The sequence below is a fragment of the Apteryx mantelli genome, chromosome 3, assembly GCF_036417845.1.
Source record: "Apteryx mantelli isolate bAptMan1 chromosome 3, bAptMan1.hap1, whole genome shotgun sequence".
NCBI classification, from domain to species: Eukaryota; Metazoa; Chordata; class Aves; order Apterygiformes; family Apterygidae; genus Apteryx; species Apteryx mantelli.
Window position 1 is genome coordinate 121,983,198 of NC_089980.1, and position 121,896 is coordinate 122,105,093.

The 121,896-nt window shown below is 37.2% G+C and overlaps 2 protein-coding genes across 4 annotated transcripts; one reads left to right on the forward strand and one right to left on the reverse strand.

Moving 5' to 3' along the window:
- The first annotated feature begins 10,408 nt into the window (after positions 1 to 10,408).
- Positions 10,409 to 12,636, forward strand: ID2 (inhibitor of DNA binding 2). The gene is made up of 3 exons (XM_013955042.2): positions 10,409 to 10,920; positions 11,223 to 11,287; positions 11,991 to 12,636. Exons 1-2 carry the CDS (start codon positions 10,573 to 10,575, stop codon positions 11,277 to 11,279), a joined length of 405 nt encoding a protein of 134 aa, XP_013810496.1. The 5' UTR covers positions 10,409 to 10,572; the 3' UTR covers positions 11,280 to 11,287; positions 11,991 to 12,636.
- A 23,048-nt stretch (positions 12,637 to 35,684) lies between these two features.
- On the reverse strand, positions 35,685 to 121,634 carry KIDINS220 (kinase D interacting substrate 220). Of its 3 annotated transcripts, XM_067294267.1 has the most exons (29): positions 121,491 to 121,634; positions 112,551 to 112,703; positions 105,803 to 105,901; positions 104,190 to 104,288; positions 102,598 to 102,696; positions 101,487 to 101,588; positions 100,869 to 100,967; positions 99,686 to 99,883; positions 97,269 to 97,367; positions 93,677 to 93,775; positions 92,840 to 92,938; positions 91,472 to 91,649; positions 90,699 to 90,863; positions 89,096 to 89,275; positions 88,556 to 88,721; positions 87,495 to 87,646; positions 86,336 to 86,625; positions 84,690 to 84,830; positions 83,832 to 84,075; positions 83,574 to 83,662; positions 82,715 to 82,859; positions 79,470 to 79,632; positions 60,468 to 60,646; positions 57,779 to 58,005; positions 52,168 to 52,278; positions 44,176 to 44,322; positions 42,168 to 42,266; positions 40,795 to 41,043; positions 35,685 to 38,115 (listed from the first exon to the last, which is right to left on the reverse strand). In XM_067294267.1, the coding sequence occupies exons 2-29, from the start codon at positions 112,656 to 112,658 to the stop codon at positions 36,844 to 36,846; spliced, it is 5,298 nt and encodes a 1,765-aa protein (XP_067150368.1). In that variant the 5' UTR covers positions 112,659 to 112,703; positions 121,491 to 121,634; the 3' UTR covers positions 35,685 to 36,843. The 3 variants fall into 3 exon arrangements, with proteins under 3 accessions (XP_067150368.1, XP_013810510.2, XP_067150367.1); XM_013955056.2 differs by lacking the exons at positions 104,190 to 104,288; positions 105,803 to 105,901; positions 112,551 to 112,703; positions 121,491 to 121,634 and having other exon boundaries at positions 86,336 to 86,553; positions 102,598 to 102,691; XM_067294266.1 differs by lacking the exons at positions 87,495 to 87,646; positions 88,556 to 88,721; positions 104,190 to 104,288; ... (1 more) ...; positions 112,551 to 112,703; positions 121,491 to 121,634 and having other exon boundaries at positions 102,598 to 102,691.
- Between the last annotated feature and the right edge of the window lie 262 nt (positions 121,635 to 121,896).

The window sequence follows — 121,896 nt, forward strand, 5'->3', positions numbered from 1 at the left end:
TCCAACAGAAAGCAATCTTTCTCACAATATGGGCAAGTAGCATCTATGTAGTAAATGAATAACCAGTCCTATAATCAAAGATTATCATGGATAACAACAGGCTGAACTATGGCTCACAAACGTATAAAGCATATAACTCTGAGCATCTAGCCCAGCGGTTCCACACTGTGGCCTGTAAAACCCTGGCACGCCACAAGGCCATGGCAAGAACTTGGTCTTGGTGAAAGTATATTAATCACTGCTTATTTTCTCTCTCAAGTGTTTTAATTAAAATGTGTCAAGTCATACAAAAAATTTGGAGAATTGTCAGTGGTCTAGAAAGTCTGAGAACCACCCTGTGCATAGACAATCCACACCAAGACCTAGTTAAGCCATATGCTGGCTGGGCTAACCACAGCTTGACTCAGAATATCCTTCTCCATGTCACAACATAGGGAGGACTGGGACATGAGAAAGTAACAATGCAGATGCTGGACTGGCACATCTTCTTACAGGACTAGGAGGTAGAAATGAGTGAAATAACTGCATTGGATTTAATCATGGTTAAATGCCTCTTATGTGGGTGCACATACCAGAAACTAATATCCTATCTGCTGCAGAACTGTTGAAAGTAGGCAGGCTGGACAGACCCAGAGGGAAATAGAAACAGCTGTGGCATGGAAGTATAGATAGAGACTTAAACTCTTTTAGACTTCTGTATTGGGATGAAATAAGTCACGTTGCAGAAATGATGATTTTCTCAACTGGTTATAAAATAAGTCTTGAAAGACAGGCTTAGATGTAGATATCCACCAGACATATGCCTTAAGTGAGATGAATCTCATCTCCAGAGTTAAGAGACCTGTGATGCTGTGAAAGAGAACATGGAGCACAAAATTCACGTTACTCAAATGAAAAGAAAGAAGAGCAAAAAGGCAGGAAAATAAGCAACTGCAAAAAAGTCCATATTTTGACCTCCAGAAGGAGAACAACAGATCCTCAGCTAGGTATAAACCAGCTGTTTTGTTATGGTCCAAAATATTCTAAAAAGTTTGCATATCTTTTTAATGTTTTCAGACCTCCTGTGTCTGCTGGAAACAATAGCTGGAGGCCTTAAGTAATTGAATTTTGAGTCCACTCCCAATTAATTTTAAGCTGACAAACTTAAATATTTTGGGTGCACATACAGTTTCAGTATTTTGATAAAAGGAGTGGATAGGTTTCTCAAGCATGTGTTTTGTAATAGTTGAAGGCATTCAGCCTTATGGAGTGACTGACATGAGCAATGTGGTGGAATCATCTCCAACTATATTTGTAGCTAAAAACCCATCAGGAGAACATATGACTTTAATTTTGCCAAACTGGACAATTATTGTCTGCCATTGTCTCTACAATCTAAATTTTGAAAATGACTGGATATAAACCTTTGGTGACCTTTGACAAATATTAAATTATAAAAGCACATAGCTTGTTGTTTCCTGCAATCATCCATTTGCAAAGAATATATGTGCACCAAACTTAGACTAGCACAAAAAAACACTTGCATAGTTGAAATCTGATAAGAAGGCTGGGTGACCTTTTGCTGATCTCTGATGAAACAATGAGGGTACATATTTGGGACTTCTCCTGTACTATACCTCAGCATTACTCCATGTTACCAAAAATGAAAAACTATAGCTTGTAAGAAACAGAAAATCACATGCTCATCTCTTCAGGGCTGGGATTAAGCATAACATTTTTAAGGGCACCCAAGCTGCTGTTTTAAAAGTTACAGCCAGATTTTTCTAGGTATATAAATGCCTAAAAATGCAATATATGCTTAGTGATATCTTCCAAAGTACTTAACTTCCATTGATTTAAATAAGTAGCTTTCAGCTCTCCCAGTTGCAGCCTCTTTATATCTTCAGATATTTTTATGCATAGAAAACTGGCTCCTCTCTCAAAAATAGTATGAAGGCCTTCTAGCCACTTAGACCATCCACAAAAGAAGCTTGCACAATGACATTTAATATTTCCACGCACAACTTTCAGATACCCAGTACCAGGACTCACAACTGCAAATTAGGGGCGTACATACCCTTTAGGCTCTATACGCTCAGAGAAAGATGCCCATCTCGAAGGACAATTCATCCCAGCTATCCATCTCCAGCCTTCCAGTGGAAGGAATTACCATTAGATAGAGAACTGAAACGACTAGCTTTTAATTACATACCCAGTTTTGAAAGACTAAAATTAGGTATGATGAATGAGAAGAATTTGTCATCTGCAGTGGAATTCACCTCACTTAGCAACTATAAGTCAGGCTTCTAGTCTAAATCGGCTGTCTAGGTTCTGCTGAAAATTGACAGAGAGAGACAGGCCCCCAGAGAGAAGATTCATTCCATCCTGAGAGAGGTGTCTAACAGGCACAGAATGAATCATTCTCTGCAGGTGTCTCTTGTTCTGTCTTCTCACTGACTATACAGAGAGACAAGACACCAAACCTCTAACTAGCTAAGATAAGGTGAGATGAACCTCACCCTGAAGAATGGGCGAGTCTACCAGGCCAGGCCCAGGATTTGGGATTTTTGCCATCCAGGAGATGCCTCTACCCTGAGCTACTTTGTCAGGCTCCCTTTTGTTTATACTCCCTCTGGCCCTTTGAAATTTGCATCCTTTTCTTTACAGTGGCAGGCTTCAACAGGATGGGTGGGTATCTTCCACCTTAGCTTTATCTTTACTCTGGTTGATAGGGGTGCCTTGCTAGCACAAGGGAGTTTACACTGCCTCTGATGAGGAAAATGTTGAACCTGAGTATCTTACTTCCAGAGCGAGTGCTCTCATGAGAAAAACATTTTATAAAAGAAAAGCACTTTTCTTTTTTCCCTGCTAAACCTTTCAGCAGCTACACCTCCTGGACCAAGCCCCTCAGCAGATTTAGACACATACCTATTTTGTGACTCCCAGTTGGGTTTATGCAGAAGACAGCCACTAAGAAAGTCAGCTTAACCTAGACAGAGCCGATTCTGAGCCTACAGAGAAGCAGAATTTTAAAAGCCTAAGAAACTTCACTACAACTCACATGGTTCAGCAGGACTTCTGAAGATGCACTTGCATTTGGGATTTGGTGCACGCATTTTGCTAAGTTGCACCTCCAATGGCTGTAATTTGAGTGGAATTAGCCTTTCCAGACTGTAGAAAATTTTGCTGTACATCTTGGTTAAAAAGCACTGAGAATGCTGTGGGTCCTGTCCTAACATAACAATAGCTTCAGTAAATCACTAAATTAGTACTGCCTACTTAATACTAGAAGGCTTTCCGCTATGTAACGGAGGTATTCTAACTGAAGGAAACGGCAGGGCAAGATTATAACAATTAGGTCACAGTTGCAGTGCAGACTTCATTTCTCCTCTGCACTCATGAAATATTATTATTATTGAACAACAAATGCACAGGGCATATTATGCAAACACATCTACCCTTAAAATTATCATAAGTTTACAATTTGATGGGAAAAAAACACTACCTGGAACAGATTTTCAAAGTCTTCTCCCACCAATCCAATTTCCCATCCCTCCTTTTTCCAATGAAATGAAACCAGCCATTTTGTCACCTTATTCATGCATGCCTGTACATAAAAATCAAAGTTAGGCCGAGGTGAGAAGCTGAGGGGAGTTAGGCCAGAGAGCCAGATAAGTAATAAAAGAACAAGCCAGGTTTTTTTATTCCTTGGTTAGTTCCTTAGAATTGTTGAAGGGGTGCAAAACTTGCAACATTTTAGAGGTATACTAGTTTAAATGTATCACTAGAAAAGCTACAGTAGGTGAAAATCAGGTTTGGTTCTGCTACGTAGAACCATATGCTAAGAAGGGGGCTTGTTTGATCCCAGGTTTTAGCACAACCACATAAGTTACAGAGCTACCTAACTGGTTCGCTATAGGCACTTCTAGAACCCATGCTATGTAACTTAACTAAAACATAGGCATTACATTAGTAGAAATGTTAATACAGTTAAAGACACAAAAAAAAGAAAGAAATATACTTACTCCTGTGTAAATGTGTAAGAGTTAATACTTGGCTTCAATACATCTCACACCATTAACATTTACCATGCCAAAGCAACACTGCTTTCAGAACAAATTCATTGCACTATTTTTCCAGTAGCATCAGTATCTCTTTGAAGGTGGCAGTTTACATACAAATGCCTTTGGGACACTGATCCTACTAATAGGAACAAGAAACCCCAAACAGTGGAAGAAAACATTAGGAACCAAAGTGGTTCTGAACTTGGACTTGACATAAAGATCCCTGCAAAACAACATAATTCACGTAGAAACATCCCTCTTAGCAGGCACTTCTGGAAAACAGGGCCTGGGTAGAAGATATTCCTGCGGAAGAACACAGAGTTGGGAGTGGGATTATATGACCATAAACACATCGAAACTGAATCAGATCAAAGGCCGGTCCACTCTATACTCCAACACTTGCCAAGAGCAGATGTCTAGGAAGAAATGAGAACATAGGTATGTTTCTCCAGAATACTTCCCAAGCCTCCAACAACATGCAACTCAGGGGGATATAACAGCAGCAGAGGAGGGACGCTTGGAAGTGGAGATGAAGGGAATTGTAAAAAAAGCCAGGTACTTCAGAAGGAAAGGAGATCGTACAGTTGGTAGATCTAGGACCTTTGGAAATAAGGCCCAGAGAGGCATGGAGTTTGGAACTGGGACTCAGAGGAGCATCTATGCCTTCCTTGAGGAAGAATATGGGTACTAGGAAGTGAAGTCTGGGGGGCTTACCCCTATAGCAGAGCTCAGCAGAATTAAAGCAGGTGGGGTTTATCAAAGTTCACAAGCAAGCTCAGTTGCAGCGGCAGCAGGATTTGGGGAAGCATGACTTGGGACGGCAGCAGAAAGCCTGAGTAGCAGGTATGCACGTGGCCAAGATCCACGGGAGGAGGCTTTGGGGGAGGGAAACATTCACATGGCAGAAGGGGCATTCGAAAACAAGGTTCAGGGGGGCAGCCGTCTTTGGGGCAGAACAGGGGCATTCCAAGTGGGGTGGGTGGAAGGATCCTCATGGATTCCTCAAGTGAGGAATCTGGAAGCAAGGAGCAGCAAGACCAGTCCCATTGCAACAAGAGACACTGCCAGAAAGATAAATACACCGAGAGAGACTGTGAAGAGCCCTGTCAGGGGCAAAGCATGGGCGTTGGGAAGCTGGGCCCATGCCCCCAGTAGCATGGGGTGTTCTCAAATGCCACTGGGAGTGAGCAGATGTCACCCTGCTGCTGCTCCTGGGACTCCCAGGCTGGCCAGGCTCGCCAGGGCCCCGCTTCCCAGCTGGTGGCGTATGGCTGCGCCCCACGGGCAGTGGGCAGCTCCTCTCCACCCAGGCCGCGGCTGGGGCCATGCGAGCCGCTGGCAGTGTTCACACAAGGCAGCACGCGACAGGCGTATGGCAGAGGGCTGGCAGCCGCAGCTCATGTCCCTGCAAGCTGGTACTGCAACAGCAGCCAGAGAAGGAACCAAGAGGGCCTGCTGCTAGGACAGCACAGAGTTGAGACTGAAGCAGGGGAAAGTAGAAATAAAAAAAAAAAAAAAGAGAGAGGAAAAAAAACCCTTCCCCCCCCCTCAAGGCAGCTGCAGATTGCAATGAAACCCCCTTTTAGGCACAATCAGCCCTGAGCATCTGGGCAAGGATGAGGTGGGTGCAAAGTGCACGGGGAGGAAATGTGTCAGCTGCAGCATCTGAGAGCAGCAGAGCAAACTCAGACGGGAAATGAGCTTGCAAAGTGCACCCAACAAGATGATCGCGGGGATAAGTTGCTTCTATGGAAACTGCAGCCTGATGAACCAAAAAACAGTTCGATGGCAAAGTTTTAGCAGGAGCCGACTCACGCCTGGTTTCAGCTACATTCCCCACCCCCTAAAGAAAAAAAAAAAAAGCTGCACAATGTGTTTCTTGTTATGGACAAAAAAATGGGGACACAGGTTTTTTCCTGTATGGGCTACATCATATTAAGCTGTAAGTTTAGTTCTGGACAAACAATCTCTTGTTGCATCTCTGGGATGGAGGTTAATGAATTCCCACAGATGATGTTGGCCAAACAGTGGTCGGCTTGTGACTTGATTTCCAGCATCATGATGTGAGGGGATCAGTATAGAAAAGCACTTTGAAGGGAAGAGGCTGCCTACAGCAGGATTGTTTCTACAAGCTAATTGTACTGAGTGCAGCTGCACAAAGCTGGATCAACAGTAATAGAAGGCGGCGCAGACTTCCTGACGCCAGCCCCGCAGAGCTCCCACCAACAGCCTGGCAATTCCAGATTGTTTTCCAGACCTTATCTCTCCCCCAAGTTTTTTTTCTTTCACTTTTTTTTTTTTTTTTTATTTTGTGACCGGAACAAAAGTAACAGGAAAATCCTTTGTGAAAGTAAAAAATGCCGTTACAGATCGGTGCGTTTCGCAGAAGTTGTAACTAAATATTTTGCATGCATACTCTCTCCCTAATGCTCAAAATGAAAAAAAAAAAAAAAAAAGCCCCAAACCCCAAACTTCTAAAACTTCTTTCTTTGAATGAATTTGAAACGTGAAGCAAACAAAAGAAACCGGACAGTTGAAAGCAGCCAGGTTGAGCAAGATACTTCACCCGGTATATTAAAAATTTCTGTATCAAAACGTATTTGGACACCCTGTTTGCATAGGTTGGATAGTGTCAATGATTTGGAAACAGGCCAATTTTAACAGATTTTTTTTTACTCTAGTTTGATGGCTTAAATACACGGCAATTAAAGCCATTTACATTATTACTAGATGTTTTAGATAAACAAATTTCATTAAAAGCATAGGATATGATGCACGTAAGAACTTGTAGGTCCTTAATAGGGAGAAGGATAATTGACTTGGACATGCTCTGGTTGAGAACACCATTTTCCCAAGATTTGTGTCAAATGCACGAAGCCACAACCTGAAGTATTATGCAACCCAGATGCTCTTCCTAGAAAATCCTACCGTGTAAAAAGTTTTTTTGTTTGTTTGTTTTTTTAAGAAGCGTATTTTCCCTACAGAAAACGCACATTTTCTCTTAAAGGGAAAGCGAGGCAGCCGGAGGGGGGAATTCCCCCCTTTTCCCCTCCGTCACCCGAAGGAAGGCCGGGGCCGGGCGCTGCCAGCGCGCGGCACGTCCACGTGCGCGCGCTCTTTATTTTTCCCCTCTTCTTGCGGAACGGCGCGGAGCCCCCCAGGACGGCGGCGCCGAGCCGAGCCGAGCCGCCCCCCGCTCTCACGGCGGGGGGGGGGGGGGTGGTGTCCGGCCGCTGCCCCCGCTGCAGGTGCGCCCGGGAGGGGGAAGCGGGGCCCGGCCGCGCCGCCTCCCGCCGCCCCGGGCTCAGCCCCGGTCGCCATGGCAGCCGCCTGAGCGGCGCCGCGGGCCCGGGCGGCGCGGGCGGGGGGAGCGGCGGCGAGGGCTGATGTCACGGGGCTGGCGCCGCGCAGTCCGGCCCGGCCCCGGGCGCGGGGCGGCGGGGCGGGGCGGGCCGCACCGCCCGCGGAGGGGAGGGGAGGGGAGGGGAGCGGAGGGAGCGCAGCGCAGGGCAGGGCAGGGCAGGGCAGGGGGCGCCCCCGCGGCGGCCGCGCACCCGCCGCCGCCGCCGCCTGGCGCCGGGGCCCCCCACGGCGGGGGCGGCCGCTGCCCCCGGGCGGGGCCCCGCGCCCCGCGCTTGTGCCTCTTGGCCGCGGCGCGGGGGGGCGAGGAGGAGAAACGGCGCTTTGTGCGCTGCGAGCGGAGATGGTTTCCTACCAGATGTTTGCAGCAGCCTTTCGGGGCTGGGAATTGGCTATAAAAGTCCAGGCTGAAAACAAGAGGCGGACGCTCCTCCCGGGGGAATTGCCGCCGGAGGTGCCCGTGCGTGCAGCGCGCTGAGCTCCTCGCGGAAAGCCCCTGCCGAGTAGCGCAAAGCCGTGGTGAGTCCTGCGACTCCTTCCAGAAACCGTCCGCCTTCTCGCACAGCTCCTTGTCAGGGGCCACACCAGTTACAAGGCGCAGGGCTGCCTCAAGCTGCTAAAATGATTTGTATTATGTGCATTAGAGAGCAAAAAGAGTAGTTTTCAGAGCCAGCAATCTACTGTAAAACCTTTCAAGGTTAAAAGAACAAAAGTGAGAGAAAGAAATTTTACAAAAAGATCTGACATTAGGAGAACTGGAATTTACATATTCACAAATTATACTCGTGTAGAAGGACCGCGTTAGAACTATTTGACAATAGAGAAAATAATCAGGTTAGCCTCTCTTCATAAAACTGCTCACTACTTTAAAAAGTGTATTAAGCCCTTAGTATGGAAAAATGAAACCAGTTGCAAACACGTCCTTTGCAAAGACTAGAAGGACGTTACTGTAACATGGTTTCACTGTCCAAGAATGACAAATAATGATGGAAGAAGCATGAACATATTTGTTTACATTGGCTATTATTATGCCAAAAATAGTGTCAAAATAAAATTTCTTCCACTGGTGCATTCACGAGACAGAAACACAAACACGCTGAAGGACTAAAACCTGTGGCAGCAAATCAAGTACCAGATACGATTTAAATTGAGATTTTAGTGATGTAAAGTGGAAAAGGATTAAAGTTGCTATACAGCAGGTTATTTTAATCAAGTTGTTAATTGACAGGGTGGTTTTTATTATTATTTACTCTCTTTAACTGCACTTGAACAATGTGTTTGTCTTCCTATCAGACTGAATGTAGAGATTCACTTTCACCCTTCACATTTCAAAATGACCGAATTGTGTTCCTGTCAGCCTCAGCACCGCCTACAGTCCACCCTCAAATAAAAGCCGTGGGGCAAATAAGCTTGTGTTACAGCCACCAAAATGTCCTGTTAGAGAATAGCAAAACACCAGCTAAGGAATGCAACATTAATTGGAGAAAAATATTCATCGATCTCTATAGAGCTTTTTCTCCAAGTGTCCGTAACATTCCTCTCCCACATCCCCAATTCATTTAGTGTAGCTATGCAACAACAGCACAGATAAATCCGATATTTGTCTGCTTTTAATAGTCACGATAGGCAATACAATCTTAACTGATTTTATAGATGTCACGTCTATGCTTTTGTTTGAAATAAAGAAAAATGTACTTTAAGCATTCAGATGGTTATTATAGAATTGCTCTATGTCATGTAGAATCCCGTATATATTAATTGTGTACAGAAATCTACACTTTCATAAGTTTAACTTATGTGAAAAGATGGTTGGGAGACACATTGGTATATTATAGAGCAATCGGTATGAGCAAAATATAGAAAAATGCAATTGACCTAAACTTGAAAAAAAAATTGAAATCATTTCTCCAGTTAAACAAAACCCCAACTTTTTCCTCTGGAATGTTTCTGGAAGATGTTTCATTGGCTGCAACCAAAAGCTGCAAAAGTACAGCGTGCAGTAAGTATTCACGTTTGTCACCAGAAACAATCTATGCATAATTAATTACAGTAACATGTCACATGCACTGATAGGGTGCAGATGAACAGCCTTTCAAGGGTAATACATGTAAATGTACTTTCAATATGCACATTTGCCTAATGATCTCCAATTAATAGCATCATTTAAAATAGCCCTGTCCTCAGGAAACAGCAAGCAAACAGTGACTTCTTAGTCTGTCAGGGTTCTCTGAGCTCTCAGCCTTGTAGCGGTGTTCTGTCATTAGAGAAGAAAGTTCCAGTTGATTTTATATGTTTATTTATCTTTATGTTTTACACTTCATCTCCTGCCTAAATCTGGAGCCTACAGTGGTCTACTACTGAGCCAGACCATTGATGTATGCAGTTGTGTTTTTAAATAGGCACTTTGAAGAGCTGCTTGATACTCTAATTCAAAGTGACTTTCAGGAAGTCTCAGCCTGCACCAACACCTTGTTAAAACCGTAAATATTATCTAGTTATATCATATTCTCCACAAAGAATGCTTACAGCAATGCATTCCTCACCCCTTCAGTGTCTGCCCTAACAATCTGTATACACTCCCCCCAGCCTTTTTCAGCCCTTATATTTGCAGCATTTTTTTATTCCTACTTTAACTCTCCAAAACAGAGAGGAGAATATTAGGGGGATGTCTTTCATACGACAGGGAGAAGTACGGAGGGAGAGGGCTGAGGGTTTTGTGACCGAACTCTGATCTCCACAATCGCAATGTAAAATGCTCATTTCATTCCTTCCTAAGTGCCTTTGTAAAACGTTCACTGTGAGTCCGGGCTCAGCATTTACTGTACAGTATTTACTACCCTCAGCTGTGCCTGGTGCAGCCACACCTCCTTCCCCACATTGGCTCCGAACACGGAAGGCCCGAGCAGCCGCTTCGCTCATATTTGTACCAGTGAGAGCGTCTCGGGGCCTGATGGACATGCTCGTTGCCTCCAATGGCAGCGAGCACAGGCTGGATTTGGCAGCTCCCGCGCCTGCAGTATAAAAGCCGGCACGAGCAGCCTACCGCTTCATTCTGCGCTCAGGCAGCTGCTCAGAGAGAGGAAAGGCAGGGAGGCAGAGAAGCAAGCGGAGAGCGAGCTCCCACAGTGTTTCTGTGCGCTGGAACCGCTCTCTCCGTCTGTCTTTCAGCATGAAAGCTTTCAGTCCTGTAAGATCTGTCAGGAAAAACAGCCTCTCGGAGCACAACCTAGGCATATCCCGGAGCAAAACCCCCGTGGATGATCCTATGAGTTTGCTGTACAACATGAATGACTGCTACTCCAAACTGAAAGAGCTAGTGCCCAGCATCCCTCAGAACAAGAAAGTTAGCAAGATGGAAATCCTGCAGCATGTTATTGACTACATTCTGGACCTGCAGATCGCCTTAGATTCACATCCCAGTATTGTCAGTCTCCATCACCAGAGACCAGGACAAAATCCTTCTTCCAGAACTCCTCTGACCACCTTAAACACAGACATCAGCATCCTGTCATTACAGGTAAATGACATCCTCGTAGCTACCCTGTCTCTGTCCATTGACCTAGATACGGTATTTTAAGTCAATGTTAGAACTGTCTTTAATGCAGAACGTGGCCAACCTGAGTAATGGTTACTGAAGAAATAGGGCTAGATTAAAATGTATGGAAATTCCAGGAAAACTGCCACTACCTCTGCTAGCCATTGTTATGAGTCTCTATCAAAACATGTTATGAGTGAAGAACTTCACGATCCAGAGTACTTTTTCTGCTTTTTTGACTGCTTAGACATTTAACACTGCTCTGTTTTATTTTCTCCTTGCAGGCATCTGAATTCCCCTCAGAACTAATGTCAAATGACAGCAAAGCACTTTGTGGCTAAATCAGACGGTGAGTAAAGTGAATCTTATTTTTAGGCTTCAGATGAAAGTGCTTCCATTTAGAATGGAAAAATTCTGTTTATGAGGCTGTTACTATTTTTAAGAAGTCAATCATAAAAGTTGATTAGGAGATGCCTTTATAACCAGCAATCCAACCATAAAAATTAGACTAATAATTGAGTCTGATAGTCCAAAGTATATTTTGGTTTCTAAGGATAATTAAGCAGCACAGACTGTTTGCTCTGATACTACTCACTGCTCAATGCCAATTCTCTGGTTATCTGTTCCTGAAGTCTTAACTTCCCGGGCCAGAGTGACCGATTAAGTTGGGAATCTTGGCACAATTTCTTAAATTTTGTGATGTAGGATTGTCTACACTATCAGTTAAATAAATGACTGCTTTTAATCAAATAATTGCTGTAAGAGGCAGACCAGCGCCTCTGAGCAGTGCATTTACAGAGATCTAAATAGAGATTGGACTGAGAATCCTCTTTCTATCCTCTCCCTTGAGTGTATGTTATTTTAATGTTCAATTTGTGCTCTTGAGAGTGAGTGTGTGAGCGTGTATGTGTTGCATCTGGACGCCAGGGTTTGCCCAATCTTTGAGTGTTTGGTTAAATGTTCAAACTGTGGCTTCCTCTCTGGCGCCAGTCTGTCCGGATCTCTGCCCTGTTAGCATTCTCCTAAATACGCCTCTTTTCAATCTTTTGCAGGTGTTCCACTGATGAGTTTTGTTTTTTTTTTTTTTTGCACAAGAAAATATCTACAGGATTTTTTTTTTTTTGAGGTGCTGAATTTATTTTTCAGCTGTATCTGGAGGGGGAATCCACATCTAAAAGGACCTTTTAAAATTAATAAAGAAGAAAAATCAAGATTGATCTTTATCCCCACCCCATTCTTCAACTTGGACTGAACCTAGTTATTTATGAAGAGACTCTTAAATACCCTTTCCCTAGTTGGAAGGCTTCCTTTATATACTATTCCCAACGTGGGGAGCGAAACAAAATCTCACAAGGAGTTGCCCATTTTAAGCAGACTTTGCCTTTTTTTTCCAAAGGTGGAGCGTGAGTACCAGAAGGATCCAGTGTTCAGTTTTTTAGGAAAGTCTATGGTCAGAAATTACCTTTTTTGACACAAACCTAGGACTGAATGCTGTGTATATATTTATATATAAATATATATATATATATATGAGTGAAACCTTGTGAACTCTTTAATTAGAGTTTTCTTGTATAGTGGCAGAAATGTAAATTTCTGCAAAAAGTGTAATGATGTACTTAATCATGCTAAACTTTTTATAAAAGTTTAGTTGTAAACTTAACCCTTTTTATACAAAATAAATCAAGTGTGTTTATTGAACTGATTGCTTGCTTTATTCCTTGGGGACCAACGGTTTGTGGCTTTGATTTGTTTTTTTAAATACTTATACATTGTTATGGTTTTACTAAGTAAAAGTTCAAATATGTAGAGAATATAAAGAATAAAATTACCTACAGTGAATAATAATTCTTGTAACTTGGAAAATCTTATTTGAGTATATATTCCAAACTTCTAGATGATCTGCCTGTAAACAGTGTGAAAGGAACTAGTAAAGTAATTTATTACAGAGGGGATGCTATTGACAAAGTGTTTGGAAACATACACAAAAGCAGTTAATCCACAGACATTCCAAAGAAGCGTTGACTTTTTTTTTTCCACCCGATGGATGATTCACTTTCAGTTCTCAGTAGTGGTGCCCCAGATGTGTTAATTTGTGTTTAGAATAATCACTCAGAATTAAGGGTTGTGGGTGGTTATTAGTCCCCCAACTATTAAATTTCTGTAAAAGGGCTTTGAATGCAAGAGTTGGTGATGCGTTAACATGGGATCTAGAATGATGAAGTGACTGTTGCCTTTCCACACTGGAATTTTCATGCTTCCATGCAATATTTCAATGAAATGGGGTTTCTAATCAGTTGCAGCAGCTTCTCCGTATGACTAAGATACTGAGAATTGAGCTAAATCGCTGTTGTGTTACTGATTAAACTTTGGCTGCTCCTAAAGGAACTCTTTCTCCATAAGAATTAAATTAAGTTTGAAATAAGAGCCTAAATTCTTGAAAGCCAGTAACAGTTTATTTCTTCTTTCCTTTCCTTTCTGCCTTCAGAAACCTGCATGCAACATGCCCTACTTACTCAAGGACATTTGTTGTACCCTACAAATCCACTAGAACTATCACTGTTCATTAGATTTATTCAGTTGTCATAAGACAGTAGATGTGGGAACTTTGCCTTATCAGATGACATTCTAATTTAAGCTCAGTTATAAAGTTGCCTAAAATGGGAAGTTAAGTTCTGAGTCCTGCATATGAATTAAGAGAATCATTAGCAATAGGACCGAAGGAAACTTCACAGATACTTTGGGTAAGTACTGCTCTCTGGCAGGCATTACACTTGGAGGCCCGAGGGAGCGTGTTTAGGATTTCTACACTCTAGAGACTCTTAGAGTGAAAGGCAGGAGTCTCACCTGGGGCCAGGAACACTTTCGCCAGCAAACAGGTGGGTGGGTGGTGCCTCTCAGGCTGCAGCAGCTGCCTTTCCTTGCCCTTGACATCAAATCCATTCACATAGGCTGGGAGAAAGCCAGCTCTGATCTCTTAATACAGAAGCTGCCCAGCCCAAGCAGCACCGCAACCTTTCAATGGCTCAATGCATTCAGACCACAAGAACAGTTTGCAGAGCCAGCACCAGGACTGGGGTTAGGAAAAGAGCTGATCTACTGCTCCTCACAATGCACTCCCACCCCACAAACCACTAGTGATTAAGGAAATCTCTTTGCTGTAGCAAACGTTCACAATGCCTCCTGTGGCCAAGCCTTGCTACTGTCTCAACACCGAGTGCACAATTTGTTCCAACTTCATGCAATGAACATTTAACCCTGACCACCAAGTAGTAAAATATTTCATCAATGCAAATCAGCATGTCTCTGTCCCTAAAATACTCCTTTTCATGAATATTTTATCTATTTCTGAACAGTAGCAGATTCAGGGGTTAAATCAGCATTGAGATCTTTGCCCCTTTCAAAACACTAACAATCTAACACAATCGCCAACCAATTCCTCCCTCAAAACTGCTTTTTCACCCTATTGTTCACTTTCGTGTGAGACCTCTGTAAGTGTCACTTTAAAGCCACAGTTCAGCTTATGAAAATAGGGAGTTGTGACAGTCAAATTATTGTAATTATTGCAAGATCAACTCCTTTGGAAAGTAAGGCATTTGCACTTTGATATTTTTGAGCTACAGAATGATCAATACATTTGTAGAATGAAACAAATTTTCCTTCTCACGCATAGCCAAAAGAGAAATTCACAATTTACCAGGCGTGGGGAGATGAACAGAAAAACAAACAAACATGTTTTAAAAAATGCAAATTAAGAAAAGAAAAATGTTTTCTTCTTTCAGGATTAACCAACTCAACATCTCTACAATGCATTCCTGTGATCAGAATTAGGGGCTTATGCTAGGTGCTCTGCTTGGAGATGCACTCTTTGGTTTTGTTCGGGAGATTTTATAGTTCAAAGCTAAACAGCAAGGTCAAAGCTTAGTCTCTAAAGCCTTAACATTAATTCTTGAAGCTTCCTTGAAGAATTGGGCTTTCTTCATTATATAATATTGTCATTGTCCCCCCAGAATATATTTGAAAATTTTGTGAAATTTCCAGCACTTCCTCTGTCCTTGTTACTCTATAACGAAACACAGTCATTGCCAATAATCAAGATAACTGACTAGCTGAACACAGTAGATCAAGACAAACCATATTCAACAATGTGTTAATGAACACATTGGCAACAGTCAAGATTAAACACTGTAAAGTCTTCTAGTGTAGGCCATGCAGGAAAGTTGCAAATGCACCTACAGACATAAATGTAAAGTCTCCACTAGAAAATAAAAGGACCCAACAACAGATTGAAGATGATTCTTCCCTCTAGAACAGGGGTTTCCAAACTTGGTATTGCTCACTTATTGCCCTTAACAGATGGACCAACTCCTGATGTCATCCTAAGCCATGGCTGTGCACTAAAACATCTCATTTGAGTGTTCAGGGAATGTCTTTGTATTATAAAGTATTTAATGCACTGCTGGTAATACATAGTAGAACAGGTTTGAAATCCTCTCTTGCACACTTGGGTGGTAAGAGTTTCTCCAGTCTATCACCAGGTGAGGGAAACACAGAGAGCAGACATCTATGTTTTGTTTACTCTCTCCTGGGAAAATGGCATTATTTCTATTGCAAAGATATTATTCACAAGCCACTTAAAGAACCAATGCGAATATTTTGAAGAAAATATTACCAAGAACACTGACTCCAAACTAAAACAGTACTTTTGAGGTGCCTTCCCTTCAGGTTGGTCTCCTTTAGCGGTGCCAGGGCACCACTAGGTGTTTGAGGATGGGTGCATGGAGGGCCACTGCCACCATCTGGTCCGGACAGAGAAAGCAGGCTCTTCTAAAGCGCGCATCTTTCTCAGTTGCTATATGCAAAGCAAAGACATGTTTTTAAAGGATAAATCTCTTGCTTCTTTATATGTTATGAATAAAATCAGAGCATAGATCTTTCATGGATTATTTAAAATCATTTTACAGTTGCATCTGGAAAACGATGTTTTAGCCAATCCAGTTCTGCTAGTTGGGAATTTAAATCCTAAAGGAGAGTGAAGTGGTTCATAAAATTCTGAAGCAAAAGTCAGATAAAAGTTAAAAATATTTTTCTTGTATTATTTTTGGAAAAGCACCATTTGATTAGCACTAGATCATGAGGTTTGTATTTGGCTTAAGAAAGACAGACAGTTTTTCCAGACAATCTTATATGTGTTAAGGATTGTCCTATACAACAGTTGGCAGTCTGAATCAATTAATGCAATGTGGGAGAGGTATCAAATACTATATTAATGAGAATTATCCTACTTGGAGGTAAGCAATCTCTTCCTGTTTACCATTGCCCTTGCTCAATTACATGCAACAAGAAATGATTTACACAGCATTTATTGGAAGCTGTAAGAAAGACAGATAGTAGTATGCATCTGTCACATGACCCTAAAGATTGAGTAAACTATATAGGCATTGCTGTAGAATTTTGTTTGAAAAAAAAAAAAAAAAAGGTTTTACAAATGTATTCTTTAAAAATACTGCTCGGTAGTAGGATCAGTATTTTCCCATTTTACAGAGAGAGAAATGAAAATGTTTGATCTTTGAAATTTTTCATCTGCATTACCATCATCCTCTCTAAAATAGCCATTTATGTTAACATAATTCTAAAATGTAAGGACCAAATACAAACAATATTTCAAGAAAACAAAGCTAAGATTAAATGGCACCAGTCAATGTTTGTGCAAACCACATGCTAAAATAAATTGTATGAGACAAAAGAGGAAACAAATGCAATTATTTTAGGAGCTAATCACAGCAACAAAGAAGAATTCATATTTCAGTTTGCTGTATGCCTTAAAAAAACATTAAAAATGAGGGGACACAAGAAAAAGAATGTAAACAGGGCCAAACTGAGAAAAATTAATTATACAGAAAGTGCTACAGTGGACTTAACTGTTGCTAGCTGCCCTAGAAGAAAATACTTCCTGTCAATCCTCACAAGAACATTGTTCTGAACAAACAGATAATACAACATTATATGAAGTTATTCAGATTCAAAATAATTAAATTACATTACTTACCAGAAAGCATATGTCGTTACAATTTCCAATAAATAGCCCTACAAATGACACCATGTCTGTGGCTACCAGCTTTATAACAGTCTTGCTACTTAAAACTAAGAGCTTGAGCCAGCTCTTAAGTTTTACTACTGATGGCAGAACTTCAAAAGCTCATGCAAAGCTCTTATGCTTTTTTTTTTTTTAAGGGGGGGGGGACTGTAAATCTGATAAACTTATTCAATTAGAAACAGAACAAATTGATACTTACTGTCTTGCACTTGACCAGACCTGAGAACAGCAGTCCTGACTCTCCAAAGTGCACATAGTAAAGCTCTGTCTCTGACAGTTGCAATAGCAGATGCCTAGGGAAGAATGTAAGAACAGCATAAGTGATACTTCCCACAAGTACTCTCAGCATCTCAATGTCCTAAGAGAAGAGTCTTCCAGATATTTTTGGCACATCTATTCAGTTTGTTGTACTGGTTGTCAATACGGAATTTGAATATCCTATCTGAATTATACCTATCATCTTATTTTTCTTATCCAGAGAAGTGTAAGTGCTCTAAAGGGTGAGAGAGGGGGCAGTAAGAGAAGAGGATGACAGGTACCTATAAGACTATAACATCTCAGGCATATTAGACTAGGCAAGATCAAAGAAGCATACTTTGCCTTAAGAGTAAAAAGCAGTAAGATTAGAAGTTTGAGGTGCTGTTTTCACTCTTATAAGAGTTTCTTATACCTAGAGATGAGAGCCCAGCCTCCTACACAGACTGATCATTTCTTTCAAGCATAAAGTTTCTTATGCCTCACAGAACTGAATTGTTTCAAGTATTATTCTACCACCCCGGGGAAATGTAAGAGACTAGATGACAGCTGTATTTTCTGTAAATCTCATGCTCAACCACAAGCTTTATGTGATCTTTTAGGAATTCACAGGCAGACCAGTGCAGTACTTGAAAAGAAGGAATTTGATTAACTCTACAATCTACTGGAAACCAATGCAGACAGTCAAGAACACACGAGAACCTGTGCTGCAGTGTTCTGCCATGTTCAGACTAACAGCTTCATACACAGCTATACCGTATTAATGCAGTCTAGAAAAGACATACACTTCTATAGTGTAATAAAGGCACAGACACTTAATTTATTGGAAATGGGAGGAGATATTATTCATGGGCATCATTATGTTGGAGGTTAACCATGAGAGACATGAAAGGATGACAGAGGATATCTATCTTCCATCTGCTGGAGGCAGGAGAGATGTGCTCCTGGAGCTAGAATATCCCCCTCTCCCCCTAAAAAAGACCAAGAATATGAACATTGAAGTATTTTTTTTAATTTCAGATTCAGTTTCCATATGAGTTGATAAAAACAACAAAGTGATGTGAAGGTTATTTCAGAAAAAGTGGTTAAGCTGTATTTCACAGCTTCTCAGAAAAGTATCTCATTTGTGCTTCTGTGTTCCTGTCCATAAATATACCAAAAAAAAAGAAACTGTGCCACTTCTGTGGGATTGTTTTTTTAATAAAAAAATGTGTAAAACACATTAAGTAAACTTCCCATTAGCACTTTTCAAAAGATGTAACAATTAGAAGGCTGAGTGAATTACATGCCAAATCCATAAACTATCTGGCTCTTGTTAAAAAGCTGGTTTTCTACACATAGATGTTTCTACTCAACAGATCAATATATGAAATAAGGTGCTACAAATGTGGACACATGCTGTTTACTTATTCTTATTGATTTCAATTTTACTCAGCTTATCCCATCACCACTCTCACCACTCTTACAGAAAAAGCTGGAATTGTTGCTTGGACCTCATTCATTATGTAAGTATTAAAACTTCACAGTCACTATAAAATTAAATGCCTAAATTCCACTGTAAATCCACTTCTTCAGTCATTCAAAAATCTTGAAAAGTTCCTCAGAGACTGAACTTTTTGACTGAATTTATCTGATTCAACAAGTATTTTTATATGCACCTATCTAAGGATCTTTTTATTCTCCTGGTCTACATCTAATTTAGAGAAAAGCCCTCCCCGCAGGAAAATAATTTAATTGTTTAGAAGTCAGGACCATTATAATAAATACATACATCAAAACTATGTACTGTATATACACACACAATCAGCAGTTTATTGACAGCATGAAGAAAATGTCCATAATCTGAAAATCTGGAATAGACTGCCAGTAATATTGAGTATTATCTTATTATTTGGCATCTCTAAGTACTAATTACTACTTTTATCACTATCCCAGGGGTTCTGAGGTCAGCAATATTGTCCAAAAAGAAAAAGAACGGTGGTTGAACAGGACCTGCCTGGGGAAAGGAAGAATTCCATTTGGGTAATATTAGTCCAAACTGACAGCTGGGCGTTTACTGAGAGATCCCCAAAAGAGAAGAAGAAATGTCCATATTTGGACTACAGCAGACCTAGAGAAAAGAGGATATGTGAATTATCAGCCTAAAAATAAATGTAATTTTTCAAATGAAAACAAACAAACAAACAAACTTGGAAGCCAGGTGTCAAAGTGAGAAAAGGAAGCAGGCACTTAAGGCTTTACAGGACACCCATCGAAAAATGTAAAAGTGGTAACAACCTGTCTACAAAACAATGCAAATGCGACTAAAAGTGGAAGAACAAGACAAGATGGGTATATGGGAGAGGAAGAAAGAGTGATGTCATATTTTATTATTTTTCCTCAAGGAAATTAGCATGATTCTGCCAGGGAAAGAGAAAAAAGGGAAAGAATTACAGATAATGAAAAAGTGGAAAATACAATAAATGACACAAAGAGTTGTCTATGTATGAAAGAAGCAGCACTGAAGAAGGTATTTTTACAATGTAGAAAGTGAGTGTGGTCACAAATTCTACAAGAAACAATCAGGTATTAGAACAGAGGTATGGAAAATTTGTGATGTGAACTAAGGCAGGGGATGGACAGATTTATCTTCCATATTCAGTGAAGATAGAATTAAAAAAAAAAAAAAACTTGTACTTCTGAAGTATTTACGACTATTAAATGCTAATTCTTATTTGACCTTGAACCTCAAACTTAATCAAAACCTGAATGATTATCATTTTGTACGTTGTTCACACTGCACAGCCTAGGGAAGACAAACTGGGATTTTAACATTTGATTCCTACACCTGTCATAATTGACCAAATTTAACAATTTCTAAGGAATAATATAATTAACTGTAAAAGCACTCCTTAAACAAAACTTGCATTTGCAGGTTGATAAGCTAGGAAAATTGAACCATCTTCAGTAACTCAATTCATACTAAGCATAATATAATAACAAAATATTCAGTCCATCATAAGAAACATGTAAATCAGATTTAAAATGGGGAGGGAAGAAAAAAGGGTCAACTTTGCCAACTTATTTTCTTAGATTCTATACTCAGGTTCCTTGAATTCGTGTTATTTCACATGAAGTCCTACATATTTATAACATCACTGACCTCACATACAATTTGCAAGGGTTTACCTAGAAATACGTAAATAAATAAATAGTCAGGACTGAAAATTTTTTTTATGTTGTTTACATATGGAATAAAAAAGGTGGTTTTTTTCCTTAAGATCTAAGTGCAGCTATACAAGGATAAAAAGGACTGCTATTGTATCAAAGATAATATACATGATGATGAGTAAAGTTCATGAAAACAATGAGGAATGGTAGAGAGAGAAAAGGAGGACTGTGACTAAAACCAAGAGTTCCTTAATCTAAATTTCTCAACTAGATTTGCCAGTGAAAGTCATTCACTAAGAAAAGGTAACAGCAGGTTCTTTTGACACACAATTTCCAGATTCACAAGGGAAAATCAACTTTATAAATGCTACTTCTGGGGGGGGGGGGGGCATTAACACATGCAGCAACCCAAAGGTCAAGTGAGTAGATTTAGAGATGGAGGGGATATGAAGAAATAGTGCTTTATTGTCAGTAACTGCAAGTAATTACAGCATTTTTCAAAACTGATACATCAGCAGTACAACTGGGAACTAGGATAGCAACATGTAAAGACAAGCCTAAGCTAGCCTTCATCTTATTAGGTTGGGTAGCAACACCAGAGAAAATTCCCTGATACAGACTTCAGGGGTGGAGACAGCCACAAAAGCTATACGGGGCCATACTGACATCCAAGTCCTTGTGACTTTCATGGTTCAGACAACTAGTCCAGCTATACTCACCTGCACAAACTACACTAACATCTTCAGATTGCAGTGCAGAACAAAAGCAAATGCCCAAGGGCTGCAATGAAGGAATACTTGTAATTATTACTTCATGTTCCCAATTACCGGATGTCTGTCCTTATCTCTGAGGCAGAGTCATTTTGAAATATAGGCTTGTCAGGTAATTGTGTGACAATTTGATGTGAATTTTAACAGAAAAAGGTCTCAGAAATAAACACTTGCAAAGAGATCTTCAGACAGAGGAGACTTTTAAGTAACTGTTTCACCCAGCAGGCATTTATAGAAATTCATCAGTTTCCAGGGGAGGGAACAATACATGGAAGCTTAAATTAAATCAATTTCAAGTAAACCTCCTTCTTCACAAAAAACAGGCATGCTAAATTACTATCTTTCAGGATCTGAATTATTGATGAAATGTGTTTTTAAGTTTTTTGCTCAATTGATGTTTCCACATATTTCTTAAGCACTTAATTACAAGTCAGAAAAGCTAGAATGTTCATTTCATTTGATGCCTATAAAGCTGTTGAATGATTTAATATGTCCATGAAAATACTTAAAAGCTGCAAACCTTTCTTACCTTTTCTTTCAAAGTTTTTGTGTTAAAGCAGCTGAAATAAGTAATTTATCAGCTGTCGAAAGTGATGAAACAGGGCTTCACTGATATGGAGGAAAAGAATGATCTTGTGGTTAAGGTTCTGAACTGGGAACTATGTGACATAGCTCTTATTCCCAGCTTTACCACAGACCTTCTTTGTGACCTTTGCAAATCATTTCACTCCTTTGTATTTCTATACTTGCATCTGTAAAAATGGGAATTTTAGTTTTCTTTCTCTCTAGGGAGTTCTTACGAACCAGCCTGTCTGATGTGGTATGTACAGAAAAGCATATTATGACAGTATTACTATGCAAATGCTCAGTAAAAGTTCATGCAAGTAATGTATGCAATTCAGTATCAGCAGCAGTAGGGACGATTCTGTGACAGTTGGCCAAAGAACGTTGAAAGTGTTAACACAGACTCAAGGCCTAGTTTTGCTTATGTTACTAAATAAAAAAGAGTCAGGGAGAAAGCCTAAGCACGGGGCCCATCCACATCTCTGTGTAAAGAAAAAGCAGTTTCTTGGGGCCTGAATGTAACCCCATTTTATGCAGACTATATTTTGCTTAAACAAGCAAGTCAGATACACATTCTCTCTTCTTTCTTACCCTTCTATAACAATATAAAGATGATGCCAAGTTAGCAAAGTTGAGAAAGTAAATGGCATAAAGTAGACAAGTAAGAGAATTAAAATAAGAGCATGAACTGTGACAAAGGAAAGAAAGGGCACTGGAAGTGCAGCATTTCTGAGGAGGTTAAAAAGTAAACAGCAAATTGTTTTACTTGGATTTTTCCAAGACACATATATTTAAATATAGTCAGTTGGACATTAATAACATTGCAAATGGAAGCAGAAGCCCAACATAAAGATAGGCTGAGTGCGAATTTACTGTGCAAATTACAGGAATGGCACCTGTAACTGGAAGCTTGGCCAGTAAGGTCATGAACAGGAAGTTATTCCTCTGATATGGAAAATACAGTTTTGCCCCTCTATTTTAACTAGCAACCAGTGTATCCCATATGACTGGATGCTCTGCGGTTTTACTTGTTATTACTGCCTATCCACCTATAATTATTGACATAACTGTTAGAACATCCCCAGCTCTGCTTTTGGCTGCTCCAAATAGCTCTCTCCAAGATAAATCTGTTGTGAGGGGCACTAGCCTTAAGCACCGCTGAACCTAAGCCAGCCAGTGCCACTTTGCCTCCAACCAAGAAGTCCCCAGCATCTTTCAGTCTGCAGTACAGGCACAGCTTTCAAATGAACCTTTTGTTTTTGAACTTCTATTTCTGCTTCTCTGAGGTGCAATTTTGCAACTCTTGCTTCTTCATGGGTATTTACACCCAGACCTAGTCCATCAGTGAATTTCCCAGGAAAACAATGGTTTGGCACATGCTGTTTTTCCCTTTAGTGATCAGTGGTGAATGCAGTGACAGCCGCTGCCTTACCAAATAAACTTCAGTCTATTTTGCCATATAAGAACAAAAAATACAGACCAGAATGACAGGAGGTCATCTTATTCTTGTTGTTTATATTGCTCAAAACAGCTTCCAGTGAAGGAGATTCCACAGTTTCCCTAGGTAACCTTGACAATACTTTAGAAAGCATTAGAAAGATTTTCTTTCCAAATAATGTTTTTTTCCACCAGAAATTAAAAGCTGAATACTTTTTGCTCCATTGATAGAGCTTTTTATAATGTTTCCATAACAAGATTTACATATCAAGAAATAAAGTCCATTCAGCCTTCCTTCTTTTAAACTTAGCAAATCCAACTCTTTCAATATTATGTACTTGTAAGTCATGTTTTTTTAAACACTTTTGCTGCTTTCCATTAGTTGCATCTTAAAGGTGCTAAGGTCTGGACAGACTACACCAGCCAAGCTTCATCAGCAGAAAATACCTCTCCTGCATTGTATGATATATCCCTCAATGAGATTTCCTTTTCTTCTCCCTACCTTCAATAGTATCAATCGTGTTGTGGGGACTTACTAGTTTATGATCAACTAAAACACCATTAATTGTCTTCGGTAGTATTTCTGTGCAGTTACGTTGCATTTTATATTTGTGCATTTGATTTCTCTTCGGTAAATGTAAGACTTCATGCTTGCCTTTACCGAATGACATCATGTTAATTTATGATCATCTCTCTATATATCAAACTAATTCTGCCTTTCAGAATAAGTCAGGTTCAGACAAGTATAAATTTAGAAATTCCACTATTAGGGTTCCTAATAAAAATACCGAATTAAATTTGACCCAACAGACCTCCATGTGATCCCTACTTTGACATGAGATCAATAATAATCACTACCTTTTCAAGCAGTTGGCTTTCACTTCATTGCACGATTTGTTTAAATTATGACAATAAGAAAACCTTTACTGAAGTCAAAATATATCACATCTGCTGTATCTGCCTTATTCTGCAGGCTAGATACCCAGTCAAAGGAGGAAATTAGAGCAATCTGATAATGGTCATTCCTGAAAAATACAAGTTGACTTTTATACTTTTATATTTATATTTTATAAGTTTAAAAACCTGATGAATAATACAAACCTGACGAATAATGTTCTTGCAGACAAATTAAAGAGACTTGTAATTCCCCAGGCCTTCCTCTTCTTCTGTATTTAAATACGGGTTCCAAGTAGTCATATCCTATCTTCTAATAGTTGTCACATCTCCATGAGACCTCAAGAAAACTGATAATGAGTTACAGATTGCTTTGCCTGGATCCTTAGCTGCAGTGGGAAACAATCCTACTGACTTGAGCAAATCACTGAAAGAAAAACAAATATGCTTGGATCGCTATCTAGACTAAAAACTGACGGTATGCTAGAGGCCTAAAGTGTTCAGAATCTCCCTTGTTTTTTGGTCTCAGACCTTTTCTGTTAGCAATTATTCTTTTCTTAAGGTTACATAATTCCACTGTATAATTCAGTTTTGCAGAGAGGACAACATTTTCAAAGGTAATTCCTGGCACTGTCCCTTAACAAGTCCAAACATTTACATGGAGGCAACTTATCTTGAATTATTTTTTCATTCCTGCCCTTTTTTTCAGAGAGTATTAAACAGAAACCCCTACAGCAGCTAAATATGAATGCATTTTGGTAATGTTTTCTTAAGAGTATTTTCAAATCCCAATAATTCTAACATATCAGAATAGAATAAATTTCAGTGCTACATTGCATCAATACAGAAGGTTTTCTTCATGACTACACTCAAGTGAAGTTTTTTCTAAAACTTTTTTTCTTTAGCAGTGACTTATTCTTAGAAGTGTTGTTCATTTACACATTTATATTATATAATATTATATAAAATTATATTTATTTAATTGAACATATCCCCAAGCTGTTGAGATCATTTTCAACCTTTGTACTATCCATAGCATGTGTTTATGTCACATCCTTAGCTCACGTCTGATATACAGACGCTGTGTCTCAATTCTGGCTCCACTGTAAAATTCCAGCTGCTGAGTTCCCAGAAGGACTTTGAGTGGTAACTTATGAATAGGTTTCTTCTCCATTTTTAAGTGTGTATGTAAGTATCTCCATGCATTAAGCAGCATGTACTCTGTTACCTGGAAAGGGATGTTCAAGTCCTCACACACAGACTGATGGACCAATCTTTCAAGCAGAGCATTGATTTCTAAGTATCCTTGTGATCCCTAATTCTTGCTGAATGTTGACTACAATTATGCTGGCTCTGCTTAAAGCAGCTTGACAGCTATCTGTGGTGGAGACTTTCCTTAACAGCAGCTAGAGCTCTGATTTAGTGTGCCATTATGATTGAGGAGGTTCCACCTTAGTCATCTCATGTCATTATTTAGTTTGGCAGCCTTTGAAAATAGTTTTATTCAGCTATTAATGTGATCCTGAGAAGATATAAACAACTTCTCTTGACATCCCAATCATGGAAGAATGGCTTAGGTATGTGAGCCTATGCGAAAATCATATTCCCCAGTTAAAATAGAATCATTTGGAGGGAGGGGAAGCTGTAAGACTTCAAGGACACTTTATCCAGAAAAACAGAAATGACAGAGAGTGCCATCAGGGTGAGAATTTCACCTGCTCTCCTGAACAATGTCTCAACCTGCTAAGAAACACGATCATGAATGGCAATGTTTAAACTCCACTGAGGTTCTGTCCTGCAGTCTTATAACAGGCCTGATCATTACCCAGTTTGTTTCCTGTAAGTCTTTCACATTGCAAACAACTTAGTCAAACCTACAGAACCTTGGAGAATACTGAATGGACACTGAAGTTAGTGCACCAACATGACCGCCAAGTGAACATGGAGCAAAACTATGTGATGGCCATGCTGCTTCAGCTCCAACAAACAGTCCAAGAGAACAGCGCTGAAGCTCCAGGCAAGAGAGAGAGAACTAACAGAAGTCTTTGTATCTATCTGTCACGTGAAAGGGAGGGAAGGAAAGGCCCTTCCTTATCTTGGTAATTTGCCTGCCAGAGCCCCTTGTTTGAGGACTTTCCCTGAGTCAGTTTCACAAAGTAAAAAAGAATAAGAATTTATCAAAGCAACAGATACAACAGGTTCAGAATTGCCATTGATAAATACACTTGCTGCTACAAATTTTCTTTCTATGAGCTCAAACTAACAATTAAGAGCTTTCAATAATAATATATTTCCCCGGGTAACGTCCAACATTTGTTGGAGGCACAAGTCTTACCAAAGAGGCATCCCTGTTTGGGGGAGGAAAGAAGGAGGCTCGCTCATCAGCAATCTCCAGTGAACAGGTCGGGGGTTCAGTTTTCTTCCCTTCCAAAAACTTTAGTGAGCTGTCCTCTGTTTTATAGTTGCTGAAGGTGGGATGTTGGAGTGCTGCAGTCATACTTCATTGGCTAGACTGCCATTTGCGCGGTTGTTGTGGGGTATGCCCCCTTATTTACATATTGTTATGCAGCAAAGGGCATGTTTTTTAATATGGTAATCAGCAATAATGAGGCTAGGGGTACTATAGGCCAACACTTAGTCCATGAGCAGCAATTATTTTTTGGTATACAACCCTTTGGGTCAGGGGCGGACTGCGATACATCCATACCGCTCCCTCCTCCACCGTGCAGCTGAACAAGCTGTCTGGCCTTCACATTCTAGCTTGTTACTCATTTTGCAAAAGGGTGGTGTGCTTTGTCTGCCACATACCGATTCTCCTTTGTGCGCCCTTATCTTTCCTCCCAAATTCTCTCCTGATTCCACATTATCTCACAGAGCCCTTTATGCTTTTGGTAAGGACCTCTCCCCTAGCTCAGAAATAGCAATACTCTAATGCTGACAGCCATCCAGTATCCACACTGATACAGGAAGCTTACTTGGACTAGGACAGGCCGAAGAATTTTGCATTAGAGATCAGAAAGACAGAGTTTTGAGATTTCTCACCAAATGAGCAAAAAGTTCTGACACCAAAACAATCTCAGAGAATCTGTCTTCTGCCTTACTTTGAGCAGAAAGAGTACTCCTTGTGATGTGAGAAATCCCATAAATATGTATACTGAATTTCTGATCACAGAACCAGGAACATATTGAACTGGGATTGAAGGACAAGGAAACCCTAGGAACAGAAAGTCCTACTTCTTATGTTCAAGATAAAAAAATTAAAATAAAACAATCAAGACATAATCTATATATATCATATGCATATATATAGTATGTATGTGTATACATACACACACACACACACATATATATATACACACACATACACACACAAAATCAGGACAAGGAAATAAGGATACTTCTCCCAGTAGTCCCATGACTCAGTCATCCACCACGTATTTAAAGACCTCATGAAAGAAATGAGGAGATGAATATAGTACCTAACATATCAAAAGCAGGGACCACGCACTTCTAGACTGTGAGAACTGAAGCTTGTACTACCCTATTTGTTGTCCACTGTCACCTTAACATGACATCTCTGAATATAAAAGAGAAGTGCCCAGCATGTGTTTCAGACATTCATAAATTTTGAGATATTGGTGTGCAGAATTTCCTTCTCTTCACACATTAGTCATCAGCTTGAGCACATAATTGAGAAGTGACATGTTACAGCCTTGAAAGGATAATATATAGAAAAAGACATTTTTTACACAGAATGGTTTAGTTTCACAGTCAGGGATTCCCCAACTTCTAGGAATATGCCATGAGATTACACAGTTCACAGCACCTGAAAATAGGTACTGACAGGCATAAAACAAACAAACAAAACTGCTAAGGTTGTGTCTCCAGGTATTACAGAAAGACTAGGAAGAAGCTCAGCACAGTAGGAGAATAATTGTCCAACTACTTTTTCAAACTTTTCACAGTCTGAAATCAATCCTGAGGGAGAAATACTATGACAGGCTTCTTTTTCCTGTTTGAACTCCAGGAACTACTTATGTACAGGTGATTTTTTTTTTTTTTAAATCTGCTGGACCATAAGCTCAAAAATTTGAAGAATCATAAAAACCTGGTTGTAAAACCTGGACAAACTAGTCTCATAATATGCCTTTTTATAAGCCAGTCATCTAGGCGAAGAAGCCCTGGTCCACCTTAGATGGGCTATTATTACTGCCAGGTCTTTGGTAGAAGACAACTGGTACCACAGTTCAAAAGTAATGTGCACTGCTCATGAAGGTCAAAAAAATTTCAAGGAAGAAGAATAAATCAGTCTCCTTAACATAGCTGGAAAAACAGAAGTGGAATTACTCTCCTGAATTAAATTTTAACCATAAATGCCTTCTCGTGCAAATCTAGGATGAATCACCATTGTATTTTCTGCTTTGGTTCTGAAAAAGACTACTCTAAAAATTTTTGTATTGTAATGGAGAAAAACAAGTTCTACTGGTCCCAAAATGGCAAAGAAACTACCACTTGCTGAAATAAATTACAGTGTGGAAAGCCCTGAAAGTTGAAGAGAAGACTGTGGGATGAAAGAGAGACTGACTGAACACTGTAGCCATGCACAACAAAATTTAAGACTCCAGTTCACATTAGCATATAGAAAGATCTGATGGAGCTGAGCTAGTCTGTCCTCAGAAGAAAGAGAGGCAGAAGGTAGCAGAGATCAGGAAGACAGAGGAAATTATTCATGGTTCCTGGCCACACCTTGAAAGGAGCTACTGAAAACATGATGGTTGAAAAGTGAGACCAGAAGGCATCCTGGAACTCTCTAATGCCTCCTTTATATTCCAGAGATGTAAATAGATCCTTAGGTTAAAAGGATTGTGGTTTGAGGACTCATCTTATATAGAAAAATAAGAAATTAAGATTTCTTTTTATCTTTCAGAGTACTAATACCTGAAAACAAAAGGGCGGCTCTTGAGTCCTTAAACAAATGTAGACTCTTATCCAGGCACACCAAAACACTCACGAATGTAGGACTTCAGTTTGTCTCTCTTCAGATTGTATCAAAGCAAGAGCTAGAATGCCCTGTACAGAACATTAACTGCAGTATCAGACCTGCTGCATCAAGCATAACTTACAAAGAGGTCCATGAGGAAAATTATCCCCTCCTGAGCGTAGCCATAAAGTTCTCCTAGAATCTGAACTGGTTACTTGCAAAGCAGACCAGCTGACAATTGGGCTTAAAATGAGCAAATAAAGCCTGGTACTTTATCAGGAACAGTTACAAGGAAACTAACAAGCAAGTTTTCCCCCAGTGCATAGTGTCTGAAGGTTCCTTCCAAAGGCAGATTTTAACTATTAGACTTTTTCAGATGTGTCCATTACAAAGATAACAGATGAGAAAGATATATATCTTTAAATCAGTCTTCTGGACTGGGGTAGGTATGTCCTGTGAAATTTCCAGGAGGCGGGGAAGGACATGGAGGGAAACAAACAAACAAACAAACAAACAAAAAACAGATTGCAAAGCCTACAAAAAACCCAGAGCAGAACAGCATTTTCTGCCACTGCTGAGGTGGGAAAAGTTGCAGTGTACAGCAGTTCTAAGGCTGTGATGAAAAAAGTGAAAAGTAAGTTACACTGTCAGCAACCAAACCCCAACCACTTACCAGTCAGGTGGTTCAGTGGAACTGAACTGGTTCCAAGTATTCTACAGTATATACTCACGCATGGAGCAAGGCAGGTGGGGGCAAGATGGGACATAGGCATGTCCTATAAGTACAAGTGAAAGCAAATTTCTTCTGTCCCATTCTGTCCCAAATTTAGAATCTTAACTTTTGCCAAAAAGGGATAGGATCACAAACAGGCTATGGGATTGACAAAGAAGAAACATAAAGAGGAGAGAAAAAAAAGCCTGGATCCTCTGCATTCTATCTAAACAGATTTAAGAATTTGTGTTGTCTTTAGTCAACCACAAACTATCGCATTATTTCAGACAAGAGAAATATCAAAACAAAAAACGAAAGTTAATTCTCTGCTGCTTCCCTGTACTTCAATTAGCAAGGAATGTCAGTGAGGCATCACAGAATTTCCGTGCTAGTTTTACTGTCTCCCACAGTCAATATTTAATGCCTCTGTTTTTATTTCTAGGTTCCAGGGACGTATACAAACCATTCAAAGTTTGTTCTGTTGTTTTATCATGAGAAATCCTGGGCACAAATAAAATCTTTTAATGGACAGTTATTATTTCCCTCTTCTCCTTCTCTTTCATAAACAATACAATCATTGTACTCAAGTAACAAGATACAGAAACTCTGATTTACTTACAAAGATAATTCTGCAGTACAGGTTGCTTCTGTAGCAAGTGAAGAGGATAGGTAGCACTATCAGTACTCAGAAAAGAGACTTGAAACATGAAAGAACCATGTGCACTGTACCATGTAACAACAATATTACAAATTCACATAACCAAGTATGCTCTACTGCTAGAATCCAATCTTTATGAGAAATATAAGCTAACTCTCAAATATAACCTTTTGTTACATTAAAAAAGCTTACACAAACTCTCACCTAGTTTTTTCTCCAAAAGAACACGCTCTTCTATAATATTCCAAGTACTTTTTCTTCCACTTCTGAAGAAAGAAAAGGTATGATAAATTAAAAGAAGAAAATCAACCAACAGTATTCCTTTTAGAAGTTTATTCAGTGTTACTATCATAATCAAATACACTTCGGGGAAAAAAGGACACCTTTTAATGCCTTTTAGAGCCCAAACATTTGGTGTTATGCATATCAGTCTGATTTAAGAAGTACAATCTCTTATGACCAAGAAAACATTTTCCTTTGCTAAAAATCCTGTGGCTCTGGGTCTTTCCAGAAGACTGGGTACGAGTTTCTAAAACAAAAATTAACTGTTAACTGTATCAGAGGGGTTAAACCTGCAAATGAAGATACAACTGTTAGGCTCCAAAGCTCAGTAAAGGGAAAAAACCTCCTCTATCATCAGTCTCATGTTTTACCACAAAAGAACTAAATCATTATCATGCCAGAAGCGCTGCAAATCTGCAGTGAACAAACACCTTTATTGGAGAATTTCATGTCAAGAAAACACAACCTACTTGTGTGTAACTTCAAAGAAATAAAACAAGAAACACAATACAGCCAAAAAAATCAGCTCTTTGTCAGTTTTAAATTGCATTTTGACTTCAATAACCTGCTTCCATGTTTTAAAGAGTAGAACATTCTGAATATTCCACTAGCTTACATGACAGACCTCTTTGATGAAAAGGCTTAGATGTTAAATACCTTAAATAAAATCACCTTTTCAAAACTGTTTGATAGGTCTGCATGTGCCAGGAGCAAGACTATTCTTTAGAAAATTCTAGTTCTGTTGGAAACATGGTTTGAAATTATTTATAATTTACCTTATTAAAATTTTCGAGCATCCCATACCCTCCCTACTCATTTTTTCTCATTTTTGTTGAAACTCCAAAACCCTTAAGCTGAACATGTCAAATGCACAAAACTTCCATATTCCCATGAAGAAAGTTTCTAATTAAAATTATCCCCATCCCCATTTATACTAACCAAATACGCCTTAGTAAACAGACCAGAAATCTATAAAACGTATTGCATAAGGCTAACAGGAAACAGTACCTAAGGTTAGCACACAGTCTTTCTGTCTTTCCTGCTTAACTGGAAGTTGAATTTTTCTCCCCACCACAGGTGTCACTTGACACAGAAAAGACCAAACTGCTAATAGTTGGCTTTATCTTATACTAATTAGCACATCACATTCCTCTTCCCTATCTGAAGATTCTCTACTACATAGTAACACTTGCATTTTACTATGATTGTGACTTTCAGTCAAGAGATCCCAACCATACAGATGTAGTTTTCTTTAGCAATTTCTTAGTAAAGTATTTAGAAACCTAAACAAACCTCTGTCACAGATGATAAAGCTATCTAGCATCAAGGCCATGGTGTGCAACACGCTGGTCTACAGATAAGAGATTCAGTTGGGATCCTCTGTCCGTAGGTCTCATGGCTATGTAGAGAACTCCACAGGTTCTTACCATTAGGTTTAGAAAGCTTCCCGAAAGAATCACAAAGGTGGAAAACAGGCATCAAGTATTCTGTGGACAGTAGTGAACAGCTGATGCCCAGACCACAACAGAACCCACAGATCTTCAGCATACTGTATGAATTCATGCTAAGTGTGTCCCAGGAGAGATTCCCAAAGATTACAAAAAGGGAAAACAACAGAAGGGGAAAAAAAAAGTTTAATAGTATTTCTAAAGAAAACTTAAGAAAGCAAAGGACTGAAGAGAAAACGTGGAAAAAACAGCAAATATACATTCTGCTGCTTGGGCAATGTGGCATGGGGTGACCAAATACCCAGACTGACCAGGACAAGGCCAAAACAGAAACCTTTTTTCAGAATCTCAAAGAATTTCACTAGGTCATTATTTTGCTGCAAGTTTTAGAAATGGAATATAAGAATTTCCCTCTCCCCTTTCCTCATAAACTGCAATCCTGGGAAAAGCTGACAAATGGCCATAGAAGAGCACATCAATATTGCAAGGTTACTTGCATCTAATTTCTCCTTTTAAAAACTATTTATTTATTTTCACTCTGCCATGCAAACACATGCAGGCATCAGAACAAGATGATAAGGCCAGCCTACGCTCTTCAGATTCAGTCAGGCAAAGAGTCCTTGTTTTCAAGTTCCTGTGGTGTTCAGTTATCCAAAATTAGAGCGAATACATACACTATCGTCACAAGAGTTCTGGAAAGTGGCGAGTACCAGAAGTAAGTTTGTAGTTGTGGTTTGTTTTTTTGTTTGTTTTTTTTTTTTATACTCTTCATTCATTTCCATTCTCCATGGAACTCTTGGGTTTCATGACTCCCACAAGTCACACAGCTAACATAATATTTCAACACTGGAAATTGTTTACGGTCCCTTAATTCCAAGAATTGTGCAACAAACTAAGCAAGCTAGTAACCATGGAAATTGTGGTACAGAAAAAAAAAACAAGCTTCAGCAATATGAAACTGCAGCTTATTTTTAATTCTTGAAAATGCTAATCTTTCATATACTACATGTGGCAAATTCATTAAACATATACAGTAACTACAATATATTATGTGCTAAAAGAGAAAATCCTTACTACTGTCCTGTACTTCAATTACTCCATTTCTCTCTTCTGTCTTGCCTTTCCTCTCCCTTTATCAGAATGCTACATTTTCTTCTTTTTGCTTATGTACATCCTGTTAACAAAAATAAAAAATATGCTTCAGTAAAGGGGGGGGGGGGGAAGAGCACTCTCTGCCCACAGCCATTTTTATGCAAGAAGAGCTTACAGATATGATTCTAGGTATCAGTCATATTTATCGTCCTGTTAAGAAACAGCTTCTGTAGGGTACTGTCCTTGAAATTTCTACAAAGCATTCACGTTCTGCTGATTCTAGGAACTTTATTAGGAAGCCGTTAAACAATCAGTCCATGAATACACATCTGATTATATAAACTACAGTAAGTATTACTTTGGAATGAGAATGTTTCCAAATTCATATATTCAAAATGTTTAACAAATTGTTATGATCATAAAACTCTACCAAATGTGCAACTATATAGCTAAAACAATCTTGCACATAAAGGGCAGCACTCCAGTTTAACAGTTAAGCAACTCACCTAAGAATAGCACTGATCCATCTCTTTGAAACATACATGCATTTTACACGAAACCACCACTGAACTCAAAATAGAACCTTATTACTTAAAGCAGGGGCCAAACCCTTATGTCCACCTCTCTCCTCACTACCCAAGCTCCACGCCGCCCTGTGACACAGCTTAGACAGAAAGTATCTTCATCCTGAGGACACTATGGTGAACCATCTTCCAAGATGTGGATTTAATCCTATTGGGTGAAACAGGACATAAAACACATCTCTCACTTCCTGTGCAACAACACCAGCCGCACATCATAGGGACAGAGTCAATAGATGAAATCGGAGCCTTGGCTATGTCAGGTCTAACTTTCTGGGTTTCTCCAGGGACCTGGGTGGAATTTAGGTGGCTGCTGACCCAAACCAACGACTGAAGAGCACCCTACCATGCGAGATTCCCTGTTCCTTTGAACAAGTACTCCTCAGAACACATAAGAATGATTTAAGCATCCTAGAACTTTGAAATTAAATAAGAAGCCTCTTAATGAAAATAAGTGCCTATATAAAACAGTGAAAGCAGCCTGGGAAAGGAGGCAGGATTAAACTGCTGTTTGGAACTGAGATGATTTTAGGCACTCACATCGTCTGCCAGGCAGGATTCTAGTACACTGGCATTCATTCTCACATACAGATTCAGTAATTTGTAATACAGAAAATTATATAGTTCTCCACTGAAATTTCTTATTGCTCACATTTTTACTGTGATAGTATCTAGATGTTTGAATTACAGTGTTACCTTAAGCTCAGTACAATCTTAAAGAGACACTTCATTATTTGTTCTAGCGATGGTGAGTAATTACACTGGCAATGAACATAAGTTAGGAATACTGAAGAGTTTTCCACTCAACTACCTATCTCATCCCAGTACCTATCTAAAGAAGACGTAACGGATAAAACTTTCAAGAAATAAAAAGAGTTAAACGTATGAAAACAAAAATGGATTCATTTGGACTATTTGAGGATTTTTACAAACAAAATGACTTGAGGTAGCCAGTATCTGTCTTCAATACTTCTTAGTTCTTAATGAAAAAGGCTATACTACTTCTCTTCTATTACAAAACAATGCTTATAAATATCCTTCTGAAGCAAGCTTTTTACACCCCCAAAATTTCAGAAAGTGGAATGATGTAAGGTCAGAGCTTTTTTTGTTTTGTTTTTTCATAGGAGGAATCTAAACTAAAAAACTGTCCTCAAAGATATGGCAAAATATCATGAAGCTGCATAGGCTATGGGTTTTTTTAAATCTTTCTTCGTTGTTGTTAAACTAATAATCTTTATAAAAGATAAAGATACACACACACATTTCCAGTACTTCTGTAATACTCTGGAGAGTCAATTTTAATTCAATTGAATTCTTTTATGACCCAATTTAACAGAATTCAATGGCGTAAAGATCAAGTCTATGATCCTGTAAGTACCAGACATCTGGGGAATGAAGTAGCGAAGAGCCTAGACACAGCCAGTCTCTCTGTTGACTCTGGTCAACAATACAAAAGTATTCTCTAGACATGAAAAACAAGGGTCATGAGCACATGGTCCCACTGGAGGCATCTGTTCGGAGATGTACTGGGACGGAAACAAAGTTGCAGAAAACTACCACCAAATGTTAACTTCCACCAACAGCATGATTACTGCTTTGGAATACCAGGAGGTGGCCACCTCTCCAGAGTTCACAGCACTTCCTTTAGGAAAGTCTGCTTTGTCAATTCCATGAATACATAATGCTTATTTGGTATTGTATTAATAACAACATTATTTAATGCATTCTTTTACCTGGATGTGTAAAGCACTTTAATCAAAACAACATGTACGTATTTATCAAGGGAAGAAAAAATACTGCAGTAAAAAATTTGGACGCAAACCCAATATGCCAATTATTTTTTATTCTCTTTGTACTACCGGAGTCTAAACATTTTTTTTTCCTCAAAAACATGCATATTTCACTGGACAGTACAAAGTATTCGCTACAGTAACATTCAGATGCATTACTTAGATGACAAATAAAAATGTTGTAATACTGTACTTCTGAAGTAAGGAAGCAGACATAGAGCTCTGATTCCAGCAAGTACACATTGTTTTTAAAATAGCAAACTACCAAATTTTTCTTTCCATAACCACACAATAAACAACTGTACCAGGGAAAGATCATGCACAGCAACAGATACTCCACAAGTTCAGACATCACATTCACACATTACCTTACAATATTTTAACGTAGCTCAGGTGGTTGCATCTATTTAGAGCACTGATTGTGAAATTATGTACCTATAATAAATAATGCATTCATTAAATCAATGATGAGGCATTACCTTATAAGTAACTGCCAATTCTAATGATACATCAAGACAGTCCTTCCTATAAACCTATCAACACTCTACCCAAAGCTCACAAAGTCAACAGCAATTACTGAACACACACAGAATAAAAATGTACGTACAGCCAAACAGGTATCTTAACATTTAAATTTCAATATATGTAATATTATGCTGCACACATTAATTGACTAGTTAATGCAAAGTTTGATAAGGGTGTCACAGGTTGTAATATTTAATCATCTGGCATCTCTTACATCAAATGATAAAAATGCAAGGTCTTAACTTTACCAGTAAGGAAGGAGACTTAACTGGATTATTTAGAAGGAATAAGTACTATATCTCCCAACAAAAATGTAAAATCACAGAATTATTTTAATAATGAAAACCATGCTTCTGTAACATCTGTCCCTGACCAAACCTTTGCACAGCATATTAACAAAGAACTGAATTTCCATGCAATGACAGGTATTGATTCATTTGGGGAGGAAATAAAATATTTACTAGTAATACAAATATGGGGAAGGAAGGTCTGAAGCATTTTGCTTATTGCAAAGATTATTTCTTCTTTCCAGGAAAATGACTGAAAATAATCTAGATCTGTTAATTACTGAATTGAAAGTTTAAACTACATAGCTAATGTAACCACACACTGACAAAGAATTCCTAGCAAACTACAACTCATGGGCATACTCTGTTTTAATCTGGCTTCTTTTCATAGGATACTCTCTCTTTCTTCTCCAAAACCAGCTCCATCTGAAGCAGCAACAGTGTGGAGCTCTGAAGAATCTTTGGAAAGCCTGGTATAACTTGATCGCTGGCTCCGCTTGTGAGTGGCACTCTTCAGGTTCTCATTCTGAACTGCAGTTGAATTGGAACTTGTGCCAGGGCGCAGGATAATTTGAGATGAATCTCTAATACCTTCTATTTCTTCAAAATTTTGATTAGCTCTATTGGTTGGAGCACTGTTATTATTTAGTGTTACTGTACTAGGGGTTCTATTTAAATTATAGACTTTCTGGCAAGCAGGCCAGTTCTCTTCTGGACTGCTCGCTATCAAGCTGCTTTCAGATGGGCTTTTCTTATCTTCTGAGCAAATAGACATGCGAACCACAGCCGGATCCTGAAGGCCACTAAGGCTGTGCGGAATTCCTCGTTTTCCACTGTGACTGTCATCTTCAAGCTCAATGAGATTTGCCTTTTCAAGCTGTGAATCATCTGCTCCTTCATTATGGAGGGAATGATTTGGAGAACTTTCATTGGATCTTACACCAGAATCAGAAGAATCTTTTTTATCCAAAAGGGCATCTGTCAAATACTCCTTTGCTTTGATGAATGTTCTAATCGGTTCAGATCCATGTTCTGGGGATTTGGGCTGTTTATCTGTTTTTCCATCTGCTTTCTTGTCTTTACCTTCCTTAAGAAGTGGAGTATTATCTGATTCTTCAGTTCCTGACTCATCTTCATCACTTGGAAGTTTCTGATACCGGAGAGTAACTCCCTTAAGTTTTATATCTGCAGCCTGGAAAATGCTTGTTCTTTCTGAAGACTTCTTTCCTGGGAGAAGCTTGGAACCAGACTGATCAGATTTTTCATCTTCTTCAGTAATAGGATCCAAAGGAGATGCATCATTAGTAGAAACACCTGACGTACTGTAATCAACAACATCATTCCTCTTCAGCAAGAAGGACTTTCTTCCATCATCTTGTTTCTGTTCACCATCTTTTCCTTTTTCTTGTTCTGCGCTTGAATGCAGGGAGCCTCCTGATGTGCTCTGCCCCATATAGAAAGCAGATGAGCTATGGGGGGAGGACCTGCCACTTACCGTAGTAGAATTGGCACCCCCTTCTAACTGTGACATTTGAGCAATATATTCTCTATACGCATCTCTATATTCTGCCTGAACCTTATCAGTTAGCTTTGATATTTCGATACTAGAATCTTGAGAGTTAAGACTTGAAAGACTTGGAGTTCTACGAGTCTGTGACTGCAAAATAAAGAAAGAAAACAAAACAAAAACAGTTAAAACTATTTATTTTGACTTTTACTGATCATTTTAATTTAAAGAACTGAAAGCATCAAGCGTGCTTGAAGGCAAATTTTTGTTGTCAACAGATCATGGAAGGCAAATTGTCAATGCTTTAACTAAACTAATCTTAAACATGTTTATTATAATCAGATATTTGCATTCACACACTTTCACCAAACTTAGAATAAAGCATTTTTATTGTTGATCCCTGTAACAGAAGTTTTCTACACAAGTATTTTACACAGTGCAATTGAGGCTAATGCCTCTTGAGTATATAATTAAATGTATATGTGAAGATAGACTTTTCTAATATATTTGTGTACATTTACAAAATAGACATTTTAAGTTAGGAAGAGTTCATCTAAATGCTAAACATCTGTCAAAATTTTTTGACAAGACCTCCATCCCACATACTTCAGTATATCCTGACAAAATTCCATTTAGTCATTCCATTCAGTTTAATACAATAGCCGATTTCAGGAAAAAAAAAAAATCAGTTCTCAGACTAACATATTCTTTGTCCCTCACCTCTCCTCTCTTTTAGCATGGTCATAGAGAACTTCATAGGCATGGAATGGCTGGCGATCTAGTAAACATTAGAACCAAGGTCTAGCAAAGAGCTGAGCGACTTGAGTGCATTGTGGCTGAACACACAGCTTCATGCCATGCAAGCGACAGGCTGCTTGTTACAGCCTCCAAAAAGAGATATAGTGCCCAATAGATTGGAGCTGATGTGTTAAGTTAAGCAGTAAGTGCTTTAAGCAGATCTGTTAGACTTTACACTACACAGGAAAAGAGATTTTGAAAGACTTATTATTTATTTGGTGGAAACACTGAGAATGAACCATGTGTCAAAAAGCTAGTTACTAGTAGAAATCACTGAAAAAAAAATCTAAAAGGGGTAGGACAATTTTAACAAGCTAAGCGTAGATAGGAAAATTAACTTATTGGTCAAATCAATTGGTGAATGAATTTGAAATTCAAAACAGAACTGCTTAATCATACAGATATACCCTTTCACTCCATTCTTTTCTTTCTTACCTTCAATTTTTATTTCCTTCCTTCCCCCCACCTTTTTCTGCTCTTATACAGCCTTCTTATTCTTCTATTTCAGTTTCTTTTCTTCTCAGAAGATGCATATAACCCCTTCAGCAAGCAACGTATGCAAGATCCTACCTTTCGGTTATTCCCTTTGTATTACTAACAGCTTTTCATAGGATCAATAATCTTTTGTATGTACCAGAATATTGGGAAGCAATTAAACATGATTAACTACAAATAAAATGGTGTTTAAGTGACTTCTATATTCTATGACTTCTAAGCAATTCAATGACACAGGACATTGCAAGAATCTCAGAAATATTCATACTTGGTTATTTATGCATATTCACTACTATTTATCCATATTCACTACAGCTACAGTTCTTCACCAAAAATAGAATTATTTCATTTTATTATGCATCTCCACCAGTTCTCCTTTTCTTTACAGAGAATGAGCCATATTTTTTTTAATCAATGTATACTATAAAAAATCTCAGACAGGCAACTTCTAATGTTTCCTGAAGACGGACAAACTACGTTTCTCATTCTTTTGATTTAACTTAAGATATCTCTATGGGCATTAAAAGTACTATTTAAATTTGCATTTTAAAGAATGTTTTAAAAAACTTTTTCTTATCATTCCTTCTGTGATTTTGACACAAAAAAACAACATGTTACTGGCATGAAACATGCCACCTGGTTTTGAAAATCATACACTGAATTCAGTCACAGAAGATGGGGATTAAAGAATAAGAGTAATAAGGATCTTATCTTAGTGTGTGTGTGCCTGTACACACACACACACATATAGGGCATGTACGCATCTCCCAAATGTCTTTTCAGCTATAATTTTGAATATTAAAAATATTATCTATCATTAGTGATTTGGGGTGTCTTACTATTTTGGCACACCTTCAAGATTTCCTGATTTGGACTCCTAAAACCAGAGATGAAAATGCTGCTACACGTCTTTTAGAAATTTTGACCACTATTTAGATACCATCTACTCATTTATCAACTGAATTGTCTTGTTTCTAAGTAAACAAACAGAACCACCAACAAAGGTGGTGGCAATCATGTACTTCACATACTTAGGGTGATTTCAAAGGATAGAAGAGAAAACTATCCATAACCTATGGCAGAAACAGTAGTTACAGGAGGATGTGAACTCTGGAGTGTATGATTACATTATTTACTATCACAGCACAAGGCTCTCATGTCACTGAATGCTGTACTTGTTTGTTTAAAAGCAAACAAATACATCTGTAATCCTTTGAATGGTGCGACTTCTGACTAGCACATAGCTAAAATACTTCATACGTGAAGTCTGAATATCATGGTTAACAAAAATATTGCAGGACACTGCCCTAAGCAAGATGAGTAAAGAATGATAGCTTTGGCTTTTTTCCTGGAGGAGTCATTACTGGAATAGATGTACAGTTAGAGTTCACACCTCTGCAAAACTTTGGTCTTTGTCAAGACTGAGAACTGAAAGCATGTGAACTGCCATGGTAGACTTACTTCTTGACCTGTATCCAAAGAATGGAAGAAAAACCTTACCATACAGGTAAGCAAGCAAGCACTCTTGTTAAATACCTGCCAACTTAAGTTACTATGACGCGGAGGAGCTTCATCAAGACCAATTGTGTTCAGTTCTTCAAAGCTGAAGTTAAGTGTGTAGGGAGCTTGACCAGAAAGACCCGTAAGCTCAGTGTGAGGCAACTCAGTGTTATGCCCAGGACGACGAGTAAGTTCACTATGAGAAATCGCAGTGGTAACGTGCTCAGTTGTTCCACGAGGATCTTCCTGAGCAGCCTGATTTTCTGAATTTCTCATTTCAAGTATCTTAACATAAAAAAAAAAAAAAAAAGACAGTATGATATCATTACATAATAGAAAAAGAAAAAAAAATTCTCTCAAAATTGTTAAATAAGAAATGTACTGAAAATAGGAATAAGTAATTCAGTTTTAAAAGTGTACTTGCATATGTGAGAAAGATCTGTTTACAGACCTAACGCATTCCTTCTTTACTGCAAATCACATTGTAATACTTGAGAATTTTCTTCTATTTACAGACTATTCTTACTACCGTACAGACCCTTAAAAGAATTTATATGCCACAAGCTATTTTCAATAAATTTTTGTAAAACAAAGTGCTAAATTACAGATTTAAGAGCAGAAAACAAATACTTCAGTTTTATAGCCTGAATAAACTTGAATCTAACAATAAACCTCTTCTTGTAATTCTCAGTGTTTTCAAGACTGATTTAGCAATTCAGAGACATACTGTAGTTTTCAGAAAGAAAATTGGCAGTATACTAAAAATACTTAGAGAAAACAGTTCTGAGGGATGCATACCCCTCAACGTAAAACTGTCATTTACTCTCAAATTGTGGGGAGTGAGAGGAGGGAAATTAGGTATATATGTATGCTTCAATAACAGTACTCAATGCAGCTTTCCTGTATCATACAGGTATATATAAGTCAAATACTGTCCATTTATCTCAATAGTCTGATTTTTAGCTTAGTTTCCCTAAGAAATGAAGCTTATGCAATTGTGTGCAGTGCATCTCTAAAAGCCTGGCTGTCCACTCCCTCTCCCAAATAAACTTTGAACTCCCTGACTGAGTTAACAGTGGGGCAGCAGCCTCGAAGAGGATTAAGTTCTGACAATTTCATGAAAACAAGCAGCTGAATGTAAAAAGGGGGGGAAAAAAAGGCCACCCATCCAGGAAAGGCAAACCTTATAAAAAGAGGGAAAAACTTCAGCATCCACAATCAACTAAGAAACAAAATCCATAGGCAACGAGTTGTCAGTTAAAGTGCTCAACACAAAAAGACAAAGTAACAATAAATGCACTCATATTTTAAGATAACTAAGAAATACAATAATAGAGGAAAGGAAAAGTAAGGTTCATAACAAGAACACTAATTTAAGATGACCTGGAATACTGAAGAGAAAGTCTTACCATGCTCCTGAACAGATGCCAGTCACCAAAATTCATATTCATTTCCCTTTTCAGTTCATCAGTGTTGCACTGAGCCAAGACACGGCCATTTATATTTGCCTAAAACAATAAAATTAAATAATATAAATTACCAATACAAGATTTGTGGAGTGAGAAAGCAACAGACTAAAGAGGTAATTGAAGTCAGATATATTGATGGGGTCTACTAGAGAAATTCCCCAAACATCAATCTTAAGTCCAATCCCATATAATAAATTAAAAAAGAATATTTACTAATGATTGCTGACGGACTAGGATACAGCACAGGAAGAACTAGAGTAATGGAAACAGAAAAGGGACAGAGAAAGGCTATGGAATGATTAAGGGCAGGAAGAGTCTATCTTTCATGAAAAACTGAAAATATTTTATTAAACCTATCAAAATGAGGATATGAAAGGCAATGTAGTTGTGTTCTATAAACTGACATAAGGAAACAAGACACTAGTGGTAAAAAGTTTTTATAGACAATAAACTACATTCAGCTGCCTAGATTTCTCAGTTGCAACAGAAATGGACCTCAGATGTCCAAGCCTCTGAAGCTAATCAGATAACTGAGTTCCAAACACCGTCTCATCCCTGGCTTGAGGCATCCAAGACCACGTACTACCTCTGTAAAATTCCCTTCCTGCATAAATACAAGTTTACATCCCTTCCCTCATCAGAAGCACCCTGGGATGGAAACCTAGACATCCAGCTTTTTCTAATCTTACTCATAATTCAGAGATCAACACAGAAGTGCCTAAACTCCATCTAAATCCCAGGAAAGTGAAAATCCCAGATGTTAGGCATGTTTATACAGTACTTAACTCCTTCAAACAGCACCAAATCCAATTCTCCTACTCCTACTACTGTCTATTCACTGATACAGTGTGTAGAGGAAAGTACCTCTGTTGGTAGTAGTTGGATTGGATGAACTACTACATACCAACAGAGGTACTTTCCTCTACGCAATGTATCAGTGAATAGACAAAACGTAAAAGAGAAAACATCTCTTAAAAGGGTAGCTACAAAATGGGAGATCTGAGCTGCAAGCTCTGCTCAGTGTGAGGATCTTGCTGGTTCTGTTCCCATATCCAAGTAGATGGTTTTAATCAAACCAGGAAAAAGACCAGGATGAACCTTTCTCATTCTTCCTGTTCAGACTGGACCACTTGTAGTGAGAAATGCAAGAATATAAATAAGAGGAATCTCTAATTAAGTAATGTGCACATTCTTTTAGGACCCTAGAACCATTAAAGCAATTGGAAATTTTTGCAGCTAGGCCTACCAAGCTGCAATCTGACTTCCTGCTTTCCCCCCCGAGCAACACTGCTGACGGTTCCTATCAAAAACCTGTACATCAACGCTTGAATCAACATTCTCTCTCTGTTTTCTTAAAAGCTATAATAGGTACTGGGACAAAGCAAGCTCATCAAAAACATCAGTGAAACCTCCATATTTTTCCCTCTTCCTACGCATAGAAGGAGAGCACAGAATGGTGAGAAAAGCAATACAGACAGAAATAATTCTGTTTTAATGTGTCAGAGGAAAGAGGAAGTAACAGAAAAATGCCCATTGGCCTTTTCTGAAGCAAACAGAGAGAGGTGGATTATGACAGGAGAGAAATGGAATCTTCTTCACCACTCTCACATACAAAAAAGGAGATGTGCCAATTTCTCAGCGATCTTGCTACCTGGATATAGAACACATTTACAGCACACCTGATCTATCCACACATGGCAATTTTGAAATGATTTTTCATGTTCCTTTTCTCAAAATAAATCAGTCTCATCACCAGCAATCCTTTACATCTCTGAGTCTGATTCTTTTCTTGTAAGAGAGCATTTCCTCTGAGAAATACAAGCTTTTATTAAAAACGTGCCTTGAACTTAGCATGTATGGAAGTTAATGTTTCAATATTCAATGTCAATTTCCAAGAAAATAGGCTTATGTTTAAGTATTAAATACACTAATGAAATTCAACAGATACCTTTCTTATAGTTGCAGAGTACTGAGGTAGCATAGTCTGGTCCAGACCATCTATTTGCTTTAGTTTCTCGCATACAGCTTCCACACTCATTGTGCTCAGAGGCACATGTGCTACTCCTGTGGTCGACCCTGTGCCCACTCCTGCTCCCTATAAGAAGTGAAAAAAAAAAATGCAAGAGCTGTGCAAACACCCAGTACACCCAGAATTTGACAATATACACTAACACAAATCAAACTGTGTTCAACCACATTTTAAAATTAACAGACAGGAATAAGGATGGCCAGGCATTTTTAATTAACATCAGAATATCTATATATTGGGAAGCATTTACTTTACTATTTATATGAAAAACAACACAGCAGCTTGAGTCTTGCCTATGTGAGAAAATACTCTCTTAAATGTTATTTAAGAAGAACAACATAAAAATCAGAACTAAGTAAGGGTTAATAATCTATTTCAAATCCATCTTATTCAAAGTTTTCTACTGATTTTAGTAGCTAGTTTGTTTTTTAAATATCCCAGATGCAATTCTGAATTTATTGTCTTAAAAATTCCTGGTTTAGCTTTAGACAAAGATGATCTACAACAACTCAATTACTTGGTTTCACTGGGTAGTTTTACCAACATTCATCAATTTTTCAGAGGTCCTTTCAGCCATGTTTATGCAAGATCAGCTGGGGGCTGCAAACCACCGCCACAGTAGAGAACTACAGTGAAGCACTGCCACTGCCCTCCAAAACACTGAGAATGTTTCATGTGTCAGCAGCTTTGGCAAGATTCAAGTAGAAATTATTCACAGTTCATATGTGAAACATGAAAGCTGCCCTGATAATGTTGCCAGCTTCTACGCATTTCCAAGGAAGTGTGGAAAGAGAAAACAAAATAATTTACCAGTAAATCAGTATATTAAGACAGTGTGTTCTCAAAAAAAACATTCTTCATGGATAGGAGCTTGTGCATTAAGCAGCGCGAAGTGCAAAGCGCTAAACAATTAAGCTAGTTATTTCAAATTACTAACATCAAAACCAGAACTAGTTTTATCAGCTATGAAATATTTGTACCCATTTCTCCTGGAAGAGAGGGCTGCACTCTCTTTTTTCCTATAGATGAAGTTTTGGTTTCAGCGCTGCAGACCATGCATAGGAATGAAGGTCATTCTGGGAGGCTGCAAAAGAACTTCTAAAGCTTCAGCTGCTCATCACATGAGTAAACCCTGGGATGTAAAAGTTCGTTTTGAATATCCAGAGTTCACTTCATCAAGTTTGACTATATTCCTCAGTCACCAATGAAGATGATTTTCATAGTCCTAATACATTTTTTTCCATTTCTATTTAATTACTTCAAAGCTATTTAGCTTTCAGAATTAGTATAAATTAAGAGATCCAAAGATATTTACCTATGAAAACAAAAAATGTATTATTATGTTGAATAACATTAACCATATCTAAATTGTCTAAACCAGGATTTTAGAAGAATTTATTCAACTATAAATTCCAAGACAGCAATCCAAAAACTCATTCTCTACTACCATTTAACTTGGGAGTTATTTAAAACTAGTTAACTGAGTGTTATCAGAGATGTCCTGCTCTGGGGAGGTAGGCATTTTTCCCACCTAAGCTACTTGGAGATGCAAAGTTTAGATGCCACTACATGTAATTGTCTCCAAATTCTCAGCCAGATATGCTTGAAACGTGCTTAACGCAGGCAAACAGAATCAACTCTGTTCAAAAACACTACAGGAGGTTGGGGAGATTCTAAGCCTAGTAGTCAGCACACTTAGCTGAAGACAGATCTGGGGCTCTAATCCTTATTTTTGTACCATGCACATATTTATACTTGATGCAAATCAGACGCTAAAGAAACACAAGATATATCCCATTTTCTAGGTAAGAACTCTACCTAAAATATTGCATAAAATTTAAGCATTATACTTTCACTAGAATCTAGGCACCTATTTCTTCTGAGGACAAGACAGCTACTTTTCAGATTCTGCAACGTCTCCCTAATTAGGTGCCTGTAATACCTAAACAGTTGTTATATTAGGAGCCTAAAGGAGGAAGTTTAGATCCTTATCAAGCTGAAATTTTTAGCATAGCTAAAATCCTCATCAAATTAAGGTTATAAGCCAACCACCAAACTGACGATGACAGGAAGAAGTTTCATCTATTTACTGCATTCCTCTCTTATGTAAATCTGTATTTTTCCAGTTTTTAAAATCACTTTTTAATTTTTCTTCAGATTACCAAATGTTTTTGTCTATTATTTCCACACACACCCACTACTTGATACTAGTGTAAGTTAGATAATACATCAATAAACACAATTCAATAGTTAATTCAAAAAAAAAAGTTTTTTGAAAGAAAGCTTATCAATTAAAGTAAAATAAACAATTACAGCCAAAATTAGATTACGGCATTGCTAAAGTAAAAGATTCCAAAGCAATGTGTGGAGTTTCAATAGCCTTTGTTCCCTGAATCTATTAAATATAGTACCTGTTGTTAGCTACAAATAAATGTAGAAAAGTTTTAAACACTTAAATAATTTAACAGTTCTGCTTTAAATCAAAATACTTTTTATCAGTCAAAGGCAAGTCATTATTTCTGCATGCATCAGTAGTTAGTTTAGAAACTCTTCTTTCTGTGTATATAAAAGTATATGGAAAAGTGTTAAAATATTTAGACTATTTTTGTTAAAGTGTGAACTGTTTGAAATAGATACATATTAATCCAAATCATTCTTTATAAAAAGAACTGTCTGAAGAATAAGTAATGTAATAGCTTTAGGGATTTCGTCATCATGTAAGTGAATTAAAACTGTAAACTGACACATTTTTCAGCCTTAGTGGTTTTGTTAAGGATGCTTAGAGAACATTAGTCTGAAAAGTATTTGCCATGCAAAAGCTAAAAGCAGCTTGTCAAAACAAACCTCAGGGCTAGTAATGAGCATTAGTTTACAGACAGCCCAGCATGAAGTGCCAGTATGATAGCTTCTGAAATGACTCTGAAATAAGTGAACAATAATTCAATGAAAGTGGCTGTACCTGTCTCTGTTTGTTTAACCCAGACTTACACGGCTTTCAGAAAGGGACAAAACAGAATGAAAAGAAACAACAACTTAAAGCGACACATCAAAATACATTTGAAGATATAGATGACATGCATTAAAGTAAATTTCATCAACAGAGAAAATTAGTGTTAGGACAGAAATGTGCTGTACTAGGATATTTTCATAATGCAATGAAAATTTTAAGATAGACCTTCATAATACACATTTGGTATATGCTATACAAATACTGTTTTCCTATGAACAGCCTACTCTTTTTTGCACTTGTAAGAAAAGCAGAACTCTTGCTGTATTTTATTTGCATAAAAGTTTTGCATTATATTTCTGATGGAAAACCCTGCCTTTAACCTAACATTCTCCTGCCATTTTAAGATTACATTATACCACCAATGTATCTCAAATAACTTCAAAACCTTTATACCTAAGCATGCAAAAAACAGAACTGAAAAGGTACTTCTAAGAGCAAATAACAAGAGTAAATATTAAAAGCATAACAATGCCACAATAAAACACCTGGAAAATTCCCATACCACCAAACCTCAGTCATGCTCAAACTTTAGAAAAGCAATTCAAGTTTCTTAAAGGCTATTTTAGATTTATCTACAGTCCATGCAGTGGGCCATTTTAGTTCTTGTTAGAAAAACACACATTATATCTTAAGGCATTATATATTAAATGCAGTATGAAAAAATGTATTTAAAACAACATGATTATATTGCAATGAGCCGTATCCTAACAAATAATAATTAACAATGCAAACTAAAATGCCCAATTAAATTTATTACAGATAACCACTACTAATGCTAGTTTGACTTCTAACAACTATGAACATATACTGGTAACGCTATAATCCAATGACAAACTTTTTAGAAAAGCACCACAGAAATTTTTACAGCTCCTGTCAGAAATAACCACCTGTATAGCGGTCACCAGAAATGCCTGTTTTGCCTGCACCATGGATGTGCAAAGGCTGGTATCTTAACTCAAACCTACTTTCATTAGTGATTTAAGCTAAGGCCCTGAAATTTGCAATGTACCTCCTTGCTGATGCCACTATACAGATGGCCACGTCCCGCAAAAGTACAGAATGAGCAGGTGGAATCAGAAATTTCAAACTCTAGTCTTGGTCAAAGCTCATTTGTCAAAGCCTCTGCCATTCTGGTATAACACGCTATCTATTCAGATTTTGGAACATAATACAAGACAGTAAATTTGTTGAGAAAAATCATGAAGACTCCAAGGGAAAAATGAAAAATAGACTAGTATTGTAAGAATTAACCTCACGTGGCTCATAGGTCCCTTATGGTATGACAGGTAAGGTCCACAATCATTTACTGGTTTGACATCTATGTTTTGGTTCGTTAAGTAACAAACAGTTACTCTTGTGGAAAGTTAAACACTTTTCCTCAAAAACTATGGTCTGAGACAGAAAAATTCTTATTATCAACAACAAAATTCAAATAAGGAAGGTGACACAAGTCAAATTTTTTTAATATATATACACACACACACACACATATACACACATATATATATGGTGACTGCTCTCAATCTGTTCACAATACATTAGAAAGATCATTTTAAATGAGCCCTATTTTTATACCAGTGTAAACCCACCAACTTTCATTAAGCTAATCTAGATTTACATTGGCTTTACAAGCCTAGTGCTTAGGACTTGAAATTTTAGAACTCAGTCAGCTCTAATGTCAGACTGAAATCAATGGCAGGGGCCTCACTTAGTGAGATCTTACAACATACCCAATACAGTGCTGTCAACTCTTAGCAATGATTAAAAAAAAAGAAAAACCACACACGTTCCTGAAGTTGCTATTGCTCATCCTGTAAGATTTAAACATTCAAAATAAGGATTCTTCTCTATTTCTCTATGCTATGCAGAAGTAATATTGCAGCACTTCTGGCTCCTTACCAGACTTGCGTGACAGACAATTTTGATTCTACATGTTCTTCTCTTCTTTTAAATCATCAAACCAGTTACAGGCCTTGGCATTCATTAACTATTTCATACAGATTTTTAGTTCACTTCATTGCTTTGCATGTATCAATCCACGTATTAAGGGATAAGTAAAAGCTGTATCATGTATAGTGGCAATGATCCATCAAATAAGAGATACCTAAATAGCTGGATAAAATTACTGCACACATCATCTGTGGATAACCGCAGTGCCTTAAATACTAATAGTGTTCCCTTTCACAGAAATTTCAAGAAAGTCTGCAAAAGAAGTGTTTTTAAAGGCAGATGAAACCCTGATGGGGCATCCTAATAGGCATGCAGAATACCCAGTCCTCAATAACAACCTCTTTGTGAACTACCCAAGAGATTTTCAAAGAACCAGGGATGAGACTAAAGACATTTCAGAATATTTCCAGCTTTCCTTACATAAAATACATAAGAATGCCAAAATCACAAAGAATAGTAATTTATTTTTACAATGTGGCTCGACTAATGAAAAGTCAATGATCTTTTATGCTGTACTACATAGATTCACAGTAGTAATTAAAGTAGTAATTAAAGACTAAAAATAACTAATAAAATCTTTCATTATTGATATTTTAACAAAAAAAAAGTTAGTGATTTAACTCTTGCATTTTCTCACACACAGCCAGCATATCATATAACTTAGACACAGAGTTTTACACTTTGAAACAGGAGGCTATGTGTGCTTAAGATACACACTCAGGGCAACAACCAAAAGATCAACCAGTTCCAGGTCTGCTCTGGAACAGATTTCCTCCTTTGCCCTGAGACTCCTATAATCATTCCCCACTTTCCATCCCATCACCCCATTCTCATTCACACACTTGCACATGTGCACATGTCCTTCAACCACCACACCAGCACCTTCTCAAAAGTCCTTACGTTTTCTCCTTGCACTGACAAGCTGCAAAGGGCTGGGAAAGAGATGGGATGCTTAAAAAAGGAACTAAACACAGGGAAGGCATCAGCATCTCCAAAAATATGCTAAAAGAGAACCTTACCCCAAAGTCACCCCTTCACCCAAGGTAGCTAATGACCCAGGAAAGAGAACTTTAGGGCAAATTCACCACTGTGGCACTTGCCTACACATGGTTGCTCAGAGGTTACATGTAGTGAAATGCAGCAGTTCTGGAGTCTGCATGGATTGTTATTGGTTTTTCATTGCACAACAGTGGAAAGACTTTTTTTGCAATAATTTACTAGAAGAAAAAGTAACTGAGGTTAACTAACTACAACTGTTGCCAACAACTATTGGCAGTAAGCTAGTAAGAAAATGATTAAAACCATATTAACCTTTTGCTTTGGTAGTAAATAAAAAAACCTGTATTCACCTTTTGCTTTGGTAGAAATAATAAATAATGATATTCCACTGATTTCCATGGTTACAGTAAAGAAGATGTGTAAAGATACCCATAAAGAAGACATCTTTGTATGAATATTTATGATTATTTTATCAAGTCATGATTATTTAGTCAAGTCATGGAAAAGAAAGATGTTAGCATTTTGACTTAAGAATAAGCTTATGATGTAGAATTTTTTTATCATTATTTTCATGGAAAGTTCTTTATACTTTATTAACTGCAACAGCTTTATGGCACCAACTTTAAAAGTAGGGATCAGGTGAGACAGCTGACTAAAGCAGGAAAAAGATACAGGTCAGCTACTTCATTCTAAAAATCTAAGTAATGAATGACCAGCTGTCATTCTTTATTCCATCTAGCTACCACAATACTCTTTATTGAAAACTCTCCATAGCTACCGAGAAAGGAAAGCAGAAAACTACAGGGGAAAAATATAATACACCATATAAGTGAAATATTAGCTCTTAAATTCACTCACGAACTACATTAGTCTTCAACTACTCTAACTATATGCCCACCAAAGCCATTGATGCAGTGTTAGTGAACTGCAGTTATGATTAATGCAGATTCATTACTGCTGAAAAAGCAATGAGATGCTAAAATTTCCACACCACATGACTGCTCATTTACCATTGAGGGGTCTGTGGGTGAAGCAAGCCCCTCATCAGCATCCTCCTTGATAACATCCTAACAACAACAAAATATTATGGTTTGGGTAAAATGAGTAAAGGCTCAACAAAAATATGAAGTAAACAATGAATGAGAATGGTCTCATAATAATACACAATTCAACGGAAACAATTAAGTGATTAAAAAAGATTTTAAAACCTTTTAATAGCTTTGCTCAATGAATCAATATTCTAGAATTAAACTGAATGACAAATGAGGCTTTTATTTTCTTAGCTTTCTTTAGTTCTTAATTCCATTTGAACAGCAATCTATGTCAATAAAAAACTGTTAAAAGGAATTTTATTATTCTATAGGAACCTAGAAAAGTGTGGTCATTTTTACTTTTTAACAGGTAAATAAAGTTGAATTATAGGTACTTACAAGAAAAAGCTACAATAGATGCATACTTCACTTAAAATGTATTTTGTTTTACTCAGACATTAAAAACATTTAATTGTTTACTCAAGCTTTCCAATTTCTAGTATTCTTTGCAAAATCAAAAGATGCCATTTTACTTTCTCCAGATACGTTAGAGAATTTGTATTACTGTAAAATTTGCACATACATTTACAAGTGGCATTCTTTTTCTCATGCTACTACACTATACCAATTTATTTACTGTACCACAGTTGGCACTGCCATTAAATTAAAATATTTTCCTGCTAATCTTGCATGTTGTACTCCTCTAAACTTGTTACCTGAATGTTATAATTAATTTTCTTCTGTAAATAATTTTTAAGGTTAAAAACAAAATACATTTTACATTACACATTTACTTAAACTATCTATAAAATAGAGCTTCTACTTGTCTAATACTGAATCATCATTAATAAGCTTCATTTTGCATTACTCACTATACTTATTGTCTAGGTTAGTATGTGAATTACCCTTCAAAATACTTACTAGGCCATTGTTCTGATCTCTGGACAAACTCGTTTTTAGTGGTGGACGTGAGATGAGATGAGAACTGCCAGGGTAATACCTTGGCATGTAAAGATATGGGGCAAAGAATGGCTATGGAAAAAAAATGTAACAAAAAAGGGACAAACGATTACACAAATCAAAATGTAATAATAAAATAAAACTTATTTCAACAAAACACATCCTCTAGTCGAGTTTAATAAAGTGAAAATTGCAATTACTAGTAGCTTTCTTTACTTTTTGCACTGAATAGAATTCAACCAGAAGCTCTGAAGTGAGATCTTCAAAATCCCTTAGCAACTGACCCCTTCTAGTGCCCCCAAAACCAATGGGTGCTCTGGCGTTGGTTTTCTGGAAGAGCAGAGTTAAAATGTTTTTGACAGTTACACTATAACATCTGGTCTGAATACGGGAAAAGGATTTACACTTCTGTTAACTCCACTATATCAGAGCTGCTAAACTCAAAACTAGATATTCAGTATAATTTATAAAGCTTCACAATACTGAAGGCAATAGTACAAAAAACGTGTGGTACATAATGGCATTACCAGAACTTCTAGTATTTGTGGTAACCATTCTGGAAGCTTTTTTGCTTCCACAAATATTAGACATAACATTACAGTAGACAATAATTGACCTTTGTTTTGTTGTAAATATGCCGATATATGTTGTTCAAAACAAGCATCACTTTAAATGACAATGTTAATTATCATCAAACATAGGTAGCAGAAACATTTTTCAAAAACGAAATATTTTTTCACCACAAATATCAGTTAACTGTAATTACACTTGATGTAATCAAGTCACTTTTTATTCCTTCTTACAAATGAATTTCATGAAAACAAACACTGTCCGGATTTCCAAAAAGAGTTAAGAGCATATCAGTGTTAAGGGTCCAAGGAGAACTTAGGCCGTCATGCTTAATAAAGTCACTTCTTGAAGACATAAGGTTCTCAAAATTACTAACATACTTCCACCATTTGAACAAAGCCAGTTTCCCTCCATGTGCTACAATAAATTGTGTGCACCTTTCCTGAAATTCACAAAATAACATCAGCTTTACCTGCACTCCTTTTTTATGTCTGAAATGCTATTCACTGGCAACCAAACATGCGTGTGAGTGTGCGTAAATCATGAACCTTACAACTGGTAATGCAGTTTTTAAAAAAGCACAAACTACTTTTCCAATATAGTGGAATTTTGTTTTAATCTATCTGTGAATTTTTGAAGTCTGTAAAATTAATACTTATCTTACTCTAATTTTAAATACTTTCATAAGAATTTTGAGTTAGGTCTTGAAATAAAGATTTTCATTTCCATCCTTATCCATTCTCTTTTGGGACAATGCAATGGAGCAGCAATTACAGAGTCTTTAATCTTCAGGAAAAGCAGAATTAAGGTATTCATTGCTTTTAATTCATTATGCAGTTCTTCAAAAAGATATATACACTTCTTAAAATAAGGGCTGTATTGCAGATTTCTGGTGTTTTTATATATAACATTTCTTAGATTAGATTATCTAGCTATTAAAAAAAAAAAAGAGAGAGAATACTATTTGGCCTGTGTTTCTGCACATGACAAGATTCTGAGGGGTCTACTGCACTGAATTCAGAATCAAGTAAATAATTTTATGACTTGACAGCAAACACCAATCTATGAGGGAGGAGTATAATTTCTTGAAATGCTGGATTTTGTACTTATCAGTAAGAACTAAAAACACGCACAAAAAGAACCCCCCCCCAAAAAAAGACCAAAAAAGTGTAAGTGACCTGTAAGTGACCTGAGAAATAAAGTCCAATTATGCATCAATTACTTGGATAGCATATGCTACAACTTTGATTAATTTACAGAAAAGCTCAAAAGGTCCTAGCTGTCAGAGGTAGTCTTTGCACTCTCTCCAACATGATTATTGCAAAAAGTTGACATGCTCTTCCAACACATGCAGTTACATGATATGTTTTGTAACCATCAGTATAAATGCAGAATTCCACATCACAGATGTTTGGTTGTAGTTTCACATGAACTTTAAACTAACAAAAGCTGTTGCTGGAAAAGAGAAATCACATGCCTACTCCCACTGCTCAGTCTCATCACGTGTTTCATCACTACCCAAGTGTTTTGTCCAACAGAGCAGGAAAAAAATCCATTTAAAAACACTTTTTTTTTTTTCCTGGCAAGAGTAGTCTTACTGTAGATTACTTGCCCAACCTGATTTATTGTGGGGCCATGTAACGCCTTTGGCTGCCACAAAACAGCAGGATGGTTTTCTCAACTGTGGTGGGGGCATATGCAGATCAAAGTTCTCAGGCCTAAATCTCCTTTCATTTTCTGCAACTTTCTCTAGCCTGAGTTATTTCAATAGTGTCTCGAGGACCAAGTAATGATGATCTTATCACAGCAGCAGCAAATTACCTCTACTAAAACCTGCTTTTTAAAAAATAGGTAAGGGAACAAATACCTAACCTTTGCCTTACATTTATTGGTTAGTAGAGGATGATTCCAAAAATTCACTGAATTAAATTTATTTCACTGTGATAAGGCACAGAATCTGTGGTATTTTCTGGAAACAAAACATTCTTTTTTCAAAAAAGTTCATGTTATTTTTTTAAATAATGAAATGCCTCAGTTTTCCACTAATAGCTCCTCCAGCCACAATAAACCATGTGGAAAACCCACAAGCATGAGATGCTTAATGATCATACTGCATTGAAGTGCCTCGTCCTCCTCACTGCAAAGACTATCTGCTGAAACACATAGCAAGCACCTGTTTGCTGGTTGCTAGTCATCAACCTACAAAGCAGTGAAAAAAATTTGTCCAATAAGGCAATTACCCCACAATTCTTTCATGATTTCTAATTACGTCTTGCAACAGCTTCAGCTACTCCACTGCTTCCCACCTGTAGAATTAATTCTGCATTATAGGCTTAAATTCTGCAGTCTCAACTTTCATTCAAAGTATGGTAACAGAGATTCCATGAAAACAGGAGATAAATACAAATGCATGTGGGGCATAAACCAGTGTAGAGCTGTTTTCCAAGTTCGTAGATAGCCTAAAAATGCATGATCACGGTGTTTGCTGTTTTTCCAAGATACACAGGATTTGCTGCTCTGCTGCATAACAAGCCTTCACATACTATAATTTCTAGTTCTTACCCTGCAAAATCCTGATTAGACTGACTTTCCCCATAAGACATATATGATCTCCACAACGGTCTGTGATAACCATGAATTTGGGAAGCTGAACTGAAATCCAGCTTGTAGCCAGAAAACTAGGTAGACAGTGGTAAAATGTACACCTCTCCCCTAGTCCAATACAGAGAGCCAGATGAGAGCCAAAGTGCCAAGTAGAAGAGCATTTAAATTGGACTATAAGCTTTCCTTTACAGTTGTACATAGGAGAATGGGGCTTTAAATAAAAAAATAGATTATGTGACTGGAAGTTCAAATTCCATAGTGTAGGAACCCCTGAAGAACAAAGCAGAAATATACATAATAATTAAAAAAAAAAAAAAAAAGAACCTGAGTGTTCTTTCCAATCACCCAATAGCTTTTCTTTTAAGCACAAATAAGTGCTTAAAGACAATAGAATAAGAACAATTTTAATGGCCAGAATTAGGCAAATGTATCCTATCCCAGCTTAGGGCTTTTTACCATAAAATTCAGGAATGTCCACAACAGCATTTGAACTCATTGTGTTGTGTAATACAAGTGTCCAAGACCTCTCCCAGAACCTTACGCTACACTGTTGGGGAGAGCCTAATCTTTTATTACAGTTGTTCTTTTTTAAAATGCCATTCTTAAAAAAAAAAAAAAAAAACCTTGAGAAGTAAAAATGTGATTGAAAATGCTGAAGGAATTTGGAGTGGGCACTGCTAGTACCAGCCTCTCAGTCTAAAATTTCTGCTATTATAAAGTTCTCATCATTTATCTCAGTGTTCACGACAGTACTTTTATAACTCCACAGAGAAATGGAATGAATATAGCTCTCTGTCTATATTTGAAAGCGTGAAACAGATTAAAAACAATTATACCTTAGAAGAGTGGTACAAAGTTCCACAGAGAAAGGCCAAAATAGAAACATTTTAGTCCTCAGCAGGAAAAAAAGGAAAAAGTTTGTATGCATATATGCATATCTGTGGACATAAGTAATACAAATGAACAAATAAGCTGATAGTAAGAATAGTTTATGACTCACCAATAATTGTTTTTGTACTGCTTATAAGGGCCAGAAAAATATAAGTTTCAAGTGTATACTACCACATACTCTAAGCCTTGTCATGTACAGTAACACAGGCACAAAAACAGCACTTCCAATTAAATACCCACAAGTTTGATTTAGTATAGGCATAAAGATTCATATGACAAGTTTTTATCAGCATTGTACTACTTCAAAGAACAAAGCAAGTTATTTTCAGCAAAACATAATACTGTCACCGAATTGAGCAAATATAAAAATAATTTTAGAAAAGGTAACTTTAAAGGTTCTGTGCTAAATGTATAATTTTTTGTCCAGATTAATGAACACTGATTTAGTAATAACTCAATTTTCATTACAGTTTTTTCGCTTGCTTTTAAGATTAACCTCTTGTCAAATCTCACTGTTTAAAGCCATTTTTTGTATACTTTTGTAGACTATGACTTATATCAGCTTTCTGAACACTTTCTTTTTGACAGTATTCTAGAAAAATGTAAAAGTTAAGTTTAAAAAAGACTGGATACATTCTACAAAAATAGAAAGTTACAGTTTACCTGGGGCATGTGCTGAAATTTTAAACAACTGTAAGAATACTGTCAACAGTTTAACCGATGAAATTTTGTGCTTAGCTGTAATTACCAGATGCTGATTAGCATTATAAATTTTGATGTAAAACATACCTAAAAAGGCATTCTTATTAACTGTATCCTCATCTAATAAACAAACTCACAGTTATAACTTTGACAAATTGAACCAATGCTAAAAATAGTTTATCTAATATTGTTTAAACTCAATCCCACTATACAGTAAACCATTAATTCAATTTTAAAGTGAACCATGCCTAGAACTATGTTTTCTGAGGCCCACAAATAACTGCATAAAAAAAATCAAAAAAATGTATAGTTTATGCAATCTATGTTGTTTCCTTTAAACTAGTCCAACACTGTTTGGTGGAAAGGATTAACTCAATAGAATAACTCAAAGAAAGAGACAAAACAGAAGACATGTCTAGATACACTGTGTTGATGTAGCTCCCCACTTCTGTATGTTTTAACTTGTTTTATGTGACTAACAGAAAGACAGGCTTCTGAGCAACTCTATGTGAGCGATGGTGCAAAGCTTACCACAGAAAAATTTAAGAAAACTTGTTGTCTCAGCATTTAATATTGTCTCAAACAGATCATTTTTCCCCCCTGTGTAATTCATACTTCTGATGCAATGTATCACATATCTCTACATAAGACTACAGCAAGGGATAATCATTATTTTGAAATTTACCAACTTTTGGTCTTTTTTTTCTAAATATAATTTGTATGGCTTTTTTAATATTTTATAGATGACATTTGAGATATTACAAGATTAAATAATAAGAATGTGAATTAATACTCAAATATTCACCCGATTGTAGAATGGATGCTGAGGTCCTGTCATACCACTATAGTAACTGCTATGAGGTTGCGGTGATAAAACTCCATTATTGAAAGGTCCATTAAAAGAGGTTGTTGAAGAGCAAGCTGAAGAAGGCTGGCTGAACAGAGATGTTCCTCTAGCAGGGGCCTCATGTAGAGGCAATGTGGGATAAGGAAGTCCTCCAATATTTATTTGATCTCTTGCAGCACGAACATCTGAAAAATACAAAGGTTAAAAAAAAATGTTACCATCAAATGCTTGAAACAGTTTTGACTTGTTTGCCAATTCATTACAGTACCTTTTTGTGTATTTAATTCTAAGAAGAAGGCCATATGTCACTTCCAACTGCTTAGCTGTTCTTTCTTGAGCATTACATCTACACGGCCATCTTTAGAAGCATTGGGACAAATCATTGCATAAATTTACATTAAACATTAAACTCCTCTAAATGTTCTCTCTCAGGAGATAGTATAAAGCTTTGGAAAAGTCTTACAACAGAGGTAATGAGAACAAAAAAATGTAAATTTTTGCAAGACCAAAGTTTAATAAGTGTTTTGCAATGATTCAGAACATCCCCTTCAATAGCCTTATGATAGTAAAACTATGATACATCAAGCTTTTAAAATGGCTGAAGACTGTGGAAGGCTCATTTGTAGCGATTTATTCTCCAGAATTAGACCTGAAAATAATCAGTACGCTTTGATCATAAAACTGAGTTCTGCTGTGATGTTGTTCTTAGCAACTTTCTGCATTATGTTTTTCATTTTACAGCAAATTCCTCTAATAACCTATATGAAAGTCAAACCAGGAGAAGGAACAATAAAATACCCTGACCTCTTCCCCAAAAGATGAAGGAGATGGTAAATACATAGGTCCAAAAGCACGCCAAAACTAAACAGCTCTATCACAATTAGAAGAGTCCCACTGTAGTAACAGTGAAACTGTATGATAGCACTTGACACTACAATTCACTCAGAAAACCCAGTGTTATTGGACTGATTGGACAAGACCCAGTGTATTACCACTCTGGATCTAAGAAAGGATAGTCACAAGTCCCAAACCAAATGGGAGGAGTTATGGGAACACATCATGCCAAGTATGGTTCTGATGGTAAGAATGTCTGATGTGGTATTCGGACATGCACTGTTTATAAACAGATTAACGAGACAGCTTGTGAACAAAGTTAGGCTGTCCCAAATACACCTGTAGCAGCTATTAAATGCAGAGAAGGAAGTATAAAAAAACATATATTTATTAATTTGAATTGTTGATCTGAATGCAGATCCCACCTAAAGCACTGACAGTCATATGAAAGACTCAAAGGAATCCTATTTTAAATTTAAGATTCTATTTTTCTTCAAAGCTGCAGGAACCCTAAACAGGTAGAAACGTTAGCATGCCTTAGCCTTACTCCAGACCCAAAAGCAATTCCAGGCAAATAAGGCGAATAAGACCAGGCAAACAGTGCCATACTGTGGGTCACATCAATCCAGAGCAGCAGTCAACAGTGACAACATTTAATGTTGAGCAGAGTGTTTTTGCAGAACAGAACACATCTGAACCTGACATCAATTTTTGAGACTACAAATGAAGAACACTTTGTCCTAGGAGCAATTTCAGTACCATATTAAAGCAACCTATAAAGTACCTAAGAGGTAACAGCTACAAAGGCATCTAGTGGGAGATACATCAAATAGATGTTTCATTTTGTTTCACTGACTCCAGTCCTAAATCATCTCATTGATCATTTGATGCTATTCAAAATTCTTAGCAACGACCCAGAAGTAAACTTGCATCTCTACTAATAAAATCACTGTGTGATTCAAAGACAGCACTTGTACAGAAAAAGTAGAGTTGTACTCATTTCAAGTAAAATGTGTTTTAATGAATCACATGGCAAAATTAAATATTTTTGCGAACAGTAATTCAGGCCATAACAGTGGAATGCCTGAAGCATTTATCTCAAAGCTTGAGACTGAACAAAATGTAATGGTAAAAGGAGATATTTGATAATGAAAGATGTTTGATAAATTCTAATGAAATTTTTGGCTGTATAAGCATAAAAGTATTTGGGTAGCAACAGGAGAAGATTTAGCTCTGCTCCACTTTCTGAAGTAGATGTTAAACTGGAAAGGTTACAGAAGTGAAACAAAACATTCTGGGGCAGAAGGAAATGTATTTTAGTGAGAAACATGAAAAGCTAAGTCTGTTCAAATTATACAAAAAGTATAATGCATGAATCATCACAAGTAGTAACACCAGCTATTTAAAGGGCTCTTAAATCTAGCAGAGACAAAATATAAGAACCTAGGGAAAAAAACTGAAACCTAATAATTGTGTTTTTTTTTTTAACCAGTGTGGGGACTAAAATAAACCAACAAAAAGTATTGGTTTTCCCCATCTGCTAAAGCAGTCTTCAAATCGAAAATAGAGGATTGCCCCCTCGAAAATAGATGCTTTAGTCTACTATTGATTTGGCCTCTACAGCAAAGCTACTCAGTGAAACTGACTGGCCTGTTACTGAAGTTAAATCAAATGATCGGAAGGTCCCTTCTGGCTTCAAGCATACGAACTGATGAAGAAATCAGGATTCTGTACAACATGCTAAGTAGCTCTACCTAAAACAAAAAGAAATAATACAATCTGACATTTTCCATTTATTTAAAAATATACCCACCTGCAATGATTTCTCGTAGCTTGGGATCTAAATTTACAGTACATGGCAAAAAGGTTTTTACATCACGTGCTATTAGAACAGGCGTTCGCGAAGATAAAAATACTTCAAAGTTCCGTATGTCTCCATCAATTTCCAGTAGAGGTTCAACATCTTTCGTTGTAGGAATATTCTTTGAAATTCTGAAAAAATAAGTGATCAGATAAGTCTCAAATAAACCACATTTACCAGAGTATGACTTCCATTTGCAAAGTGATGTTCTATGGAAAAAGACAATCCAATAAAGTTGCATCCATTCTACCTGTTTTCTGGAAAATAAAGAGAATGTGTGAAAATTTGCACTGTCTGCAGAAAGAACAATTTAACTTTTTCAAAAATGAAAAGACACAGACTTCCAAGTAATCCTGTCTAATTGCATGCTTCAGAGAAATCTCAAAGAAACCATATGGAAAATTAAAATCAGATCAGGAATTTATAGATTGGTAGCATCAAATTCAAAGTAAGGGGAAGTAACCATGTTTAAACATTAACCTCAAAGATTCATTCTAATTCTGGTACCCAATTCAGAAATTCCATGCTTAAAAAAATAGTTTTTAAACTAGTATTTCTTGCAACAACAATGCTCAGGCATCTTAGACATGGATCAGAACCCAAATGCACAAGATTTCATGGTAAAATACATGGAAAAAGTGTCTGCTTTCAAGCAGTTTATCTTCTAAGACAAGAAGCAACACACATACAGGCACACCTCGTTTTATCGTGCTTTGCTTTATTGCGCTTCGCAGATATTGCCTTTTATTTTATTTTATTTTATTATTTATTTATTTATTTTTACAAATTGAAGGTTTGTGGCAACCCTGCATTGAACAAGTCTATCGGCGCCATTTTTCCAACAGCATGTGCTCACTTCATGTCTCTGTGTCACATTTTGGTAATTCTTGCAACAGTTCAAACTTTTTCATTATTATTTTATGGTGATCTGTGATCAGTGATCTTTGATGTTACTACTGTAATTGTTTTGGAGTGCCACAGACTGTACCCATATAAGACGGTGAACTTAACTGGTAAATGTTGTGTGTGTTGTGACTGCTCCATTGACCGGCCGTTCCCTCATCTCTCTCCCTCTCCTCGGGCATCCCTATTCCCTGAGACACAATAAGATTGAAATTAGGGCAACTAGTAACCCTACAGTGACCTCTAAATGTTTGAGTGGAGTCACACATCTCTCACTTTAATCAAAAGCTAGAAATGATGAAGCTTAGCGAGGAAGGCACATCGAGAGCCAAGAGAGGCCAACAGCTGGGCCCCTTGTGCCAAACAGCCAAGTTGTGAATGCAAAGGAAAAGTTCTGGAAGGAAATTCAAAGTGCTACTCCAGTGAACACACGCATGATAAGAAAGCAAAACAGCCCTATTGCTGATATGGAGAAAGTTTTAGTGGCCTGGATAGAAGATCAAACCAGCCACAACATTCCCTTAAGCCAAAGCCGAATCCAGAGCAAGGCTCTAACTCTCTTCAATTCTGTGAAGGCTGAGAGAGGCGAGGAAGCTGCAGAAGAAAAGTTTGAAGCTGGCAGAGGTTGGTTCAGGAGGTTTAAGGAAAGAAGCCGTCTCCATAACATAAAAGTGTAAGGCGAAGCAGCAAGTGCTGATGTAGAAGCTGCAGCAAGTTATCCAGAGATCTAGCTAAGAGAACTGATGAAGGTGGCTACACTAAACACAGATTTTCAATGTAGACGAAACTGCCTTCTATTGGAAGAAGATGCCATCTAGGACTTTCATAGCTAGAGAAGTCAATGCCTGGCTTCAAAGCTTCAAAGGACAGGCTGACTCTCTTGTTAAGGGCTAATGCAGCTGGTGACTTTAAGTTGAAGCCAATGCTCACTTACCATTCCAAAAATCCTAGGGCCCTTAAGAATTATGCTCAATCTACTCTGCCTGTGCTCTATAAATGGAACAACAAAGCCTGGATGACAGCACATCTGTTTACAACATGGTTTACTGAATATTAAGCCCACTGTTGAGACCTGCTGCTCAGAAAAAAAAGATTCCTTTCAAAATATTACTGCTCATTGACAATGCACCTGGTCACCTAAGAGCTCTGATGGAGATGTACAATGAGATTAATGTTGTTTTCATGCCTACTAACAACATCCATTCTGCAGCCCATGGATCAAGGAGTCATTTTGAGTTTCACGTCTTATTATTTAAGAAATACCTTTCGTAAGGCTGTAGCTGCCATAGATAGTGATTCCTCTGATGGTTCTGAGCAAAGTAAGTTAAAAACCTTCTGGAAAGGTTTCACTATTCTAGATGCCATTAAGAACATTCATGATTCATGGGAGGAGGTCAAAATATCAACATTAACAGGAGTTTGGAAAAAGTTGATTCCAACCCTCATGGATGACTTGGAGTGGTTCAAGACTTCAGTGGAGGAAGTAACTGCAGATGTGGTGGAAATAGCAAGAGAATTACAATTAGAAGTGGAATTAGATGTGACTGAATTGCTGCAATCTCGTGATAAAACTTTAATGGATGAGGAGTTGCTTCTTATGGATGAGCAAAGAAAGTGGTTTCTTGAGATGGAATCTACTCCTGGTGAAGATGCTGTGAACATTGTTGAAATGACAACAAAGGATTTAGAAGATTACATAAACTTAGTTGATAAAGCAGCAGCAGGGTTTGAGAGGACTGACTCCAATTTTGAAAGAAGTTCTATTGTGGGTAAAATGCTATCAAACAGCATTGCATGCTACAGAGAAATCCTTCATGAAAGGAAGAGTCAACGATGAGGCAAACTTCATTGCTGTCTTATTTTAAGAAATTGCCACAGCCACCCCAGCCTTCAGCAACCACCACCCTGATCAGTCAGCAGCCATCAACATCAAGGCAAGACCCTCCATCAGCAAAAAGATTACAACTTACTGAAGGCTCAGATAATGGTTAGCATTTTTTAAGCAATAAAGTATTTTTTAATTAAGGTATGAACAGTGGGTTTTTTCAGACATAATGCTGTTGCATACTTAACAGATTACAGTATAGTGTAAACATAACTTTTATATGCACTGGGAAACCAAAAAATTTGTGCGACTCGCTTTATTGTAATATCCACTTTATTGCGGTGGTCTGGAACCAAACCCACAATATCTCCCAGGTATGCCTGTACAGAGAATGACAAAATGATGAGACAATCAGTATGATGAACAGTTGATGCATTATGACTACTGTCAAGCAATATGGTATTTTTTGTAAGCACTAGTGTAAAGGAGAGTTTTATGGAGAAACAAGGAGAGGGATTAAAGGTTAGCTTTGCAGAAGTTTATGGAAAGCTCCTACCAAATCTAAACAAGCAATGGCAGCTAACATCATGAGTCAAGTGAGTGAACCTATCTCATTTGATATTTCACCTCATAGTATCATGACTGGTATCTGGTCTCATAGCAAATAAGAAATGATAATCTAAACGGATTATTATTAAAATGAAGAAAAGTTTCTCACAGCTGGTATAATAAAAGTGGAAACTGCCAGTGAAAGAATACACTGAGAAAGGCTGACATGGTTATTGAAATGACTAGAAAGTCATGGTGACAGCATATTACACAGATACTAGTGAGGTAACCACTATGTATTTAAAGTAAATATAGAAAAAAGTTATGAATATAAATATACACATACATATACATACAATATGAATGATGAACCTCACTAATTAATGGCTTTTCCCAATGTTGTATTAAGATCACAACTCCATGAGAAGGGATGGCTTAAAAATTTCACTCTCGTGCACCTGTCCATTTCTGTTGCTCATCATTGATATTGACTTGTAGACTGCTCTGTGAGCTGCTTTAACTTGCTAACACCACGCAGAAGTTAACATCGCAAACAGAGAGGGAAAAGTTTTCTCTGTTTTCTGAACAGTTAAGGCAGCTAAGGCAATTGCCAACGCTGTCCTCAGGGAAAAAGAGAGGAAGGACTGAAATGCATTGAAGGGAGTATGAAAGAGGAAGGAGGAATAGGGATGGAAAGGGAAGAACACAACATTAGATATGTTCAGTAACCTATCAAATTGCAGTCAAGACTCTCTTACATTAAAAAGACACATACTTGTGTGTCTAAGAAAATAAACCATGGCAGGGTTTTTTTTTTCAAATTCTGGTCATAACTGATTTGTATTTTTAATGTGGCTAATGAGGTTGGTCTAGCATTAGCTGAATGAGCTTATTTTCACAATTCATTAGCTTAAAAGCGCTAATATTATTTCATTTTTTTTATCTCCATAAAAACTAGAATTTTACATACCATGGATTATTCCAGACACAACATCAGATTTACACAGTATTTAGTATTTATTATTAAGAGATACAAAAAGAACTGAGGATTAAAACTAAACATTTGAGGTAAGTGCAACTCTTTTACAATAAAAATGTATTTCAAGTATGTTCTAATCTTTCAAACTTCTACACTGTACTAAAAGCAGCATTAACATATTCCTATAAATTTTACCTGACTTTAAAGAAAGTAATGGAATGGACTCAGTACCTAACAAATGGAGACTACTGCCATACCATATTGTTATAAGTAGTATCTACAAATAACTTTATGCACATTTCCCTATGCTGGAGAAGTAACAAACCCAAGGCATAAAATTAGGTGCAGCCTATTCTAACTAAAGTTCTGATCCTGCAAAACACTATAAACTGCATTAAATCTTTTGGATAGTAGTAGGATTATTCACTGAAGGAAAGTTCAACACAAGGAAAGAAAAGGCTTCACGGGCTTCAGCCTTGAGAGAATAAAAGGTGGTGTTTCTTTAGTAAGAGAAACTTAAGACTCAGGAAGTGGGTTACAATTTCAAAGAATGAAAACAGTTCATTCTCCAATAGTGTTAAGAAAAAAAAACACTACCAATAGGAGCTAACAGTGATCTTCACCTCGAGGAGTGAATCATAAAAAGATAAAAGAGAAATCTAATAAAACTTGTATATTCAACAAAATCTGAGAACTGTCTACTCTACACTAATTTTTAACTACTAACTTAGGTTCTTCCGTTTTGCCTTACATACAACTACAACGAATCTGATCAGAAGCCTATGGATGTCTTTAATCAAACATCATAAATTAAAAAAACCCTCTAATGGACATGTTAGTTATGCATATTTACTTTGGTATTCTAGACATGAAGGTTTAAACTGGCAAAATGAAAACTAAGTCAGGGACTGAAGAGTTAAAGAGCAGCCTACTTCAACATTTAAATCTACAAAATAAAATGCCAAAAGAAAATGTGACATAGATTTAAATAAAACACACAGCTGATGAATCACATGAAACAAATTAGCTTCATTTTAATGCCAGTTCTGCTTAAGCCTGAATGTGAACAGTGTTCTGAATATGATGAACAATACTACTGTTCAGAAGCCAATAGCTCACTGCTGGTTTACACATTGAAGCCTGTATTCTAACCTCCTGAGCTCAATGCCTTAAACTATGTTGCTGAATGAAATATTTATGTAAATGATAATTTTCTGGCAAGGAGCCACAAAAATCATATGTGCTTGTGCTTCAGATTAAAAAAATAAATAAAAAAAAAGAAGAAACAAAAGAGAAAAGGTTAGTATGTAAAGCAGTTTAGGAGCTACTTTTTCTAAAATATTATGAATACCCTGTTCTTACTTGGGGTTGGTTTTTTCTCAGGCAGAAAATTACTCTTTAAATCACAATCATCAAAAACTGTCAGTGTTACAGTGTCTGTTTCCATGAGAAACTATTTGTATTTAAAAGGAATGGGTCCAGAACAGAACCTTACAGTGACAGAATAGAATCTTAAAAATTTCATTCCATTATTCATCATGCATTCTTTCCATAAGCAGCTAAAATTAAAAAATGATTTCTGTGTGACTTAAGTTATACTCCAACATTGATGAATTATTTCTGGCTTTTTCTTTTTTCCTCATATTTAGATGGAACTGCCTGTGTTTCAGTTTGTGCCTGTTGCCTTGTGTCCTATCACTGGGCACCACTGAAAAGAGTCTGGCCCCATCCTCTTGACATCCTTCCTTCAGATACTTATACACATTGATAAGATCCCCTCTTAACCTTCTCTTCTCCAGGCTGAACAGGCCCAGCTCTCTCAGCCTTTCCTCAGAGGAGAGATGCTCCAGTCCCTCCATCATCTTCATAGCCTTTCACTGGACTCTCTCCAGGCATGTCTCTCTTGTATTGGGGAGCCCAGAACTGGACGCAGTACTCCAGATGTGGCCTCAGCAGGGCTGAGTAGAGGGGGAGGATCACCTCCCTCCACTTGCTGGCAACACTCTTCCTAATGCACAGCAGGATACCATTGGCCTTCTGGGCCACAAGGGCACATTGCTGCCTCATGCTTAACTTGGTGTCCACCAGGACTCCCAGGTCCTTCTCCGCAGAGCTGCTTTCCAGCAGGTCAGTCCCCAGCCTGTCCTGGTGCCTGGGGTTATTCCTCCCCAGGTGCAGGACCCTGCACTTCCCTTTGTTGAACTTCATGAGGTTCCTCTCTGCCCAGCTCTCCAGCCTGTCCAGGTCTCTCTGAATGGCAGCACAGCCCTTTGGTGTATTGGGCACTCCTCCCAGTTTGGTATCATCAGCAAACTTGGAGGCTGAGGGTGCACTCTGTGCCTTCATCCAGGTCATTGATGAAGAAGTTGAACAGACTTGGACCTAGTATTGATCCTGGGGAACACTGCTAGCTACAGGCCTCCAGCTAGACTCTGCACCGCTGATCACAACCCTCTGAGCTCTGCCATTCAGCTAGTTCTCAATCCACCTCACTGTCTGCTCATCCAGCCCACGCTTCCTGAGCTTGTCTATGAGGATGTTATGGGAGACAGTGTCAAAAGCCTTACTGAAGTCAAGGTAGACAACATCCACTGCTCTCCCCTCATCTACCCAGCCAGTCATTCCATCATAGAAGGCTATCAGATTGGTTAAGCATGATTTCCCCTTGGTGAATCCATGTTGACTACTCCTCATCACCTTCTTTTCCTCCACATGCTCAGAGATGACATCCAGGATGAGCTGTTCCATCACCTTTCCAGGGATGGAGGTGACTGATTTGACCTCCTGACATGACCGTGAACCTGCCTCGTGGCTACAGACTTGCCTGGCAAGTGCTGGGCTGTTTACTGACCCTGCAATTGAACCTGCTCTGCTCTTCTTGTTTGGGTAGCGTGGGACTTGTTCATGGGGACAATGCCCTGCCTGCCTTGCTATCACCCTCTGCTCTCACCTTGCCTTTTGCCTTGTGGAGCAGCCTACCCTTGCTGCGCCCCAACAGGTTGAAGGTTGACTTTTCTATCAGTTCTCAGGCTCTAAAGGGCCATTCTCCCTGCTCTTCCAAATCTCTTCCTGAAGGAGGAAACAAAGAAATTCTACGAGTTAGTCTTTGCATACCTAGAGCTCTTACTTTCTCACGTGTTTTACAGCAGCAAGTAACTATGGGGACAAGAGTCATTTAACTTTTGAATTCCATAGAAAACAGGCTTAATTAATAACATTAAATAATTTAATAATAATTAGAGCAACAAAAGGCATAAGTTGTCATGTTTTATCTATCATATTTAAAATTTTCTCTCAATACAGTTTAAAACAAAAATGTAACTTTAAACAATGAAATAATTTTGTATTAAAAATGATACAAAAACTTTTTTTGAACATCGATGCTTAGAAACAGGAAACTGGAAAATTTGGACTACAGTATTCTGCAGTGTAATAAAAATTTTTGATGCTTAGCAACCTGATAATGAGGCATCTGATCTTCAATATCTGGTAATATGATATCAATAACAATGTTTTGCTGTAAGTTATTTACCCTATCCCTCTAATACCTGCACAGAATAATTGCAAATAGTGCATCTGCATGCATAAGGGTGTATTTCTTCCTGATTAAAAACTCTGACAAAAAACACTTCAGAAAATTTACAGCACTATCAATGTATCAAAAATACTGCTGTAAATATTTTTCCAAGCTGAAGTTTGTAGCAAGCAGTTTGGATACTCAAAAAGAATGTTTGCTCATAGATACACATTTGCATAAAACAGAAAGAAAAAGCCATCACGCACTCAATACTAAAAAATAAAATGAATCAATGTTTCGTCTTAATAAAGACAAGAAAAAGCAAAGCTATGGTTTGATATAGCTATCTCAACGAAAGTTATAAACCCCACAATGCATATTAAATAGTACAGAAACTTCACTGAACAGATGCAATAGCTATTTAAAAACTCCTCCTATTACAGTAGGTATCAGGAGATCTCTCTTTGCAAAACTGGCTCTAACCAATCCAAGTAACAGTAGATAAAACACCCCTTCTCAGTGTTGCGACTTTTGATCATTTTGGAAAGAAAAAGCATTTTGATCCTTAGATTGATGTTTATTAAACCAGTCTCCCATACGCAATATCATGCTCTGCCACTAAGCCATTTTATAAAAATTGATAATTTGACTTTCTAGGATATTCCCTACACCAGCACTCATTATCATTAAAAAAAAGTGTTAATACAGTTACAAATGCCTGGATTCACTCACAGCTTTACAGTGGCATTTGAATTAAGGCAAAAGAATTAGAAAAAGAAACATTCATTATACAGAAGAAAAAGTGGCAAAATGGAGTAGCATGAAAGAATCTAAAGACAGCTAAACACTGATCTGTAATCAAAAAAGTAATTACGTCTCATAACTGGTAAGTCCAACAAGATCACTCACACAAGTAAAATACAGATAGAACACCAGAATACTTTATTAGTCTGTTTCTGATATTTACATCATTGAATGTCAGTTACAAAGTAATATGACTGGATGCAGGGATTCTTTCAGTCAATACCTTCAGCTGCAGGACCACAGAAATTCAATAAATACTTGCAGGTCTTATAGCAATTAGATATCACCACGGTCCACCCTAGTCTCCCCTAGAAGATACTATTCCAGGGCTGTAACATCAGGGCATACAGTTAAACCTCAGGACCAGACTAAAGGGCAGCCCTCCTCCATATGTCCCTGGCAAAAACCTTGTTCACAAAAGCCCAAGTTCCATTTCCCAGAATAAGCTGTACACCAATCTGTCAATCTGTTATAAATCCTATCCAGAAATGGAGAGCAAAAAAATAAACTTGCTATACGACATTAACTTTTATAGGTTAATAACCAAAGGAAAGTCAACCAGGACCAAAGAAATTTTACTTCCTTTACACAGTTCATCATCTGGACTACCTAATCTGTTCCTTCACCTTGCCCTTCTGAAGCAGCCTCCTATGACAGAACTGACCTACTGAGGCAAATTTATTGTATGGGTATCTGAACAAGTCATTGAAAGGAATACTAGAGCATCAACTTCAACAGCACCTGATACCCCATGTTACTGCTCACTTGGTATGCTTTTACACCAGAGTAAGAGGCAAGTATTTTCAGAATATGAAGCAAGTATTTTGTCTCCTCTTTTTTTCTTGACAAAGATGTCCAGCAGACACAGAAGGCAATGTATTATCCCCAATTTTATTTGGCAACTTTACTGATTCCTAAAAAGTACAGAAGTCATATGAATCAACTTAAACAGGTCAAGAATAAAAGTTTTGTTCTGGAAATTTTGTTTATGGAGTTGCTAAAATTAAGACTGCTGTACTGTGTCCTAAACTAGTTTCAATCAGCAAAGTTTGGAAGGGATTAAACTATATACATTACCATTTTGGAGATATGTCATTAATACACATTAACTCTATTTTAAGCATTTAAAGACTTATCTGGGGAGTGATTTAGAAATATGAATTATTACCCCAAGATGAATAAGAGAACCATATAAAAAAAGTTAAAAGCACTCAGAACTTCCTCTGCCTTGCTCTAATTAGCTGTTTGCTCCAATCCTTTTTCTCTCCCTAGTATCTTTTCATCTGAACTTCCTGTTTATTTGCCATGTCCTCTGGTACTTTCTTCTCTTTTAAGCCTTGCCTCACATAGATCTATTTAGACAGTAAACAGTTTGGGAAGGAATAACCTACTACTAAATTGTCTATTAACATCAAGACCCCATGATTAGCACAACAATAAAGAACATGGTAACTTTACCTGCCCTGCTTTTTAAATAATACACAGTAAAACTGAAAAACAAAACAGGTTAAATATTCAGAAGTAATGCCTTACTGTGAGGTCTACAAGAATATTAAATTGCCTATTTAAAGAAAGTTATTTATTTAAAACTAGCCTAGCAAAGGATTATTGCAAAGAATATTATCAGAGTGATGAATGAGGGACCTTCCATAGCTTTTTCATCTTTAATTTCTATAATCATTAAAAAGCTACATTTCCTAAATTAACACATCAGTAGATTTTATACAACCTGCAAATCCCTCAAAAGTCAATTTTACCCTTTTTATTAAGAGGTATTTAAACAGTGTCAAAATTGGAATTAACGTGACAACCCTTCAGAAAAGTTATATTTCAAATGATCTTGCTCAGTTTTAACATTGCTAGAGATTTGCTGAAAACATGTAAAACAATTTTTAGAAAGAATAATTTAATAGATACTTGTCTAAAACACTGTAATGGAAAAGTAGACAGATAATGCTTATCTTCAGGTTTTATTTTATTCTTTTTCTTCTTACTTATGTATATTAACAAAAAACCTTCAAATGATTTAGACAAAAGCTTTTAGCTCAACACATAATTGCAACAAAATTACAATAATTGTACCAATTAAAATAATCCTGAATGAACAGTTTGTCATCTTAATGTTCCAATGGTTTATAGAAGGATCTACTTAATTAGCTGAAACTGCTTTCCAATGTTAGTATCAAATGTCATTTGTTAAAAGTTGAACGATTTCGAAAATAATTTAACAAAGCAATTTTACAAAACACCAAGAACCAACATTTTCTTTTCAGCTGAATAAAGCAAGCAGATGTGTCATCAAATTGCTATAAAAATAAATGAGGCTTTATATGGGGAAAAATAAATTTTACTACTAGCACTACAGAATACTATTTTCTGATTGTTTTATGAAATCAGATTTCTTTAATAATTTTTATATCACTTATATTTTGTTGCTATTTTTAGTATGCTGTAAATACATTTTCTTAAATTGAAGCAGAAAACAATGAAGTAGACATATTCAGTTCTGTGTTATATAGAAAAATGTTTTAACCTGCACAAGTTAAGTCTCCTACTTTGATTCACATAAGTTAAAATCTTTTGTGTGTGTGTGTGTGTGTGTGTGCGCGCGTGTGTGTGTGCGCGCGCGCGCTAAGCCTATCAGTAAAACACAGCACCAATGAAAGCACATTTATAGAACCCCAAATCTACATTAGTCAACTGCTGGTACATTTATAACTGAATTAGTCTTTACCAGTTTAACTTGAAAGAGAAAAAAAAAAAGACAAACAGAGGATGAGGTCTCAACACTGTCTACTAACCAGAGATTAATTGTTTCTTTGGTTACCATTACTAGAGATAACTGTTTCTATGGTTACTTCCAAAAACATACAACTTTGGATTAAAAGGAGGAAAAAAAAAAAAAGGAAATAATGCAAGCAAAATCATATCTCAATCCTGAAACTGGTAGGACAACATCTAGAACTGAAGAAATACCAACACTATTCCATGATGTGTGTATAGTTAGAACAGATGTCTCCCACAAATTATTCTTTAGAATGGTATAACAACTGTAAAAGTATTTTAAAAAAAGTACTAAGTGAACTGGTTTAGATCCTTCAGTCTTCCACAAAAAAGAATCCTGGATGAAGGAAAACGATCACACTATTCTTCTAAAGTTGGTATGTTTTGCTTTTGCAAATTGGTTTGCCATCCAATTTGATATACACCATAGGCATGCACACATGCATGTCTTTGCAAATACTTTAGCACAGAGGCTAAATTCAGCCAAAGTGATGGACAAATTATACATTGTTAAAAATAAGAAACCTAGATCTAAACCCCATGAGAAAGAGGAAAACACTTATCATGGATGTATCAACTTCCTGGGTGAATGTTCAGCCCCAATGGCATCCAGATATGGCCATTAGGCAATTCTCATGATCTATCTCCAACTTTATACTGACTCTTTTTTCCAAGGGGACCTCCACAGTAGGTAGCTAGAAGGCCATGAAGTTGTTCTGGTAGCCTACAGACTGCTTCCTACTATTTTCTTTTGAAAAGGCCAGCTGGCAGTTAGGTCTAGTACAGTGCCCATGCCTGACTGGCAACTGATCAGAACATTTCTGCAAGCAGTCATAGGACCAGTCCCCAGCAAAAAGCACTCACTATCACTATTTTAAACACTAGAATAATATGTGAAATAGGTACTGCCACCCTTTCCCTTCCACAAGTATTTTTGTATTAAAGCAGCCTCAGCTGCTGTGTTTTGTTGCGCCGAATCTAATCTTTTTCTCCTGTTACAAACATGCTCAGAATCCATCTATTCATCCAGGCTTTTTTAAGGGCTTCAGATATAGACTCTTAAGGATCCTGAACAGGCTTAGGTGCAAGGAAAGTACCACAAGACTCAGCTTAGGCAAGTCGTTAGCAATTCTGGGCATTCACAATAGCAGAACTGGAAATGTCACACGAAATTCAGGAGAAAAATTTAGACACGTATAGTTCTTTCAAGTGTTTACAAGTTTAGGTAGTCATTTTCTGAATTGTACTTTTGAACTCAAGGGGCATAAACACGTCTTAAGTTTCGCTTTCAACTTTATAAACCTCAACACATGGAACAGTCTAAAGAGTGAAGACAGTCCAGTTTGCCTACCAACAGCTTTAAAAAAAAGTGACAGGCTTGGAAAGCTGTCATATCTCGAAGAGAACTGGCTAGCTCTCACATGCAGAAATTGTTTCACTAACCTCTTTAGATTTCACAAGGAAAAGGCCTACTGACAAGGCAGTTATGCAACTACTTAATGACTTCTAGGAACATCTTCCAACGGACAAAGTACTATAGACTTTGGTCTCTGCCATGATAAAAAGAAGGATGTAAACATAAAAATGTGTTCAGCAGATTCTCATTTAGTGAGCAAACTTAAAGAGGAAAGGGAGTGAGAAGACATTCCCCCCATACAATCAGTTTTAACAGCATAATTTGTAATGGACAAGGTGTCAACATCAAATCACTGCTTCGTGTATTCCTTAAAAAGCAGAAAATGTCAGAAAACTGAAAACAAGATGGCCAAAACTCAGAGCCCCAAACTGAAATGAAGAATCAATGTCTTCAGGGAAAAGAAATAATGACCCAGATGTCTGTCAGAATCAAAAAAAAAAAAAAAAGTTTGCTAATTTACAAGTCTGAGAGGTATCAGTTACAAACATTCAACAGAAACTTGTTTGAATCTGGCAACCTAATTCTCTGATGACTGAATTTACATAAAGACCAGTCATTTTATTCCTATATAGACTTTTAAACATTTGGTCTTTGTAAATTCTGCAAGCCATTTTGGCATTACAAAAAAGAACTGACAGTAGGGAGACTTTACAGTAACATGGAGACCTCAGCCCAACTTAAATGTACAGGGATATTAACAGTATGCCACAATTAATAAAATGGTAAAAATAATAAAACCAGACCAGAATAAAGAGGTGGGCAATGGCAATAGTGCTGGATAATATCAAACAGGAAGGAAAACACAATATAAAAGAAATCAGAATTAGTAGTCTTACTTGGTATGAAAACATACTGCATGAAAATTCTGATGGTGTGAGATGACTTGAAAAGACAACAGATAAAAATCAAAGGAATAAGTACTGGTGCTAATAAGCATACTAAGTGGTAAGAGAAGATCCACACTGGCACAGAGAGAGGCTGGAAGTGAGAAGTTAGAAATGAGAAGATACAGCAAGTCAGGCTTAAATAATTAAATGGGTTAAGAGAAGTTTTTTGTCCAGACTAGAATGGAAGCCGACAACCCAGACTCAACATTACTTTCAAAGTTTAATAGAATTACAAAGCATGGGCTTGTTCCCCTCTACTAACGATCAAAGAATTACAGCATAGTGCCTCTACTAGTTAAGTCTGAGCAACTCCATCCATAAGGTTTGTCTGCAAAGGTACCTATGTTGCAAATAAGTCTAATTTTGTTTTTTTGAAGTATCCTAGATGTTGCCCATACAATATTCAATGGGTCTTCCCAATTCTATATAGTATGATAAAGATGTATTATTCTTGACAGAACTGTTTTTGCACTCATCAATATACTACTATCTTTCATATTCATCAATATAGTATCTATAGAAAAGCACTACGAAACTTACTTTCCCCAACAATCCTTCAAGGTAAGAATATATCAGAGTCATCTTTTTTGTGCCCTTTTTTAATAAACTGAAGCACAGATAAAGGTATATTTATTTAGTAAACAATCTGTGATACCTAGATATCAGTGTTTTTTTCAGAGCACTTCCAAATACTGACAGCAGAATTCCCAGCTTCAGACACAGCTCCAAATGCTCAGAGCTCACTATCAGACTACAGAATCATAATCAGACTACTGTCAGAATCATAAGCTGCATACCACCTCCCAAAAGAGGCACAAACACCATCCAAATAAGGCATGAGAGAGGCGACTAGTCCAGCATCACACTGAAACTCTCTGACAAATAGTTCTGGAGCAGCTTTCAGTTGGTGTAGTTTACTTTTCCTGAAAAACTTTCCTTTATTATATGCTCTCCCATTACAACAGATGGCACTGAGACGTAAGAGAAAATGGTCTACCCTTTTACTACATAACTTGCACTACATAGCCTGCAAAATTAATTCTGGACACCAAAAAAAAAAAAAAAAAAAGTAAGCTGGGGGGGGCGGGGGCGGGGGGGAATAGCATAAGATCATCTAAATCATGTATCATAATACATATGTAGAGGGAAATTAACCGCAGGTGAATTTTATTCTACCATTTCCTAATGCTTGAGTACTTGATTCTTTAAATTTTACTATACTTTTTGTATGTTGTCAAAGTAATGCTTATTCTTTGGAATAATACTGAAAAACAAAGTGTCCAGGGATAAAGATCACTGACATTGTGAATAAAAGATATCCTAAGCCATGAACAACAGAACAAACTGTTCCATTAGCGCCGTTTGAACTACGCTTGTAAAACAGCTATTGTCCTAGTGCCACCTGCTGGCACAACGATGTAGCACATATAGGTACCAAGTTCAACTATTACATTGAATCACCCTTCTACAATATGGACTGTATTTATACTGAAGAGCTGGTTATCATCTGCCTCCAAAGGTACAGCAGTAAAACAACATGGGTTTTATTACTACTTGTCATATCCTCAGTGCACAAATGGAAGAACTTACATGAACGCAGTACTGGAGCAGAATCTATAAAATTATCAAAATCTATCCATGAGACCCAAAATGGGGAACCTGTTTTATAAACTAGGACACCTTAGAAAAGAGGAAGTGAAGTTCTAAAAAGCGGAACTAAAGTAAACTAATATGGAAGACGCTACCCTTCAAAGGCAAATGACTTCAAATAGTCGTGGATAAAGAATAATGATAATGTAGCAGAGATTGTTTTGGATAAAACAGAATTTTTAGGGCATCAAATAAGCCCAGAGAAGAATTCACAGACCTTTTCACATTCAACACACAGTTAACGTGGTCACCCAAAGTACTAGATGGATGAGATCTCAGTTGTGTCACTAAATCAGGGGAGCTGTGTATCTTGTTCCTTACACAGGCTCAACAGAGGTGGGTAGACATCAACTCTCTTCCTGAGCATGCAGCAACGTTAATTATTTTATGATAAATGTATTTTTTATGGTTAAATAGTCAAATAAATTCATTCTTGTAATCATTTTCATATTAAAGAGCACTATTGGTATTTTTTGCTGAAGACAGAGAACCCTGGTTGTTGGTCCTCTGTTTCCTTCTCATTGCTTATTTGGTGTCGCACATAGAATATAAATGGCACTATTTAAAATCATCACCACCTTCCCTTTTCCAACATATAGTTCTTCACATTACAGATCCTAGTTTTATACACTATAAATTTATTTATAAGTCTACCATGAATTGGCACCCCACTCAAATGGTTGTATTACTTCCAAACACAACCTGGTTCTGAAGACAACATACTAAGAGTCATGCGACTCTGCACCCGAACTAATAGATCCTGACACACTCCCCAGCAGCAGCCTGAGTGTCTATACTAATGGCAAATAATCCAGAATCTGAGCAAGTCATTCACATTTAGTTGTGACTATACTTTCCTTTTCTTCAAGTCAGCTTAATACAGACTTAATCTTAGTTTATACTGAAATAAATAGTACCCTTTAAAGAGAACAATTCAGGTCTCTTAACTCCTCCTTTGGTTTATTCACAAGAAAGCACGTACAAAGTGGTATGCCTTGAAGATGGCTTTGGGCTTTGATCATTCCGAAGAGCTTTATTTCTTTTGTCGCTAATAGCCAATATCAGTAACGAGTTCCACAAATTAGTTCCAGGTGTATGTTTTTAGCAAGTACGTAAAGACTTTGTACAGCCTCACTGGGTAAAGGAGAGTATTCTACTTAGCAGGAGGCTAATATCTTCCAAACAACCTAAGCCAAGCACAGGAGATAAATAACTACAACTAGAGTACCCAGTATGCACAAAAGGATTAAGATACTGACCAAGAAAGTTAGGCAACTATCTACAACTTGTCAGCAGGATGAAGAAATAAAATGAAATATTCTGTAGTTGATATTAGTGAAAAGGGTATGCTTACTCATTCAGTTTAGATTACTTACTATTACTTACATACTTACTATGTACCACTACAAACATTTGTGGAGTTGCACAACAGACAGAACGACTAAATCAAGTGCAAATCTGAAGAACTGTTATGAAAAATTCAGCGAAAGTTCCAAGATAACAATTTTCAATGCTGATTACACTGGGCCATTAAGCAATCAGTGGTGACATGGGATGAAGAAAAGCATTTCTATTCATAAAAAAAAATTAAATACAGGTTTTGCTTAGATACACAGCCAAGACCCTTCAGTTTTTATTCAATGAAACAGTGTATCTTCACTCTACAACTTAAAAATTGCTGTGGAACTGGAAAGAGTGGCAAGAACTGTGCTTCTGCCTCAGGACAAAATCATCCATCAGTTTAGCTCTAAAATGGCTCAATTTAAACTCGGTTCATGTCTTCAAAGGGCAAACAACTGAGGTTTTTCCATTTTCCATAGCGTTAAAAACAAAGTCTGATATCAGGACTTATCTGGACTCCCGTGCACTACTTTCATACTGACTGTTTAAATTTAAATTGCTCACTCAGCTACAGGCAGGACTTTCTTAGCTAAAGACACTGTCAGCAAATCTAATTTTCCTAGTAACAGATGAGACTTTCAAAGAGGCCTTATAAAAGAGGTATCAAGTTTCTGAAATATTACTTTGACTTAAAAAAATTTCTCAGAGTGTAAATCGTCTTTTCTAACCAGAAGATGACAATTCTATAGCCTGCATTTAAGTAATAAAGAACTGTTGAATAATATAACTATTGAAAATATAAAATTATGAAACATACCACACTGGAAAACTAAATGAAAATAAAGAAATATCTACAGCAAGGGTATTGGAAAGTATGGGGGGCAAGAGGGAATCCCTGATGATTCTGAATTATTATGCTTACTTGATCAAATATAAACATTTGTGACATCATCAATGTCAATCCACGAGAGAATGGAGTATATATAATACCAGTATAATTTCACAGGTATCTAATGCCCCCACAGGAAAGGCAAAACACATAAATTGTGGATTCACTTCTAGAAGAAAGAGGTTTCTCATCATGCACTTATTTATCTCTGAAGTTTGACACATCAGCACCAACCCCTCCAACTTGAAGCCCCTCCAATCTATTCCTTGCCTCCTTTGTCTATCTCCAGTCCTGGGCCTCATCATGCCCAGCCGATCCTTATCCCTCCACTCTCTGGAGTCACCGTGTCCAGATCTTACCCCCACTTATTTACTTTCTTTTACCAATACAACCCACCCCAGTCTTGTTTCCCAAACAGCTTTAATTCCATTCTCAATACTTAGGCCATTCCAGCCTATCCCAGTCCCTCATCCAATTCATCTTCTCCCATTCTTTGGCTCTTAGTCCAAGAATCCTTCCCAAAGTTTCCTGTCCAAGCTCATTATCCTCTCTATTCTTCCCTTGGCCCCTGAAAAGTCTCTAGCTTTTCTAGCAACTTCTTCAATCAATCCCCGTCTTCCCTCTTTACTTCAGCAGTTCTTTTCATCTGATCTTAGTCATTTCTTATACAAGTTCAAATCCTTGTTTCCTTTCATTGACTTCCATTCTCAGATTTTGCCGTTTTCCTGCAGCCCAAACTCTTAGTCTCATATTCTTCTCTTTTTATTCCTCCCAGGGTCATCAGATCACTTGTCACAACCTCTTTTCCTTCTTACAAGCAGCCAGATTCTGAAAAGAGAGGCATGTTCACTGGACCACTTGCTCTCAGCTGCAAGACCTAAGACAACTCAGTTGGATAGCAACTTGTATCAACAATGGGGTGAGAAAGTCCAGCTTCACCCTCATATTCTTTAATTGCAGCACAAGGCTCTGCCATAGCCTCAAACACCCTTAGTGAGCACCAAACCTTCAGAGATCTTAACCAGTATTGTCAGAGAAATCTGAACAGAGGTCTGCAAACTAATTAGGAAAGAAAAGAAACTCTTACAATTTGGCCAAGATGGAGGTAAAAGTTATAACAAGATGGAGGAGACAGATGCACAACTAGCTATCCGTAAAAGAATTCCAGTATACTTCTCTTTATTTTTAATTAAAAAAAAAATCACACATTTTAAAATGGTGCATTAATTACCAATGAAAGCCATTTAAAAGTCAGTAAGTTGCTGAAAGTTAGCAGAAGAGAGTAAGATTGTAGGAATTTTAGATTACAACTTGGTAGCTGTTAGAAAGCCATGTTATTCTAATAATCATTAATAATGAATACAGTTTCAATCATTGAAAGTGTATGTGACTCCTAGAATAATGCCTACCTCTCATAAATGGTTTTTAAAGTCAGCTGATCTGGAACACCTTCAGTCTCTTCAAGATGTAGTATGAGCCACGATGTTCTGTATGGCCACTGCTCTGTGAGATTGATCCAACTAGCCAGTCTATCCCAATTGAATGTGATCTGATTAGCTCTCAATAAACGACCTGAGTATAACACAGGAGGAGGAAAGAAACACAATTTTTTGGTCTGTATCTTTCAAAAAGAAAAAATCTTTTTGTCAAAGTAGCAGCTATGTAAGTCCACTAACCTGATGTGTGAACTTCCTGGTATTACATTTTTAGCTCAAAGTTCAAATTCATCTCACAGCACATCTAAAAATATAATTTGACAATCTAATAAAAATTCTTGCAGATACTGGTCAAAACATGAGACTCTCCAAAACTGTCAACTTCTACTCCAGATTAAACACTAATTACCATCATCCTGTTAAGGTGAACCTTAAGTTACTACAACAAAACTCAACATAGAAGTTCACACAGCACTGAATTTTCCACTTAAAAATGAAAGCTATGTTAGTACTGTTCTTGCATACTGGGAGATGAAATATCATAGTCAAAGTAAGTAAAGATACAGCTGCCACCTTAGTGAATAAAGCAAAATTCAAAGCCGTAAACAATAGGCAGTTTTCAGTTAATAAGGCAAGGTTTAAGAATAAAGCACATTTTAAAAGGTAGAAAAAGAATGAATGACTTAAGTTAATGCTGTGGTTTGTGTATTTCAAGTTTCAGCAATTTTTTGCTAAAACAGCGTTAAGATTGTCGACGTGACATATAATTAATAGTCTGAAGGCTCTACTCATGAAGCTCTTCATGGACTTACCATATGTAACCAAAGAATACTGTAAGCTAAAAGTGTTCTTGCAGTTCTATTTTTACATCTGGTAACTAACAGTTTGTGCTTTTGGTATACTTTCACATCTGCACTATAATTTGCCAGAAACAGACATTTTGCGCTACAAACTGTAATGACAGTGCTAAGAGACTGCACATTTATTTGGAAGACTAGCTCAGAATTCTATGTCTATTGTCACATATAAATGATCACTAGATGTAAAGATCAACGGGGGGGGGGGGAATTAAAGACCTTAAAGCTCTTCTATTAATTACTAGCACTAATATAGTGGAATAAAAATAACACCATGGGTTATTTTACTTAGTTTAGAAAAAGTATTTACATTCAACTCGTCGTAATCTGAGTGAAGGGACATTAGGATAATCCAGATAATGCAAGCACCAGGAATGCAACTGCAGAGACAACCAGCCACTCAGTGTCACCCCAGCTGGTTGGCCAGAGCTGAGTCTTAGCTCAGAGACATACTCCTATGTCTTTGTATCACACTTCCTGCTGTGATGATCATCACCTTGGCACTTAACAAACCTAAACCAATTCCACTGACGTGGGCCATGCTGGAAATAAGTTCTCCCAGAAGTGCAATGTTAAATTGGAGAGTGATACTGCTGAAGCAGGTCTCCACAACCTGAATGGATCTGCAGGACTCAGCTCAAGTTTAGCCTATATTATTACTCTGTGCACCTGTTGGAAAGCAAACACTCTTAAGGGACCCAAGATGGTTGCAGCAAGTTCATTAGCTCCAGCTATGTGCCATGAAACTGTGACAGGCTGACTTCTTAACTACACCCACTGTAGGCAATACAGCTACATTCACTTGAGGCTGAATCTGATGCCAAGCCAGTTGAACCCATGCTTTGTCTGCATAGTGGCAATTGCAATATTTCTATATCTGTGACAGCTTTATTCATAAGATTCTCTTAAATGATACAGCTCTCATTAGAAAATTAAGAGGTTTTTTGTTTTGTTTTTTTTACATAAGTACTAAATGTTATCCTAGAAAGCCAGGTTACTTAACATAATCTTTTATTGCTAGTATTATTGGTAAATTATACCATAGTAAGCTCAGTAAAATTTCACAGAATCACAGAATAGCTGGAGTTGGAAAGGACCTTTGGAGATCATCTCATGCCACCCGCTGCTCAAGCGGGGTCTCCTAGAGCAGGCTGCCCAGGACAACGTCCAGTCAGGTTCTGAGTACCTCCAAGGATGGAGACTCCACAACCTCTCTGGGCAACCTATTCCAGTGCTCAGTCACCTTCACAGTGAAGAAGTGTTTTCTTATGTTTAAGTGGAATTTCCTGCCTTTCAATTTGTGCCCATTGCCTCATTGGGCACCAATGAAAAGAGGTTGGCTCTGTCTTCTTTACACCCTCCCATCAGATTCTATAAACATTGATAAGAGCCTCCTGAGCCTTCTCTTCTCTAGGCTAAACAGTCCCAGGTCTCTCAGACTCTCCTCACATGACAGATGCATCATCTTTGTGGGCCTTTGCTGCACTCACTCCAGTATGTCCATGTCTTCCTTGTACTGGGGAGCCCAGCGCTGGACACAGCAATCCAGGTGTGGCCTCAGCAGGGCTGAGCAGAGGGGAAGGATCACCTCCCTCAACCTGCTGGCAACACTCTGCCTAATGCAGCCCAGGAGGCTGTTGGCCTTCCTGGCCACAAGGGCACATTGCTGGCTCATGGTCAACTTGTCCACCAGCACTCCCAGGTCCTTCTCTGCCAAGCTGTCCTTCAGCTGGTCAGCCTCAGACTGTACATCAGGACAGGATTATTCCTCCCAGGTGCACTCTGAACTTCCCATTCTTGAACTTCATAAGGTTCATCTCTGCCCATTCCTCCGGCCTGCTGAGGTCCCTCTGAATGGCACCACAACCATCTTGTTCATCAGCCATTTCTCCCAGCTTTGTATTGTCTGCAAACATGCTTAGGGTGCACTCGGTCCCATCATCCAGGTCATTAATGAAGATATTAAACAGTACTGACCTCAGTAGTGATCCCCCCCAAATGGGACACATTAGTGGTTGGGATTAGTGGTATGAAGTTCAGCTGGAGCCTAGTCACTAACTTCAATGAGACATCAACAATTAAGTATTATTGAAGATTTTTTTTTAATTGTACTTATAAATAATAGCTTAGAAGCTATCTGTTCACATTTTGCTAGCACTCTAGGAGAGTTTTTGCTTCAGAAAGATTTTCAAAATCAACATATATTTGAGAATAATGCTTGAGTTCTATTTTCAATACACATTGATAGTAAATTGACTCACCTGTTAAATTTAGTTTGCACACTAAAAACTGAATGTGATGGAACTGTAACCAACCTAAAGACAGTACTATTTACTGTACGCAAACATGTGCCAGGCTCACCTGTCACAGAAACAATATTAAGCAATCTTCTCATGGTCTGAGGACTGATATCACTGAACCAATCCTCTGTAACCAAAAGCTTGGTCAAATCAAAAGACATCTGGCGAGTAATGGTACGTTGCATTTGTCGTCTTCGGTAAGTATCCTGATAATTAAACAGAAAAGTAAGGAATACTGATTAATGTCAAAAACCTGTATCTATTTGGAAGACTTCAATTTTACTTGCTTCTAAAGTTAGAACCTTTGTGAGCAAGTGTCTGTGAGGTTGAACTGAAATACCATAAAAATATTTACCGGAATTTATTTTGCTTTAGCAATGTAATAATCAGAATATGCATATGATATTTCCATTTTATTTGACCAACTTTGTGGTACTGTGTAGAGCTGGGGAGACAGAACAGAAAGGATAATGCAAGAGAAAGTGTGGTGGACATGCTGCAGTAAAAGTCTAGCACCATAATATTCCAAATTCCTTGATTTGCTTGATTATTGCCCCATGTAGCAACAGCCTAAGATCAGATGATACTGGGCTTATACACAGATATCCAAAAAATACATATATACACAGATAAGAGCTACTACCAAGATGCTGTCTCATCTCAGCATTTGCAGAGAGCTTGGACATTCCAACCATTCCTGAATTTAAGTGTTTGTGGAACAGAATGCTTTGGTGATCCAACCTCTTCCTCTCTAGTAAAGCATCAGCCTACTGATTTTAGGAGGTACTTCTCCTACATGGACCATCTGTGTTGATTTCATAGGAAAGGTCTGCTTAAATCTTTGAAGCTGACATAGTGAAAAATGTAAAAGAAAAGTAAAAGATTAACAGTATTCCATTTACTCTAAAAATCTTTCTCACCCGTCTATTAAGAGCAGTTTTGCTACCAAGCTTGGTCATCTCTCCGAGACTGTTCTGAGAAACTCTCCTGTCAACTTCTTCGTGTAATCCTATTTAAAAAAAATTTTTTTTTAAGCATTTTCTCCATTCATATGTGTTTCTTTGAGCTATAAAGTATCATTAATGATCTGCCAATTATTTAAATAGTTTGTTCTAAAAAATAGATTTTTATCATCATTGCTTTTGTAACTTACATATAATTCTCCTGTATAACCTTACCTGCACTATCTGCATAAGGAACATCTCCATTGGTTGTTGAAGCTACCATCAGCTTTTTTGCGTTACTAAGCCCACGGCTATTCAGAAAAACAGGCAAATGGACTATATTTCGCATGTAATCATGTCCATTTATGTTTGAATCACGTAGAACACTATTAAGATTTTGGTTAATAGCCTTTATAATAATGTGTGGGTCACTTGCAAAAATAGCAATAAATGGGCCTTTCGAAAACAAGACTCGCACCTGTAAGAAAGCAGACAGTAAGCCTTGTTAACTGTGGTCACTTAAATATCTTTGACTCAACATTTTATATTCATTCCGTTCTAGTTAAAACTTGAAAGGACAAGGGATGTACAGAGATCTTTTTTTTCAGTATGCAGTATCTATTCTTAGGTACTTATCTACAATTAGAAATAAGCATACTTGACTCATTATCAGAAGCAGTTATAAAAAAAGTCATCACCAAGAAAATATTATGCAATAATGCCTTAACCCCACACAAACATTAAGCATTTAAGTATTTTTCACCTAAAATAAAGCATGAAAAACCTCTCCAAACAATGTTTGTTTTAACAAGATACTAATTTTCAGTGATTTACATCTTAAGATTTCAAAACATATTACAGCAGGCATAGCATGTATAGTCTTACAGCTCTACTGGGACTTTATTCTCAGTTGTTTAAAGTCCTGACTTAGTACTACAGCTATGCCAGATCATTAAGAAAATGACTATAATACAGAGAGACTCTGTATATCTATCTTCCTCCTATGGCAAATACATGGCTACTAGAAGTAGCTGAGCCCATTTATAGAAGACAGAAAACCAGAGATCACCCCTATAATATGATCCAACTCACCGTATCAAGCATCTGTAAAACTTTGTCCTGTTCACAAGCATCCAATCCATCAATAATTACAACAAGCCTTGTCTGATTCTGAGTGAAGCTGTCAATGGTTTTTGCCATTTTGGCCATCAGTTCCACTTCACATTTCAGAACCTACAAAAACGAAAAGCAGAGAAGGAAAGACATTTCTACAGTATTTAAACCTCACAAAAAATGCATACAATTCCTTTTACAGATTGCTACCTACCCCCAAAATACTTCAATAAGACTAGAAGAAAAAATGTTTATAAATACTGAACTTTCCCCAAAGTGAAATAGTCCTAAAATATCATTTTTATATTTTCTACATGCAAAGAAATGTACAGCAAAACAGTATATTTCATTTTAATGTAACATCTTGTCCTTAAATTCCATTACAATTCTATTTAGAAATAAAGTAGTATTCCATACTGTAAATCAATATTTCAACAGTAAGCAAACAAGAATATGTAGCTTCTGCTAATTCCATACAATTGCTTTGCATAAAACATGTACTAAAATTTTGTATCTGCCTTCCATCCAAGGTATTTATTTCATTACTTTCACGCTCAGTCATTCCTGCTCATGATTCATGCTCTTAGAATCTGAAGATTTTTAAATTCTTCAACATCAAATTAGACATATAACAACTGTCCTTTATAAAGAAGCACAGGTGGAATTCATCTGCCCTAATTTTAGCAACCAAAAGCTAGACATTTAAATCTGATCTATTCATCACTAGGTTCATCTTGAATGTGCACATTAAAGAAGAGATAAGTCATACGAATCACACAATCTGGAAATGAACATTTCTCTCCTTTGATCGCAAAGGGCAAGCCTAATTTTTTAATGTCTAAAGTTGTACAAGCTGAGTCCCATTCAAAAATCAATTGGCAAGGAATAATGAAGACAGATACAGATAAGGTCTTTTGTGCTACCTAAATGTAGGAAGAAGCTGTACAATAATTACATTAAGGTTACATTATCTGTAATCTACAGAAGTCACTGTCATGATATTAAGAGTTAATCTTCAAACAGGGACAGACGGGATATTTGATGACAGTCTGATGTTTTCTGCTGTTCTTTTGTTGTTGGTTTTTTTTTGGGGGGGGGGTTGTTTTTGAACAGCTACGTTAACCCAACAAAACAATAATATTTTCTACCATTTTTCATGAAATATTTGAACTCTTCTGGAATGTCCTTTCAATGCTATCATTCTTTTCTTAGTAAAGAGGTCTTATAGACAGCCAGTTAGGCATGTTTTTTCACCTTTATAATATTGCAGAAGTTACTCTTTCTAGTCTTATGATCGTAAGTAAGCTTTTACCTAATATAGATCATTTAGAACAACTGTTTTCTTAATATTTTCCTCTTAACAAAAATAAAATCAGAAACTGAAAATACAATCCAAAGTTAACATTCCCAGTTGAGCAAACATGGATCATGTACACTAAGCATAACTTTCAGTGGAGCAGAAATGTTCCCCTTCCGTAAAAACTTGCCAAAACTTATTCTACTGTTGAGAGACTTGGCCTGATGAAACTAATGGCACCACATCTTAAGAAGGCTACAAGTTTACAGTTTGGGTTTGGGATTTGTTTTGTTTTGTTTTTAAATGGCTAATTTATATAAATGCTTACCTTCATGAACCCCTCACTTTTTAACTTGTGAAGCTTGGAGGCTGCATTGTGAAGACGTTTTCTTTGAGAATTTAAAACTGAATCCATCACTTGCCACCAGGTGCGACAGTTCAAGATAAAGGCCAAACCAACAACACATGCAACTGATATAAGAACAGCATTCACTGTCATGTTTGTTGGTTCTACGTTAAAAATTGCCAGCAGAGCAATCCCAGAAACTATGCAAGACAATATGAATAGGAAAATCACAAAGGATGGGAGACAGCAAGTTTTCTTCCATTTCTTTTTACCTATAAAACAAGTACTTTCTGTTAAAACCAATGCAAAATTTACAGGCAAGTATAACAGTTTATTATTCTGAATACTTTTCACAAAACACTAGCTTGCATAAAAGGTTACTTCAATGTTACTACCCAGCTACACAGACTTTAAAAATAAGGTCTAAATTTGCCAAAATTCTTGGAAACAATGAAGCAGAGACATTCCTTTAATCTACATATTACTTCCATTGTTTCAAGAAATCAACAAAAAATGCAAATGATCTTTAAGTAGGATTCTCATCAGTAAGATCTTCCCTTTTGTGAGATGTGTCATTAAAGTGTATTTATGTAAGTAAACCATAAGAAATCAGTTAGGTAACTGCCTGCTTTTAAACTAAAACGTGATGTGTAGGTAATCAAATAATAATAATGGCACTGGAGAATTAAACTGAAATTACAGGCTACCACCTGAGATTATTATTTGGCCTTTCCTACATACTAAAACTTTCACAAACAATGGAGAAACTCTGAATGAAAAAGCTAATACACTGAAGAGAAATTTGTCTTAGCACAACACAAAGGTATACCTCACCCTTAATTTGACTCAGAGACAATGATTTAATTGCTAAGGAAAATACCACATTGCATATAGAAGGTTGTAATACAAATACTCATTTCCATTAAAACTTCCAACAGCTATACGTAAGGGAAAATATTATCCTGATATTATAAAAAAGGACATTTTTCTCTCTAGGACAATGGAAGGTTTCCCCTAATTCTATATGAATTTCTGCATGGTGAAAAGTTAGTTTCAAAAAGCTTATAATGTGAAGAACAGAATTCCTGGTAACAGTGCAATGAAATGGAATAATCAGAAAGGTCACTGAGGTAATAAAAACCTTGTGTATCTTCTGTCTTGAAAACTCGAAATAACCTTGTTGCTAAGAAACCAAATTCCCTTTCACATGCATCGGAGAGGGTAGCAATCATCTCAGCCAATGAAGTTTCTCCACCTACACTGGACAGTCTATTGTAGTCAGTAAACAAAAATCTGAAAGAGAGAAAACAAAAGTTTTCTGGCAACCAGAATAAAAATCTTCCTGCATATCTGCAGATGGAAGACCAAGTAGGATAAAAAGTAAAATACTTAAATTTCATATAGAGATTAAAAAAGAAAAATTAAGTATTTATTTATCTATTTCTCTCCCTTTTATCAATTTCTCTGCCCCATCTCCTATTCTAAAACTTGATTTTTAAGAAAGATAAAAATAGGCACATCGTTAATGGTACTTCAGTCAGCAATAAAAGTATAAAAAAAATACTGTTATGATCCCAAAACATAATTCAGCTATTTTAAAAATTGCATTCTGAGGCATTTGCAGTACTTATGATTAATTAAAAAAAAAAAAAAAACCACACACACAACACACATATACAAAAGAACAAGATCACATAATAGCACCTAATAACACCACAGGGCTAAAACAAAAGTTTCTAAATGACAGAAGTAAACAAAACCATAAATCACATGGTGTAAGTTTTCTTACTGTCAGGTAAACTAGAAGCTATGACCAGTCCGATGCTCTACTTACAGTGTGTGGGGGGGAGCTCAGCAGTAATAATCAATGAAACAAACATTAAACATAATATATGGTAAGTTATACCAGAAACTAAAATCATATTTTGTCTGTTACAAATTTGTATTAGCATGACGGTCAAAAACACTAATACTCAAAAGCATTGCTTCACTGATTTTGGCATGAACAGAGATTAGTACCAAAACACCGCTAGTACCTTCACACTGAAAAACTTAACTAAATCTTCTTCTAAGGCTACTATTTTCCACAGAGAAACCTCAACAGCATCTCAGGGGAAGATAAATATACACATTCATATGTACAGTTTGAAAAGTTCAGTGTGAAGTTGATTTATTAAAGAGTAAATAAGTGAAACAACTAACCTGACCGGTAAAGCTTTAGTGGTTTGTTCTGGTAATTCTGGTGGGTTCACAAACATGAGTTTGAGAAGCAACTCTAAATACCCAATATGTCTTGCCAGCCTTGCACTTAATACCCAGGCCCAGTTCCAGCTCTCACCTTCTCTTCGGCCACCAAAGTAAATTACAGCTGGAAACAAACATTTTTTAAGATATATTTTTATCAATATTCACAACTGAAATAATCATGAAGTTTGAACAGGTAAGGCATGGAGTTGTGTAAAACAAGTTGAATGAATAACTGAGTAACGGTTATCGCTAAAAAACAGGATTAAAAGCAAAATAATGAAGTTTCTTTACAAAATTTTGCTTTGTTTTCAAAAACAACCTCTCACAAATTATATGTAAAACACAAGAAAAGATCATCAGGGATCCTATTTTCTATTAAAAACCACTTAATATTTTTTCTGAATCATGAAGTATGTTTACAAAAGAGAAAGTACTGAATTCTAAAAATAGATTTTAAAATATCATTAAAAATGTTATATCAACTAGCAGACTTACCAAAGAATATATAGAGAACTGCTAATAAGCTGAGTGACACTGCTATTCCAAGCTTTGCATCCACTGTGAAAGCAAGCAATAAACCCAAACCTCCACACAGCAAAAGCGTGAGGAATACAATAAGCCAGGAGAACTGGAACAGAGGCTCAATTTGCTGTCCTGCAAAAGTTTTCATTTCATCTAAAACACAAAAAGAGTTAATATGTTAAACCATTCTAGAACAGAAAGCAAAAGAGGTATTTTAATCATCCTTATTTCTGAAGAAAAGTACTTGCTTTTGCCTCAACTTTGTGACTTTTCCCTGTTACTAATTTCCAACAAAAATGAAAGAGAATACTGTTTGAAGAGGGATTCAAGCATTAATGAAAAAATTCATTTTCATCCGTGCAATAAATGAAACCTTTCAAATATATAATTCTTGCACCGTTTGCTGCAGATTTTCTATTTTTAAAGGCATATTAAAGCCATGACATTGTCTATGCTCCTTCAATAGCTTACAACACATATTTGTGACACTAAGAAAAAGAAATCTTTCCTGTCCAAAAAAAGTAATCCATTACTGAAATTAGCACCACATACATGAAATCATCATATATATTACTATGTAAAATAGTTAAGTATTTATTTCTGTTTCTTGATTCATGTTTACTCAAACAGGAATTCCTGAAAAATGTATTTAGGATCTACTGAAAGAGGAAATACAAAATACAAAATGTAGAATAAAAAGATGATTGGGGAAGAGTGTGAAAATACTGAAAACTATTAGGTGTTTTAAAAGCAGAAAAGTTAAAAATAAACATCATAGTCAACAATGCACGCCACTTTTCTTCATGATATGCAGCATGAGGTAAACAAAGTGAATGGAGAGACCCCATTTTGACTAACATCATTTTTTTTTAAAGCAGAAAATAATAAAGATCAGAGTGGTTAAATATTTTGAATTATACTGAAACATCTCAGGAAAATATCCTTTGTCAGAAATAGCTAAAATTTTAAATAAGATGCTTATTTCCACTATGAAAGAATATTTAGAATGGTGTATGTATACACCTGAGTTAATAATGACTCTCCAATTACTGCATTTGCTTCCCTATTTATGTCATTTCAGAAAGTTCAAAAAGCTCAAAGTAAATAAAGGGGAGAAAGGGAAGAGAATCAGTACCAGAGAAAATACAGTATTGAGAAGAAAAAAAAAAGTCTAGAATTTGTTCTTAAACTTCTAAAAAAGATGCGTGAGATGCAGGAAGCACAATAAATACTGCAGCAAAGGAGGTCTAAACCTGATCCAAAACACACACACACAAAAAAAATCACATTCCAAACTAAAGTTTCAGCAGTACCTAGAAAAGTGGATTTACTGCTGAAGGAAGCCCACAGGATAACAGACAGCAATACTCAAAGATTGTCTTGATACCATATAAACGAATAAATAACCAACCAATGGATGTACTGACTACACTAAAGTTTAAACTGTTTTGCTACAGAAACAGGTATGGGATACAACTCTACATGGATCAACGGCTGTTGCAAATATAGTAACTCCCATGCGATGCTATCCATAGTATGGATCTGTACCTATAAGAAAGGCTGAGTCAAATTTTACCTTCCAGTTTCTTGAGAAGAAAAGATTTTCCACTTCCCCACTGTGCATACAACCCTACACAGATAGGTGGCTGCATGGTTGGTTCGCTAAGAATATCAGCCAAAGCACTGCTGTAGAGATCATACCCCAGCATGTCACCATCAGATTCCGTGGGAGACAAGTGCCCTGTAACAGAAATACTCCTATAGAACCTTTTTTTTTTTTTAAGAAATTTTTTTCATACGACAGTTTCCATACATGAAATCATGACATGTTTACCTATATTTGTATACATATTCTTCCCACTTAATAGCTATTATTCATACATCCTTGCTCAAAGGAATTTTAAATCACCCCTACAAAATGTTATATAATTATCAAAATTAATACAGCTTAGTATAAGACCCAAAACCAAATCTCAAAACACAGCAAGCTGAAGAAAATAATTCTTATATAAGCAAAGTCAAAGTAAAAACAAAAACATCAACATAAGTTGCACCATACACCGTGTCAAAGGGCATAGGTCAAATACAAACGCACATTCTACCTATGTTAGAATTCTGGAATGACAAAGGTTTTTTTTTTTAATATCTCCCATTAAACACAACATTTAAAAAAATCTGAACTCTTCCAGTTTTAAATATAGAATTGAATAAATTGGATTCTTAATCTACAAGTGAATTAAAAACAATATAGGAGAAAGTTATTCCTTTAATCATTTATCTCATTAAAATAAGCTTTGTTTTCTTCAATCTAAGTTTAGATCTGAAGAAAAGAGAAATACTTATACTTACGGGCTCCAAATATCTGTGTTAAAATACTTTTCTGGTGGCTACAGTCAATATTGTAAGGTGTTTCTCCTGTTTTGTTGGGTCTATAAAGCAATCTACCATCTTTTGGATTCCTTAAGAGTAGTTCAGCAAGTTTACGGCTTCTTCCACGAATGGCAATATGAAGTGGAGTATCTCCTCTCTGCAATTAAGTGAAAAACTAGTAATACCTAACACGAATTAGTAAGATTATGAATGGACCATATGTTCCACATCACTATAGATGTGTTACTTACTTGAAATACATTTTAAGGAATTCTTAATACTATTAACACCTTACAGCAAATGTTTTTTTTTACTCAAAGCAGCACTACCAATGTTTTAAAAAAGACATGTGATAAGGCAGAACTAAATTCTTATTCCTGACATGGATGCTTTTCTTTTCATATTACTGAAAGCATCCTAATACAAACAAAAGTTCAAAATACTAATGGTGGGAATGAACTTTTTTTTTTTTCTTTTAAGTATTCTGATCTTCTTAATTACTGAGCCTATGGGAGACTAAGCCATGGATCTGTACTTTGTTTGTTACCACAGAAAAATTAAATCAGAGGCAAGCAACTGGCTTTCTGGTATGGACTAAGCATGAGCTATCTGTAATCAAGTCCATAAACAATTAAACACCAAATACTGGAATTTTTTTGTATCAAAATATGTGTTACTTTATTAGCAATGAAACATGTCTGACCTAAACAAAAATCAGCTTGTTCAACAACTGTCATATAAGAATATAAAACGGAACAATAACCAGTTCTAGCTTCAGTCCCATTGTTCTGTGGCACCCATATCTGACTTTTAGCAAAATAAAAACAAACAAAAAATAAACAAAAGAAAATTTTATCTACCTTTTTCAAACTAAACTTGATCTAGAATAATCAGCATAGTCGAGTTCAAAAATGTAAAACAAAAACAAACAACCACAGCCCAACCACTGTTTATTTGTGGCAGATTTAACATTTTTCAGAACAAAAGCAATCATTTGCAATTTCCAGTTCCATCTGGCTCAAACTCCATCTCATTTTGGTCAAAGGAGAAATCAAGGACTGGTAAAGCTGAAAACTCAGATCCCATTATTGTGTTCCTTTTGTAAAATTAATGTTGTATTTAACATCATAATTTTAAGAGTTACATGGCTATAGTGAAAAATCTAAAAATAAAAGATAAGGTATGAATGGTTTCCAGAAAATAGAATGATTCCTATCCCACCTCTAACAAAACAAAATAAACGAAGAAAAAACTACTCTTGGTTCAGCCTTGACAACTCACTACAAAATTCTCCTGCAAAACTAAAAGGATTAAACATACTGAAATAAGTTAACAAACATTCTTTACCTTGTCTACAGCAGAAACCTTAGCTCCTTTGTCCAGAAGGAGCTCTACTATCTCAATATTTCTCATCTTGGTTGCCTTTATAAGTGGTGTTTCTCCATCCTAAAAGTGAAAAGTAGGCCTAATAAAAAACTCTTCCATTTATACTCAAAAACAAGCAAAGACTAATGATAGTGTAACAAATTAAATTCTTAACTTTTAAGAGTATTTTTTCAACAAAAAATGTTACTACACAGGTAACAATACTTCAGTGCATATGTTCTCAAAGAAGTATCACAAACACCATAATCAAGATCGATTAGAATCACTGTGCACAATACACATTTTTGTTAATAAGTATTGAATAGAGAAAGAGAAGATGCAGATAAAATACAAGAGATCTGAGGAGAGACTGCGACAGAAGAGATATAAGAACAGATTGGAACAACGAGTTAATTCACTGCTATATTTCCTCCATTTTTTTACTCCTGTATATGCAATGAATAGTGGTCAGAACTTTCTAGTTAGTAATATCAGAAGTCTCTTTCACTTTCCACTAGCGCCTACTTTCTAGCCCTTATTGTGTTTAATGTCAACGTTGCTGAGGGAAAGTATTCACAGATTCTGTACTGAGTTTTAGTAGAAAGTGATGTTTATCAAAGGGAACATTACTGAAAATAGACTGTGTAACTTGGAAAGAACATGTGATTTATTTTATTTTATTTATTTATTTTTAAAATGGCATGCGCAGTTTCCACAGTTAACAAAAATAGAATTTGGTATGATGATTAAAGTTACAGAGGAGTGGAGAAAAGAACAGATGTTAAATAAAATAAAATCACGCCCATAATCAACAGTTACCTTCGTACATGTTTCAGTATCAGGGTTGCATTGCAAGATATCCCTCACCATTGTGGCATTTCCTTTCTCAACTGCCCAATACAAAGCAGTCTTATTATCCTATAAAAAGACAAAAAAAATGTATCAGATGTTAATAGTACTTTCATTCAATTGGATTAATTGCAAAGGCAAATATAAAATACAACCACCACACTGAAAACAGCACACTATACAGCAAAATTTTAGCACAGTTTGGGACAAAGGGAAATACTACCTAATCTAATTAGTACTTCCGTGGAATTTGGGGAGGAAAGAAATATTGTCACCCATATTAAAATCTGGCTAGGGTAGACAAACCTATTTTTAAAATCTGCACAAAGACATTAAGAGCTTTAACAATCCCAGCAGATTCAACTTATTTTGAAACAGTTTCCAAAACCCTTATCTACCAAAACCATATTTGGATATTTGTTCATTCGTGATTCAGATAACTTACCTAATGAAATAAAACAACTTTTTTTCAGAGTACTGTCTTTTTTTTTACCTTTATTATGTAATAGTTATGTTTCTGTCTTTTTTTTTTTTAATTTTTCTCCTATTAGAACACAGAGCTACTGACCACATCCAGACTTTTTTTTTTTTTTTTTTTAATTCCCTCTCTCCTGTATAGTATAGCCTAATGACAGAACTCTTCTATGCGGGGCTGGAGGGGTTGGTTGGTCATTTTCTAAAAAACAGGCCATGCAAGCTGGAGAGCTGTAAAAGTGGATGGATATGGAAGTCAACACAAAGCACCAGAACAGAGGTCTCCCATTCATCATATTAACAATTCCCCCTGGTTTAAAGGTATCTGCAGATGTGCAAGTATGTCATTAATTTTTCCAATTATTTGTGCTGTCCCAGGAAGTCTCTCTGACTGCAGTCTTCTTGTTGCCTAGTGACTGCACCTGGACTCTTCTGTTTGATGTCATTTGGGTAGAGACATTTAAGGAAAGCCTCCGAACACACACCTGCTTCTATGGAGGAATGTAAAAGTCCCTCTTGCAGTCTTCTCCCTTGCTTACATCCTTGGTTTGTAGCTCTTCCTCTCCCACCTCTGGGCTTCAGAACAAACTCAGTTTAAAGCCCTGCTCATCAGTTTAGCAGGGCTGGTCAGAGACTTCTTTCCTCTCTGGTCCTATGGGTTTCACATCCTCCATCCCTCAGTCAGGTGGGTTCCAACAAGGCCCCAGACTGCGGAAGCTGAATCCTTGCTGGCAATATCACCTGCGCAGCCAGGCACTGGTCTGACAGATGCTTATAGCTGGGCCTTTCCCCCTTAACAGAAGGATTGAGGAGAACACCAGCTGAGCCCTCATTCACAGAATCACAGAATGATTGAGGTTGGAAGGGACCTCTGGAGATCATCTAGTCCAACCGCCTGCTCAAGCAGGGTCACCTAGAGCACGTTGCATGGGATCGCGTCCAGGCGGCTTTTGAATATCTCCAGAGAAGGAGACTCCACAACCTCTCGGGGCAACCTGTTCCAGTGCTCTGTCACCCTCACAGTGAAGAAGTTTTTCCTCATGTTCAGATGGAACTGTGTGTTTCAGTTTGTGCCCATTGCCTCGCGTCCTGTCACTGGGCACCACTGAAAAGAGTCTGGCTCCATCCTCTTGACACCCTCCCTTCAGATACTTGTACACGTTGATAAGATCTCCTCTCAGCCTTCTCTTCTCCAAGCTAAACAGGTCCAGCTCTCTCAGCCTTTCCTCATAAGAGAGATGCTCCAGTCCCCTAATCATCTTTGTGGCCCTTCGCTGGACTTGCTCCAGTAGTGCCACTTCCCTCTTGTACTGGGGAGCCCAGAACTGGATGCAGTACTCCAGATGTGGCCTCAGCAGGGCTGAGTAGAGGGGGAGAATCACCTCCCTCCACCTGCTGGCAACACTCTTCCTGATGCACCCCAGCATACCATTGGCCTTCTTGGCCACAAGGGCACATTGCTGCCTCATGCTTAACTTGGTGTCCACCAGCACTCCCAGGTCCTTCTCCACAGAGCTGCTTTCCAGCAGGTCAACTCCCAACCTGTACTGGTGCATGGGGTTATTCCTCCCTAGGTGCAGGACTCTGCACTTGCCTTTGTTGAACTTCATGAGGTTCCTCTCTACCCAGCTCTCCAGCCTGTCCAGGTCTCTCTGAATGGCAGCACAGCCCTGTGATGTATCCCCCTATACTGGCCCACAGAGTCCTGTAGTGACATTTTATTTGCTCAAGGTTTCCCCTGGCTGAATCACTGGTGTCCACATCAATGAGCAGCAAAGAACAGAGCAGTTGAAAGGCCAGACAGGACCCAGCAATCTTTCTGCAATATCACAGATCTGGGCTCTGGGCAGGCAGCAAATCTCCCAGAGAAAAAAAAAACACATCTCACTCTCAGACAGGTGCTGCTGTGCCACGCAGGGTGAAGTCACTAAACACTAGCACTTATCACCGATTTTGATACCACTGGTCCTACTCTGAAGATCTGAAGCGTACAGCCAGAATCCTCCTGTGATGGTACCTGCTCCTCCTCTGTCAACAGGGCCACAAATGCATTCTCAAGATTAACAGCTGCAAATAGGGACAGGGCCATCCTCACACTGCCAGAAGCCACAAGTTACAGCCTCCCCCTCTTAGAAGCTTCAGTATTCTTGCTGTTTTTCTATTACATATCAAGATGTTGAAAAGCTCCCAATTTTCAGACCCATGTCAGCAAGAAGCTGACATAACCTGCCATTGAAAGCCTGAAATCGTATAAGAGAAAAGATCCAAAAACTACTTTTCCTCCAAACTAAAAGACATCTTGACTTCTCAAAGAGGCTTTGCATCAACACTGAGCGCTAAATCTTTGTAGCTATCAGTAACTAGGAAGTTTAATGTTCAAACCTGGCAGAACGTGTGTGCCTGAGCTGAACGTAACAATAAAAAAATAAATAAATAAAATAAAAACAAAGAAAGCTGGATGTAACAATAAAAGCAAGTACTGTGCTGAACAATAGAGGTTTTGGTAGAAGAATAAAAACAATACCATATACAAAGGACAAAGAAAAGAAAGAAGGAGTAGGTAGAAAATACAGAGGTCAATAACAATACTGCTTACTACGGGAAAGACACTTACTGAAAGAAAACAACAAACCAAGCATAGTAATACAACTGGCTAAACAGCATTGACAACAGATATAATTGAAGGGTTTTCATATTCTAATATAACCTTGGTATTAAGTTAAAAATATTATATACTAAAATAACAATGGTAAAATAGTAAAAATAAAGTATTTCATATTTGTAAATCTGTTCAGTAGTAGTGGTGAAATAAGTTCAATTAACATTTTTTGCTTTTCAACTATTATACAAATTAACCAGAAAAAAGGCTGTTTAACAAGTCATTATAATTAAATACATCTTAATTCGTAAAAATTACACAGCAGCATGTTTTTTGTTTTTAATGTTTGACGGGAAACTGATTTCTCTGCAGAGTAGACTTTGAGCAAATTTTTAAAACCTTGTTGTTAGAAACATAGTATAATTCCTTTGGTTTTCAAATTCTCATCCTATTTAAGAACTACGCTAACATTTACATCATTGTACTTACCTGACCTCTAATGTCTATATCAGCATATTTATGGAGCAGGGCCCTCACAATTTCAACATGACCTCCTCTAACAGCTCCAATCAGCACAGTGTCTCCACTCTGGAAAAATTGTGAAAGAGCATCAAAGATGAGTTAATAGTATTTGACAAAAAGAAACATACCATGAAATAAGTTATAGTCTCTAAATATACAGTGTGCTCATTTTCATTAAGAAACTTAAAATCATTTTAAAGAAAGATATAAAAAATTATTTATATCCCTGGTTGCATATACTGTATATGAGGGAAAAAAATATTCTTGGGTTTGGGTGTTTTTTTTTTTTTTTTTGCAAAAAGATGAAATAGTACATGTTTATGGCAAAACAAACACCTAAAATATGAGTCTAGCTTAAACTATTATCTTAGAAAAAAAAAAAGAAGCACATATTATAAATAAATACGAAAAAATTCAGCTGCTTTATATGTTCACAGTAAGACCAGCTGCCCACAATAATAATCTCTTTACAATCAGTCAAGATTGTCTGCTCTCTGCTTTAGCCGTTTCACAGCTGACAAAAGATCTTGAAGAATTTCCTTTTTTTTTTGCGCACACTTTTGACCATTATCCTGTTTACATATGCTATGCTGTTAGAAAGAAACAAAAGGCTAACTTTACCTCAAATAACTCATATAAATTATTAAAAATAAATTTGCTGTAGTAAATGGGGTTACATAAACATGAAACAAAGTTAAAATACTGTTTAAAGCATCTGATTTTAACAGAGTGGCTACTTAAGGATATGTCAGAACTTTAGCACATGAAATCCTGAAATTACCGCTCTAATACTTCTTCTGTGATGAAGTAGGAAAAATATATGCCATCCATTTAGCAAACGCATGAGGCAGATGAAAAAAGGAGACACACAGGATTTTTCGGAAATCACAGTAATGAGAAAAAAAAAACAAAAAAACCCACACACCTAGATATAAATAAGTATAACTGTAGAATTCAGTTGGAAAGCTAAGGAAGAGTTCTCCCATCAGTCACAGCCACTGCATAGCTGACTGCCAAACAAGAAACTTTCCTTAGCAAAAAACCTACCCTGGTATCTGAAAGTGAGACTAATCATTATTTGACTTATTTTTGGAATACAATCAGCTGTACTAAAAGTTGTAATTTATCCTTTCCAAAGGGCATAAAAGTGGACAGCTGTAGAATTTTGTGAGAGAAGAGGTGGGAAGGGATATATTTTCTGAAGTATTTTAGGTTTTGCTTTGGTAAATGCTTGAGATTAAATTTTTTGTTACACGCAACACTGTGGCTCAGTATAAAACCACCTGAGAAATACACTAGTTGACATTTGAAATATAGGAAAAAGCTGCCAAAAATCATGTTTTTAAATTATAAAACAGATATTGGGAGGTTTTCCTCACTCCTCTACAACCCCAAAAAATTTATGGTAAGTGTGGACGACTAGGAATTCCACCTCAAAACTGTATTGGTGCTCTAAAATAAAGTACTCATTTTGACAGAGGCACCTGAATTTAGGTATTTTCACACGTGTATCTAAGCTCTCATTATGCCCTAGGGTATGGTGCTCGGCCTGCATCTGCCACTTCAGAAAAACTTGAATATCCTGGTGGCAGCACGGACAGCCCAAGGTACCTCTGCAAAGGCAACTGAATAAAAGCTTGAGTGCCTTGCGAGTCGATTCACGCTCTGGTCACTGCCTGTACTGTACTGACTGCCTCCACCGAGTATTACAACAGCAGCTTAGATACACAGGGCACCTGTCAACAGTTACATTTAGTTGTCCCAATCTCTTCCTCTAATATACTATATACCCTATTATTCTTCCCTTCCTCTAATATATGCAAAAGTTTCCTAAAAAGAAAGTTTCATTGTAAAAGATGAAGGTAGATACTGAAAGAAATATATTCCTTTTGTTTGTAATAATATTCCATGTTCTACAGTTTTAACAGCACTATTACATATATTAATACACAAGAAAACCAAAACATGCAAGTTAGTTCAGTATTAGTCTCATGTTACAGATACAACAAACAAATATACAAGACTGATCAATTCTCTGGCATATGGTAGAAGACAGAAATTGATAATTCAAGGAATCCAAAGGAAAAAAGTAAAAACCTTAAGTAATAGTTCATAGCTTCATCTTAGAAAAAAAGTCAAAATTTTAGGTTTTTGTCTACCTTTACAGAGCAGGTATTCTAAACAGCAGCACTTGTTAATTAATATACTTGTAAAATAGCACTATATAAAAATATCCCGAGGTAGCAGAAAGATGAGCGCGCCACACAGAAGAATGTTGTATCCTCAAATCTGCATACACTCATATATTCCTTTATTTAAAAAAAAATACACACACACAGAAATATACACGCACAACCACATTTATGATAAGAAAATTTACCCACTCTATCAGGAATGTTCACATAAGTTCCAGCATCAAGAAGATCCTGAACAATTTCAGTATGTCCCTCCTTTGATGCAATCATCAAAGCTGTATTTCCATCTTTATCTGTTAAATTTACATTTGGGTTCCTTTTCAGTATTTCTTTAACTGAGTCAGTATAGCCACCCTTCACTGCTACAATAAGTGCAGTCATAGAATTCTTAACAAAAAAAAAAAGAATTATTACCTGGTGAATAAAGAAATTATCATTATAACAATAGTTTAAGTAACAAAAGAACACTCACTGACACATTACTTTCTTAACCATTCAGTTGTTACTTCGGATCTTTAATTTACTTTTTTTTTTTTTAAATAGAAAGCATGGTAAGTATACTTTAAAGGGTAAGGAAAATAAAAAAAGTACTATAATAAAAAACATTTTAAATGCAAACAGTAAAACATATCCATCTATTCTAGCTCCTGCATATATCATATGCGCTGTACAGTCATTTTCCTCTTGTATGAGGATACAGTATTACCAGGGCACCCAGGCATGCCAACACCATCCATAAAAAGGTATTTAGAAGAACTTCAGAAATAATCATATAAATATTAAAAGTTGTCTTACATAATTTTCTACTTAACATTTACCAACATTGTTTTGTTATTAATAAGTATTTTAGATTATCCAATGTCTTACATAACAAATAAATGAAAACCCATTTTATTATGAAGACAAAAATATGCAGCTGAAAACTTCTAAAAAACATCCAGCTTCCAAAAGGGCACAACAGCCACTGTTTTTTTAAAAAGATGCCTTGTGTTTGATTTACTTTTCAAACAGCATTGAAGAATAAGGTATTTGGCTTATCAGTCTTGGGTACAGAGTGATTTTTGATACAGTTCACCATCAAAGAAAACAATTTAAATTCATTTAAGTTCATTAAAACTTCAATGTTACATAACAGCATGTCAACTGTCAATTATCAATATAACTCCAGTTACATGACAGTTTTATTAAAAGGCATAAAAAAGACTAAGTAGTCCTCAAAAGTAGTTTGCAAATAGCTCAAAAGTAATAAAATCCAACATCAACATTTCATCTTGCTTCATATAAAAAGCTTGGTATTTATATTGCAAAATAAAATAAGAGGCACAGACTTACGCACCCATATTTTACCACAGAAAAACAAGCAGTTACTTACAGCTCCTTCTTGATCAACATCAGCTCCCATTTGCAGCAGGTACTTCACACACTCCAAGTGACCTTTCCTAGCTGCCCAAACAAGGGGGGTGGTTCCATACTGCAAAAATATTATTAATATTTTATCATATTGCTCTTTGTATTTGCTATCTGCTAAATCTAGTATTTCTCCTATGTGTTAATGCATTAAACCTACAGAGATCTAATTTCATCTTGAGAATTAACACCAACATCTGAAAAGCCATTTTAACTTTTCTTCTTTAGAGGTTGCTAGCTATAAGAATTATTTTCCTATGCCACTTAAGACAGCAAAGTTTCCAGTAGCTTAAAAAATAGAAATATGCTCCACTGTAATAAATGTGCACAACCATCTCCAGTATACTGTAAGAAAACCCTCCTGCAAGTATAACGATTCTTACTCTAGCACACGAATTCTAATCTCATGGACAAAAAAAAATAATTAATAACAGCTGTTTTTAAATCAGAAAATATCTGATACATTTTGATTTCTTTTTAGATACAAAAGTAATTTTAGGACATTACATGCTAAGAACTCTTTTTTTTCCAAGAGATGTATCAAGCATTAAAGAAATTATTCAATTAAATAAACATAACTCACTTTGTCAGAGCAGTTCACTTTAGCTCCATGTTGCAGTAAGAGATGTACTATATCTGAATGGCCTCGTCCTGCTGCCCAAATAATTGGATAAACACTGTATTGCTTAAAACAGAAAAATGTTTACAAATTAGATGAAAAATTTTTTAAAAAATAAAAATTTAGAAATTAAAAGCAATAAAAGTATAGTCTCAACCTTTTTTCATAAAAAAATATCGATCAGAATGCTCCAAAAGACGATAAAAACATGGAAGGAGGAATACACAGAATTAAACCTAACTGTTGCCTAGTACATTGTTTCATTGACGGCTAGGCAGTTGTCTGCTGTTTGGAAAAGATTTCATTTTAAAACTCCTCAAATAAGGTTTAAAAATTCACATCCTTATCTCAAAATATGCCTCTATAATACAAAAGAGAAACAACACAGACAGCTCTCAATTATCCTTAACTAATCAAGACTGAAGATCAGTTATCATGCATGCAGAAGCTCCATATGCAAACCAGACTAAATTCAAAAGCAGAAAGATAAGTTACTTGTGTTTTTCCTTTACCCATTCACTGTTGCCTCAGCTACCAGAGAGCTGACAGTATAAACAACTTGTTCACTCAAGTTTCAAGATGCCTACACGTTTTTGACAAATCTTACATGCAGAAAACGAAATAAATCTTGGTCTTAGTGTTGTAATTATCTCTCATAGGTATGAATGTATACTACGTATTTATATAGTCCAGCCCATTTGTTAATTATGAAACAATTAACACAAGTTACTGTTTCTAGATTGCACAATATTAATCATTCCATTAAATTATACAGACGCATAAAAAATGTGAATTGTTATACTAATCGCATTACATACACTATTTATTCTTTTCTAGTATTTCTCTCCTGCTGATTTAAGTCTTACTAAGATCTATACATTCAATTGTTTTAATTAAAAAACACTGGCTGTGACACACATATTTAAAACCATCACTTTATTAATAAAGTATAGTATTATAGCACCAAAAAATGCAAACAATTAATCAAGATAATCAAAATAATATATAATTTGGGATTTTAAACTTGCCTTTTTTAGTATTAAAAAAAAAAAAACACAACAAAAAAACACCTTACCAATCCTGTGATGTTTGGATTTGCTCCTTTTTCAAGGAGCAGCTCAGCTACTTCCGTACGACCTTTATAGGATGCCCACATCAGAGCGGTCCATCCTCCCTGGCAAACACAATTCAGGAAAACATCAAAAATGAAAAATACAATTTTAAAAACTTAATTATGCACTTTTATTTATTTTTATATTTGTCCTAAAACTGTTTTGCAAGTCCCAGACAAATAAGCACCAACCACACAACCTTTTCCTCCTACTTATGTCATCAGTATGCATGTGAAATTACTAATTTTCTGCTATATGAAGAACTTGGGAGGAGAAGAAAATACTGTCCTAAATGTTACCAACTTTGCTGTAGACACACAATTCGAATTTCAAGCTCATACTAATCTTACCACTAGACAATCAACAACCTAAAAAGCAAACGCTATCTCAAAAAAAGTCTAGAATCCAAATCAATTAACTTGAAGGGTTTATTTTTAACGTCTGTGCTGACACTTGGTCTTCATAAAGTAATTATATAATGATTTACTTCATCATGAAAAAAGTCAGATGTCCTCTTAAGGGAGTAATAATAGCAATTAAATTTGAACTGTATTTGTGCATTCATTAAGAAGTTTGTACACTAAGAAACAAAGAGGTTTCATTATTTAAGGCATTCAACAAGTCAGGTAATCTTTTCCAAAATTAATCTTAAAATAACAGTATGTGTCCGATACTGTAAGCACAGTTTTTGTTTAATTCTTTATTACACGCTTTTTGAGAGGTAAAGGATCCTGCTCAGGCTGATGCAGGCACAGAAGTCTAACACTTGCCATGTGAACGGGTCCCAATATTACACTATTATGCAAAAATTAGGAAAGTAGGACGTGGCAAGATGCCCAGCCTTCAGATAGACTGGAACTTCAGTTAAAGGGAGCACTTAAAGTTTCTGAAACTCTAAGAAGGTATCTAATTCCCTCTTCAGGCAATGGAGAAAAGCCTGTAGCTCTTCAGAGGCATCTAACCTTTGACATGAACTATATAAGAAACTTTGGTAATTCTTGAAATGGACTGGACTACAGTACCCATGTTCCCCTCCCCTCCCTCCAAATATTTAGCAAGATGAACCAAACCAAATCCCAGGATATTAAGAACAGGGACTGCTGCATCGATAATCACAGTTCTGCAGCAAAAAAGCAAATACAATATGAATGTCCTCTAGGCAAGAACACTTATTTTACCAAACAACCAAAAACCACCACCAAAAAAAAAACCACCACCAAAAAAAAACCACCACCAAAAAAAAACCACCACCAAAAAAACCCACCACCAAAACCCTTCAGTTCAGCTTCTTTCCAAAGCAAAACCTACCCAAGTACACAAAGAAAAAGTCACCTTATAAAATAAACAGTCTTTATTAACACAGAAGCAAGTATATCACAGCAAAACTGTTAAAAGCAATATTTAAATATATATTCTTTTCCATTTTAACAGCACTGAGACCAAAATAAAAGATTTTCAATCTGTTTCACAGAACTGAAAACCTCCAACTCCCTGAATATTTCTTGTTACTAAAAATAGGGCAACTATTTTATTTTAACATTAGGACAACGCATACCAAATCCCGATGCTCCAAACTGACATTATAATTGAGTAACTCTGCTACGATATCTACATGTCCTTCTTTAGCCGCTGAAATAAGAGCTGTCCAATTATCCTACAAAAAGAAAAAAGACTGTAAGTGACATTCAGTGTTTTAATACAATTATCTTATTTTTCAAACATATAACCCACATGACAGGAAATTCAAAACTCCTTAAAAGAGCTGTCCTTTAAAAAAGTAAAAAGTTAAATAAATATTAACAAAAAAAAACAACTCATAAACAACCTGTCAGTTATACACAGGAAAATGCAGACCCACAGCTACTGCAAGCATCCTCTCCAATTATGTCCTCTCCTCCCCAGTATCCATCACTTTCCACTCCTAAATTCACTGCAGGTTCATTTCTTAAGAATTGCATGGAGGAAGCAACACCTACAAAGGATTAGAGAAGGATGTCCAGACAATGAGAACTGCTGAGTGGAGACTAAGACCACAGAAAACGTTGGTGTTCTGTCTCCAGACGCAATGGGCAACAGCACGTAAGTGGCTAATACAAGACCAGAGCCCTGCTCCCCACATCTACAACCACTTCAGGAGCGGTTCAGGACTTCCTTCCGTTGCTACCTCAGGTGGCTGCAGGTCCAGGAGACCGGGATAAATTTCTGCTTGCATTACACGTCTTCCATCCACTGCTCAAAAAATATGTAGGTGTGGACTGTTCTTGTTTTATAAACTCTACCCATGCAAATATAGTAACCACTTATACTCTAACTGTTCTACATATAAATATAGAAACTAACATTTATAAAAGATGTAATAAAGTATCTCCAAAAATGCCTCACATTTGCTCTCCCCATTCACCCGCCCAAGAGGTCAGTTTCATACCAGACCTTTCTTGTATGTCTACAACGCTACAATTAAACTAATGGGCAGGAGAGAGAAATGAACTACTTTCAGCATGAATAACACTGGTTTTCTGTTGATAGCTCTTAACAGAAATATACAGATCTGTCAAAACTTTTAATAACGCTTCTGTCCTCTCCATTCCTACCAGGCACCTTTCAACTATAGAGTCATCCTCTTCTTCATGGGCAGGAAGAGAACTCATAAATTTTAAAGCCTTCTCTATTTGTATGTCTTCTGGCTTCCACATAAAATAATCCTTTAATATAAATTCTCTTTCAATATTTATTAAAAAAAAACACCAAAACCAATCAAAAACCAACCCCACATACCACTACATCACTGCCATGAGCAAAACTGCTTGGACCTTGTCTTTGATGCAGTATTTCTCTATCCCACCTATCTTTTCATGTTAACTGCTGCCAACACTATTATTATAGCCTCCCAGTACTAACTTCCCAGAAGAAACAGCAACAGCATTCAGCAGAGTTCCTCAGACATTTAAAGCAGCTTAAATATTCCTGTTCTTTATAAACCTAGCTAGATCGATTCTAATCTGAGGAATACAGAGTCAGTTATTTTGGGCAAAATTTCTCTTATATGTCATTGTTTTCCATCCCTCCCCCTGCAACACACACTCATCTAAATACCTTTTCTTTGCCTGCCTCTTGAAATTTCTTCTCCCTGTATTGCTAGGTACTGTAACATAAAGTGCTAATACTTACTGCATCTTCCAAGTTGCAATTAGCTCCCTTCTTAAGAAGCTCTTGGACAATTTCTAAATTGCCTTGCTCAGCAGCCAACATCAGTGGAGTCTGGCCATTCTGAAATCAAATGACATGCAAAAGTGATGCATCAGAAAAATGCCAAATAATGCATAAACAACATCAGTAGAAGGCCAAAGCCTACACAGGAACATTAAGTTCCGTTTCCAGTGTTTAGCTGTCAAGTGAAAAAATAAATAAATCAGACATTTAAAAATGGCTACCCAAAAAGTGTTATAGGGTTAAGAATATCTTTCCTTCCTAATGATTCGCCTACTAAAGACACCTCTAACACAGCCTGTTACATCTTTACATCTTGAAGTAACACAGGCACATGGTTAGATTTTATTTATTTTTTTAAACACAGGTATCAGAATGGCCATTAGAACAGGTTCAGCTTAACAGCAAAATTTCTTGCTGAGGTCTAGCAAAAATATTCAGTTATACACCATACCTTTGTTTGACAGTACACCAAACAGAGACATCATTCCTGTCCTGTGCAACACTGATCCCATCAGTCTTAATAGGCAGCCTCATCTCAATGAAGAAGAAAGATTCTAAAACTGGTTTATTTGCCTTTAAGGATTTTTTAAGTCAGTTACAGTCTGTCACCCTTCCATTACACTATTTTTGCATCACAACTTCTCTTCAGAGTTGTTCAGTTCACAAGCACAAGAAACCCCTCAGAGTGACTGCTCTGCATGGCGAGAAGCAAAGCTTAGTTGTGATTAACAGATTTACTATATCTTAAATAAATGGTTGAAATTCTTCCCGACCTTGCTCCTGTCCTTTCTCTGTACCATATAAAAAGGAAAAAAAAAAATCACAGTTATCTAGTCTACTAGAAGCACTTGAGAAAATGATGTAAAAGCTATGTATTCGCAGATTACAGGTAAGATCACTAGTCTTCGCTAACTTTGCTGTCAACTGTTCTACTAAAGAATATGTTTGACAAATTCCTTCTCCCCAGTACAAAAAAAAAAAAAGAAAGAAAAAAAAAGAAAAATACCCATTCATTCAAAAAAGCTTTCTAGTCCATCTGGTATTCCCTAACTTTTTAGGGAGTTTTTTGAGGGTCATTAGAGATAGCCAACAGTATTAATCATGATAGGATATGCCTTCTATCTAACATAATGTAATTTTTTACAGGGAGAAAATACAGTCTTAAATAAGTTTATGTTGGTATATACACTCAAACTAAGAATATGTTTGCTTTTAGATTCTAAAGCACATTTAATAGTAACAAACTAGTATTTAGGTCTGGTCATCACCAAAAAATTAATAAAATGTTCAAAAATCAGTAGAGGAAGGAAAATATTACATTCCAGAATAGAAAACTCACTAACTTTTAACTATTGCTCTTCAAGATGGATTCTTTATACACAAGTTAATACTCTGGGAATACACATGCCAACTGATTTGGGAAATGATGCCTGACCAACCTGATAGCCTGCTGTGATGAGATGACCAGCTTGGTAGGAAAGAGAAGTATATGATGCTTATACTGACTTTAGTAAGGCTTTGGCACTGTCTCCCCTATGACATCCTCAGAAAAACTAATGAAGTATGGACTAGATAAATGGACAGTGGTAGTCTGAAAACTGACTGAACTGCAGGGCTCAGAGGATTGTGATCAGCAATGTTAAGTCCAGCTGGAGGGCAGGCACTAATGCTCTATCCCAGAGTCCAGTACTGTTTGATGTCTTCATTAATGACCTGGATGATGGGACAGAATACACCAGCATGTTTGGAGACAATACAAAAAGTGGGAGGAGTGGCTGATGAACCAGATGGTTGCACTGCTATTCAGAGGGACCGCAACAGGCTGGAGGAATGGGCAGAGATGAACCTTATGAAGTTCAAGAATGGGAAGTTCAGAGTCCAGCACCTGGGAAGGAATAATCCCTGGCACCAGGACAGGCTGAGGGCCAACCAGCTGAAGGACAGCTTGGCAGAGAAGGACCTGGGAGTGCTGGTGGACAAGTTGACCATGAGCCAGCAACGTGCCTTTGTGGCAGAGAAGGCCAACAGCCTCCTGGGCTGCATTAGGCAGAGTGTTGCCAGCAGGTTGAGGGAGGTGATCCTTCCCCTCTGCTCAGCCCTGCTGAGGCCACACCTGGATTGCTGTGTCCAGCGCTGGGCTCCCCAGTACGAGGAAGACATGGACATACTGGAGGGAGTACAGCAAAGGCCCACAAAGATGATGCATCTGTCATATGAGGAGAGTCTGAGAGACCTGGGACTGTTCAGCCTAGAAAAGAGAAGGCTCATGGGGGATCTTATCAATGCAGATAAACACCCTGGGGGGCAAGAGGGTGTTAAAGACAGAGCCAGCCTCTTTTCATTGGTGCCCAATGACAGAACAAGAGTCAATGAGCACAAACTTATATAGAGAAAATTCTGTTTAAACTTAAGATTTTTTTGGTGGTTGACCACTGGAACATGTTACCCAGAGAGTCTGTGGAGTCTCCATCCTTGGAGATGATCAAAACCTGACTGGAGATGGTACTGAGCAACCTGCTCTAGTTGACACTGCTTTGAGCAGGGGTGCTGTATTAGACAGTTTCCAGGAGATTCCTTCCAACCCCAACCATTCTGCGATTCTGAGATCGGAGATTTCTTTTTTTCTTTAGCAGTACCTACAAAATCCCTGTTTTAGCATGAGCATTCTTGTTCCTTCTGAACAGTTAAGTGAACTCCTTCTGAACAGTTAACATTTTTATCACTGTTATCGTCTTCCACAGATGAAGCAAAACCAACAGCGAAGAACAGAAAAATCATGTAATGGATGGTTTTTCAGTCTCACAGATAAAGTGGCTGAGATCTTTCCTGAAAGGTGATCTGTTCTGAAAAGCCAGCCTCCATATTGCCAGCATGACATCCAACTGATGAACCTGCTCCTGCACCTCCATCCTCCACAACATCACATATGCGGTCCCCAGGTATTTAAATTGTATATTCTGTAAGTCTCTGAATGCGTTGTGTTCATTCATGCCCTTTATTATGCTCATTTTTATAAGAAAGTAATTTAACAACAGCAAAGTAATTTTAACTGTCATATTTTTCAGCAAAGCATCCTCAGCACATAGCGGATTATTGCTGTACTGGAACAGAAAAGGTGTCAACTGCTTCCCTCAGTATCATTAATGCCACTGAGGAAACAATTCTTGGAGAAGCTTAAGTGGTCTAATGGCCAAAGGGCTGCACATACTTTATATGATGCCCAGCACAAGACTATGTATGTGATTCATGAAGACATGGCTGAGGATAATTATACAAGTTCTCTGTTATCAATAAACTCTACATGCTGAACTGAGACTGTATAAAGCCTCATGTTCATTCAGACTCCCAGGGAATCCGAAAGAGCTACAATGAGTTCCAGAGCACTGAAGACTTAATGAGTCAACTATTCCAGGTAAAGGTCCATTATAAGGTGCACCCATAAAAATACTGGTATCTAATTGTAGTAAAGAATTAGGGAACCTATTCTGGAAGTGATCATGACCTGTAGCGAAAATGAAACATAATATGAAAACAACTGATACCCATGGAAGGAGTCTTTTGCAAGCAAAAAAAAAAAAAAACAAAAAAAAAAACAGACCAATCCACTTTCTGAAGTAGCAGAGTTAACAACGTAAAGTTACAAGCATTAGTTTACAATTCCTGGAATTCTGTTACCTTAAATCCAGAACAAGTTTTCTTTAATACAATACAATTTATACCATAGCTTTTTCTAAAAAGCTTTTCCAATGAAATGTAGTAGCAGAGTTTCTATCACACCTGTCAGGCCAGTAAGGTGTTTGTTTTCTGTGTCAGAAGGGCTGCCTGAGAAAAGAATGGGAAAAGGCATTTGGACACAAAGCAAAAGCTATGACCCGTGGGTATAATATCCAGGCCTCACTTGCCAGAACTTGTACACTGCCATGCCAGATGGTAATCCAACAATCTCCACATGAAGAGATAGTGATTCTGGGATGGCAGAAGTTAATAAAAAGAAGTCATTTAACTGATCTTCTGCAGCTTCCCTTTGACAAGCTTATTCAGGCAATGGAGGTCATGGCAAAGTGACCGGTACAAAGGAACAACATCTTCTGCATCATTAATGGTGTCCTGAAACCTCCACATATTTGTAACTCTCTGCAAAAGGGTAACACACACACAAAAAAAGTCTCTAGGCAAAAGGAGGTTGTGGATGGGAAGATGATCCCTTCCTGCAAGAAGCAGCAAACACTTCTAGAGTGGTTCTGGTATTACTAGACAGATGTAGAACTTTCCATTGGGGAACTGAAAACGTCCTTCCCTTTTGCAGGGAGATTCTCAAACGCAGCTTTTTTTTTTTTTTTAAAGCAAATCATGGAGATTTCAACAAGAATGGACCTCCAAAGAAACAAAAAATAACTTCTGTGTCTATGACATCCAGAGTAACTCTCAAAATTTGTCCACGAGTCTAGCCAATACTCAACACCTGAATGTTCAATTTTCTCACAAAAAAAATCTTTATAAAAAGCAGATCAAGTATTGTCTGTCTGCACCTTACAGCTAAGTCTAAATACTGGAACAATCCAAATTATAAAGGGGCACACAGGCACCTTTTTCTGGAAGTCATTAAGTGCTCTATAGTGCCTATAGATCAGCTGCCTCTCAAAGTCTGTGTTAAGATTCAGAAGGTACTTCAAGTATCAAGACCAGAAGAGTAGAAGGAAAGGCACACCAAAAAAAACTGTAGGTTGTCAGAATCAAAGTACACAAGACAAGTGTCTATTATTAGCTGTTAAATATCATGGTAACTGGTACAAGAGCAAGAGAGAGAACGAGAGAGAGAACATGCGTGGGGGAGAGGGAGAGAGACTGAGACTTATTCCACACTAACTGAAACGGCTAATGTTAATCCAACAAAACCATTCATACACAAACTGACCAGAACATCCAAGTTTTCCTGGCAACTGATCAGGAGTCTAGATATTAAGGGTTGGCACCAATGTGGGCGATTCCGTGCTCTGACAATTTACTGCAGCCTGGGAGGTCCTGGCACAGCAATCCTTGCTTGCAAACCGTCTTTTTAGAGATACTCACCTGGAGTTGGTACTCTGTTTTGTTATTTTGTTTTTACCCAAGAAGAAAAGACTTCTTGGCAGGTCCAAAACTGAAAACAGCACTGCACTCAAGACTACTGAATTCCACTGAAGAGCTAACATTTAAACAAAGCTCTTTGTAAACAGACCCCCCACCCTCATGGGTTTAAAACTGATGCAAATCCTATACCTCTCAAAAAACAACCTTCTCCAGTACAATATAAGACCTGAAAGAAAAAAAAATGAAAAAAGAAAAAAAAACAGATTTTAGGGAAATGGTCACTACAAGAAAGGCAGTTATTGAAACCCAGCAGTGCCCTTAGTTCCATCAAGAAAAGAGAAAAATTTAGAGAAGGTGGTGAAGGCAGTGACGCAGCTGGTAAAGTCAACACTGACTGTCTAGTCTGATTTCAGCCATGATGTTGAAAGGAACTACCAGTAGAGAGAACAGATCATTTCTCTTCTCAGATAAATCTCACCATCAGGCATGCTGTGTATCTGCATGCTCAAAAACTTAAAAATTCTCACATCTCAAATAATTCAGCACACGCACATCCACAGCACAAATGAATTTGCTGACAGTGAAAGAAAACTATCCGTTAATGGAAACAAGATTAATAACTACAATAAGGCTAAATTCTATGCTTTGCTTTCATATGTAAATGATGCTTTTTTTTGAATAATATATCCCATTTAACGACTTCTTTTTCAAAAATATTCTCAGAAGATAAATAAGTCAAATCATCTTCTTGAGCCTACTTATAAAGCTTACTTATAAAGTAAGTTTTGTATACTTATAAAGTATACAAAAAAACACACACACACACCACACACACAGACTATATTGCATCAAGGTAACCTGAGTATTAAACATCAAGAAAAACAATGGAAACAGTCATTGGCAACAGACATTTGTATGAATCACACCTCCCAGGAAACTCTAAGGAACCTTTAGTGCCGTATACTGAATTGCAGCACATTTAACTTGCTGTTGGCAATATCCTCAAATCAGACTAAATCAAATTGCAATGCAGCAGCTAATGATTAGCACACTGTCCCAGGATTCAGAATATCCACATTTCAACTCCCTGCCATGTATCAAGACTTCCTGTACAATCCTGGTAAAGTTATTTAATCCTCCTGGTTACACCTAGGTTTATCTTACGATATGTATCTTTTCATCCAAATGAGCACGCTCAGAGTATGCTACAAAATATGCTCCTATTTGGATCATATAATGAAATTTCTCTTGCCTCAAAACTAGGATGTGGGTGAAGAGCCCAGGGTTATCATCCCAGATTTCATCCTAAAAGGGACAGGGCATGAATGCACACACATCTGGATCTATAAATTCCCGGCTGCAGAAGCACAGATATCAGTCCATCCTTACTTCATGGATGAAGATTATGTTGTCCAGCTTACAGGAAAACTCAAAAAAACAAACATACTGAAAGATGCTGACGTACTCAGACTGAATATCCAACAATCATACTGTGTGTTCACGGTGCAATCAGTAAGCAAAAAGCTGAGAATAAAACTGAAATTTGTATATTAAACAATGAGCATGAGCTCATTAATTATTCAGTCTCTAACTAATAAGCTGTAGTATGAAACCAACCTTTACAAAATCATCTTACCTCATTTCTCTCATCCACATCCTTGCACTTCTCAAGAAGTGCTTTCAGAGCAGGAACATTTCCTTCTTCTACATAGGTCAACAGACTCTGACTCATCAGACTTGCCATCTTTGCACAGTATTGAAAATGCTTGTACAATAGAACTTATCTGTACTGAAACAAAAGAAAAAAGAAAACCTTAAGTAAAGCCAATGATATTTAACTTTAACATTAGAAAAAAAACAAACTGCATGCCAGTAAATTATTGATTGAGTACAAATACCTGCCCTTCTACTCAACAAAACACTGTGGAGACAGAATTTGCATTACATCTCAAATGAAATTTTTTTTTTTTTGTAATTCTAGTTTTGTAGTTTGTAGTTAATTTTTTGTAGTTCTTAGAAAGTTACAGAACTTGCCGCATTTTTTAGGTACTGGCCAAACGTGTTTTTTGAATGGAATGCATAGTAGTCTTCCATACACATAAATTTTTCTGCATATATAAAACCATGTGAGTAACTTTATATGTTACACACATACACAGTTTATATCTGCTAGTTATTTACAGTGTAACCCTTATCCTTTAAGCACACAAGCAGACCACTGAGAATATTAGTCATTACAAGATACAGGGATAATATCTAAGTAACAGTCATGTGGAACTCTGGAAAAAACCATTTATTAAAACAGTTATTACCAATTTTATCCAGACATGGCTGCATGTGATAGCATGTTGTTACCTTACTACTCAAACTTAACATAGCTTCTACTGATTAATTACATGGTTTTGTTCTTTAATTCATAAGACAGAAGAGTTTGCTGTCAGTTACGGCAAAACATTAAGAATCATAGGACTACCTAAGAAGCTTTGGGCTAACAGAGAGCTCAGAGAACCAGTAGTATCAGAGCAACAAGCACGTGTCTCCAGAGGTTGAACTTATCCATTCTGCATTGAAGTTTCACTGGATGCAAAATAAGTCATGGAGCAGAACACAGGACTGTTCCCCTGTCCCCCCAGCAGCTTTCTCCTTGCCAGTGGATGACATATGATCGCTCTGTGGTTTTTTCCTGCATAATAGCACTGCAGCAGTAGAGAAAAATTTCAGCTCAGTCTTACCTGAAGTCTAGTGGTTACGCTATTCTCTATCAGGAAAAAGCCAAAGCGCCGTTGCTTTCCTAAGCAAAAGCTCTTAACTTCTACTGTCACATTAAAGCAGTCAGTGATTTCCTTCATACTGCCAGGTGAAGTAACTCGCTAGCCAAAAATAGACACAAGGAAGCCAGCAGAAACTCTGCTACACTTAAAGCAGAGAAGATAATGCAGATTTAAAGATTCTTACCAAATACTCAATCTACCTTTGCTTTAAATTGCTTATGTAGACTGTAATACTATCACACCATGCTGCTTCCTCTAACAAACCTGCTTTTGAGTAAGTATATATAGGTAAACTCAGCGTTCTCAGGATATACTAGGTACCGCCTGTGCTCACATACAGTATCATAACCTTCAGAGGATACGGAAGTAGAAATGCCTCATTCAAAAATGCCAGGAAAGAAGCCAACTTGCTCAGCTCAGTCAAGATGACAGAAGCTCTGGGGAGCATAGAAGAACATTAGGCATATACAAAATTTTAGTGACAACTGAAGCTATAAACTCCATACATTTTAGGTACGTAAGCAGAAGAACATGAGAGAGAAAAGAGAGGGAAAGAAGGGATTGTGAATCACACTGTTAAATTTGTGCTTAAAATCCGGGTTGTGATTTAAGGGACAAATTCCAAAAAGGATTAAGGCATTTGAACTCCCCATAATCCAAAACTTCCCTACACCATCTAAAAATCCATGAATCAAATCACATCACTCAGGCATTCTTTAAAACTCCAACTGACTTCCAAAAAAATCCAGATTTGGCATACCATGCCCATCAAGCAAGAATAAAGTCTTATTTTACTAGGTCCTGCACAAATAAAGTCTCTTCCACAAGAAAGTTATAAATTAAGAATACAAAAGGTGTTTTATGTTTACCATACAGGTGAAGTACCATAACACACAAGCAAGGTGAAAAGTGAAATGGTAGTAAATATCAAAACTTTCTTTTCTTTATTGCCTTCTCTCTGTAGGAGGAAAACTGATTGAGAGGTTGTAAAATAAAAAAATAAAAATAAATAAATAAACCACACCAAAAATGAAGGGTTGACAAGAAATAGTGATTGGAGTGATTCAGTGCCCACATCTAGGCACCCACTGCCATTTCAGATATAGCTAAATGAGAAATTTTAGTATCTTGTCTGGCATCCAGCTGCTATTCCAGAACAGCAGACAACAGGCACAAACTGAAACACAGGCAGTGCCATCTGAACATGAGGAAATACTTTTTCACTGTGAGGGTGACAGAGCACTGGAACAGGTTGCCCCGAGAGGTTGTGGAGTCTCCTTCTCTGGAGATATTCAAAAGCTGCCTGGACGCAATCCCGTGCAACGTGCTCTAGGTGACCCTGCTTGAGCAGGGGGGTTGGACTAGATGATCTCCAGAGGTCCCTTCCAACCTCAACCATTCTGTGATTCTGTGTGAACAGTACACCTCCCTTATGGCCTATGTCATATCTTCCAGCCCCATATAATAGATGTCTCAGATGTCTAAGCACCTAAGATAGCATTAGATGTTTGTGTTCATGTTCAGGCACCTGAATTCCTCCCATCAAGTTTTATATATTCTGACAGAAATTCATCAAATAGGACTTGCATCTAACTCTACTGCTACCACAAACATTTTGTCAATTCCCCACACAGTGATCCAGCTTCTCTATGGTAGCTGTACCTTAGTTCCCCATTCTGTTTTCCATACCAAATACAAAGTTGAAATATGTATTAAAAATCATCAGCAAAAGATGATTATGATGTTTCAAATTATACTCTCAAGTCACAGTCAAAGTTTTATAAATTCTTAGCTAGTGTGAGAAGGAAAAAAAGGATTCCACATTACGCCTCAAAGTAAGATTCTTTCCTTCTTGTTCCTTATTATCATTTTTCAAAAATGCAAAGGCAGTGCTGGTGCACCACAGATAAGTATACCGCTTCAGAAATCATTACTTGAACTCAGTTATCGGGCCAGCAGAGTTTCTGCCTTCATGTTGATTTGAATCCTTAGACACAAGCTAAACCTTTAGCAAACAGCAAAATACCTGATACTACCACCATCAGAAAAAGAAAAAAAAAAAAAGAAAGAAAAAAAGAAGATCAAGAGTTGCATTTACAAACTCCACATTAATATTCCTTTTCTAAAAGGATAAAAGCCTTTGCAGGGGGAACCATCACCAAGAATGATATTAATATTCTTTGTCAGCTACACATCACTGTGACAAAATAGTCTGTTCTCAGAATTAAGAGCAGCCTATTTTATAAAAACCAAAAACAATAAAATCAGATGTTTTAATCTCGATTTTCACATTCTACTGCTCTCATTTGTCACTGTTCCTGAAAGTTTTTTAGGGCATCCAAATGATTAAGATTTCTGGAGGGCTGTAGGAAAGCACCGATTAGGGAGGCAGTACTGGAAATTTCCATTTAAAAATACAACCTAAGTTTATCAGCTTACTATATGGCTTCTCATCCTTAAACAAAACCAACAAAACAACATGAAAAACTACCAACAGATATGTAAAACAGGTTAGCTTTAAGATCTTTGGAAGTTTCTATATTGTTTGACTTTTTTCAGAAAAAATAAAAGTCTGAAATTAGGCTGCAGTTTGTTCATGATATTTTCACTCACAACAGCAACTCAGTAGAAATTAGACATTCTATTTATATAAAAATCATTAAGAGTAGACAAAAATTTTAAAGCTTAAGGGTGTTTCTTAGGTTTTTGGAGGGTGGTTTGTTTTTTTGTTTTTAAACTATATGCCCTAACTAGAAGTCTATTGTTTTTGAACACAAACCTAATGAGGACAAGAAAAAATTCTATGAATTCCCATAAACTTCTGCCAGATTTATCTTACAACAGAAAAGATGCATTAGGATTCATGTTTTGCTACTGAAATATAGAAACTTGTAACCTTCTTTGTAGATAGATATTCATAATAAGTTATATTTCCATACAAATATTAATCTGGTTTCCTATCCTCTACTTCAACAACAAAACAAAACCTGTAAATCCTCCAGTTTATGAACTAGTCATGTTATGTAAGTCTTTGACAGCAAGACAAAAAAATCAAGAAAATGAAGTTAACACTTCTAAGTGAGATGTTGCATACCTTTTACAACACCACATGCTAGCACACCTTTGGCACAACCACAGCCCACCTTACTGTTTATTAAGATTTATGATATATCTAACAATATATTACTACATTACGAATATCAAGCACTGAACTCAAAGTCTGCATAGGTGCTGGACATTATGGTGTGATTTCCTCCAATGCTTACAATTTCTTTTAAATCACCATAAATGCTTTGAACCAAACCTTATAGGTACCTTCCATAGTATTTTTAGATAGAACAGTTACTTTACTTTGGCCCCTCCAACGGAAAAGGCTACTGAAATATATATACATACACTTTTTCACCAAAAAAAAAAAAACAAAAAAAACCTCAATAGCAAAAGAAAGATAGGATAAGGACCTTTCCAAAAGAAAGGATACAAACTTAATCTCTGCCAATTTCATAATTCTGATGCAAAAATTGTACCTCTCAAGAGCATCCGATACATATATATTCCTTAACTGCCCAATTAAGAGTATTTGCTTTGTTCTTTGACACAACACTATTTTCACAACCTATACCAATGCTCTCATCAGTGAAAATCAGGAGCACATTGGGAGTTTGATCCCCTTTCCAGGAAACACTAGTTCTGTTATTTTTTCCCCTACACAGGGGAGCCAATTGCCAGCCAATGAACCTGTTCTTCCAAGTAGGATCACTTCCAAGCTTGGAGGCCTCACAACATTGCAGGACGGCAAAGCCTGGTATCTTTTAAGTCTCTAAAATTATGCAATGAGAGAGAACAAACCAAAAACCATGAAAAGATGTACCAAGAGCACGAATGCTCAGGTGAAGGTAACATATTTGCACAAAGATTAACCTGTTTTTGTAAAGCACCCATATCCTGAACTGAAGCAGAGATTATCACTGTTTTGGAAAGACTGCAAAAATTTGCTGATTTACCAAAAAGTTTAGTCTCTCTTAACTGCAACAATACGGCCTGGAAAGGTTCTGAAATTCAAATCTGTATATTCCTATTAATTCTCAGTCTTGTACTGTTTCCAACCACCTACAGAAGTATAGTGCTATTGCTACTGCATGCTAAACTTTCTTAATATCACCATCTTTTTCATAGCTCTCGCCCACAATTTTTAGTTATTGTGTGAGCTATGACCATTTATGGATACAAATCAAAATTGGTCAATAAACACTAATATTATTTAAGAGACTTACTTTTTCTTTTTTAGTAGGTCATAGTAAAGATTATAGTGAATTAAACACAAATTAAGGTTTTCTTTTAAAATAGCTTGCTTTCTTATGTTTCCTTCTGTTTCTGGATATTAAAGCTACCTTCCAACTACACAGTACTGTGGTAGATATTCCAGGTATCTGTAAAAGGAAATATATTTACAGTGCTGCTAAAATCTGCACACGTACAAACCAGAGACAGGCAAATGCAGTACTGCACTGAAGAACTGAAATGGCATTCTGCCAAATTATAATTTAAAGAAAAACAGAATACAGAAGAATTGTATATATAAAATGTATTACAAAAAATTAACAAAATCAGTTTAATATTTTCACACACTTTTGTACCTTGTTTATGATGGCACAAAACTAAGAAAAACATGAATTGGAAATTCCATGAGCTCTAGTCCTACGAGTTAAAAATCATATTACCTCATCTTTGTTCACACTGCAGAGAATCTTGCTAATACAAGCGTTCCCATTCTTTTCTGACACCCTATTCAATCATTACTTACTAAATGCAGAGATTTCATAATCATTAAAAAGATCACAAGTCAGACACCACCCAGAAAAAGCAGCAGATCTGTTTAACTACACTTTCTATAGAGACTGAGTCAGCCAAGATTCTGTTTAAATAGCAAATTTTCGCAATGTTTTATGAGAGACCCTAAAAATGAATTGGCACTCAGAGGCACGGAGAAATAATAAATGTACATTTCTGCCTGAAGTTCCATTCTGACTAATAACCTCATAATTCGCAGCTTTTCCTTATCATCTGGGAGAATTTCTTCTATGTCTCTTACCCACACTCCTTTAATCCAGAAGAAAAAAAAAGCTTAAATAGATCACTTCATCTTTCCATTTACTTTACGCCAGAGAACAGGTAATATAATTAGCAAATATTAAGAGAGACAAAAAAGATAGCTAGAGATGTAGACATTCTTATTTTGGAATCTGTAATTAATAAATAGAATGAAGAAAAAGGTTTGCACAAAAGGAGATTGCTATAACTGTAATTAGTTACTGCGTACATTAGTAAACTTTAAGAAATATGTGAAACTGGAAGTACAGAAGTCATTCAGTCCAATTTTTCCCATTTTAGGCACTTGCTAATTCTAAATATTACAGTAACTTTTTTTTTTTTTAAGAAAATCAAGAGTGGAGATAATACACAAAAGGCCAAAAAGATATAAATATATATTTAAACAAAAAGTCACTATCACAATCTAATAACAAGCATCAGATATGTTTACATTCTATCCTGATTAAAAAGATCAATTAAAAGAAAAAAAAAACTGTAAAGTAACTGATAGGGGGATTTAAACCTTACCAGAGAAACAAATCTACCTTTAAAACAGAATTTAAATATGTTCAATGAATAGTAAGTTATACTAAGCACATCTGAATTTCAGGAGAAAATTCAACTCCCTTATAAAATACTTAATGCTACAAAGCACTATTTTAGATTTTAAACATTTTAAATAAAAGAAAACAAAAAAAAAACAGGCATCTGCATTAAGCTTTTAGAAAAAATTATACCAACAAATATAAATCAATTCAGTGAGAACCTGTACAAAACATGCACAAGACCAACAAAGAAGTCTACAACACAGCATTCATATCATATTGCTTCACGTGCCCAACACACTTCTCTGAATCATAAGATGAAGATTTTGTTAGTCAGCCACAAATTCTATGATAAAACTCAGCCTTTAGGGTATTTTACACTTCAGAAAAAGTTGGTTGTGATCAAGATGTATTACACTATTTTTTTAATTAATATCACCATATTTCAGAAGCAGTGGCATTTTGAGTAGATGCGAATTTCTTAAATTATTTGAAGCTACTGTTGCAGAAAAAAGAATAAATGATGACATCACTGTCAAATGCCATAAACTGAAGGCTTATTAGAACCAGTTTTGAAGCACTGAAAGCTATCCATACAGATTAGCCTTCTGGCCAAATTAATGTACCACCTTGTCTCTGACACTCACTGCCTCTTAATCTGTGTTTTGTCTAACAAAAGACACCATGATTCTCCTTTGCCCATGCATTGTTCTGAAGAAAAAGGAGAAACAAAACTAAGTTTTACAAAGTATTTAGAGTAGGTACATTACCCTTAAATTAGGTAACTTTTTATTTATTTGGTTTGCTATGGAAACAAGGCTTAAATACACTGTATTTAATACCATATATATAATGCCTGTCCATAATAACCTCTAAACTTACTGGCCAACATTACCTAAACTTAACAGAATGATAGATATTTCATGATTTAGTTCCTGTAAGTCTTGTGAAAACATTTTCCTGCTTAAAAAAAAAAAAAGAGTGAAGCATGAGGTGAAAACTTGTTAGATAGATCATCTTCACAAACCTTCAACCCTGAGACAAAAATCCAAACGGAACTAAGTTTATTGGTTCAATCTTATTTTAAAATATGATACCAAGTTGACAAGCTTCTTAATTCCTCATATGCAGCAGTAACATCCATAGAGATAGATATTTGTATTATTCATAGCAATTCCATTAAATATGTCACATCAAGTGACTGAGATGATTAACATTTTCACTACGAAATGATGGACAGCCACTGTGAAAACACATACTTCACTTTTAAGCTGCATCTTCATCAAACAGATCATTATTTCGTTTTAAAACCTATCCAGTAAACGAATACATGGTGGGTTTTTGCATGCATTTGGGGCTGATAAACTCCTTTTAATCCTTCCACTTCTGCATTGTTTGATGGGTTTGGGGAGGGGGGACGGACGGACAGGTAACAATCCCATGATTCAAGTACTTTGCCATCAATGAACATAACATACTAGTGCATTACCCCTGCATCAATCCTTGGTCTGAAGTTATAGATGAGAAATCACTTTCCTCAACCGATTTTTAAGCAAATGAGGAGGAGTAAACCCCTGTTTTTAAGGCTTTAGCTATTCAAACTCAGCTTCTTCACCCTACAAACTAGAAGCGAAACTTTGCTTACGGGTCTGTCTTTCCAAGTTAGCAACAAGAGACAAAAACAGTGGAAGAGGATCCCCCCCCCTCCAGGCGTGGGGCTGACAGCTACATCCGACCGTGTCTGCGGCACCGCCGGGGCTGCTCTATTCCCACCGCCGTGCGGGAGAGGGAGGATTTCAGGGCCGGCTGAGCGGCCATAGCGGAGCGCAAACCTACACAAAGAGCGGACCTTTCGGAGCGCTGGCAGCACACCACGCAGCGCTGCTACTGCCAAAAACGCTAACCGGAGCCCGAGGGGCAGGCCCGGGCCCAGCGCGACGGCTGCTTTAGGCCCCGCGACCCCGGCCCGCTCCCCGGGGCTCGCTCACACACACCCACAGAGGCCATCACCGCCCACCGCCGCCCCAGGGAGCCGCCAGGGCGACCCCGCCGCTGCGAGGCGGCGGCGGCAAGGGGCCCCATGGCGCCCTTTGTTTGGCAGCTCCAAGCGCCCCCTGCCCTTCCCCCACCGCGGCCGGCCGGCCCCGCTCCTCTCCCCTCGCCACTCACCCCAAAGCCGGCGGGACTCGGCCCCTGCGGGCGGCTCCCCTGGCCCAGCCTGGGACTGACAAGGAGGCAACGACTCGAAGAGCTCCTCACTTCCCCCCGGCGGTGGCGGCCATCTTACTTCTCTCTGCCTTCCCCGCTACCCCCCCCCCCGTCCCTGCCGGGCTGGTCACGTGAGCTCGTAGCCCGGCGGGAGGTCGCGCTCCCGCTGCCAGCGCTAGGGCTGCGTCCCGGGGAGGGGGGGTTCCTGCCTTCACGCCCCTCGCCCCCGCCGTGCCCTAGAGACACCGCCGGGGGGCCGGCGGGAGCGGCCAGGCTGCCCGGGGGAGGGGCACACCAGGGCATGAGGAGCCTCTCGTTGAATAGCCAGGAGAGCCGGTGCGGTAATAACTGCTTGTAATCGGCTAAT

Coding starts and splice junctions, on each gene's coding strand:
- ID2 (XM_013955042.2), top strand. CDS start 10,573: ATGAAAGCTTTCAGTCCTGTAAGATCTGTCAGGAAAAACAGCCTCTCG. Junction 10,921..11,222: donor TCAGCATCCTGTCATTACAG/GTAAATGACATC, acceptor TTCTCCTTGCAG/GCATCTGAATTCCCCTCAGA.
- KIDINS220 (XM_067294267.1), bottom strand. CDS start 112,658: ATGGCAAGTCTGATGAGTCAGAGTCTGTTGACCTATGTAGAAGAAGGA. Junction 104,289..105,802: donor ATTGCAACTTGGAAGATGCA/GTAAGTATTAGC, acceptor TTCTTTTTGTAG/GATAATTGGACAGCTCTTAT. Junction 44,323..52,167: donor GAGATCAGAACAATGGCCTA/GTAAGTATTTTG, acceptor CACTTCTTATAG/GGAGCAGGAGTGGGCACAGG.